The sequence below is a fragment of the Stenella coeruleoalba genome (genome assembly GCF_951394435.1).
Source record: "Stenella coeruleoalba genome assembly, chromosome: 1".
NCBI classification, from domain to species: domain Eukaryota; kingdom Metazoa; phylum Chordata; class Mammalia; order Artiodactyla; family Delphinidae; genus Stenella; species Stenella coeruleoalba.
In genome coordinates, this window is record NC_137169.1 from 6,972,023 (window position 1) to 7,112,889 (window position 140,867).

General features: G+C 55.4%; 1 protein-coding gene across 1 annotated transcript; it reads left to right on the plus strand.

Annotated features, from left to right (window-relative positions):
* Window positions 1–24,498: 24,498 nt before the first annotated feature.
* On the plus strand, window positions 24,499–93,770 carry SPSB1 (splA/ryanodine receptor domain and SOCS box containing 1). The gene is made up of 3 exons (XM_079914532.1): window positions 24,499–25,133; window positions 83,285–84,127; window positions 92,327–93,770. The coding sequence occupies exons 2-3, from the start codon at window positions 83,434–83,436 to the stop codon at window positions 92,452–92,454; spliced, it is 822 nt and encodes a 273-aa protein (XP_079770658.1). The 5' UTR covers window positions 24,499–25,133; window positions 83,285–83,433; the 3' UTR covers window positions 92,455–93,770.
* The last annotated feature ends 47,097 nt before the right edge of the window (window positions 93,771–140,867 follow it).

Here is a 140,867-nt window from a genome sequence, read left to right on the forward strand (position 1 = left end):
AAGCCCTCTCAGGACACATTTAATTTTTATTTCAATTTCCCACATAGCCATGTCCCCAAGATATGTCAATAAAGGATAAGACAGGTGTTTCGGTGTAACTGTTTCCCCATCTTACAGTCACATTTTGTATCAGGCAGATACATCTGATCAGGCAGATACAAAGTGTCAAGGTCACAACAAGGGCTTTCCTGGGTGAGGAGGAGCATCATGAAATCTGTTTCTCTACATTTGATTGTTTACACTTTCTTCAAGGCAATTTACACTTCTTCAAGGATTTAAAAGAGTTCTTGCTGTGATTTGAGATGTGTGCCTGTGAGGTGGGCGCTGGCAGGGGGCCCTGCACCTGTTGATATTTGGCTTCCCCTGGTCTCCAACGACCCGGTCCAGACAGGACATCTCTCTTTAGGCCAAGAGAGCTCACCTTGGCCAAAAAGAGCACAGTGCCGGGGTCAGGAAGTCTCCTCCCTTTCTGAAGAGTCAACATTTTTTTTTTTTGCTTGCGGTACGCGGGCCTCTCACTGTTGTGGCCTTTCCCGTTGTGGAGCACAGGCTCTGGACGCGCAGGCTCAGCGGCCATGGCTCACGGGCCCAGCCGCTCCGCGGCATGTGGGATCTTCCCGGACTTTAGCTTTGATGCACCTGGTGGGCCGGCCTGCAGGAGCGGACACGTGGTTGTCGCCCGAGTGCCGCCTCTGGCCACGTGGGGGCGCCCTCGCACCATCCCTGCTGTCTGGAGCGCGGGGGCGTTTCCCCTACGTGCAGGTTCCTGCGCTTCCCGGGCCCCTTAGCTCTGAGCAACGCCCCCACCCCCACTCCCCACGCCCCCCGCCCCCGCCCCCGCCGTCGTTCTTTAGGAACTTCCTCTGCGAGAAAGAAGGGGACCTCCACATACCTGAGTGTTACTGCAAGACCATTTCTGAATAATAGTGAGTCACTGCGAGCCTGAGCCTGGCACGTCCTATTTTCAGAGGAGCGTGTTGCCTCAAAATGTACTTTCATCTGTGGAGAGCGCCTCTAGGGGCAGGGGCAGGTTTCCTTTCCGGAATCAAGTGCTGTCTTAAAGTCACACCAGAAAGATCCACTGGGAGACACTGTCGTATTCCTGCTTCCACCTGCTCCCTTTCCCCTTTCCCTCCCTTGCCCCGCGATGGTGGTTTTCAAACTGTTTGGATCATGACGCACAGCAGAAAACACACTTTAGGGCATGAGCGAGGGCTCACGTTCATGCATGAATCTACGTCTCAGGCAAAAGTTTCATAAAGGAATTCTCACTCTGAGAATTCAGGATACCTTCTCTAATTTTTACTTTTAAAAATGCTGCTTGTAATTTGCTAAAATGAGTTGATCTATAGTTTGAAAAGTGCTGCTCTAATCTGACTTTACCCTGTGGTATAAGCCGAGGCCCCAGGGTTTGGAAGGGAGCACATGAGTCCAGCTCACACAGGGAATGCTCATGACTGCACTGGGACTGGTACCCACGCCTCGGACCAGTCCCAGGGGATGCTGCGCCAGCCTCTGTGGTGGGATGCTTGCTTCCTCCATCACGAGGGAGGGGAGGAGTAGGTGTTGAAGGCAAGGTGACCAGAACCCTGGGGCTTGTGGGAGCGATGATGATGTGCCTTTTACAGAAGGGTGATACGTTCCAGGCTCAGTACTAAACGCTTTGCACTGTGTGGCCTCATTTAATCTTTACAACAATCCTGTGAGGAGGTGGAGGAATCCTGATTTACCAATGATTTTGAAATTGAAACTGGAGTTGTCTAATGACAACAGGCCGGTTGTTCTAAGCCAGACGTGGACCCCAAGCCTTCAGGGTTCTAGACGTGCGCTGCCACCACCTCCCCAGGGAGCTCGGTGCAGCCGCGGTTCCCAGAACCCAGGCTCTCGGAGCAGACCCCACGTCAGAGGCCGTGTGGGCCTGTGAAAGGCAGCAGGGCCCCTCCTCCCGGAAGCCGGGTCAAATCCCCATCTCTAGAGCAGGCGTTACTACCATTAGCTGTAGGGAAAGAATTTGGGACTTTCCGGGTTGCTGTAAGCTAGATTCTGATTTTGCTCCGGGAGCAAAGTTTTCTGTTAACCACAAGTTTGAACAGTCCTGTTGACCTGCCCGGCTTCTCATTCCTCTGCAGACAGTGCTTTCTTCCCAGTCCTGGGCCTCCCGCGGAGCAGCACAACCCAAGCTGTCTGCCAGCGGGCGCTGTTTCACAATGCTCCCTGGAGGGCCGCTGTTCCGGAACACAGGGCTTGGTCTCCCCGGTCTGGGGGCTTTCTCCTCCCCATTTGTACAGAGAGCTGGGGACGGTGTGACTGAGAAAGGGAGGGAGACGCCTCTGCAGAACCTCAAGGGGCAGTTTCCTACAAGTTAGTTTTCAGAAACGAGTTTTTTTTCCCCTCCACAGAAATACGTGCCACCTGCAGGAGCAGCTTCTGCGTCAGCTTTACCAGCTCTGTTCTTATCCTTAGGAGACGGGCCCTGCGGACCTCAGCCCATTGGTAGAGAAGTTGCCGGGCAGCGTGTCCGTGTCAGAGAATGAGCAGGTCACAGGAAAGGCCAGTGGTGACACGAGGGGGAGCTGGCCGTGGCGGCAGGCCCACGTGATCAGCGCCTGCCTGCCCCGCAGACATAGACTCCGGGGAGTGGGGAGGCCCTGGGAGGCTGCCCGTGTGGCCCACGTGGCCCACCAGGGGCCGTGCCTGCTGAGCGGAAGAGCAGCCCCATGCCCTCAGCCCTCCCACGGCGCTGCTCTGGGCACCGCAGACCTCGGGGCTGCAGCTGAGCACGTGGCGCTCGAGGCGCTCACTTTGTTCAGGGCGATTTCCACGAGGAGGAGGGTGGTTCCTCCAGCCTCCTCCACATTTGGTAGCTGCTCAGAGCCTGGGACGAAGAGCTCTCGGAGGCCCCGAGCATCTTGGTCGCAGTCATGGATTCGATCCTCTAATAACCCACCCCTCTGCCCCCGTGGACTGGCCAGTGTCGGCCCAGGTGCCAGCCTGCCGTCCGAGGTCCATCTTCCGTTGGTCACTTGAAGTTTCAGGTTGGGCGCCAGTGTGTGCTTTGTGGTTCTTTGCTAGGTAGTGTCCACATGAGATGAAAATCCCACTTCCCACCCTTCCTGCTCTAGAGCAGGCTGCTGCCTCCTGTGTAGATCAGCCTTCGCCGGAGGAAGCCAGCCACACACAGGCCAGCCTGTGTTCCCGGAGGACATGCGTCTTCCAGGACATCCCGGGACCCTCTTCTAGGGGCGCGCACTCCCGGCCTCGCACCGTCAGCAGCTCGAGGTGGGGCCGGAGTGAGAAACTCCCAGGATTCCGAGGCTCATTGCGAAGCAAGGCGCAGACTTAACTGAAGCTGTTGTCAGCACCAGAGAGGAGTAGCCAGAGATTTGAGGAGGTGCTTCTGATAGCACAGCCAGCCAGGGAAAATGATCCCTTTGATGAAACTTCCTCTCCAGCCAACTTTCGGGAGAGCCCATCTGTTTGCAAAGCGGGTCCCCAGCGCTGTGTGTGTGTGTGTGTGTGTGTGTGACCCACAGAAGGGGAAGGGCGGGGATCTAGATGAAGTACACTGCTTTTATTCTTGATTCCCAGGATGGTCTTTGTTTAAAACTCTTACCTTCCTCTCAGGTGTTTTAAAAGCAGTCTCTGCATCTTTTCTGTCCCTCCAGCGTGGGAAGGGATAAACACGTTTTCACTCACTGAAAGCTGCATGGGGTATGTTTGAACGGCGAGTAGCTTTGAAAGTGGAAGTGTAAACAGAACTACATATATTTGTCAGTTTGGGTCTTTAGCTGTACCCCCACAGAAGTCTAGACTTGAGTACAAGAGGAAAGGACCCTGGAGGAGCTGGTAGTCAAGGGCCCAGTTGCATCCACTTCTCCGAGATGTGGCCTGTACACTCTGCCCCTCCTGGCCCTTCATGTGGGAGAACGGGCTGAGAACAGACACCGTGGGCCCTCTGCTGGGTCCAAGAGCCGTCGCTGCCCATGGCTGAGTGAAGGGCCTCGTCTCCAGCACGTTGGCGCCGTGCTTAGCAGCAAGTGCCAGAATGAGACCTAGATTAGGGCGGGGGGTGGGCGTGTGGGCACTGAAATCAGGGCATGTTGCAATCTGGGTCGTGTCCGTGCGTGCTGTCCCGAGCTGGGAGAGCCAGCACAGCGCGAACTTTTGCCGGGAGAGAAGAGAGACAGGAAGACTCTTTTCTCAGAGGGCCTGTCTGTTCCCTCGTGTGCTGGGAGACCGTGGACGTGAACACCTCCACCCCCGCCCGCCGCCAGTGGCAAGAACATGCCATGCCTTTCTGCAGAGACAGAAACCGCCCCTGGTTTTTATGGAAATACTGCACACTTTTAACGATGCCTCTGACAATGAGACATATTCAGAACAGAGTTTTTAAAATGCCTTTTTGTATGTCAAATGTACCATGTATTCTTTTAAACAATGAAATCGTTTTGCCAAAATTCATGCTTTCATTTTCTCTGGGAGATGGAGTGTGACGGCTGTGTGTGTGCTTGGAGCAGGGGGTGGCGGGGGAGACCCAGTTACCCCCGTGCCCATCACAGGTGGGACGTCTGAGCAGCCAGCTGGTCTCCACTTGCTTGAGGGCCCCTGGGCTCCTGGGAGAGACAGTGGGAGGGCAAGACGACTGGGTCTCATAGGTTCCCAAGCAGTCTGAGGAAAGCTGTCCCCCTACCCCCCCGTCAGCCTAGCTGGCAGCCCACCAGCGGAGGGCGCTCGCCCGGAGGGCGCTCGCTGTGCTGTCTGACGGGGAGGTCGGGACGGAGCACCTTTGGAAGCGGCAGCGCCTGATGCCATCATTGTCTTCTCTTGCGTTCTCTGCCATCACTCCAGCCTGTGTCATGATCCCAGGAACACAGGGTCCCGGGGGAGTCGAGTGAAGCTGCAGGACCACTGGGGGTGCACAAGCCGGGGATTTGCTGGTTGTCGTCCGTGGTGTGCAGGACCCGAGCGGGCCTGGAGGCCTCATAAGGCGGGGACGGGAGCAGCGTGCACGTCCAGAGGGGGTGGGATCCCGAGGGACCGAGAGGCACAGATGACAGACACACCCAGAGCCCCGCCCCCACCCCCTCGCCCCCGGGAAGAAGGGAAGGCCCGTGGGCAGTAGTGAAGGCTGCAGTCACATCCTTGATGGAGCCTTGGCCTGGGAACACACGGAGCACGCATGCCCTCGGGGAGGGCACCCAGAGCTGGGGAGCGTGCCCGGGTCTCTGCTGGTGGCCTCTGGCTGTGCCAGCCGGTGTCAGCCTGCCTGCCCCAGCTCCCGACACAAGGGGACAGCGCGGCTCCGGCTCCCCCCACTCCCCACTGTCCACCCCTCACCTGTCCGGCTGAGGACCAAGCCTGCAGACTCCAGCGTCTCTTGCATTTCGGGTACTTAGTGCCCTGCGGTAAATGTGTGAGTGAATGAAGGGCGGTCATGAAAGCAGGAGAGGAAGCATCAGCTGCAGCTGGCAGAGCTCTTGGATGGCCCAGGTGTCGTGGTCCAGGCCGCCTGGACACTTGCTGTGGCCCCTTCTCCTGAAGGAGACGCTGAGCAGGACCGTCTGCCTGGAAACGCACAGAGGTGGCCCCAGCGGCCAGGGCTTGGGACCGGGGCTGAGTCACCAAGAGAGGCTCAGGAGGGTCCACCAGCAGGACGCAAGATGGGTGTGCAGGCCCCAGGCCCGCTGTCTGTGGCTAAGGAGAGGAGAATGGGAGCCGGCACCTTGGACAGGAGCTTCTCAGCCGGGGCGGCCAGCGGAGAGGCGGGACAGGACGGGCGGAGGATGAGGCAGGGGTGGCAGCCAGAGGGGGAACCCGGCCTTGGGTGGTCATCTCTAGAGGAGACTGGACCTCTTGCCTTCACAGGGGGCTGAGGCAGAGGGGGCAATGAAAGGTGGTCCATCCATGTCGGGGACCAGCGCTTGTCGGCACTAGAGGGATGGGGTGGGAGGCATGACAAAAGCAAGGCAAGCTCTGAGCCCCACGCGTGGCGATTTTCCCACTTGCTGCAGGTGGAGAGCAGGGCTGGGAGATCGGGGCCAGCTGCCAGGCACTGGAGGTGAGGGCCTCGAAGCCCCGGCTCTGCTCGTCCGTCCGCTGCCCTGCCTCACCCTCTGCTCTGCCGTCCTCTTTCCTGTCCCTGGCTTGTGGGAACCCATCATCACATTATTTGCTTGAAGAAGCATTCTTGGAAATAAAAACCGTAAAACTAAGCTCAGTGCCCCCTGCCCACACACACCTGTTCCATAAACCTTTACTTTTCAATTACAGAAAAAAAAAAGGAAAAATACGGAAAAAAGCACAAAGGCACAACTACAAATCCATGCAGATTACTTCCACTCAGCATTAAACACTGTAAGATCTTTGCCTGCTGTCTTTTTTTAAGGAAAAACATCACAAATATTTTGGTAAAATAAGGCTTACTTATTATAAGTGAATTCATAGAGTGCCAAAAAGTACACAAATGAATGTTCAAAAAAAAAAAAAAATCACTGCAGTCCAGTCCCCTCCACTGCAGAAATGAGCAATATTAGCAAAAGGTGAACCAAAGCTCGTGTCCTCCTGGAGCCTCTCCTCCTCGTTCTCTCGATCCCTCCATCTGCCCTTTATTTTGGGTGGTCCGTCCGTCCGTCCACCCCTCTTCGAGTTCCTCTTTCTCCTCCGCGCCCTCTTCACCAGCAGATGGCTCAGTGACCTCCTCAGCGGCGGCCGACGCAGTCCAAGCGAGAGACCTCGTTTCGCTGATGGTCATCAAGAGGTGACCGTCGTCAAGACCTGCCGGCTGACACTGAATCTGGGGGACCAGGTCAGTGTCCGCCGACCCTGAGAGTGAAGCCCTGGCGGGGGTCGGGGGACTGCTGCTTTCACTGCTGTCTTGTCCTCTTCCTTGATTGCCTTTGTGAATTTCATTACGTGGCCCCCAAAGCTGAGGTCTGTCCCCCTTCTCACTTCCAATCAAGAGGGGAGGCAGTTTGGGAAAGGTGAATTGTCTCCCGTTTGGATTTCTGTTTACGTATAAAAAAGACACCACTAAAAACATGAAATAGAGGAGAGTTGTTCACAGCGCCTGCCACCCTGCCTAGTAATCGTTGTCGTGTCCAGCCACCTCCCTCGCCCACGAGACTCTCATCTCAGCGGTCTCTGTCGTCACACTTTTGTGTCCTGCTTCATTTCATGTTTATCTCATCGTGAGCATTCTCCACGCGTCCTCATGGCCTTCATACTTTGTTTCCACGCAAGCATGAGATCCATCAGCTGATAGCATCCTGTTAACAGGTCCTGTCCTCTGTGGTGGAACGCGTAGATTATGTCTAGCTTTTACCTGTTGGAAGACAGTGCTGCAGCAAAGCGTACTTAGAAGGCAAAAACCCTTTTTATTCTTTTAAAATTATGGAAATGTGAGGTTTAAAAGGACCCGGTACACGTGAACGACTTTGTAGTCGAGAAACAAACCCTGATATGACAGTAATTATAGCCACAAGAATAATCAGTGGCCTAGGAAGGAAAGGAGGGGAGAATCTGAAGACACAGGAGGAGGCTGGAAACCTCTAGGTCAGAAGAGAGAGGAGGGAACCATGGGGCTGGCACAGTCACAGGCTGTGTCGGGAGCACGACCCCTGAAAAGAGAAGTGAGAAGAGGCTGCAGGCCAGGGCGCCAGGCCCAGAAATCCTCCTTCAAGAGTTCTTGAGCCCCTGGTGCTACACTTCGGGTTTCCAAGCCCCTGGATCCCCAGGCCACTTGCTACTTTATTGCTGAATGGTGGCCATCACTTGCTACTTTAACCCAGACTCCTTCGGTCGCAAATGACAGAAACCCATCTCAAACTAGATCTGAAAGAAGAAGGAAGTGGCCGGCTCCTCTTCTTGGAAGGCCCAGGGTGGGAGCAGCTTCAGCCGGGCTGGGCTCAGGGAAGTCAGCCAGTGTCACCAGGAAGCTGTTAGGCTCTCCTTTCATTAGGGCTGCCAGATTTAGCAAATCAATCTACAGGACGCCCAGTTAAGGTTGAGTTTCAGGTAAAGAACAAATACGATTTTAGTAGCGGTATGTCCGAGGCAACATACGGGACAGACTTAGACTGAAACATTATTTGTTGTTCATTCGAAATGCAAATTTACCGGGGTGGCCTGTGTTTAATCTGGCGATCCTACTGTGCACGCTGGCTTCACTCCTGCCTCACGTACCTGGCCTTCCCTGGGAGGGATGGTGGTTGCCGGCAGCTCACAGCATCTCGATGGCCCCGGGACGCCCAAGGGAGAGAGGGCCTCGGGCTCACGGCTCTGCCTGGGACACCCTGGGGAGGACTTGGTTGGGTCCAGCAAGGGTCACTGTGGTGGCGGCACCGGGAGGTGCCTGGAGAGCCCTCTCGCTTCCCTCCCCACCCCATCAGAGCACCCCGAAAATTCTTGGATATGAACAGTTGAGGTTTTCTCAATGTTTGTCAAGTTCTGGGCAATCAGTGCAGCCCGAAGGCAAGTACTGGGCTCCCCTTTTTGATCAGATTCCTGCCCCAAAGCCCCTCCTCGTGGGAATTCGGGTGGCACCCATCTCTGAATTGATCACTGGATGGGGATGGGAGACAGTTGCCCATCTCTGGGGTGTTGCGATCAACGGGTGGGTCGCTCCCAAAGGAGAAGCAGATGCGCCCAGACCCACGTGGACCCACCACGCAGGCTGAACGCACGCTGGAGAGCTTCAAACTTTTCACTCGCTGCCTTCCGGTCCTTAGAAATCAGGGCCGTCCTGTGAACAGAAGTGACCACTTCAGCAGCTGTTGCTCCGTGTTCCGGAGAACGGAACATCCACCCAAAAGTTTTCTAGTCATAAAGCTGTTTCAGAAGCAAGTCATCCTCCAAGAAGCCCAAGCTGAGAATCGTGTTTACAACCAGTTTTCAGGTCATCTGCTCCGACGCCCACCCGTGTCCGGGAGCAAAGTGAGAAGGGGAGGCGGGAGGGAGTGTCCACAGGGGTCCCCGTGCTCCTCAAGGTCAGCACAACCATGGTACTTTCCGTGCCTTCTCCTCAGCAAACGCTAAAATTACTCCCAGTGCCTCAAAAAGTCCAGGGCAACAACGACCTCTCCCATTGCAGCCGTGGTTTGATTCTTTGCAAATATTATGACTTCTTGTGCTTCTGTGGCGGGTTGTCACAAAATCATAAAAGGCGGGGTAGACGGCCAGGGACGGCAGAGGCTCAGGTGCCCGTATCTTGAATTTGAGCGACGTTCCAAGCTGGTTGAACCCAACAGACGGGCTGCGAGGGGCTGCAGGTGCTGTGCACCGGCCATCTGAGGCGGGAAGGTCCCTGGGCTGGACCTCAGGTGACCCGGAAGCAGTTTGGGGCCGGGGTCCCGCTGCAGCCTCCCCTGTGAGGGTTGTGTCTATGTGTCCCCAACCTGGGGCGGCCACCCTGGCGACTCCATCACAAACAGGCTCGGTTTTTCCTAGAAAGGGACTCTCGTAGCCCGTGCCTCTCTCCTTGCTCTCCAGGTCTCCCTCTCCCCACACCCCAGCGCCCCAGAATCCACCCAGCAGCTCTGCTCAGGGATGCCTGCTGTACCCGCTCAGCCTGGCCCAGCAGGGAGGCCGCCCCTCTGGGCCTCTTCCCAGGCCTGATCTTGAGATCGCCCGGCCTGCCCGCACGCCCTGGAGAAGCCATTTGCGTGGTGTGAGCGTGGCAGGGAAGGAGCCCAAAGCCCGTCTTCCCGCTGTCCCTGCAGCGTGAACCCCAGGCTGGAACCAAAGGCCTCGCTCACTGCCCAGGAGGCGGCTGAACACGTCTGTGCCCAGCAGCCCCTGAGCACCAGGCTTGGGGACAGCCTCTTTCATGTTTCAACATTTATTGATTGGTGTTGAGCCCCGGAGAGAGAAGGAGGTCCATCCCAGGCCCTGACCCCTGGGGCCCGGTGTGCTGCGTGGGTGTCAAGACTGTGGGGTTCACCTTCCCACACGCTTCCCTCCCTCTGCCCGCCCCCCGCCCCCCCGAGGAGGGCTCCCTCCCCGGCCGCAGAGAGGTCCACGGAGAGAGGGTGATGCACAGGTGTCTTCCGTGTGCCCCACTCTGCCTCCTGCCACCCCTCACCGCCGTCTGGGTCCCAGCAGGTTGGTCTGCATGGGCTACATCTCAGGCTCCCTTGGCCCCCGGTTCCAGTCGGATCCATCGATGGGACAAGAGTGAGGAGGGTAATTTATTACCCCAGCTGTGAAGGGTCCCCTGGGCTGGCCATGTCCTTGAAGGAAGGTCACAGCGCTGTGCAGCCAGACCCCCGTGTGTCTCTCCCTTGGGGTCCCAGTGCTTGTTCCCTCGCATGGGCCCTTCAGACCTGGGGGTGGGAATAGCCCTCCCACCCCATCCCGAGGGCTGTGCTGTCCCCCTGGGTTCCCTAATGGGCCCAGGCCTCTGTAAAGAGTCCCCTTTGCAGCGCTCCTCAAATTAGCCTAATTTGTGTGAGCCAGCAGGCTGGGGTCCGGACTGATACAGCTTCCCTGGAATTTTCTACCTGGAACTGGTGGAAAAGAGTGTTTTTCCCGTGACTCAGACCTGTCTATGTGTTTGCCTGGGGAGCAGGCAGCCAGGCCTCCTGTCCCAGAGAAAGAAGCCACTTAGACAAGAGGCACAGAGGGTTCCAACCATCCCCGTGGCTCCCAGGTGTGCCCCGCCCACGCCATCCCAGTTTTGTGAATCAATCCATCCCACCTCTTTTTCCAACTTCAAATAATTTGGATTAGATTTTTGTCATCCGCTGGATTTTACAGTGGACAGATGTGGAGCACTATTCTAACACCACATTGGAAGTGTGATCAACAAGGGGGTGATGGAGGACACGGCAGAGCACTGAGCCCCACCTGGGGGCCAGGAGGGCTTCCTGGAGGAGACGGTGCTGAGTCAAGTCCTGAAGGGTGAGTAGACATCAGCCAGAAGAGGAGGGTGGGGGCCTGAAGCAGCCTGTGTTGGTTGAGGGGGGCCACACACAGTCCTGTGCTGCTGGGGGGAACAGTCCAAGGGGCCGTTGTGGGCAGCAGAGGCGACAAGAGGCCAGACCTCAGGGCCTTGAAGGCCAGCCAAGGAGTGTGGACATTAACCCAGGTCGGTCCCAGCTTCTCAAACTTCTCAAAAACTTCACTACACAGAGCTGGGGGGACTTGAAGCCACAGGACAAGCAAAGCACCACATCCTAGGACAAAGTCTGTGCCCCAGGAGTTGAAGGCAAACATTTTTATGCTGAAACAAAGCTGGAGCAGAAAGTAAAATTCTATCCCTTTCCAATATAAAACACAAGATGCCAAAGATACTCCCACTTGTGTTGGGTTAGGATGGTTGGTAGGGAAAGCTGGAGCGTCACTTCCTGGGATGGTGGGGTTGTCAAGGGGGCTGCTAACTGGGGAGGGGTCCAGCCAGGTCTGGCTGTGGTGTGAGGGCTCAGCAAGACGGGGATCAGTGAAACTGTCCATCCTGGAGTCGTCCGTCCGTCCATGCATGCATCCATCCATCCGTTCCACAAATAACTCACCACTGTGGCAAGTGCTGGGGACACAGCCGTGAACAAGGCAGGCAGGGTCCCCCCTTCCATAGCAGCCTGTGATGTGTCTGGTGACATACCCTCCCCACTAGCCCGGCCGACGGCTCGTCTCTGGGGCCCGCTGTCTGGTACACACTCGGCACGCAGTTACTGCTCATCGATGGAGTCAGCGACGGCTTCAGGACCAGCTCGTCAGGTTGTGCGGCCGTGTGTTTTGGATCCGCAGAGAGGCCGCGCCTGCTGCCTCCACGAGGTCCCCGCTCCGGCTCTGTCCACACAGTGGCCCCCACTCCAGAAGCGCTCCTGCCAAGAGCGATTTCCTGTCGGGCCTGAGGCCTGTCCAAAGAGCGAGGGTGCTCCACTAGCCTGTGGCACAGTTTCCGCCCCTCGGTAGGATGTTGGGAGCAAGGATGCGGGTCCTGCCATCCTGGGCCTCCCCAGGATCCCTGGGAGAAGACAGCGTTCTGTGGGGTTAAGAGTCCGGCCCTGGAGTCAGTCATATCTGGCTTCAGATCCTGGCCCTGCTGCTTAGTTGCAGAGTGATGGCCCAGTTTCACCACTATGAACTTTGGTCTCCTCCTCTGCTAACTGGGAAGATGAACCTGGCTTTGTGGGAAGGAGGCACAGAGCCAGGGGTTCAGCATGGCCCTCGTCAGGAGAGGCCCACAGCCCGGAGGCACGGGCCCCAGCGACAGCAGGTCGTGTGTCCTCCGCCATGCCCACTTTTCCGACAGTTGGGGTCTCTTGGGTGCCAGGGCCTCTGTCTTACACCAGAGCAGGCTCTCAGGTGCTGAACTCGGCCTGGAGCAGCGAGGCTCTGGGAAAGATGGCAGTTCTGGGGTTCCGGGGAGCAGGCCAGGGAGTCAGGAAACAGCTCCACAAGTTGGGGTCACAAATTACGTCTTCAGGAAATGCCGACAACTGGTGTCACAGTCACCCACTCACATTTGTTGAGCACCTACTGTGTGCCAGGCACTGTGCGTGGTGTTGGCTAAACGGGGCACAGGGCGAGGCAGACCCTCCCCAGGACTCCCTGTCTGGTGGGGGAGAGAGACAAGGCCCAGGCGACAGCAGCCTGGCTGGGAACTGTGGGAGCGCATGGCAGGGGCGCTTACCCACCCCAGGGGGGTCTCACAGGCACTGGGAGTCAGGAGAGGAAAGGCTGCTGTGGGACGCAGGCTCAGCCTCTTGCCGTCTCTGGGCCTCGGTTTCATGATCCACAAGCCAAGGGTGTTGGAGCTGCCAGAACCCCAGAGAGTGGTTCTCTCTCGGGTCCTGGCAGCCCTGTTGGGATGTAACTCCCAGGCCTCCCCAGGGTCCTGGGGGACCTACTCCTACTTATGACCTGGAAGCCCTTGGAAAGCACAGGGCCTTCACAGGGTGTGGCTATGGAGGCCGATTTACCAGCAAAGCTGTCCATCCAGCAGCCCAGCCCTGGTTGGTGGGGGGGCACCCAGCCCCGCCTCAGCAGTTGCCTTGCCCATATGCCCAGGCCTTCACCTCCCCGGGGGCACCCAGAGGCCGGAAGCCCCTAAGGGAACACTGATCTTCTCTCTTGGGCCTTGGCTGTAGCCCCTGTGTCCTTCCCAGCCACCCCGGGGGACAGAGGAGACCCCCACATGTGCACAAGCTACCGTCACTGGAGAGCCTTCTTGCAACGCCCTGCTGGGCGCAGAGAAACGCAGGTTGACAGTCCCGCAGATGGCCCTGGCTTCAGGCGTCCGCAGCAGAGTGTCTCCCAGATGTGGCTTCCAGACAGCTCAGCTCACTCTTGGTACGTGCCAGCCGCCTGGGTGGTCTGGTATCAGAATGAAATCCAGAGGCCAGAAGGAGCCTGGGTTCAAATTGCCACTAATTTCCTGAAAGTTCCTTCTGGAGCTCCAGACAAACCCACTGGCTGAGTGGGGAAAAAATGAGACCCTTCACTTAAAGCCAGATGTGAGCATGTGTCCTGAACCAGCCCAGGAAGCCGGACACCACCCTGCCTTCCTCTGCCCGTCCCAGCTCTGCAGGCTGGGTGAGCCACCTCCCCGCCACACGGCAGACGAAGACCCTGTTCAGAGGAAGCAGCTTCTTAGCTGGCACCTAAAAATATTGACTTGGGTTTTTTTCTTTAAATAGAAAGGAAACAACTCACTCCACCCCAGTCCTCCTCTTGGGTAGTGAGTGGGCACCCTGGGGACCTCACCCAGACTCAGCTTCCCCAACACTGAGCGGTCGGGGGATGGAACAAGGACAGGTGGGGGACACGGAGGGGCCCACCCGCTCCTGAGGGCAGACTCCTGGGGCAGGGCGGACCCAATGTCCCAGAGTGCCATCTGTCCTGAGAGGCACTGGGCGTCTCTGTGGCACCTAGAAATCAGAGGACAAAGGCAACCAGATGACCCATAAAATGCAAAGTCTGATGCCCCGGGCCACCTGGCTTACTGACCTCACCTCCCCCAGATCCTCCATGGGCCTGGAGGCCGGGCAGGAGCTCTCCCTCTGTGTCAGACGCCGGGGCTCCGAGCTCTGCCTGGACCTGACAGCCCTGCTCTCATTTCTGGGTGGCTGCCTTCATGGGGACCCTCAGGCACGTGGGGAAGAGCTCTCCAGGGACCCCCTCCAGCCGGGACACCTGTCTTGATTCCGGGCCACAGTGGAACACAATGGAGAGATGCAAGTGCCTGGACTGGACCATCTCCGAGAGAGAAGCAAAGGGAGAGAGCCGTGTGTGGTACACAGCCCACAGGTTAGAGCACAGACGGGTCTGGATGACACAGAGGAAGCTGGCCAGAGGGTTGCCTTGGGCGACGAGACTGGGGATCCCTTTTGTACTGTTTGAAGCTCCTTTTTTGGACTTGATTTCTATTTTAATCAAAATAATGCATGCAAATAGTTTTTAAAATATCGGAGTAAAGTAAAACAAGTAAAACAAAAAAACCCCAGCAATTTCCTGTCCCGCCCCTCCCCAGGCCCAGTTGCTACACCCAAGAGGTGGCTACTTGCAATTATTTTTAGCTGTTTCTTCTGATGTTTAGAGCTGTATTTCTCAACAGCTTGCTAATACTATTGTTTCATTTCTTTTTTCACTTATAACATCATCCAAATGTCTAAAATCTAAGAAACTACATAGAATAATGGTTAAGATGCTGACTTTTGAGCCAGATTACCTGGGTTCAAATCCAGGCTCTGCACTTACTAGTAGAACAACCATGAACAAGTTATTTACCTCATCGTGCCTCAGTTTCCTTATCTATAATGTGGGATACTAGTGCCTACCCCATGGGGCTCATGCGAGGAGGAAATGGACCAACACCTGTACTTTGGACCTGGCACGTAAGAGTCTCTCAATAAGTGTTGACTGTCAACATCGTGATCATTTTTACTGTTATTATTATCTTCCATCTATGAGAGATGAGAATCCGCATTCTTTTCCTTCCAACTTCATCACTTAGTTATATCACCATTTGATTAAATAAACATTTATTGTATCTATTGTAATGAGTATCCAAATATCATATACAGCTGAGCCACATCGTATACTATAATTAAATTTCCTTTCTGGTATGTATTTTGTTACGTTTTTCCTGTAGTTAATTATTGCCTTGTCTTTTAATTTCCTATCACTAATTCTTCCCTTCAAATTCCTGAGAAAACTGTGACTCTCCTCTCAATACGGTCATCCATCAGCTCCACTTCTGGAGCCTTCCAGCCTCCTGCTCCAAGCCAGCATGGTTGCTCCCTGAGCAGGGGTCCAGCATGGGCAAGGGCCCGTGAGAATGAACACCCAGATCAGGGTTCTAAATATCCCTCTCCTGCAAGAGGAATCAGGGCTCCTTGGAGAAATGGCTGGTTGCAGGGTAAGCATGAAATGAGCCTGGAACATCTAGCCGCGTAGGAATGGAAATGTTCAGAGTATGGTGGAGATCTGTCAAAAGGACATTACAGAAGACAGCTTGATGGGGGTCCCACTGGCCAAAAAGGCACAATTTGAGCATTAAAATAAATCATGATAGGGCTTCCCTGGTGGCGCAGTGGTTGAGAGTCCGCCTGCCCATGCAGGAGACATGGGTTCGTGCCCCGGTCCGGGAAGATCCTGCGTGCCACGGAGCGGCTGGGCCCGTGAGCCATGGCCGCTGAGCCTGTGCCCCCGGAGCCTGTGCTCCGCAACGGGAGAGGCCACAACAGTGAGAGGCCCGCGTACCGCAAAAAAAAAAAAAAAAAAAAATCATGATAGTAATGGATTGTAATCCTTTGAAGTAGGAATCCATGAGTTCATACCAATATAAACAGAGAAATAAAATGAAAGTTTGACCAGGAATGTAATCTTTACATTGCCTCAAAGCACCTACCCACAAAATAGGTGTTAATTCCAAAGGGGAAAAGAGTAACTTTACAATAGAAAACTCTGGCAGACACTACCTTCATTACATGGTCAAAGTTAGTGTCACCAGTAATGGGACAAATACAAATCAAGCGTCACCTGACGGGAGGCCGTGAGAGGAAGCCAGCATCATCTCTGTGATCTTCCTGAAAAGAGGCCCAACTTGAATTTAGCTGTAAGGAAACTGACAAACCCAGATGGAGGGACATCCGCAAAATAACTGGCCTGTCATCTTCCAAAGGGGCCAGGTCATGAGACTCAAGGAGATATAGAAGGGAGGCAAACAGGTGCAACCGCTAAAGGTGACACGTAATTGTGAACTGGGTTTCTGCTCTGAAGGCCGTTACTGGGACAACTGGCAGAACTCGTAGGGTCTGAGGATTAGATGTGCTCACATCCCAAAGTGAGGTTCCTGATTTGGAAGGATGTCTTTTTTTTTTTTGCGGCACGCGGGCCTCTCACTGTCGTGGCCTCTCCCGCTGTGGAGCACAGGCTCCGGACGCGCAGGCTCAGCGGCCATGGCTCACGGGCCCAGCCGCTCCGCGGCATGTGGGATCCTCCCAGACCGGGGCACGAACCCGTGTCCCCTGCATCGGCAGGCGGACTCTCAACCACTGCGCCACCAGGGAAGCCCTGGATGGATGTCTTGTGGTTAGGCAGGGGAGAAGCCTTGTTTTGGGAGTGATGAGGCATCATGCTAGAACTCTCAAGTGGTTCAAGAAAAAAAATCCTTTACACTGTTCCTGCAACTTTTCTGTAAGTTTCAGGTCATTGAAAAACAACAACCAAAATTATTGATAAGGATAGAGAGTCATTATGGAAGTGATGGCGCCTTCTCTTTGCTACAGCAGCCCACAGATGATGGAGGCCCCGCCGGTCTGGGTCCCTTAGTGAGGGCAACATGGAGCAGAGCTTCCCTACAGTGAGATGAACAGGGAGTGTGGATGAGAAATCAGTGCTCTGAGCTGTGGGGAGCTGGGTACCATCATAACCTCACCTCTCCTGACCGACTCAGAGACTCTGCTCAGATGTCTGTCATCCTGGGCTCCCCTTCCTGTTTGAAAGTGAGGCTTAGACAGCTGATGGAAACTCAGTGTCTGTGTGGGTGGGGGGATGGGATTGTGGAGGTGGTACTCATCGACCGTGGAGTGCCCTTGTTTGTCGAGGACCCTCAAATGTGAGCATCTGCAGGTCTTTGCTCTTGGACAGTTTAGTTTCCCCAAAAAAGCTCCCTCTCGTCTCTTGTCTGTGGGGAAAAACCTTGGTCACCAGTGCCCTGGGAGCTGGTGAAGGGGGCAGGGGTCCCACTGTTACCAAACCAAACCTGGCTTCACTCGCCTGCCTGCTCGCAGTAAAGTCCGCCTACTGACACCAGGTTGTGGTGAAGGAAAGCACAACGTTTATTGCAGGCGTCAAGCAAGGAGTCCAGGCAGCTGGTGCTTAAAAGGCCTGAACTCCCTGAAAGCTTTCAGGGAAAGGTTTTTAAAGACAGGGTGAGGGAGGGGGGTTGTGGGGTGTGTGATCAGCTTGTGGACATTCTTCTGATTGGCTGGTGGTGAGGTAATCAGGAGTCAGAATCATCAACCTTCTGATTCCAACTGGTCTGGGGTCTACGTGCTTGTGGGCAGCATGCACTTAATTTCTTCCACCTGGTGGGGGCGTCACTGCCTGCAAAACAGCTCAAAGGACATGGCTCAGAATATTATGTATAGTCCTTGAGGAGCAACTAAAGATCCTTGACTTTGTTTAATGGCTAAACTATTATTATTTTGTCTTGCTTGACTTTTTTCCTCCCCATCTGATTCCCACTCAGCAGTGGAAGTGATATTTGCAAAATGTGTATCAGAATTCTTAATGTGCCCACAAGGCTCTAGGCAGTCTGCCTTCTGCCTGTCCCTTCAGCCTGCATGGACCACCCCCTCCCCCGCCACCACCACACCTCTCCTGGCTCCTTCCTTCTACAGCTCCTCCAAGTGCCATTCTCCCTTCCCTCCCTCCTTGGGGCCATGAAGTGTTGCCCCAAGGCCTCTCTGCCTGGATTTCCCTTCCTTGACTTCTTCTCATAGTCATCCCCTGCTTCTCCTCCAGCTCCCAGCTCCCATCCTATCCGGCTTGATCCTATTTTCCCATTGCACACTATCCCATGTACCCCTTCCTCTGTACACTTGTCGCAGGAGTTAGTTTCACTCTTACTTATCTCAGAACTTGGTACACCATAGGCTCTTGTATCAGTCAGCTGTTGCTGCATAACAAACCACCCCAAAACACAGTGGCTTCAAGTTACAACCATTTCTTCTCACTCACATGTCTGCAAGGTGGCTGGGGGCCAGCTGGTCCCACCAGGCTTGACTGGGTGGCTCTGCTTTGGGCTCTAGGGCTCCCTGATGTGGCTCACAGCTGTGTTCTATGCACTCATCCCAGGGAAGAAGGGGAAGCGGAACCCCCTGGGAAGCTCTTCTCCTGGTTGTCACAGAGGTGCCAAGAAGGAAAGCCCAATCGTGCAAGCTCATTTCAGTGTCTGTTTGAGTTGCACATCTGCTCACTTCCCATTGGCCACACCAAGTCTGAGCTCCACGTCACAGGGTGGGGAAGGGCTGTCTCCAGTGGCTGGGGTGGAGGACAATAAATATTTCCCTCCTGCAGTTTTCAATCAATATTTGCTTGAGCAAGATTAGTCATGGGGAAATAAAGGGATGCAGAATTCCAGGAGGGTCCTGAATGCTTTGCAAGTTTGACATACCCAGTGCTGACCTTCAGGAGAGTGTTTCTGGGAGACCCTGCAAAGGTCAGCGTTAAGATACTGTGGAAGAACGTAGAGATGCCGGTCCAACTCCATCACGGGGTGGCCACAGAGGGAGACCCTGGGGGTGGACTCGCTCTTCTCTTTCCTCACTGCTCCGGTGGTCTCTCCCCTCATTACACTGGCCCCGCTGATGCCTCACAGCCCACAGCTGGCTGACGGTCAGCCCTAGATGCACTTCTTCAGAGAACATGCTGCCCTGCCGGCCACACCCAGCAGTGCCCTGCTCTCCCCTGCCTCCTTGTGATGGCATGTTCCCGTGTCTGGGAGTTACCTCGCAGACCCCGTCCCCAGAGGCAGGCAGGAGGCCAACTGATGCTTCCCTACTCAGCCTGGAACTTCGGCTGGGCAGACTTCCACTCTCAGAATCCTCATCTGTGATCATGCTATAGGTTTGGATGCCTTAATTCTTTCTTCTTCCAACCTGATCCCTCCTGGAGAGAAAAATTCAGGACATCCCCAATGAGGAAGTAGTCCAGCCAGAACGAGCATCACCAATTCCCAGCTGGAAAGTGCCGGGCTTTGTGCAGAAGGGTGGTAGGCCTGATGCTTTAAGCTCTTGGAGGTATTTTCCAGGAGTGAGGCAGAATGGGAGCTGATTCATCTCATTCTCCAAACTGGTCCCTGTGGGATCAATGCTAACCTTAGAAACTCCCGGCACAGAATGGGAGCTCACTCCCACTAAATGTTTGCGTAATGAATGTGGCAGCTGACCCCCTGGCTGGAAGATGGGGCATCCTGTGATGAGGATGGAGTAGAGAGGCCAGACCTGTGAGTTTGAACTCATTTTCAAGGTGTCTACCAAACATGGCAAACTGCTGTGGGGGACAGGAAGGAGATATGAGTCCCTGACTATCGGAGGTCTCTGATCTCTCATTTGGGACAGAAGGGTTACCTTTCTAGAATCTTTACATAGAGTCTTTAAAAAAATAATAATAATTAATTAATTAATTTTTGGCTGCGCTGGGTCTTTGTTGCTGCGCGCGGGCTTTCTCTAGTTGTGGCGAGCAGGGGCTACTCTTCGTTGTGGTGCGCGGGCTTCTCATTGCGGTGGCTCGTCTTGCTGCGGAGCACGGGCTCTGGGTGTGCGGGCTTCAGTAGTTGTGGCACGCGGGCTCAGTAGTTGTGGCTCACGGGCTCTAGAGCGCAGGCTCAGTAGTTGGGGCACAGTTGCAACTGTGCAACGCGGGCTAAGTTGCTCCGTGGCATGTGGGAACTTCCTGGACCAGGGCTCGAACCCATGTCCCCTGCATTTGCAGGCAGATTCTTAATCACTGCACCACCAGGGAAGCCCATAAAATGATTCTTTATTATCACTTGTTACTCTCTGAAATGATCTCATTTACTGTTTATTGTCTGTCTCCCTCACTTACATGGAAATGGCCAGGAGTCTGGTCCATTTTGTTCACTACTTTCTCTCCAGCCTGCAGAGGAGGGCTGTTGGATATTTATTCATTCAGTTCCTCAATATTTAGTAAAAAATAAAATAAAATAAATACTTGGAGGGGTGTTTCACTTGTACTGGAGTTTTACTATAATATTGAAGATGTTTCCACGGGGAAAAAAATACACTGAAGGACTATTGAAAACCTCCGGTGAAGAGTGAAGACAGGCATCGAGGTCTCAGCTGGCTCACTTTCAAGTCACTGAAAGTGTTTTTGAATAACTTTACAATAATTATTGTCACAAGCCCAAGGTCATCTCTTTATTAATTTCTTCTCAAGGCCATAGGAACTCTCCTCAAGCCTGGTTGCCACCCAATGTCTCATTTAAAGCATCTGAAACTTTGCTCAGCGTCATCCCTTTGTTCTGATGACCGGCAATGTCTGATAGAGCTACACTGCAATATCACACTCTGCCAGCAGGTGTCCCTGTCTACTAATTATGTGATCAAGAGTGAAACCCACAGACCTTTAAGGCAGAGAAGAGTCTAAGAAAAGAATCCGTGTACTAATTCATGAATGCTTTAAGATCAAAGTTCTGCAAGATAAGGTCTATTCTACTTCAGTTTCACTTCATGAGCTAAGTATATGCCGTGTTAGGGATGCAGAATGGGTTTAAATTTTTTAAAATATGCTTCAGCGTTCTTTTTGTTTTGGTGTATCCTGCCACACTTTTGTGTAATGGGTCCCATGCTTTTAAAGGAAACCTCTTTTTCTTATTGTCAACAATACTATCTAAAATGTGTCTATTACCTTGACGTTCCTCTAAACCCTCTGGATCTCATTTTAGCACAATACCTTTCACATATTGTACTCAATGAATATTTGTGGAATGACTGCTACTCTTTCCCCACCACCAAATCCTGGAAAACTTTAGAGCTATTCTACAGGTGAGAAAACTGGATCCCAGAAAGATTAAGTAACTTGCCCAAACTCACACAGCTGGTGAATGGCAGCTCCGGGGTTTGCCCTAGACTTGTCTAATCCCAAATCCCAATCAACAAAAGGGACTCAAAGACAATGGGAGCCCCCAGGAGGCAGGAGCTTGTGAGGGCAGCAGGATTCTGCTCTGAAGGCTCAACGTGTGTCTGAGACATCATCTCTGGACAGACTTTTCATCATCAGAAAAAGCAGCTGATAGCTAATTTGCTATCTAGTAATTTCTCCCCATCATTTTCCTGAAACAGATTAGAGAGGTGAGCAAACAGTGCTGATGTAAGTGATGAAATGTTGAGAGGAGGCGGAGGTGGAGTTGCGGGCAGATGACACCACCAGGAGCCACAGCCACCCCCCCTCCCTACTGACCCCTGTGGAACACAGATACTTGGTTTAAGACTTGAGTCAGTCTTCAAACTCCTGGATGGTGTTTATCAGCTGATGTCACAATATGACAAGTTTCTGTATCTTTTTAACAATAGTATCAGTGCTGATGGCATGAGTATACACCCCTTTCACACAATGTGGTCTCCACAATTGCTCAACACTGTTCCAGGTCACTGCTGGATGACCAGCTTCCCAGCATCGATAGGCTTACCTGCCCATGCCCTGGTGGAGAGGAAGGCTCACTCCCCAGGGATTGCTCTGGGAAATTTAGGTCAGCAGGAGCTAATTACCCAACTGGATCAGAGCTGAGAGGTCCAGATTAATGCTGAAGGAGGGTGGGGTGGGAGCGCTGCGGACTTCTGATTGGGAACGGTCTGTTTCAGGGCCCTCACATCAGAAGTGGGGCTCTGGTCCCAAATGGACGGACTCTGCCACTTGAATTACACTTGGTCTGCCCTGGAAGGTCAATAATAACATCTAAATATCGTCCAGGCTAAGGGCGAGGCCTGGAGGAGCTCCCCTCAGGAAGGCTGACAGCATCACGGTCCCAGGCTATGTGGCTGAATCACCAGCCTCCCTCCACCCCCTGTCCCGGCCAGGACAGCTCCTGGCGAGAGGTGCCCACTTCCCGCATAACACACTGACTATGGTTATTCTTTAGAGGGAGAGGAATGGAGCACAGAGGCCATAGAGGCAGCTGTACTTTGCAGCGATTAGGCTACTCTGGGGGCACACCAGGAACTCGGGAAGACTTCCTGCCACCCTGGGTGTTTTTGAAACAGGGGGGAAGGGGGCAGGGCACAACCTTTAAAAGAATGACATAGCCATAGGACACGGTATAAACTGGTTCGAACCAACTAGGTCCAAGACGGTGGACGAGTCCACTTCCACTAGACCTTGAGCCTCATCGTACACTCGCTGTAACACATCAGCACGCTAAGTGACACACCCACAGACGCCATGACAGTTCCAGGCCCGACCATAAAGGTCAAACAGTGGGCGGTGGCCCAACTGCTGGAAATCCCCACCCCTTCCCCCCAATAGCTGGAATACTCCCCCCACTCATTAGCCTATGAAATTACCCACCCCTATAAAAACCGACAACCCCATACCCTGGGGCGGCTCTCGCCTTCTGAGGGACCCACACTCTGTCTGTGGAGTGTGTTTCTCTCTAAATAAATCCACTTCTTAGCTATCACTTTGGCTCTCACTGAATTCTTTCTGTGATGAGACATGAAGAACCTGAGCTTCATTAAGTCCTGAGACCAGGTGTGTGATCTCAGTTAAAAGACCGTGGGTTCAATCCCAATCTGATTTACAAGGTTTCATCTTCATGGTTCTCCCAAGTCCCATTTCATCTTGGGACAACTAACAGTTCTCAAATTGCAAGCGGCTAAAGGGAGTCCAGTGCTCTTTTTAAATGCAAAGCACCCCTGGGGTGCTGGCAGTGGCTCCCTGCCTGCCAGGCCTAGGTTCAACATACTAGACAACTGTGACCCAGCGTGTTAACGGAGGCCAGAACACAGGCCCGCCCTGCCCGTGACTGCTCCTTGAGCCGCAGTATTTTTTAAATTCAAAATAAAACAAAACTGACTTTCAGCACCAGTGAGGTGAGCAGACAGCTAAGTCCGGGATGTCACAGAGTCCAGCCGGGCCCCAAGCTCTGCTACAGCAGGGCCGTTCACCAGTTACTGCTGCCGACGCCCTAAGCTCAGCCTCTGTGCACCGGTGCCGAACTGAATCTCCGAGACAGAGTTTTGGGTGAAGTAGAAAAGAATAGCTTTATTGCTTTGCCAGGCAGAGGGGGACACAGCAGGCTTCTGCCCTCGAAAAATATGTGTCCCGACCCGGGAGGATCTGGTGAGGAGTTTTATAGCAACAGTTCAAAGGGGGAGGTTGCTGATAAGATTAGGGTGTGTGCAGGACCTGCACTCCTTTAATCTGGTCTCAGGTCATCTTTTATTTATTTATTTTTAAATTTTTTGGCCACACCGCAAGGCACGTGGGATCTCAGTTTCCTGACCAGGGATCGAATCCACACCCCCTGCAGTGGCAGAGCGAGTTAACCACTGGACCGCCAGGGAAGCCCCTCAGGTAAGCTTCTTGATGAGCTTTTCTGGTTCCTTTAGTCTGGCCTCAGGTGGTCTTCTCTGGTATGAGAATGCTGACATCTTCCATTTGTTGGGTTTTAATTCCATAAAAAGAGTTTAAAGATATTATTGTGTGTGTCCCTTGGGACCCTGCCCCAAGGCTGTACGACTATTTCTTGGGTGTTCCTCCCTTGACTCTGCATGCCTTCTCTTCCCGGATTGGCAACTGTTCAAATCTGCCCTTTGGAACTCAGAGAAGGTCATGAAGGCTGCACAGAAAGGCTCCCTACGCCCAGGAGCCCCTACAGGGTCCTGCTCGGTTTCACTGCTTCATCTTTGCAATCGGTATAACAGTCCCGCCCTCATAGTTACGGTAGAGATGAAATAACTGTGGAGCCACGTTCTTCCCAACAGCTTCTCCAACAATGTTAATTCTCCATTCCCTTCCAGGGACACTACACACAACGAGGGGTGGAGGAATGTAAAGAGATTTTGGTCTTTGAAACCTTCTTTCCTTACAATCTTCCCAGTTCTAGGGTGCAACTGCCTGCTCTGTTGAGGGCAGGGGAGGAATTTCTTTGGTGACCTAGAGAAGTCTTGGCGGGGTTGGGGGTGGTGGGTACCTACCAGGCATTCTCTCCTTCCTTCCTTCATTCATTCAACAAACACTCAGGCGAAGCCGCCTGCTGTATGCCCAGAGCCATCAAGGAGCTGGGGATGCCGAGGTGCCGAGCCCCCAGGTTCTGGGAGTCCCAAGACCGCGGTCCTTGTGGGCACCGAGACGGAAATGCATCCCGGGGTTCCGGCAGGGCGGCGAGTCCCTGGGTTATCTGCCGGCCCAGGAACTCCTCTCCCGTGCCCTAGAATTACGGAACTTTAAGCTGCTGGGAATTTGAAATGAGGCAAGCAAGGCCTTGCTCCCGAGGTTATTGAAACAACACTGATCCTCCCAAGAGATTACAAAAATTATTATTAGTAAGCCCCCCGCCCCCACTCCGGGCCCAGCGCCGCCGCGGCCCTCCGGGTGTTGCAACTCCGGCCTCTTGCCCAGCGGAGGCTGCCCGGCGTTTCCCAAAGACGCCTCCGGAGGGACCACAGCTTCGGCGCCGCCCCTCGCGGCAGCTCGGCCGCAGCCCCTCGCGCCCCGATGGCCTCCGGGTGGGGCGGCAGCTGGGGCGGCCGAGCGAGCGCCGGGCACGTGACACACCGCCCGCCCCGCGACCCCGCCGCCGCCGCCCCCGCTGCAGCGCTCAGCGCCCAGCGCGCCGCAGCCCGAGCCGGAGCCGGAGTCGGAGCCAGAGCCCGAGCCCGAGCCGGAGCCGGAGCCGGAGCCGGGGGGCGGGGCGGGGCGGGCCGGGGGCGGGCCGGCCCCGCCCCCCTGCGCTTTCCTTTTTTCACTTTAAAGCCTACGGGTGCTTTTCCTTCTTCGCACAGAAGTCGCGCTCGGCAGCCCGCGCGCCCGGCAGCCCGCGCGCTCGCAGGAACCAGGCTCCAGGCGCTGGCGCCGGGGCCGCGGGGAGGAGGCGGCTTCTCTCCCGGCGGCAGGAGCCTCCTCGGCCCCGGAGAGCTGGCGGCGGCGGTGTCCTCCCCGGAACGGTAGGCAGGGCCAGGCACGGGGACTGGGTGGGTGGATAGGGGACCGGGCCGGGTGCGCTCGGGGATCGCACTCGGGGACCGAGTGGACACCCGGGCGCGGGGCCGGGCAGTGGGGACCGGGTGGGGTCCCGGCTGGGGACCCGGTAGGGTTGCGCGGGGAGCCCTTCTCTCGCCGCGGGTCCCAGTAGGGGTGCGCGGGGAGCCCTTCTCTCGCCGCGGGTCCCAGGAGAGGGGGCCGGGGCGCCGCCCAGCGCCGCTGCCGCCGCAGGCGCGGGCAGGTCGCGCGGCCACGGGTCCCACCTGGGGTGACGAGACGGGGCGGGAGTCCCGGCGGCCCCGGCGACCGTCGCACCCGGGATTGAGCCTCGGCAGCTGCAGGCCCAGGAAGGGGCTCGGGACGCGCAGCGGCCCCCGCCGACTTGTAGGTGCCGGCACTCCCGGGGGCCTCCGTTCCCGGGACCATCCCTGAGGCCGAGGCGGGGAGCAGCGCGACCCCGCTCCGCGAAGTTACTTTCGCTTTTCCCGCCATCCGGTGTCGCAGCGCAGCCCGACTAGACCCCTCGGGGCTCCCCAGCTCTGCCCGCAGCGCCTACCCCGGGGAGCCCACCGGGCAACAACCCGGGCGGTGCCGCCTTCACCGCCGCCCCGGAGCCACCGCGGCTTCTCCCGGCCACCAAGGGAGAGCCGAAGAGTTCTGTCAGGAAATCGATTAAAACGGAAAAACCGGAGCAGCCTGGGGCCGTCGGCGGTAATTGTCCTGTTCAAGTTCAAGGCAAAGGCTCCTCGGAATGCTCACGGCCCTAGCGGCGCCGTGGCTTGGTCTGTGGGGAGAGACTGCGAGTTGTGTGTGTGAGTGTATGGTGTGTGCTGAGGGTACGTCTGTGTGTGGGAGGGCTGTGTGAAAGTGTGTCTGTGTGAGCCCGTCTGTGTGTGTGTGTGTGCGTGAATAAGTGTATGAATGTATATGTGCTAGGGTGTGTCTCTGAGTGCATGTGTGAGTGTGTCCTTGTGTGAGTTGGTGTGCACCTCTGAGTGCCACTGTGTGTGTGTCTGTGTGTGGTGAGTGTGTCACTGTGAGTGTGTGTGCGTGTGCCGTCCATGGTAATCTGGCAGTGGGACCTGCTGGCTCCTGAGATCTGCTTACCTCGACTTTCCCCGCTTGGTTCTCAAAAGAGCGCTGCGCTGGACCCGGGAGCAGGGGAACAGGGGACTCGGGCAGTTCTGCTGGTACCAACTGAGGAGGGCTCAGGCTCCTCCCTCCCTCTCTTTTTCTCTGAAAATGAACTGTACGGTTTGGAAGTGAGTTGGCAGGGCTGCTTCCTGAGTGAGTAATATTTAATTAAATGCTCCAGCCGGTAGCATCAGAAACTGGTCATGAGTTGAGTTTTGACAGGTGTTGATGGTAAAAATGCCATCTCTGCTGACTAAAGGTGGGTATCCTTGGAAGAATTCTCTCCTGGGCAGAACATTCTGGGGGGAGGCAGACCTGTCACCTTGGTCTGGGTGTGTGGACAGCAAGCAAGGAAGGGGGCGGGGCTGCCCCACCTTCTCTGCTGCGCCCCTTCCTGGCACCTCCCCCACTCCCACCGCGGGAAGCGTGCTAGGTTAAGTGTTAGGGGTATAGGCAGACGTCTCCCCCACTGAGGAGTCATGGGGCCAGGGAAGCCCTATGTTACTTATAGGGCATCTGTCTGGGCCAACGCTTCCTTTCCCTGCAGAGGCCCAGAGAGGGTGGCGGGCTTACCCGTACCGTACAGCCAGGGGCTGCGGACCAAGTCCCCAGAGCCCTAAGCTGTTGCCTTTGGTTACTGTCAGCAGTGCTGAGGTCATGTGCCAGGCACTTGTGTCTCCCCAGCTGTAAAGTGATGGGCTGGATTAGATCATTTAAACACTTCTCTCGTTCCCTTACTGCTTTGTTTTCTGCAGGGAGGGCTTTACCCAGTAGATGGAGAGAGAGAGAAAGCAAGAGACAGAGATGGGGAGGCGTGGAGTGGCCTAATGCAATAACATTACAAACTTCCTTTTCTTTCCCGGTCTGGCTACCACCAGGGAAGCAGAGAGAGTAAGAGCAGGGGCACGTTGACCACAGTGGCTCTGACAGTCAAGAGCGGGGGCAGGCCTGGCTTCAGGGAGGTCGGGGCTCTAGGAAGAATCAGTGGGTTCTGTGGGTTCCAGGCCTCTTAGGGAGAAGTGGTCCAGCCCGGGGTCCCGGGTGATGTCACTTTGGAGCTGGGCGAGGCTGCGTTCCTTGGGCTGCTCCAGTAAGGCTGAAACCCTTCAGTGGGCTCCCTTGGGTTGCCCGGTAAAACTCTGACACCCCCTGGGGAATCATCTTCCTATGGGTCGGGGGAGCGTGGTGGGTGTCCAGCTGGTGGAGGCCCGCACTGCCCACTGCTCGCTGAGGATGAAGGATGCTGTGCTCCCCCGTGCTGTGCCGTCCTTTCTCGCACCTTCCTCCTCCTCCTGGGTGAGCAGAGACTTGCCTGCTCGTGCGTTTTCACACTTAGCAAAGCCTGTGATTCTTACGGTGTTCGAGAGCTTAGTCTGGGAATTTTGCAACAGTTCTTCCCAAGAACTAGGTGGTGGCTGTCTTTCATGACTGATTTATCTTTTAGTTCCTGAAAAGTTTGAGAATGAGCATCTTTATCAGACAGAAGCACAGAGCAGGTGTAGGTGCGCCTCGGTCCGCCTAGAGTGGACCTCATCCTTCCCCCACGAGCCTGACCGATGAAATCCAGGCTTAAAAGGACCTTTATTCTGGACTTTCAGCCGAGTGCTCTCCCATCTCCCTGTTATCTGCTAGCATCCCTCCCAATCTAAGAGTGAAAATTCTGCTTTAGTAAGTGCCACGCGCTGTGGTGTAAGTGCTTTGTGGGTACGACCTTGTTTGGTGGTGATGATGATGATACCAGTAATAATAATGACAGAGGGAAACAGTGTTATAGCCCTGCACTATCTGAGTCCTTAACCCTTGTCCTCTTCCTAGGAACCCAGGGCAGTGAGTGGGTTTTCCCGTCGTCCACCTTCTATTAGGCTGGAACAGCCACGTGACTTGGCTAAGGTTAGAGTTTTGCTACTGTTTGGTGGAGGAAAACCCTAAACGTGATTTTGGCACCCAGACCCTTAACCAGTGGTCTCCCACCTCCATCACCTTAGCCTTTTCTTCAGGAAGCATTGGTTAATTATTTTTTTTAGTTTTTATTTTTTTTGCGGGACGCGGGCCTCTCACTGCTGTGGCCTCTCCCGTTGCAGAGCACAGGCTCCGGACGTGCAGGCCCAGCGGCCATGGCTCACGGCCCAGCCGCTCCGCGGCATGCGGGATCTTCCCGAACCAGAGCACGAACCCGCGTCCTCTGCATCGGCAGGCGGACTCCCAACCACTGCGCCACCAGGGAAGCCCCATTTGTTAATTTTTTAATGAAAAATTGTTATTACTGTGGAAAATTTCAAACATATACCAAAGTTGTGAGAAATATAAGGTTCCCTCACCAGCTTCACGTGTCAGCACACATACGCACATACGTATGTGCACGCACACGTGCCCATGCCCACACGTACACACACATGCACACGCTCATCCTGGGTTATTTGGAAGCAGATCTCAGACGTGATGTCAGTCACCTGTAAGTACTTTCTAGAAAGCGTTTAGGGGAAGCATTACGTCTCCAAGAGGTAGACTTTGGAGGGCAAGTCGGGGTGAGTGTACTCTTCCGGACTTGGAGCTGAGGGTCCTTCCTGGCGGTGCCGAGGGGAGGGTGGCTCACGGCAGGGGATCTGTCTTGTTGCCACCAAAGCTCCCACCCCCCCACCCAAAGCCTTTGGAAAGCTTCCTGCTGTTTTGTGTTTTAAAAATTCTCTTTGTTGCCCAACATAACAAATAAATGAGTCTGCTGGTCAGAAGACAGAGCACGCGAGCTCCCTGGGCCTCCCTCGGAGAAGCCACCAAGGCTGTGTGTCGTCCGTGTCCCCCCCACTGAGGCTGGGCCCTTGCAAGGCAGGCATGGGCTTCAAGGCAGGGCTGGGCGTCAGGGACGCGGAAGTGGTCCGTCCACAAGCGCTGCCCCCACCGTAAACCCAAGCTGAACCGTCCTGAACTCCCCCTGCGGATGATGGTGGGTGGGGGGCGTGTGGGAGCAGTGGCTGCCCTTGGGGTGCCTCTGGGGAAATGAAAGAGGCGGTGGGCGATATGTGCCCAAGGCTGAGGGCGGAGCGCCACGCTGAGTAGGAATCTAGGGTCGACCTAGTGACATGGTCTCAACAGCTGCTCCAGCTGTGAACAGCCCTCGCCAGACAGCCTGCTTGTGGCCACCCACAGCTGCCGGCTCTGCTCTCGGGGCCTCTGACTGTTAAAAAGGTTTCCTTGGGTTACGTTGCGTCTGTTTTCCTGCCGGGCAGGGTGGAGGTGGCGTCTTCAGGGTGGGGTTGGCAGGTTTGGTAACTAGTTGGACGTGGGATGTTAAAGAAGGGGGAAGAATTGTGGCTGTCTATTGGGGGGTCAGAGTGGACGGTGACCCTATAGCGAGGGCTGCGGGCTAAGGACACAGACGTGCCTTGAACCTGTCCCAGGTGGAAATGGTCTATGCCGACGTGTCCAGATGGCAGCTAGGCCTGGGGCTCGAGAGAGAGGCCTGGGCTGGAGATAGAAACTTTGGAACCTTCTTTTAAAGGGGGTTAATGCCATCAGCAAGAGAGCATTTGGCATGAGATGAAGCCTGCAGAGGGCATGGAGCCCTCATTCCTGGCATTTCCACCTAGGACCAGGGAAGAGACCTTGGCGCTAGAGCCCTCGGCCTAACGCTCCTGTCTGGGCCTGCCATGTTCTGGGAGAGTGCACCTGTGACAAGGAGGGTGTGCGCTGGGGTCCCCACAGTGGGCGTCAGGGTGCCCGAAGGCCCTCTGGGGAGCTCTCTCTTGGCTTAGGGGTTTGCTTCTCTCCCTCTTTTCTTAATCACGGTAAATACAGACGACATCAAAAGTACATCTTCACCGTTTTTAAGTGTGTCATTCAGCGGGATGAAGTACATTCAGTTTATTCTGCAGCGATCATCACCTCCGCCTCCGGAGCTCTTTTCATCTCGCAAAACGAAAACTCTGTCCCCATTAAACCCTAACTCCCCATCTCCCCGTCTCTCTCCAGCCCCTGGCAATCACCCTTCCACCTTCTGTCTCTGTGAACTTGACCACTTGAGGTCCGTCATATAACTGGGATCATACAGGATTGCCCTTCTGTGACTGGCTCGTTTCACTCAGCATGATGTCTTCAAGGTTCGTCTGTGCTGTAGCCCGTGTCAGAGTCTCCTGCTCTTTTAGGGCTGAATAACATTCCACTGTATGGATGGACCGCATCTTGCTTATCCGCTCATCTGCAGTGGACGCTTGGTCTCTGGTTTTTCATTGCCCTCCCTGAGAGTTACAGGCTCCAGGGAGGGGCCTCATTGCGGACCTTTGGGGTCCCTGTGGGGATGAGGAACGAGGGGCTCTGATGGTGGGCTTGGGGGCTCTTGAGCCGCCACGATGTGACTGGCCCAGCCTCACAGCCTGCTGCCCCCTCCAGCTGGTCAGAGGTAAAGTGAGGCCCCTTGTGGGGACTTGCAGGGACCGGGGAGCCAGGGTTGCAGCAGAGAGGGGCCCCAGGGCTCAGGCTTCACTTGGCCGCGAGTCCCCAGAGGTGCTCTCAGGGTGGGAGAAGCGGCCTCTGCAGCAGCCATGCAGCCTCTCGTTCCCAGGGCAGCACACACCTGGCTTCCACTTCCTCACTTCCCTGCTACTTCTAGGTCTTCCCAGCAGCCCCTGGAGGTCACCATCCTAACTGCCCTCGCTCGCGAGGACCTTTCAGTTCACGTCCACTCGCCATCCCTGCTGCTTTGGTGCCGTTGCCCCTCTTTCCTGCATAGAGAGAGCTCTCCGCCCCCCCCCGCCCCGGCCCCTGCTGCGCCCCTCCTGGCCCTTCCTGCCATGCCTCCCTCACAGAGCCCTCCCACCCGCACGCACGGCCCCTCCTCACATCTCTCTCAGGCAGCCCACCATCTCACTCAGGTCCCGCTCGCCCCTCCCAGCTTCAGTCACCTGCATCTGTATCCTGTTGACCCCTCCTGGATTCTCGTCATGGGGCCTGACTGCCAAGTTTTCAATTCACAGACCAGAACTTCCCCCACGGCTCTGTGGAAGGTCAGGAACTCCAAAACAGGTCTCTTCTCGTGAGCTGTTATTGGACCGCTGGTGTTCATTCTTTCATTCAGACATCTTCTGAGCACCTACAGTATGCAGCCAGTCTGCTGGGGCTGAGGATGGAGGCGGGGGAATCTCACTTTCAGAGACCTGTCTGTCTAGTGGGAGATGTAGGCCTGTCTCCCGTGATGACCTGACGCCAGGACGTAGGGAGACACTGACAGGGAGAAGGTGGCTGGGAGGCAGGTGGGTATTTCAGGTGGAAGGATGGCAGGTGTGGAAGGTGAGCATGGACCAGTGTGTGGCTGGAGTGGGGCTGAATGCAGGCAGAGAGGCTGGAGAACACCAGGAGATGGGCCTTGGGGAGAGGGGCCAGCACATTGGGGGTTGCTCCCATGGGGAGGGTGAGGACATGGGGGCTGTTCCCATGGGGAGGGGGAGGACATTGGAGGATGCTTATGGGGAGGGGGAGGACATGGAGATGCTCCCATGGGGAGGGGGAGGACATGGGGGATGCTTGTGGGGAGGGGGAGGACATGGGGGATGCTCCCATGGGGAGGGGGAGGACATGGGGGATGCTCCCATGGGGAGGGGGAGGACATGGGGGATGCTTGTGGGGAGGGGGAGGACATGGGGGATGCTCCCATGGGGAGGGGGAGGACATGGGGGATGCTTGTGGGGAGGGGGAGGACATGGGGGATGCTCCCATGGGGAGGGGGAGGACATGGGGGATGCTCCCATGGGGAGGGGGAGGACATGGGGGATGCTCCCATGGGGAGGGGGAGGACATGGGGGATGCTGTTATAGGGAGGGGGAGGACATGGGGGATGCTTGTGGGGAGGGGGAGGACATGGGGATGCTCTTATGGGGAGGGGGAGGACATGGGGGATGCTCCCATGGGGAGGGGGAGGACATGGGGGATGCTGTTATAGGGAGGGGGAGGACATGGGGGATGCTTGTGGGGAGGGGGAGGACATGGGGATGCTCTTATGGGGAGGGGGAGGACATGGGGGATGCTCCCATGGGGGGGAGGACATGGGGGCTGCTCCCATGGGGAGGGGGAGGACATGGGGGCTGCTTGTGGGGAGGGGGAGGACATGGGGATGCTCCCATGGGGAGGGGGAGGACATGGGGGCTGTTCCCATGGGGAGGGGGAGGACATGGGGGATGCTTGTGGGGAGAGGGAGGACATGGGGGATGCTCCCATGGGGAGGGAAGGACATGGGGGATGCTTGTGGGGAGGGGGAGGACATGGGGGCTGCTCCTATGGGGAGGGGGAGGACATGGGGATGCTCCCATGGGGAGGGGGGGGACATGGGGGATGCTCCTGTCCAGGGGCTGGAACCCAGGGGAGGCACCTGGAGGGTGTGCTCTGACTTGAAGTCCTCAGGGCAATGCCTGGTTCCTGTTGGCTGTCTTCACCTTCTTGACCTTGGGTCCCTGCAGCGGGATGGCTGACTCTCATGGCAGATGCCGCCTCCTGCTGCAGTTTGTTCACTAGGTCCTCGCTATAAATAGGCAAACTTTGACCGTGGAGAGGACTCTGGGCACAGCAGAACTGGTGTGTGTGTCGGAGGAGAACCCATTTTCCTGCAGGATGCCTCCTACCCTGTAGCCCAGATGCGGGAGGTGGAGGTGGAGGTGGGAGGGAGTGTGGGAGATGTGGGGGCAGGTGGATGGGCAGGATGGGCTTAGGGGCACTTGAGCACCAAGCTGGACACTTTGGACGGGATGGAGTCACCAGTGTAGGAAGAAGAGCCACACACAAGAGATCAGGTAGAGAAGGGCAGCATAAGTGCAGGCATAGGCTGGGCTCAGAGCACGGTCACAACAGCCACCTAACGGAGGCTGGCTTGTGTGGGTGCACTCCCAGGGGCTGTGTGTGCGTGAAGTCACCCAGTCTTCATAATGTCAGCGAGGCCTGTAGGGCAGGTAGGTGCTGCCCCATTTTACAGATGAGGAAACTGAGAGGAGTTCAGGGCTGCCCAGGAGCTGGGAGCTGAACCCTGCAGCTTGGCTCTCCCGGGTCTGCGCCCTTCATCGTCAAGCTCTGCCACAAAGAAGGAAAGCAGCAGAAACGAGTGCCTGAGAGACAGGCCAGAGGGTCACATGTCTCCTGTGGCCTGATACATAGCGTGTAGGGAGCTGATGAGAGTCAGAAGTGGCTCCAGGTTGCTGGGGAAATGGTGACTCCCCCCCAACAGAAATGGGATTGGTGGCTGCAGACTCCAAGAGGTCTCCATGTGCTGATGTGCTCTGTGATAATGGCTGACTGTGGGGGGTTTTTGTTTTGTTTTTTAAATTTATTTCTGGCTGCGTTGGGTCTTCGTTGCTGCGTGTGGGCTTTAGTTGTGGCGAGCGGGGGCTACTCTTCATTGCGGTGGGAAGGCTTCTCACTGCGGTGGCTTCTCTTGTTGCAGAGCACGGGCTCTAGGCATGTGGGCTTCTGTAGTTGTGGCTCGCGGGCTCAGTAGTTGTGGCCCGTGGGCTCAGTAGTTGTGGCTCGCGGGCTCTAGAGCGCAGGCTCAGCAGTTGTGGTGCACCGGCTTAGTTGCTCCACGGCATGTGGGATCTTCCTGGACCCATGTCCCCTGCATTGGCAGGCGGATTCTTAACCACTGCACCCACAGAGAAGCCCCTATGGGTTTTTTTTTTTAATTGAGGTGAAGTCCACATAACATAAAATTAACCATTTTAAAGCGAGCAATTCAGTGGCATTTAGTACATTCACCATGCTGTGCACCCACCTCCATCTAGTTCTAGAACGTTTTTCTCACTCCAAACAGAAACCTTGTACCCATTAAGGAGTCACTTCCCCTGCCCCTCCCCCAGTCCCTGGCCAGCGCGTTCTGTCTCTATGGATTTGCCGGTTCCGTACATTTCCTATGAATGGAATCATCCACTCGGGGACCTTTTGTGTCTGGCTTCTGGCTAATTATGTTGGGCACAGCACATTGAAGTGTTCCCTAGAAGGAAGCTGGATTTCCCCTCCTGGCTCACTTGGGGGCTACTCGAAGGTGGAAATAAGAGCTTGTCTTAAAACATTTGCCTGGACGAAGCAGGAAACTGCAGATACCTGCCTTTCCCCCTGTATCCATAGCCACCAAAGACCCAGCCACTGCCCTCTTGCACCAGTGAACTTTTTCATTGTTCCTCATTTTTTCCATTTTTTTTAAAACCAGGTCTTTATTTATTTATTTATTTTAATTAATTTATTTGGCTGCATTGGGTCTTCGTTGCTGCGTACGGGCTTTCTGTAGTTGTGGCGAGCAGGGGCTACTCTTCGTTGTGGCGTGCGGGCTTCTCATTGTGGTGGCTTCTCTTGTTGCGGGGCACGGGCTCTAGGCATGTGGGCTTCAGTAGTTGCGGCACGCGGGCTCAGTAGTTGCGGCGCACAGGCTCAGTAGTTGCGGCGCACGGGCTTAGTTGCTCTGCGGCACGTGGGATCTTCCTGGACCAGGGATCGAATCCGTGTCCCCTTCATTGGCAGGTGGATTCTTAACCACTGCACCACCAGGGAAGTCCCTCCAGTGAACTTTTAAAAGTGAGCACCTGACAACATCAACTTCCTTCTTAAAGCCCACCAACGGCATCCGTTGCTCTTGGGGTGAATTCCCAAACCCGTGACGTGGCCTTCAGGGAGTGACCTGGTCTCAGGCTCACTTTGGGCACCTCCCCCTCCCCACCCCCGCCCCATCTCAGGCAGCGAGGCCACACGTGTCTTTGTGGACCAGCTCAGAGGCTGGGGGTCGGGGCGCTCCTTCTCCCCCCGCCGCCCCTGGCTGGAAGCTGTTTCCAGGATTGGTCTCTGACAGCGTTGCAACTCGGTGCCACTTTCCAATCCTATTGGCCCGTCTGGGGGCAGAGCTCCGGCTTTAGCCAGGCCCTTTCTCTCCCCTTTCCTCCCAGTTTCCTGAGACCTGACTGTCTCTGTCTCATCTGCGGTGTGACCGAGAGCTTCCTGCCCTGCCTTGGGGCAGTGATGCCCTGACCAGTGTCCGTGAACAGTGGGGCCATTTGCTCTACGTCCACCCTTGACTAGGTCCTCGGCCTTGGTGCCATGACCGTGGGTGAGGAGACACTTTGCAGACAGGCACAGAGGCCGGGCGGGGGCGGGGGGAGGGAAACTTGCGCCGTCACTGCCCGAGAGCACACCGGCCCTGTAGTTGTAGGAGCCGTCTGACAACATTTTCCCGCCTTTTCCTCCCATTCTTGGGCCAACACCTAGTTGAGGGTATCTTGACTCCCGTTTGCTCTGTGTATGACTCTACCAGAAATGGTCTTAGTTTTTATCGAATGTCTCCCATGTGCCAGGCACTGTGCTTTCTGCCATAGACGGATTTCTCGTCCTTCAAACAACCTGTGAGCAGGTATGACCTCCCCATTGACAGATGAGAAAAGTGAGCGTCAGAGACATTTTCTGTGCCGCCGGAGGTGACACAGCTCCGTGGATGCTAGGAGGTTGGCCTGATCCACAGCTGTGTTCTTCCTACCGTGACAGCTGAACACACCACGTCATCTATTGGGCCCTTAATCTTTGCCAGACATCACGCTGGAGGTGTGGGATGCAGCCCCGGGCTCTCAAGAGGCTGAGGTCGAGCAGGTAGAGATGACAGGTGTGTGCAGGAAACACTAGCTTGTTGCCAGGTGTGCTGAGTGGGCGCAGGGGGCCTCCTGTGGCTGTCCAGAAGGGTTTGCTCTAGGCTGGGGGTTTACACAGAGTGACCCCGAGGAGGACGGACTGGCTGTCACGAGGAGGATCACGGGAAGGCTGCTGTGTGGGAGGGAGCCCCGAATGCCGGTTCCAGGGGTTGGTTATCAGTGGGTACGGGGTGACCTTGCATCCCCGCCCCCATTTGCCCCAAACGTTGCTCCTGTGAAGCGCAGATAAACAAGACACTTTGTCTCCCTTTGCTGTGGGGTCAGCGCTCTGACCGGTGCCTCTTAGGAGCCTCAGGTCAGTGCCCTGGTCCTTTTGCCTGGATGCACTGGGCGCCCGCTGGGCCGATCGTCAACCGTCTGCTTGGTGCTTTGGCTGCAGGTCTGACTGAGGTTGGGGTTTCTGGCTGGGGTGGTGCTGTGCCTCTGTGGCCCTGCACCTTCCCTCGGGAATGGGGTCTGATGGGGAGACCCTGTGAGCTCCCACACCCATGGTGGGAAGGCCGCACGGGAAATGGGCCTCGATGGGTTGATGCCAGGGAGCCTCCTGCAGCCCCGAGATGAAGCCGAGAGTTCAGAGGAAGGCGGGTTTTCAGAGGGGAGGGGCCCTGCCTAGTGCTGGGGGCGCCTCTGTGGATTTCTGGCGGGGGGAGGGGTTTTGCTTGTCTGAGTGTCTCCGTTTGGAGCTTTTAAGAAGCTCTAATGAGACCGGTTGCCCTGCCTTTGGGAAGCTTGGCAGGATCATCCTTAGGGGCAACACCAATGTGAAATCTGTTCTAATTACGTATAAATTATATAGAAATGTCAGGGTTCCTTTAAAAAATCTTCCTCATCTTTGGAGAAGTGTGAGGTTCAAAAGATAGGGCTTTCCCCCACCCCGCCCATTCCTTGCGGTTGGGCCAATTTTGAGCCGTTTTGTATATTTTATATCTTTGTCTCCTTGCCCCGCACCCCCTGCCTTGTGCCCTCCAAGGCCCCAGAAAGCCCATCTTCCTCACCATTATGTCACTCTCAGGGGTGTCTAGACAGCTTGGGATAAAGGGTTTTTAAATTCCTTCCTCATTTACCAGTCTTCCCTGAATGCCCCCTCTGTCTCGGCTGCCACAGTGCCCGCACTGGAAGGTGTCCAGACAGCGCCGACCCAGAAGCAGTGTCTGAGCCGAGTCCCGAGCCATGACTGGGGTGTCTCCCCCGTCTGCACCCCCAGGGTGTCTCACTCTGCTAAGGTTTTGCTTTGCAGTCAGTGTTTACATGTATTTTTTAATGGAAAAATTTTTTTTAAATAAATTTATTTATTTATTCAATTTTGGTTGCGTTGGGTCTTCGTTGCTGCACGCGGGCTTTCTCTAGTTGCGACGCGCGAGGGCTACTCTTCGTTGCGGTGCGCGGGCTTCTCATTGCGGTGGCTTCTCTTGCTGCGGAGCACAGGCTCTAGGCGTGCGGGCTTCAGTAGTTGCAGCACATGGGCTCAGTAGTTGTGGCACATGGACTCAGTAGTTGTGGTTCACGGGCTCTAGAGCGCAGGTTCAGTAGTGTGGCGCATGGGCTTAGTTGCTTTGTGGCATGTGGGATCTTCCCGGACCAGGGCTTGAACCCACGTCCCCTGCATTGGCAGGTGGATTCTCAACCACTGCGCCACCAGGGCAGTCCTAATGGAAAAATTTGAACACAGGTAAGAGCAGAGGCCAGTGTCTGGAGCCCCCCTTCTGCATCACACTGGCAGCGGGCACCACCCAATCATTCGGCTCAGCTGCGCGCAGGAGACATCCGCCTTTCTGGACAGATTGGGCTGAGGGATGACAACGAAGCCCCGGGAGGGTCAGATGGGGCTCTCGTGCTTTGGGGGTTAAAACTGTGCTCTTGTTTCCTCGGCGGCTCTGACAAGGGGCACTGGGCGTCCCGGGACCCCATACTCGGAAGGCTGTGCAGGGCTCTGTCCCATGCCTGTGTGGACGCCACCTCCCCAGCCCCCGATTTCCCACAGAGCCTCAGGGATGCCACACAGAGCAGGGAGACAGGCCATTTGAACAGAGCACTTCAACTTGTTTCTTTTCTTTTTTCTTGAGCGGGGTGGAGTTTTGTACAAGGCTTAATTTGGGGGGAAAATCACGGAGCTGCTAAAAATAATTTTGGGGGCCACTCTCCCAGAGGCAGATTAGGGGTGGTCTTCTCCCACCCACTCCTGCCTCTGCCCTCCCCGCAACATGCGTCAGTAAACCTGTAGGAACAGATAAAGGTCGGGACCAGGGTGAACTGCAGCGCCCAAGATGGTTCTGCCCGAGTTACCACGTGTTGGGCACAAGATGTGGTTTTATCCACCATGTTATGGGTTTGAGGATGGGATCTCTGTTTTCTTCCCAGCAAGGTGGGTTTGGAGCCTCTATGGGGACTTTTCTCCTTGGATTGAACCACACTTCCATCCTAGCCAGATAAAATAGCTGTGTTCAGACAAAGTAGAAAAGTGGGGCTGGCTTTCCCTTCTTCAGTCACGGGGAGCCTCTTGAGGACCAAATGTTGTGTTGGTGTAAGTGCTTCTCCTGAATTTTTTAGAAGACAAAGCAGGTAGTACCCAACCTTTCTGGAAATTGTAGCAGTGGGAGGCTGTCTCTTCGAGGCTCAGAGTGTAAACCGTAGGAGCTAATGCAGGATTCATTTCTCTGCAGGTGGGAGCCGAGGTAGGGGGATTGCAGTTTTCCTGAGTCCGTAAATGCTGGTAGCGATGTAGGCAGGTACGATCATGGAGGTTTCTTGGGCAAGCAGCTCATGAGCTGAGTTTTGCGGACTGGACGACCTCACGTCTTGTCATCTCACGGAAGCAGTGCGGTTTTGGAAAGAACCTATTGAAAGCTGCTCATGTGGAGTTTGGGGCTGTGTGGAGGATACCAAGGTGAGGTGACCAGGGACAGTGAGTGCCAGTTGCTCAAACCGGGCTCAAGGCTGTGCGTATCCCCAGCAGACGTGCGCACATGGGCCACCCTTTCCTCCTGTGTTTAGACCAGTTTGCTTAATGTTTACTGAGCATCTGCTATGTTCCAGGCATCGTTCTCGGCACTTTCCGTGCATTAACTTACACTGTTCCCAAGAACCCCGTTGAGTGGGGGGTTATTCTGCCCATTTTACAGATGGGAAAACTGAAGCACACAAAAAACATCAAATCATTTGCCTGGGATCACACAGAGCCAAGGAGTCGAGCTGGACGCAGACCCAGTCTGTGCTCTGCTCTGAATCACTGCCCCACATGGCCTCAGGGCGTGGGGAGGCTCACGATCTGGCGGGGATGGGGAGTGGGTCAGGAGGCAGCAGTCACTGGGAGACCGCACAGTGGCAGTTCTGCGATATGGGTGTGCCTGGGGTGCTCCGGGGGGATGGTGGGGGAGAAACCTTTCTGGAGGAGAGAAGCCTTAGCCAAGCAAAGGAAAGGGCCCATGAAGGGTGCCCCAGGTGGAGGGGGCACGAGAGTCAAGACAAGGAGGGGAGAACGGGTTCACGTGATGCTGCAGTGCCGGGTCGAGGCAGGTCCAGCCTCACCCTGCTGTGTCGCCATGGCCGGCCCTTTGCAGTGGAGGCTGAATTTGCCAAGTGTCATTGGTGAGGCAGGGAAACGGGAGATCCTGAGTCTTGACTTCTCCCTTCAGGAGGGACCCAGACAACTTGAAAAAATCCTCAAACGTCCACTAGACAGTTTCAGTGTCTCTGCTGAGCTGTGAGTAGGCTCAGCCGTGTCTGCTGAATCCTCTCTCTCCTGCCCCCTTAAATAAACGAAATAGCCCCCCAGCTCGGAAAGCTGGGGGCTCCCCGTCCTGGGAGCAGCTGTCCCGGAACCCTCCTAAAGGGTCCTTGTCAGCGTCTTGACCCACTGCCCACCTTCTGCACACCCAGAGGGGCGAGATCCGAAGAGTTAGCCCTCTTTGGCTTCAGAAGCCAAAGGAGAGGGAGAGAAGTTCGGGCGGTGAAGGACAGAACCCTGGACACACGCTTCTGCTCTTTTTCTAGTAAATCCCGTAAAGAATTTCAGCAGACTACTGCCCCCTTGCTGGGTTTCCCCTGGCCACAGTGGGGCATAAGTCTTCTTACATTGTCATGTTTTTCTCTGAGAAAAAACCAGCCTTAAGCATCAGACTTTAATTACTTTCCCAAGGGACACTTCCTGTAGATATTTCCAGTGACAAGGGGCTGAGGTTGTGCTCCTAAATAAAATTAGGGTTTTAAACTGGGTCACAAACTCAGCTGGCCCCAGGGACCAGGAAAGAGGTGCAAATGAAGCAGCCAGTGGAAGGCTATAGGGCGGAATGAGGACTGTGGCAAAAAGCATGCGTGTGTCCTGTAGAAGCGGGGGCCTCTCCTACCCAGAGATGTGGAGTCCAGGGCACTCTAGCGTCCACTTCTTTCTCCCCTAAGAGAAGCCAGGCATCCAGATTTTTTTTTTTTTTAAGTAGGCAAATAACTTAAATAACTTAGTGGGTTTTTTTGTTTGTTTGTTCTTAAAGAAACAACACAGAATAGAATGTTTGTGCCCTTTCTGTACAGATGAGGGGGCAGGGCCAAGGCACCCAGTGGAGTCACACAGCTTGGGGCTTGTTTATTTACTTAGTTTTGGCTGCGTTGGGTCTTCGTTGCTGAGCACGGGCTTTCTCTAGTTGCAGCGAGCGGGGGCTATTCTTGGTTGCTGTGCGCGGGCTTCTCATTGCGGTGGCTTCTCTTGCTGCAGAGCACAGGCTCTAAGCACACGGGCTTCAGTAGTTGCAGCACGTGGGCTCAGGAGTTGTGGCTTGTGGGCTCTAGAGTGCAGGCTCAGTAGTTGTGGAGCACGGGCTTAGTTGCTCCGTGGCATGTGGGATCTTCCCGGACCAGGACTTGAACCTGTGTCCCCTGCATTGGCAGGCGGGTTCTTAACCACTGCGCCACCAGGGGAGTCCCCAGCTTGGGGCTTAGGGCTCTGGGACTAGACCTGTACCTGCTGGCACCTGACCTGTCCCAGTTCCCACTGGGCTGTACCACAGGCTGGGTAAAGCAGCAGGGCTGGGAACCAGCTCAGCAACTTCCACTGCACCGAGAGGGACAGAGCTCCACGGGACAGACCCTAATACAGTCACATCGGTGCCCTCCTTAGCTCCCCAACGAAAGGCACCTTCTCCAGAGTCAGCGTTTATGGCTGCCTCTCTAGCGCCAGGCACAAAGAACTTCCCCTAGATTGTCTCTGGTGATCTGACAATGCACCTGGCACGTTCTGTAATCCTCATTTTACAGATGAGGAAACTGAGACCCGGCGGTTCAACTCACTGGAGGGGGTGGGATTTGGAAGTGAGCCTGACCCTGAGCCCGGGCTTATCACCATTGCCCGTGTACAGTAGTGAGAAGTGCATTTCACCCTCCACCCGGTGCCAGTGGACGCACCCTCGAAAGGCGAGGCATTCTCATGCTGACCCACCCCCGGGGCATCACCTGGACTTTGGAGAACCTGGCATGGAGATCAATGCTGCCCTGCTTCCCTGTTCCTTCTGGACAGGAACCTGGAGAGCATAGGCAGTTCCACCCACAGAGGGACGGCTCCTCTGCTCACAAGGTTGCTGACTAATTCTCTTTGCAAACGGTTCAGTTTCACATGCTTGAGTTTCCAGTAACTACGTGGGTGGATTTGTTTCATTTAAGGGGAAAACAAAACAAAACAAAACACGGAGGGGGTTTTCTTTCCCAAGAAGAGGACTCGCCAGTTACGGGTTTACTGCGTGTGGCTCCGGGCATCCCGGTGCCGATCCGCGGCCAGCGGGGCCTCTTGCCAGGCGGGCTCTGAGGTGGAAATCGCTTAGTCATTTACCAGTGGGGACCAGGTGCGGGAGGTCAGGGAGGTGCAGCGGCCACCGGGTCCTGCAGCCTCTTCCCCGTTCAGCCCCGTCCCGCAGGGTCGGGGAGGGGCACCTGGGGAAGGTGCCAGGTGAGACAGCCGTCCTCGCCTGCCCTGCGGCTGGCTGCATCTCCCAAGGGACTGGGCCTGGGAAAGAGACACTGCCCAGATGGCCAGGCCACCTGCTTCAGGTGAGTTGGAGATGGTGGTGTGCCCAGTCACAGTAGATTCTTCTGGGGAAGGGTTGCAGGGGCAAGGGGTGTGTGTGTGTGTGGGTGTGTGTGTGTGTGTGTGTGTGTGTGTGTGTGTGTGTCTGCCCACACAGGCTCCACCGTGTAATGTCTGCATGCCAGTTTGGCGTGGCCACTGGCCAAGCAGAGCAGACTTGCATTGAGGTTGGGTCCTGGGGCTCCTGCCATGCCAAATGGTGAGGGGGCATGGGCTGTGGCAAAGGGGCTGATCAATGGAGGGGGCGTCCAGGGCCTCAGAGAAGTCGCTGTTTCCCAGCAGGTCTGGGAGCGTTGGGGGATCTCAGAGCCCACACGTGTCCCTGTGCCTCAGAGCACAAACGCAGGCGCTCTGCTGGCTGGTGTCTCTGGCCCACGGTTTCTTCTCTGGAGGATGCCGCCCCAGAAGCTGCATCTAGTCTGGATGCAGGGGCTGGAGCAGTTATGAACCTGGCTTCGGAGTCAGATAGAGGTGGCCAGAGTCCTGCTGTGGTACTTCCTGCCTCTCTGACCTGGGCCTCAGTTTCCTGTCTGTGAAAGGGGGGTGTCAGAGGACACCATGGCTGGAATGGGTTGACATGGGTGAACTGCCAGGTGCTGTCCTTTCTATAACTGGGCTCCAAGGCCTGAGGTGGGGTGGGGCCTTACCACCCATGGGCTTTCCTGCTCCAAGGAGGGAACATGCCTTGGAATTTACAACCCTTAATCCTGGCCTTTGAGAGCTTGCTCCGTGTGCTTTCTGGAAGGGAAAAAGGGCAAATATACTGATAACTGTCAAACAATATCATGTTAGGCATCGGGTAATAAAGGCAATGAGAGGTGAGTGGAGTTCTGGAGGATTTTGATGAGGTCAGAAGGCGAATCCAGGAAGACTCCCTGGAGGAGGTGACACTGAAGCTGGCCCTTCAGATGTGTAAGAACTAGAGAGAGAAAAGGAAGGGACGAAGGGAAGTGATCTTTCACTGGTGGCAGGGGATGTGCATATGCTTAGGAGCTTAGATAGTCCCCAGTGTGCAGTAAGCGCTTAATAAATACCATCATCAAAATCAACAGGACTCCAGGGTTTTCACTTTAGGTGTCTGGTATTTTGTGTCTGGTATTAGGTGTCTGGTATTTCGGTTTAGGTGTTTTTATAGATGTGGGAACTGAGGCTCAAAGAAGCTGAGTAATTTGTCCAGGATCCAGGGTGGAAGACAGAATACAAACTCATCGCCTTTGCAAGTCAAGAGGTGAAGGGGTGAAGCGTGTGTGTGCGCGCGTGCACGTGCGCAGGTGCGGGGTAGAGATTTTCAGGCCGCCGTGTGGGAAAAGGCGGTTTAGAAGCCGCGCGTAGCTGACTTCCTGTGGCGAAAGGGGACTGATGTGTTTTGAGCCCTTGCAGATCCGCGGGCTTCTCGGGTGGATGCTTTTTATTCTCCATTGACCTTCCGGCCTCTGTCCGTATGCCGGGCTCCGTCCTGCCATGGTCGCACAGACAGGAAGCGGGGACACAGGCGAAGGCCTGAGGGGAGTCCCAACCGTTGTTGGGTTTTTGCGCCCAGGCTCTTCTGGGACTTCCCGGTGCCCCGGGCCTGTCCTGGAGTGTCCGGGGTGGGTGGGAGGGTCTGACCAAGTGTCCCCCGGGAGCCAGCGGGGAGCCAGGGGATGCTGTGGAAGGTCGCACCCCTGACAGCCAGGTGGGGACCACAGGAAGCCTCTGCTCTCCCTCTTCCTTTCCGGGAAGATGCGTGTGTATGTGTGTGTATATGTTGGGCGGGGGGGAACCGGCACTTCCTGTGGCCTGGTGAGGGCGGAGCCCGGGGATCTGGGTTGATGCGGTGAGGGGTGAAGATGGACGTGGGAACCCAGAGGCCCTTGAGGCCCCCGGTCCTTGGCCAGGGGGCGGCCGTGCGTGCCTCCCCGAGTCTGGCCCCGCTGGGTCTGCGCTGCCCATGCAGTCCATTCCCTGTGGCCCCTGCCTCCTTGTGCTCCCTCCCCAGCTGTGTAGGCCCTGCCTGAGGCAGCGGTGGGACAGGAGGTAGGACACGAGGCCCTCCGGCCGTGTTCCTGTTTGCCCGCAAGGCCACCTCTACTGTCCGGCTTCCAGCAGCCGGGGAAGACCATGAGTTTTGATTCTGGCTTTCGTCCTGGAGAGGTGACTCAGCCTCCTTGAGCCTCAGTTTACACGTGTGTAAGAATGGGCGTGAGGGTCATCACGAGGATGAAAGGAAGGACTTAATTACCTGTGGCTGCTGCCTCGGAGGCCGTTGTGTCCTTCATTCAGAGAATTGATCTTTGGTCGTCTGGCAGTTCGGGCGGCTTGCCCAGGTCAGTGTCTCTGCCGCGCTCCGGACACAGCAGGGACCCCTGAGGATTTTCCGTCCGTGGTGGGGACAGTCACGTGAGCTATAATCATAACACGGCCTGGAGGGTAGGTAGGGACTGGGAGGTGGGAGCTGAGCGGACAGCGCAGGGCGGACACCAAGCTGCAGCAGCGGCATGTGGGCTGCAGGCAGAGTGTGGGCCCGGCAGGCTGGGGAGAGAGACGGACGGGACCACCACGGCCAGGTGCCGCTCGCCTTGCCCGTGGGACACGCCGCGCCTCCCTCAGGGCAGGGCTTCACCCCCAGTGGCTACTCCTCACCTGGGGCCTTGGACTGCAGGAGAGGAGGCCGCCTGGAAGGACAAGGACAGTGCAGCCCCCTCCCCCCTCGGGACCCCGGGCTGACGCTGTCCCCTTCTGAAGTTGGGGAGGAGGTGGGGGCCGCCCGGGGTTAGGAGCTTGGTGAAGTCCTGCCCTGCGAGGCTGATTGTGAGTGGGGAGAAGGCCTCGGGTGTCCACCTGGATCAGAGAGGGGGTCGCAGCGGCCGGGAAGGAGCAGAGCACAGCTGGATTTCAGTGGCGGCGGGTGATGGATTTTCTGGGGCTTTGACGTGCAGGCTCCCCCCAGGCCCAGGCGTGTCTGGTGCGGTTTGGTTCAGGGGTGATGTTGGTAGGGCCACTTCTTGAAGGGCGGGGCTTCAAAGCACTGTCCAGCCTGGTGGGAGGAGACAGGACAGCCCAGTTGGAATGACCTCCTGAGTCCACACCCGCTGGTCCTTTGGCCACCTGAGCTGCTGCCTCTCCGCCTTTCCTGTCCCCAAGCATCCACCCCCAGACCTCCTGGGAGGACCCTGGCTGGGCCTGGCCCTGGGCTGGCCACCTGCCCGCTTGGTCCTGGAGTTGGAGGTAGGACTCTCAGAAGGGTGGAGAGGAATCCATTCTTCAAGCCCATTGGGTCAGGTGACTTCTTTTGGAAGGTAAGACAGACTTCCCTGCTCAGGACAGGGCCAGAGTTCTCTGCCCAGGCTTCCAGATGTCCAGGTTGGTGTCTGTTTCTCACTGTTTCTGGGCACCCCCCCACCACCCATCTTTGGTTTCTCTTTGTCTCCCTCTTAAATTTACATGGCAGAAACCTCCTTCTATAAATATTTACTGAGCACGCACTATGTCCTGGCCATTGTTCTAGGCAGGGTGGTTATAGCAGCAGTAAGATAGACTGGAGGGTGATAATTAACCATTATTGTTTCTCCGGCCAGGACTGCCCTCTGTATGTCGGGTGCATCTCTATCTTCCTCCCTCCCTCCCTCCCCCAGCCAGGTGGATTCACCCTGGGAACTGGTGATACAGAGCTGGGCCTTGGGGTTTGTAAGGAATCCAGGAGGGGCCGTGGGAGTCTTGGGGGATGTGGTGGGAGCCCCTGAAACACCCTCCAGGGCAAGATCTTGGGTATCATGGTCAGGTCCTGGTGCCTGCCTAGCGCACTGGCTGGGACCTGGTGGGGCCTCAGTGGGAACTTGTTGGAGGAATGAATGAATGAATGAATGAGCTAGGCAGCCTCTTCACTGGCCATGGGAAGGTTAGCATCCTTGATCTAATCAGCTCATATTAGCTCAGATTCTTTGGACTGTCTGTCTCCACGAGGGCGGGGGCTCCATCTACCTACTTAGGCAGCCTGACACCTAAGACTGCGTGGAACACGATGGGGCTGAATCAGTGGATTCGTTTTCAGCCATCACTTTACCCCGGCTGTAGGGGCTGACTGCACCCCTGTGTGGCTGCCCCGCACTCCCACTGATCACACCCTTCCTTTTGACGGTGCCCTGGATGGTGGGCTCCGTGTCTCTTGTTTCCTTGTGGGGACTTTTCATTTACATCACTGGTGTTTTTGAAGCCACGCCTCCCACCGTGGCTGGTTTTCGTGGAACGGAATTACAGGAAGCTCTGCTCATGAAAGATTGGCGTGACCGGGAGAGGTCAGGCTCCAGTGGAAGACCGTCCTCACCTTTAAAAATAGTCATCTTGCTTCTCCTCTGCTCCGTTCACGTCTCAATTCCTGAGTCTCTGACCCCCTCCCCAAGCCAAGGCAGTGGGACCGGTAGCAGTGTAATTACAGGTACTGGAAATAGTCCTATTTTCTTTTGAACCTTCTTCTACACACACACACACACACACACACACACACACACACACACACACACAGCTGGAAAAAGCTCTTAAACCTCCTCAGTTTAGTCTACAGAGGCATCACAGGCAGTGGACCTTAAACATTTGCATTCCTTGGGCTTAGCCGATTCTTTAGAGTGTCAAGTTTCTGGGTTAGTGGTACATGGAGGGTGAAGCCAGAAGTCTTGACAAAGAACGCATGTGTGTGTGGTGGAATTCCAAATATCCTGGATGGTACAGAATGGCCTCCAAGTACCTGGGCCCTTTCTCAGGGGGGAGCAGGCCCTGCACGTGATCTAAACTCCCCCTGACCTGTTAGGCATCACCTTGGTACCCGAGAGAGAGGTGTTTCAGCAGTTCGGTTCTCAGACCTTCAGTGAACACTGACTCTTCAGCCAAAAATGGGTAAGAGAGCTGTTCCAGAAGCTCATGAGCCAGTGCGGGAGACAGACACGGGCCGCTCATTGATGCTGTGTTGCGTCACGTCTGTGACCCGTCGAGAGGAGGATTCGGCATTCTGTAGTGAGCCTCTGATTGTACCTGTAATGAGCCCTGGACTTCAACACCAGCCTGATTTCAGCGATGTTACGATGGGAAATCATGCTGAGTCGTGAGAGACAGGAACGAGGGCATTGTCCTGGCCAGGGGGCATTGCCGAGTTCATGGAGAGGTTTGTTCAGCTGCAGCGGGTACCTCGGGACACAGTCTCTGGGCAGAGTGGGGCTGGGGATGCGGCAGCAGCAGCAAGATCAATGCCAGTGAGCGCTGCTGACCAAGTGTTCACCGTGTGGCCCTGTCCTGGGCCCTCGCTGTTCATTTATTCACTACAGCCTCTCCCCCTCTGGGGCAGCAGCCACGATGAGTCTGTTTCACAGGTGGGCGAGGGCCCTCCCGGGTAACTCACACCTAGGCATAGCGTCAGGCAGGGGATTTCAGGACCTGCTCTTCCTGAGCTCCCGTCCTGTGAGGGGCATGAGTGGCTCTTTGTTAACGACCCAGACCCTTGGGGCTCAGCCCCTGGTGCCTGGGCTCCTTCTTTGTCTTGGCCCCACCTCTGTAGCTCGTCGTTAGCGAGCGCTCGGTGTGTACCAGGCACTGGGATGCGTGTATCCCAGCATCGTCCAACCCTCAAACCGTCCCTGTGAGACAGATGGCTATGGTCCTTGTTTTACAGCTGGGGAAACTGAGGCCCAGAACATCTCAGGTCATAGCTGGGGAGGGGTCAGAGCTGAGATTTGAACTCCGAAGCCCACGCCTGTCTCTCCCTTCCACAAGTTGCCGACAGATTCCCGTTTGTTATTCTTCCCCAGTTGGTATCGTGATTCGACCTCTTGGCAAAGTGGGATTTCAAAGTCCTGACTTGATGTTGATCGAGAAGGGATTTCTATGAATAAGACCCGGGGTGACACATGTTTCTCAAAGCCTCGTGAGAAGTGGCATATATGCTGGGGAGAGATGTGCTTCTGAGGTCCTGGGCCGAATTCTGGAGAGGCCAGGACCACCTCTGGTTCCACGGAGTATAAAAAGTGGCAGAATAACCCGGAGGGTGAGGAGAGCTAATGCAGGCGGGGGTGTACATGCGCTCCGGCCCCTGCGATGGTCAGCAGGCCGAGCTGCAGCGGTGGGCGGCCCCCGTGATGGAGGGGCGTGCCGCGTTGCACCATCAGACACCTCCAGCCCTCCCCCCAGCCCCCTGTCCTTTGTTGTCTGGCTGCGTCAGACGTCTGGGTTTGCAGGGAGGTTCCTGAATGGGCCTTGGAAATAGGTCACTCCCTTCCCGTGCTGCCGGCACTGACCCACATGTGACCTTCCCCGTGGTGACAGTGTCTGGCCGTCATTCTTTGATGCTGTCTGTGGAGGGGCAGTGCATGTGCAGGGGCGGGGTGGCTGCCCCTCCCCTCTCTGGCCGTCGAGGACTTTGTCACCCCTGCGGCAGCGCCTGCCGGATGCGTCTGCCAGTGGCCCTCCTTCCCTTGACCATATCAGAAAGAGGAAATCCATACTCCCGACCCTCGGTCTGAGCATCCGACCTTTTCCGCTCCCTGAAGTGCCCTAGCTGGGCTGGCAGCTTTGACTGTCCAGATGGAACAGGCTAATTCCTGCTGGGCTGAAGCCGAGGGGATGCTCCTTCCGCAGAATCGCTGGGGTTTTTCTGTTTCTCCCCCTGGCTGGCCTGGGGAGCCACCCCTCAGGGCCTGCTGGCAGAGATCATGGTGGGTCTTGGAAGAGGCTTGCTGTGTGGCCCGGGTGCGAGGCTGACCCCGAAGGTCCATGCTTCGACATTGCCTGGTGCCCAGAGTCAGTGCTGGGCAGCACTGCCCCTCCCCCAGGCCTGGAACCCTGTCTGCCACAGAGAGCTTAACTTGGGCTTAATTTTCAGGCTTCATGGAACCCAGATGTGCACAGAGCAGAGAAGGGACAACACCAGGCCCATCTCCCTCCAAGGAGGTGGTTTCTTTCTCACACCTGGCCGCCCCTGGGTTTTTGAGCACCAGGAGCCCAAGCTGGGCAGATTCTGGGGAGGTGGCCTTGGCAGGTCCTTAAAGCACCCTGGGCCTCAGCAAGACGTCTAATTGATGATGTCCACGCCATCGACATCCCGCTGCCGGGCTCCCGTGGTGATGAGCAATACCTTTCTGCTGCCGTGCTAGCAGACGGCAGGGGCCGAGCGCCAGACCTCGGAACCGTGGGACCTCGGAACCGTGGGACCGTGGACTTCTTGCCTCCCTCCGCTCGGATTCTTCCTCCCTGTGGCCAGTGGGAAATTCGGGGGGACTTTTCCTGCAAGAAGGAGAACCGGGATATAGACCCCAGAGAGGGGTTCACACGCAGGCTTGATGTATGCCAGCTCCCCTCGGCCCCCGAATTCTTCCCCGGGGCATCCTGGTTGCCCCATTCGGTCACACTTCCTAGGTTTTCTTCCATTTCTTTTCTCCTAGGTTTTCTTCCATTTCTTTTCTCCTAGGTTTTGTAGGCCATATCTTTTTTGTGTACCAAAGTAGGGGGCTGAATCCCTGCTGGGTAATCACACGTTCCTGCTTTTCTTAACTAGTTGGAGTGTCGGATGCAGTTGAAATGGGCTCCAGGTGGACGGCGCTTTGCAGGTACAGCACTAGCACGTAGTGGGGCTCTCAGCAATTCCTAGCATCAGTGAATTGGCCTAATTAGCTTTGTCACATCTGCCACCCTCCTCTGTAGCAGGTCCCACTGCGATTCCGTCGTTCAGTACCTAGTAGGTCCCCGGTGAGGTTTTGGTGGGGAACATCCCTTGTGCTGTCTTCGGTGGTGTGTCTTGGCGCCCAGCCTCGGAAGGGTCAGCTTGGAAGGGCTTGAGTCCTGGATGCCGTGTACCCAGCAAGGAGGCCAGCCCCGGGTGGGGATGGGCAAAGTCAAGACAAAGGCCCGGTTGTGCCCTCAGAGAAAACCCAAACCTGAGTTTCCCTGAGGCCGAAACTGCCAATGCCCGGGCCCGCCTTGTTCCCATAAAGGGAACTTTGTGTGTGGTTCCTGGCGGTGGAGAGGCGGCCAGCATCACGCCCCGGCGCCCAGACACTCCCTGGGAACGGGCGTGACCGCCTCGGAGCCACAGCTCTCTGGGACGATAACTCCTGTGACCCCTGACCTCTTAGAGCCGACATGGGGCCAGACAGTGTCCAGACAGTCGTGTTCGGGACAAGTCTGTTCTCCGTGTCTCGGGGCTGGCATCGTCGGGGCCAGACCAGACACATTCTTTCTTGGAAAACCGAGTGGGTGAGGGCAGCAGGGACGGGGCTGTGATGGGAGGCATCTCGTGAGCCGGTCTGTGCCAACGGGCAGTGGGGGGCCGCGGGAGCCCCGTCTGGGAGCCAGCCCCCTGCCCCGCCGGCTGCTGCCCCCTGAATGGAGGGCTTATGTGGACACTGGAAGCTGGGGCCCCGGGGCTCGGGCTGTAGAGCTGGCAGAGCTGCTTCTGCTCCCGGGATTTCCAGCAAAGAGGAGCCGGTGCGGGAGGAGGGAAGGGACCGAGGCTGCCCCTGTCTCTGGGTACCACCCGGCCGGGCACACTTAAGGATGGTTTGGGCTGTGAAGGAATGAGCTCTTGCTTTGTTTGGGGACTGAGTTCTCAAGGAATAAAGGGTCTGCAGGTCAGTTGGAGGAAGGTTCCAGAGCAGGTCGGGGGCGGATATATGGATGCCTCACCACCCCCTTTAGGAAAGTGGTGTAGGAGGGGAGCCTAGACCCTGCTTCTGCGGAGCATGGTGGTGAGGGCCAGTGGCTTCTCAGAATGGAAAGAGCCGCTCTCATTCAACAGGTACTCCCTGAACACCTACTGTGTGCCAGGCGCTGCTCCAGGCCCTGGGACACAGCAGTGAACAAGACACCTGTCCTCACGAGGCAGGCGTTCTTATAGGGGGACAGGCCCTAAGCAGACAACCAAGTGGATGTCATTGGAAAGTGTGGAGGCAGGAGTTCTGGGGGCAAAGAACGGTGGCCATTTAAAGTGGGGTGGCTGTGATGAGGCAACCAGAGCAGAGGCCTGATGGAAGTGAGGGAATAGCCATCTGGGTACCCAGGCTCAGTGTACCAGGCAGAGAGGGCTTGGGAGGTACAAAGGCCCTGAGCTAGGAGCTTGGCGTGTGGCAGGAACAGCAAGAAGGCCAGTGAGGCAGGACACAGCGTGGGAGGGTCGGGGGGAGGAACAAGGAGGTGGGGCTGTGAGGCACCTGCTTCTCCCCCCACCCCAACCCCGAGCAAAACCACAGGGCAGTCAGGGCAGAGGAAGCTGGTGCTGGGGCCAGGGAGGGAGCAGCGAGGTGGTGAGGGTGGCCGGGTTCTGGATGGATTGATGGTCCGGGGTTTGCTCCTGGACGGGCTTGGATTTCTGCCCCTTCATCACACACAGTGTGGCCATGGATAAGGTGCACCACTGAGAGGCAGGGTTGCTCCCTCCTTCTGCAGACATTATCCTGCTGTGTGCCCGGTGAGAGCAGCCTGGTCCCTGCCTGCAAGGACGGCGGGACAGGTGAGAAAATCAGTAGTCACAGCATCTCTCCACCTGGACCGAGCGGACTGAGGGCCAGGGCTTGGCTGTCCAGGACATATCTGAGGAACACGTGAACAGACGGAAAGAGCACACGGGTACAACAGCGTAAGACACAGCATAGAGGCATTGAAATGACACCGGGGAGTGGTTGGGAAGGCTTTCCAGAGGGAATCTGAGTCCAATCTCAAAGTACACATGGGAAGAAACCTGATAAGAAAGCCTGGACGTTCCAGGTGGAAGAAACAACATGAGCAAAAAAGTGGAGTCTTTAAAAAGCTTGGCTTGTTGGGTCGGTTAGAACTTTCCAGTCGCAAGAGATAAAAAAAACTCAATCCACACAACCTAAGCAAAAGGCAAGTGGTTTGCTGAACTGTAAGCGGCTAAAAAGTCCTGGGGTTTCAGGCACAGCTGGATCCAGAAGCTGAAACCCTGGCATCAGTAATTACCTCTCTCTCTGTTTAAGCATCTGTTTTCTTTCTTCCTGGCCTCATTCTCAGAAGGTCATTTAAGCAAAAGTTTCAGGACTGGCTCTGGCTGGCCTGCATACTCACTGTCACAAGGGTGGGTGATGTCCCCATGCAGCAGACCGAGGCTGTGTACCCACCCCTAGGGCCCGGGGCCAGGATTGGGGTCAGGGAGTCCAAGACAGAATCGAGCTGCAACACCAGAACAAGAGAAGCCCGGTGCTGGGCAGACGGCTCAGTTGCCCACCCCAACTTGTTAGGGACAGCATGCATATTTTCTTCTGGGTGTTCGGGAAGGGCAGGGGCAGGGAAGGGGGCCGGGATGAGGCCAGGAAGGCAGGCAGAACCGGGTCATAAAACGCCTTCATATGTGAGAGTTTGACCGTCGTCCTTGAGGTGGCCCCGTGCCTGGTACATAGCAGACACTTGGTAAACTTGCCTAGGTGACCTATATGTCTCGTGGATGCCCTCCAGATGGTTTTAATCAGGGAAGCAATGCAATCAGATGAGCGTTTGGGAAGACCCCGGCTGGGAGGGGGCCTGGGGCCGGGACCTCAGGAGGGCCCAGCGCAGAGCCTGGCCACGGGCCGCGGGCCCCGGGCGTGGGGTGGGGGGAGCCCCCTCCCCCTCCCGCTTCCTCCTGTGACAGCCTGGCACGCTCACCTGCACAGCCCTCTCCACATGAGGCTGTCTGGACACATTTGGGTGGCGGAGTTGGATCCTATCATTAGCTTTGCCCCCAGCATCCTCTCAGCCCTTGTCTTATCCGGAGAGCTGTTTTGTTCACTTCCCTCTTTTAGCTGCCGGCGAATGTTTGTGGCGGATGAGCAGGGTGTGTTTCTAAAAGCAGCTGGCTGCCCGGTGAGGCCGCCTTTTCACTTGGGTGGCCCTGCTTCCTGGGCTGGCACAAAACTCCCTGCGGTTGAATTTTTTTTCTCCATAAAAACTCGAGGGAAGAGGTATCCGGATCCCCTCGTCTGCCCTGGCTCCTCCCGGGAGCAGAGAAGATGCTACAAGCTGAGGTCCGTGAGGTCTTAGTAACCCGCCCGCTCCCCCCGCACCTCCTGTGTCCCCTCGGTCGCCAGGAGCACGGCTGGGCTGGCGGCTGGCATTGCAGCGGTCCGGCAGGATATTCTCTGTGGGGCTGAATTTGCTCTACCTGCCTGTGGTTGCGTGTGGGGGGGCCTCTGGTGCCCGTGAGATTTCTTAGGTAAGGAAGCATCGCCCCTCGGAGCTGCCTGACGTGCCGGCAGAAATCAGTGGGTGGGGTCTGAATGGTGGCCCAAATGGCCCCCTGAGTAGTGGCTAAGAAGGTGAGATGGGACCTCCCTCCTCCAGGGTCACTGCCTGCCTCTGGCCCAGTGTTTTCCTGGTGGGCGGGCTGGCCTGGAAGGATGGGAGTGAGGGCCGGGGGCCCCAGCCCAGGAACTGGGGGGCGAGCGAGTCTGAGGACCCCCAAAGCCGCTGTGCCCACCTGCTCTCTTGCAGCTGCAGTGCCCACCTTCCAGAAAGGAGCCGCTGGGCAAAGTCCCCCTTGCTCCCCTGCCCCCGGCTCCCCAGCCCCACCGCAGCCGTCTTCCCTCCCACTCGCCTGGCAGTGGTAACCCCCGGCCGACGGTTTGGAAGGGGCTTTCCTCATTACTGCAGTTTAGTCTGCGTTGGTTTAATTTGAAAGACTTATTGCCTCTGAGTCAAAACATAAAAATCCCCCTGGATGCGCCGTGGTGTTCACTGCCTTGGGAGCAGCTGGCGCCTTCTCTGGGGGGTCCTTAATCCTTCCCTTCCTGCTGCAGCCAGGTGGGCGAGGCTCCCGGGTCCTGAGATCCCAGGCCCCCCCCCGCCGACCGGGGCAGACGCTCAGGCCTGGGTGTCAGGGTGCGTCCTCATCTGCTGCCGCTGGTTGGGGATGAGCAGAGCCCCCTTGTCTGAGTGCTGAGCACCTGGGGGCGCCGGGTGACACCTGAGCCAGCCGCCTCCAGAGTGGCTGCTTCCGAGATGGTCTGCCAGGGTGTAGATAGAAATTTGTAGCTTTATTTTGACTTTTATTTCCTCCTGTTTAATTTCTGTCTTTTTGGGTGTGTGTTTCATAATGCATGTCATCTATCGATACAGAAGCATGTGAGAAGAATGCATGCACAATATATGTCCTTCAGAGGATACGTGCTCAAAAGTTTGCAAATGGGGTGCATAACCAAGAAAAGGCTGATGTATTCTGCTGTAAATGAGCTCTGGTTTGTGAAGGGAGGGGCATCACTGGGGTCCAGGGGAGGCTGTGGCAGAGGATGTGCAGGTGCAGGGGACGGATGGCGTGGGCGTGGGGTGGGCAGACGGCAGGATCCTGGCTCTTCTTTCCTGTGCTTTGGTCACTGTGTGTCATCCAGGTACATGTGGACACGGGGGCCTGGGGATGGTAGAACAGGCTCTTGGAGGAGTTTGGGGGGGAAGTTTGGCCCCTGTAGACACCATGGTAGGCACCATTTCTTAAGGTCTAGATCAAGGGTTCGCAAACTCGAAGGGCCAGATAGTAAATATTTAGGCCTGTTGCAACTACTTGACTCTGCTGGTATAGCGGGCAAGAAGGAATGCCAGAGGCAACCTGTAAACCAAAGGGAGTGGCTGTGTGTCAATAAAACTTTATTTACAAAAACAGGCTGTGGGCCACATTGGCCCATGGCATCATCGTTTGCCAAACCCTGGGCTAGATTAAGAGGACAGGCCCAGCGACGCTCAGAACCCGCCAAGATGACCCACCAAAAAAGCAAGCCCCTGACCTTGGTCTACTACCCTCGGGGGTCTTGGGGGCAGGGGTGGCCCCACAGAGAGTTGGCAGAGCAGGAAGCAGCCCCTTGTATCACCCTGTAGAACAGGCAGCTCGGCAGCACGCTTCCACGCCTCCTTTAGAGCCAGAGAGACATGGCTATGGGAGGAGGCGGGGCCCTGCTCGTCGTAGAATCGAGAGGCAGCAGAGCCAAGAGAGACTCAGAGGCCCTTCAAACTGCTGTCCCTCGGGATGTGGCAGGAAAGTGTGTGGGAAGAACGTCCCCTTCTCTTCCAGGGTGGGAACCACTAGTGTTGAAATCTGCCAAGCTCCTCGCCTGCAGGACTTCTCAGAGCCTTTAAGATGCGGATGGGCCCTGGGAGTCTCTAGAAGGGGGTATAATATTTCCCCAAACTCAGAAACAGTTTTTTAGGTGCTTAAGGATCTGTCCAGACCACTTTGGGGAAGAGCTGATCTCCTTCGACTCTTTGTTTTATAGACGTGGAAACCTCACGCCCGAATGAGAGAGGCCGAACGTCTTGCTCAGGATGACAGAGGAGGCTGGTGACGGTGTTGGGATGTGCACTGAGTTCCTCCTCCGCCACCTGCCTCTAGGCGTGGCCTTGCCCTGACGCAGAGTCACAGATAAGGGTGTCCGGGGTTGTGCTTCTGGCCACACGAAGGCGGTTTTGTCCCAGGGATGCACTGCGTCCTTTCATCCGAAGCCCACTCTGTCTCTGGCTTTCTCAACCTTGCACTGTTGACCTTACGGGCAGGATAATTTTTTTGCAGCATCCCAGGCCTCCACCCACTGGATGTCACCCAGCTTGTGACCATCAGAAATGTCCCCAGACCTGGCCGAATATCCCCTGGGGGTAAAATCAGCCCTGTTAAGAACCACTGTTCTATCTTAAGCCAGCCCGTGTGGAGCCTGCATTTCCTGGAGTTGTTGGTAAATGGTAGAAAGATTTGCCCAAGCTCTGATGGAGTGCAGGAGAGTTCTCGGTGGCGGGGGGGGGGGGGGGGGGGGCACGGGGTGGTGGGGGAGGCGTCCCAGGCAGGTTGCTGGAAGAGTTCTGAGGGTGAGAAGCAGGACAGGGGGAACCAGAGGTGGTTCAGTTCTGCATTAGGGTCGGGTGGCCCCAGCTGAGGGGTTCCCAGGGCGAGGGGGCACATGCAGGTGGAGAGGAAGGCAAAGGTGAGATCCCGAATGGATGGAGGGTGTGTGCCCCGCGGTCAGTTGACTTCATGCCAGACCAGGAGGGGAACGACCCTGTGGGTGGGGAGTGTTCTGGAAAGGCGATGGGGGTGGTGGAGGGGACAGGTGAGAGGGTGCAGAAGGCCGTGGGGTGGAGATTGTCTTGGGAGGTGAGCCTGACAGCCAACCGGAAGCCAGGGCGGAGTCCAGGAGGCCTCCGAGATCTCGGCCTTGGAGGATGGGGGGCTTGAGTGCGGACGTGTGCCGTGGGAGGGGTGTGGAGAACATTCGGCAGCTGGTGTCATCTACAGACATTTTCTTCTCGAAACGTTGATGCTCTGGAGCTTTTAGGGTTTCTTCTGGGCCTGCTGCCTTCGAGTCCAGGGAGGAGAACTGCCCTGGATGATGGACAGCTGGTTCAGAGTAGCCCAGGAGCAGGCGGCCACACATCTGTGCAGAGAAAAGGAGAAACCTGATGGGCTGTGTGGGTCTCAGGCCACCATTTGGGGGTACATGGGGTGCCCTTTCTGACCAAAGTTGTTTTTTTTTTTGTTTTTTGTTTTTTTTTTGCGGTACGCGGGCCTCTCACCGTCGTGGCCTCTCCCGTTGCGGAGCACAGGCTCCGGACGCACAGGCTCAGCGGCCATGGCTCACAGGCCCAGCCGCTCCGCGGCATGTGGGATCTTCCCGGACCGGGGCACGAACCCGTGTCCCCTGCATCGGCAGGCGGACTCCCAACCACTGTGCCGTCAGGTAAGCCCCTCACCAAAGTTTTTAATCAGTCGCTAGGTGTCTGCGTTAGGGCGCCGGGCACATGGGGAGGGTTTGTATCAAAGTCTAACATGAGCTCACGGAAAGGTGAGGGACTGCGCCCTGTGGTTGCTCAGTTAGGTGTTTAAGGTGATGGAGAACGTGCAGAGGGCTCCGGAGGGTCTGCCTGGTTCTGTAGTGATGGTCTTCCAAGCGGGTGGATGGCGTGGAGTAGCACGGACATGTGTGTGAACCAAACTGGGGGACAGGAGCAGCTGCAGGAGCACGTGAACCGTTTGAGAAAGCCGTTCTGTGACAAAGTGGGCTGAGGTCAGCGTGGGAACAGTCTTTGGTGCTTGTCTCAGAAGTTTGTCTTCGTGATCTTGGGCTGAAAAAACAGAATACTCTAGACAAGGCTGCTTAAACAGCAGACATTTCTTACAGTTCTGGAGGCTGGGAAGTCCAAGATCAGGGAGGTGGTAGAGCTGGTGTCTGATGAGAGCCCTCTTCCTGGTTTGCAGACAGTTGTCTTATTGTGTAGTCACGTGGCAGTGAAAAAGAGATCATCTCTCTCGTGTTTCTTCTATAATGGCACTAATTATATTTGTGAGGGCTCCACCCTCATGATCTAATTACCTCTCAAAGACCCACCTCCTAAAACCATCACTTTGGGGTTAGCATTTCAATATATGAGTTTTGGGGGGACACATTCAGTCCATCTTTTTTTTTCTTTTTTATTTAAATTGAAGTATAATTGATTTACATTGTTGTGTTAGTTTCAGGTGTACAGCAAAGTGATTCATATATATATAATATATATATTATATATATATTCTTTCTTAGATTCTTTTCCATTATAGGTTATTACAAGATGTTGAGTATAGTTCTGTGCTATACAGTAGGTCCTTGTTGCTTATCTATTTTATATATAGTAGTGTATATATGTTAATCCCAAACTCGTAATTTATCCCTCCTCCCCACCTTTCCCCTTTAGTAACCATGTTTGTTTTCTATGTCTGTGAATCTGTTTCTGTTTTGTAAATAAGTTCACTTGCATTGTTTTTTAAGATTCCACATATAAGTGATATCATATGATATTTGTCTGACTTACTTCACTTAGTATGATAATCTCTAGATCCACCCATGTTGCTGCAAATGGCATTACTTCATTCTTTTTTTATGGCTGAGTAATATTCCATTGTGTGTGTGTGTGTGTGTGTGTGTGTGTGTATCTCACATCTTCTTTATGCATTCATCTGTCGATGGACATTTAGGTTGCTTCCATGTCCTGGCTATCGTGAATAGTGCTGCTCTGAACATTGGGGTGCATGTATCTTTTCGAGTTAGAACATAACAACATCTTAACCATTTTTAAGTGTACACTAGTGTTGAGTACATTCATGATGTTGTGCAATTATCACCACCATCCAGCTCCCTAACTCTTTTCATCTTGCAAAATTGGAACTCTGTCCCCATTAAACAGCAACTCCGTTTCCCCCTCCCCCAGCCTTTGGCATCCACCTTTCTACTTCCTGTTTCTATGAATCTGAGGTACTCTCGGTACCTCATATAAGTGGAATCACACAGTATTTGTCTTCTTGTGACTGGCTTATTTCACTTAGCATAATGTTCTCAAGGTTCATCCATGTTGTAACCTATGACCGGATTTCCTTCCTTTTTAAGGTCAATTAATATTTAAGGTTCAAATGGATTTACACCATTTGCTTAGCCGGTCATCGCTTAGTGGACACTTGTGTTGCTTCCACCTTTTGCCTATTGTGAATAATGCTGCTGTGAACACAGGTGTACAAATATCTGTTTGAGACCCTGCTTTCAATTCTTTTGGGTCTTTACCCAGAAATGAAATATGGTCATTCTAGTTTTAGATTTTTGAGGAACTGCCGTACTGTTTTCCACAGTGGCCGCACCATTTTACATTCCCACCGACAGTGCACAAGGGTTCCAGTTTCTCCACATCCTCGCCAACGTCTGTTCTTTTCTAGTTCTTTTTAACCTCAACCTTGTATTTAGGGGTAAGACACCCCGAGTAGCTCCATGCCTTCCTGCCTGCCCAGGCATATACGTATAGGTATCTCTGGGGACACCGCTATTTGATTAAATTGGGCTTGCCTTTCACATTCTACCCTGCTCTTCTCACTGAATGCGTGTGGAAATGCCCCTAGGCTCCAGTGTGGTTCTCCCTTGTTTTTCATTGCTGTGTGATGAATGGTTCATGGTACAGATGCACCGGAGTCGTCCACCTGATGAGTCAGATATGATGGAAACACTTAATTTGGACTGGCAGAAAATGGCAGTGCCTCTGTAATAAACACATATACAGATATCCTCAGTACAAGTGCTTTTATTCTTTTTTTTAAAATTAATTATTTTTGGCTGCATTGGGTCTTCGTTGCTGTGCATGGGCTTTCTCTAATTGCGGTGAGTGGGGGCTACTCTTCGTTGCGGTGCGCGGGCTTCTCATTGCGGTGGCTTCTCTTGTTGCAGGGCACAGGCTCTAGGTGCGCGGGCTTCAGTAGTTGCAGCACGTGGGCTCAGTAGTTGTGGCGCATGGGCTCAGTACTTGAGGTACATGGGCTCAGTAGTTGCAGCATGCAGGCTTAGGTGCTCCGCGGCATGTGGGACCTTCCCGGACCAGGGCTCGAACCCGCATCCCCTTCATTGGCAGGCGGATTCTTAACCACTGCGCCACCAGGGAAGTCCCCGGATGCTTTTATTCTTGTGACCCAAGCCCCAGGAGTGGAATTGCTGGGTCAATCCCCAGTTTGTTTCCCCAAAGCTGCAAGATTTCAGATTCCACCAGCCACGTGGGTGCACACTTCCTCCCCTGCCCTCCAGCAGTAGGCACCATCTGTCTACTGACTGTGTAGTAATCTGGGGGGCACAAGGCGATCAATAGCTCCTTAGTACTTAATTTTTTGTTTCCCTGTTTACTAGACAGATTGGGCGTCTTTTGGTACAAGTTTATCTGCCATTTGCATTTACTTTTTTCCTCTGAGTTGCCTCTTCAAGTCCTCTGACCATTTGACTAATAAAAGGATCAGAAGCAAATGTGACAAACTGTTGACAGTGGTTCATTTTAGGTGCTGAAAATATGTGTCTCTTTTGTACATGTTTGAATTACAAATTTTCAAAATGGAAAAAAGACCAATACCTAAATGAGAGTGTTTTAGGAAGCTCGGTCGGGGTCAGAGAGGGGCTGTGGGCAGGGAGACCAATTTGGAGACTCTTGCAATAACTTTGCGGGTGATGATGACTTGAACTGTGAGAGTGGGGACAGATTTGGGCAATTATAGGGGAATTTATACCAACTGGTGTTGATGTGGGGAGCCAAGAAGAGAGGAAGTCCAGGAAGATGAGGGGTTTGAATCTGGGTGACCGAGCAGGAGAACGAGGACGGAACTTGGCAGAGGTGCAGAGGCTGGGAGGGGGCTGTGTTTGAGTCTGGAGAAGAGCTGAGTGGGAGTGAGGGGCAGGGTTGCCATAAGAGTGATGCCGTTCAATGATGCAGTTGTCATAATAAGGGTCATGTGTCAAGTTCAAGGAGAGATGCTCCCTGGAGCTACGAGAGCAGAGGAGCCCATGCAAAGAGGGCCCCTCAAGAACATCTGTGTTTAAGGGGAGGAGGAAAAACTGGCAAAGGAGCTGGATGGCAGCCTTGCAGAACAGGGAGTACACCATCACAGAAAGCAGTGTTTCAAGGTCAAGGTCATAGTCAGGGTTTTCAAATGTAGTTGCGAGGTAGAGAAGATGCTTTTTTTAGTCCGTTCAATTTATCGATTAGCAGGTCATAACTTGGAAGAGCACGTTCCCTAAAGTGGCTGGAGCCTGAAGTCAGCCTGCTGGGCTCTGCAGCCTGAGTGCAGGGAGGGTGACCGAGGCCACAGGAAGTGTGTCTGGCTGCAGGAGAGTGCCCCGTCACTGGGCTCTGTGGCATTCCGGTTTGGTTCCAATGCTCTTCACCCACGACTGTGGATTGAGCTGCCCTTGGGGGCCATGCTAGGCACCTGCCACTACAGGTGTCCGAGACGGGCTTGACAGGCTCAGGGTCCGCAGGGGAATCCACCAGATGCCGCCTTCCTCCTGAGAACCTCAAGAACCTTGATCTATGCTGTTCAGTGTCTGTTCCCAGAGCAGCCCCAAGGGAGCAGGGGAGACATGAGTCATTTCCTGGAGAGCAACCTGTCCCAGCTTCTTAGCCATTTTGGGCTTGGCCTTTCATAAATTTATCTTCCTTTTGAAGTCCACCTCCATTTCCTGCCAATTCTGTCTCCTGGTCGGGTCTGTGAAGCACCTGCAGTGAGAAACAGCATGTGAGCACGCCTGCGAGTATTCACGTCCTTCTTTTTCTTATTCCAAATGAAAAGAAGAGAGATTGGCCAGGAGGTCTAAGGAACGCATTAGCCAAGTAAATGGTGACATTCTGTCTCTGCCAATTTTCCTCTCCAGCATGACTCCTGGGAAAACAGCTCCTTGTCTGAGCCGCCTTGGTCATTGGCTTAAAGGTGCAGATGGGGTGGGACCAGGGATGGCTGCCAAATGCCTTAGCTTTGTTCAGCGTTTGTTCCCTTAGCATCAGGATAGAGGGACCCCCCTTTCATCACTTTGTATGCCTCAGGTTTATTTTCCTTATTTTCATATAAAATGAAGCATTTTTTATTGTGGTAGAATATACATAAAATTTACCATTTTAACCTTTTTCTTTTTTTTGCGGTACGCGGGCCTCTCCCTGTTGTGGCCTCGCCCGTTGCGGAGCACAGGCTCCGGATGCGCAGGCTCAGCGGCCATGGCTCACGGGCCCAGCCACTCCGCGGCATGTGGGCTCTTCCCGGACCGGGGCACGAACCCGTGTCCCCTGCATCGGCAGGCGGACTCGCAACCACTGCACCACCAGGGAAGCCCCCACCTCTTCTTTTAACTTCTCATACACTGGATTCATCTGCTGCTGGCCACTCACTAGTGGCTCATAAACTAGCACTTTTTTTTTTTTTTTTTTGCGGTACGCGGGCCTCTCCCTGTTGTGGCCTCGCCCGTTGCGGAGCACAGGCTCCGGATGCGCAGGCTCAGCGGCCATGGCTCACGGGCCCAGCCACTCCGCGGCATGTGGGCTCTTCCCGGACCGGGGCACGAACCCGTGTCCCCTGCATCGGCAGGCGGACTCGCAACCACTGCGCCACCAGGGAAGCCCCATGTTAACCATTTTTGAGAGTAGAGTCCAGCGGCATTAAGTACACTGTTGTGCAACCATCACCACCATCCATTTCCAGAACGTCTTCATCTTCCCAAGGTGAAACTCTGTCTCCATTAAATACTAACTCCCCATTCTCTTTCCCCATGGCACCCAGCCTTCCACTTTCTGTCTCTGAATTTGACTGCTCTCAGTGCCTCGTATGAGTGGAATCACACAGTATTTGTCTTTTTGCGATTGGCTTATTTCACTTAGCCTCAGGGTGCATCCATGTTGCCGTGTGTCGCGATTACCTTCCTTTTTAAGGCTGAATGACATTCCAGCGTGTGTGTACACTCCACACTGCTTATCCATTCATCTGTCGGTAGCCGCTTGGGCTCCTTCCTCCTTTTGGCTATTGTGAATAATGCTGCTGTGAACACAGGTGTACAAATATCTGTTCGGGACCCTGCTCCCAAATCTTTTGGTTCTATACCCAGAAGTGGAATCGCTGGACCATATGGGAATGGTAATTCTATGTTTAGCTTTTTGAGGATTTGCCTTACTACCTGCCGCAGCAGCTGCACCGTTGTATAAAGTGAAACATTTTTATTGGGTGATCTTCAAGATATCTTTGTGCTTTAAAAGCAGGTTGTGTTTATCCGGTTCTGTGGTCAGTGGTTGGAAATGACCTTTGGAGTTAAGATTTGCTCACCAGAACGTCATGTGGCGGTAATAATTACAGCCACCACCTAACCCATTAATACATATGAAAGGCAAGGTGCCCAAAAGTGCCTCACATGTCATGAGGGCCGTGTAAGCATCCGGTATTGTCTGAGGACCTACTATGTGCTGGGAACTTTTTGGCCTCTTTGAGTATATTCATTATCTTTGCAGAATAGGTATTTATTGTCTTTCTCATTCTTTTTTTGGGGGGGAGGGCCGTGCCTCGCGGCATGCAGGATCTTAGTTCCCCAACCAGGGATCGAACCCGTGCCCCTGGCAGTGGAAGCCTGGAGTCTTAACTACTGGACTGCCAGGGAAATCCCTCTCTCTCATTCTCACAGGTGAAAAATTAGTGATGCTTTCTCATGATGTTGGTTTGAAGTGGTATTTCTTGGGCTGTTAACACACTTCAGATTTTCTGTTTACCTAAAAGAAATGTTCTAATTCTTTCTTGCTGGTTCTTAGCCTGCCTCCCCCAAAGTATTTATGGAACTGCTGCCCCTCACAGCACTTTTTGTTAAGCCGTGCAAGGGCAGCTGCTCTGTGGAAGGAGGGGCCGTCATCTCTCCGCTTTGAGTGCTTTCTGGTTCCATCCGGAAACCCGGCGACGGAGCGGGGCAGGGTGTTGGGTGAACTTTAGGAGCAGGCTTTCTGATCTGTCGATCTGTCGCCTCCCCACCTGGCCCCAGTGCCTGAGTCCTGAATCCCTGTCATGACGTTCAAGGCCCTTGCTGTCCACACCTTGTTCCTCTCTCTCCCTCTCTCCCGTTACTGCTCAAATTTTCCAAATGGCATTCTCGTCACTTGACTACCCTTCGGATCCCAAAGACAGCTGCCCGCCTCTGGTGGGGGGCGGGATTCTCTCACCAGGGGGTGGCAGGGTCTGCCTGCTTCTTCCCTCAGCTCATCTCTGTTACTGAAACCCCAGCCTCGGTCAGGAGGCCTCAAAGGGGACTTCCCTGAGGGTCCCACCCCTCCTCCACCCTTCCTCCACCGCCACCCGTCTCAGCAGCCCCCCAGGTGGCGCATCCTGCTTCTACTGTAGCTCTCTGAAGACGTCATCTCTCCTGTGAGGCTGTGGGCATCAGGCGGCTTGCTGGCCTCAGTCTCCGTGCGCACCCCGCCCCAGGCCCTGCCTCGCGGGACAGGCTGTCGAATTTGCCGAACGGATCATTAGTGGTTAGACAAGAACAAGGCTGTGTCAAGACTCTTTGTACTTTTTCCTGAGGGTTTAAATTTTCCTTCACCGTGTGAGGAGAAAGACTACAAGGAGAAAGTCAGTCTGTGGGTGGACTTCCCTGGCGGTCCAGCGGTTAAGACGCTGCGCTTCCACTGCAGGGGGCACGGGTTCGATCCCTGGTCCGGGAACTAAGATCCCACATGCTGTGAAGTGCAGCCAAAAATAAAAAGAGAGAGAAAGCCAGTTTATGGATGTTCAAACATAAGATAGCACTAAGGGGCTTTTTCCCTAGCTGGGCTCCTGGTGGGTAAAGCAGCAACGGTTGCCATAGCCCACGTCCCCAAAGGGAGGCAGGGACGGGGCGGGGTCACACCAAGGACGCTCTGGCGTCTTAGTCCAGTGATTCTTGTCTCCTTCCCTTCCCCCTCCAACATCCAAGTCAACACCTGAAGGTCTGGAAGAAACTTCTCCATCAACTCAAGTGAGAGGTGGAGGGGGCCTTTCTGGTAGCTTCTGTCCAGTTGTCCTAGAAATGCCCCACTTCAGTTCCCAGCGCACCGGAGCCAGGTCTGAGACTCTAAGCCCGGTATAACCCCCGCTGCCCAGCGCCCCCTAAACAATAGCTCTATGCGTCTGGGGCGGCCGGGGCTGGCCCCCAGGTCCCTCTGAGATGGGCAGGGACTCGGCTGGGTGGGCCGGGGGACCTGATACTCAGGTGAGCCAGGCCTTCACCACCAAAGGTACTGGTTTGATTCTTTATAAAGGGGGGCCTGCCACTGCCGCTGTGGCCACTGTTGGTTCCCCTCCCCGTTCCAGAGCACAGCCCAGGCAGGTCCTCGCACCCACAGGGGCCCAGGTTCTCACTCTGGAGCCGCTGGCCTGCCCGGCCAGGGAGGTCGTTGACTTGTTTTAACTTCAGGCCCTTCCTGGTTTGCAGGGGACCCTGTCTGCGGGGACGGGGGAGCAGGGTGAGGCTGGGCAGAGGTGCACCCCCAACCTCCTGCCCTGCCCCCAGCTCCCCACCATCCCTGCCTGCCCCCCCAGCACCATGGGAGGCAGCTCCCACTCAGAGCCTCAGCCCCACCCTCCTGATGGGGACGCTGGGCCAGCCGCGGCGCGGAGCCCAAGTTTGTTGAGGCTGCAGGGTCTCCACCCTCCTGCTTCCCGTCCCCTTGCTTCCTTTGCACTTCTTTCTCTGTGTCTCTCTGTCTCTGTCTCTCTCTGCCTTTCTGTCTCTGTGTGTGGGTCTCTCTGTCTCTGTCTCTCTGTCTTTCTGTGTCTTTGTCTTTCTCTGTATATCTCTCTCTGTCTCTTTGTGTGTGTCTCTGTCCTCATATCCATGTCCTTCTGTATCTCTACCTCTGTCTCTGTCTCTCTCTGCTTCTCTGTCTCTGTCTCTCTGTGTCTGTTTTTCTCTGTCTCTGTCTCTCTTTCTGCCTCAGTCTCTCTCTCTCTTTCTCTCTGTCTCTGTCTCTGTCTGTCTGTCTGTCTCTGTCTGTCCCCTGGGAGGCCAGTGAAGCCAGGGTGGACTCTTCTCCCCGAGAACAGTGTGACTTGAGCAGGATGGGAAAACTGAGCAGCGTGCCCTGTGGGGTGGGGTGAGGGAATTCAAGAGGGTGAGACGGGTCCTGTTTGTCGGGGGTTTGGACCTGCTGCCACATTCCCCATCCAAGGTCAGCAGTCTGGCCCCCCAGAAGGTGCCCCACCTTCCCAGTGAGGGAGCAGGGAAGAGAGGGAGCCTTGGAACCGGTACCTGGAGGACCTTGAGGCTCAGATGCAGGTCCATGGTGGGGGGAAGAAAACCTCTTCCTGCATGTGCCCCCCACCTGGGGGAGACCTGGGGCTGGGGCTGGGGTGTCACTCTGCTCTCCCCCTCCCCCGTTTCCACTGGGGCCTCTCCACGGTTTCTGCTCCGGGGTCTGGACGCAGCCAAGGCCCTGGGCGCAGGGGGCGTCCTCTGTTCCCAGGAGGAGGTGTGCGACTGGCTGGGGGGGTCTCAGGCCTACTGACAGGCGTCAGCTGGGGTCAGAGCCCAGGCTGTACCTGAAGCCCCTCCCCGGGGCAGTCCTGGTGGCCCACAGCCGCAGCTGGAGCCCGGCAAGCAGGCGCTCTCTTCCTCGCTGCTGAGTTTCTGTTCGTTTCATGACAACTTGTTTGGGAACAAGACAGCTGTTCGTTGCTGGGAGGGGATCTGGAAAGGGGGCAGTGGTGAGTGCTGTCGTGAATCCGCCCCTGCATGCCGGCTGGGGTCCACACCTGCCAGGCTGGGCCCACCTGCCGTTCTGGAACATGCCTTGGACACTGGAAGGGTGCACTGCCTGCCCATGACTGTTTGCCACGCTTCCTCTGTGACTCCAGCCTTGCGTTCCTGGGCGTCCCCTGAGTGGGGTGGAGGGAGAGTCCCTGGGTCTCGGGGAGGATGCAGCGGCAGCAGCGGGAAGGGAACGGGTTACAAACCAGCCTCCCATTGGGCCTGCAGCCTCCCTTCTGGAGGGCTTTTAAAAACTGGCCGGTTACCTTGTAATTGTTCCCAGCAGTGAGGAGGGAGTCCAGTGTTTGTTTTGCCTTCTGTGTTCTCCTGGCCAGTGGTAACCAAGGGCCGCTTCCCCTTGGTGACGGCAGCGCTCACTCAGGCCAGGGCTGATCCGGCCCGGGCGAGGGAGGCCTGGGGACCCGCAGGGCCCGGCCACTGGCAGGGAGACACCCTGCTCCCGGGGCACCAGTGAGCCGCCTGCACTCCGCTTCCTTCTCCCTGGCCTGAGGACCAAGGGCTTCCCTCCTGCGGTTCCCCACCGACACTGCCTGGGCACTGGCCCGAAACATTCCAGAGCTCCGATCCTCCGGTAGGTGTCTGGGAGACCGTGAGGCCACTTGCTGGCAGGCCATGTGGGGCTGGGTTGAGGGCAGGGTGTGGACCTCAGCCGGGATGCTGCTTGGGCCCCGGGGGTGACCTTCATTCTAGATTCTGGGAGAAGCCAGGATCCTGAGCTAGTTTTGGGGGAGACTTTGCAGGGAAATGGAGACCTGCTGTGAAACAGCCCGGATCGTGGAGGCCAGCCAGGGAGGGCTCTGTGGCCGAGAGGGACTGATCCTGGATGGCTGGGATTCTGGCCGGGTGGGGTTGTTTGAAGTGAAAGGAACGGCGTTATAACAGGTGTGGCTGCAAGGCAGCGTGAGGCTCCCGGACGCGGCTGGACTGGCTTGGCTGGTGGGGGAATTGGGGATATTTGGAGGAGCGGAGAGAGCTGAGGAGGGCTCAGAAGGAGCTTGGGGGGCGGGGCCCGGAAGTGGTGTTGCCCCCACCTTGGTCTTCCCAGACCCCGAGTGACCGGGGGCTTCCAGAACGTCTGGGCCAGGGAACCACAGCCTGTTTTGTGCGCCCGACGGGGCCCTGACAGGCTCTGCCCGTAACTTCTGTTAAACTCGTCGGCTTCTAGATTTGGTTTGTTGGGAGTCAGATACGTTTCAGGACTGGCTTCCTGAAGAGGGATGGACGGGGCTCCATTTATCTTTCTTGCTGATGTGTTTCCTCCTGGCCTCTGCCTTGGGGAGGGCCCACAGCACGTCGGCCATCCACCTGGGCACACAGAGCACCTGTGTTAGGGCCATTTGGAGGCAGTCTGCATTTCCAACAGGCTCCCAGGTGATGCCCCTGCTGCGGGCCCACGGGCTCCCCAGGGCGTGACCGGATGCAGGGCACATGTGGTGACTGGCTCCCTCGCTCCTAAAGGGATCACTTCGCAAGGAGGGACTCCGCATGCAGGATCTCAGGCGCGTCTGCTTTTCCGTTTGGGGGCCTGGAGGGAGGGTGCTGTCAATCAAGAGCGGGGCTATCTGGGCGGGGGGCTGGGACACGGCGCAGGGGGAGGGGCCTGAGCGCCTCTGTCCGACTTTCACACGGATTCCTTCCACCAGCCCAGCTGTCGATACTGTTTAACCTCAGTGATTCATTGAAGTGCGTTTCAAGGGAAGGCGTTGTGTTACAGAAACGCGGGTCCCAGCGGCTTGTTTTGTTGGCAGGTCTTGCCGCCTCAGCAGAAAAGAGGCGCTTTTGATATGGGAACGGAAACTTGGGACAGTGTTAGAAGCACTCAGTGTGCTGGGCGGGAGGGGACCGTGGTCTTCCTGCAGTTATGGGACCGCACTGCCTGGCTGCCCACCGGGGGGTGGGGAGGGCTCCCCACACCTGGGTCTGTGGTCTGTGCCCCCCGCGGCTGTGACGAGGCTGGCCTTCCTTGACACTGAGGGGTGGGGGACACGTCCTCTGCTCCCCATGTCGCCTGTGAAGGTGATGCGCTGCTGTGGTGATTTTATGGAAAGTCCAGCTTGCAGAGGAAATACCTTTCTGAGCGTGGTCTGTATGGAGTCGCAGAGCAGCCCAGCCGAGGCGTGTGCACGGCTCCTACTAGGTACCGGGGGGCCCTGGTCCAGCTCGAATGGCCCATCCTGAGCTTGCTTGGTTCCAAACTTGGCTGACAAGTTTGCCAGACAGGCAAGTGTCTCCGTCTGACTTCTTCCTCCCTCTGCCCTGATTGTCACCCCGGACTAGCCCATTAAATGGACATTGGACCAATTTCCCTTTTTCCACTTCCCCTTTCTTCCTTTTGAGTTCTCAAATGTGGTAAGTGGCCCAGGCTCACGCCAGATCCCAGTTGCTTTCCTGAGAAACTTCTCCAGATGTGTCTGTCCCGGCTGCCTGGCCCCAGAGAGCACAGAGGCGTGGCACCCCACCGCCACGGCTGCCACCCCCATCACCCCCTTCCCGGAGCAGGCGCAGCGGGGAATGGGGGGGAGGCATCGGGAGAGTTCTGCAGAGGCAGACAAAACCACTGCCAGCCTCGGGCTTCCCGTGGAGACCTCTCTGTTGCCGTTAGTGAGCCTGAGATGGCGAGAGGCAGCCGCAGAGCTGGGTCACGGACACCCCGAGGTGGCTGTTCTCTGAGAGCTTGCTGAGTTTGCAGTGGGGAATGGGTGTCAGGATTTGCATGGCTACATTCTACCGTTGGGGAGCTACCAGAGACGCCTTCTGAAGAAGCCCTCCCTCCCTCCCTCCCTTCCTTCTCCTCAGATCACAAACTACAAATACATGGCCAGTGTTGGCACTTTATTGAGTGCTAAGCTTTTCATGGGATCCTCACTTAATCCTTAAAGCAAACCAGTAGGGTTGAACTGTCATTGTCCCCATTTCAGTGGATGAGGAACCTGAGGCTCAGAGAGGTTGGAGCACTTGCCCAAGGTCGCCCAGCTTGTGGAGCTGAAGGTGAAGCCTAGGCAGCCCAGCCCCAGACTGTAGTCTTCTCCATCTTCTCCTTGATCCACCGTGTTTCAGTTCCAAGAAGTCTTGGATAGGGGCCTCAGGGCGACTCAGATGAGGATCCCAAAGGGATGGACTGGGCCCTTGGGGTCATAATGGCCCATCTACATTTTGCAGGTTCAAGAACTGGACTTCTTCCCCCAGTGTATCCAATATTGATACAGTTTAGAGATATCTACCAAACTCACAAGAGACTGATGTATAAACCTGAGGTGGGACACTCAGTGTACTGAAGATTTGCGTTTGCCTCTGAAAGGGGCAAATGGGAGGCACTGAACCAGAGCTCAGGGAAACGGGTGAGAGGCCCTCAGGATTTGCGCCTCAAGCTTTGTAGCCCGATATCCCTGTTGTCACAGGAGTAGATGGAACGAGAGCTGGAGTCCTTGGTCCATGGATCAGGCTGCCATCTTCCCGGGCTCTGTGTCTGCGTCCTCACTCACCGCCACTTTTGAGCTTAAGCAGTCCTTTGCTCAGGCAAGGTATGATCTCACCTATGGGATTATAGCCAGTTCGGGTAACATTCTGGATCCTACCACTTCCACCACCCCGTGGTCCGAGCTGCATCCTTGCGTTGACTCCCTAGCTGGTCTCCAGCTGTCAACAGCCTCTTCTCAACACAGCAGCTAAGAGGGATTCTGTTAGAAGGGAAGCACTGTGCCCTCTGCCTGCACAAAGCCCTCTGCCGGTTTCTTGTCACACTGAAGACAGAATCCAAAGCCCTTCTTTGTGGCCCTCGGGGCCTGGTGTGCCTGCCGTCTGCCCACCTTGCACTGTCTCCTCAGCCTCTTCCTCTCTCTGCTCTGGCCATACCGCATCTCTGTTTTTCCCCCGCCATGCCACGCATGCTCAGACCTCAGGGCCTTTGCATGTGCTGTTCCCTCTGCCCAGAACACACTTCCCTTTGAATAGTCACATGCTTTTCTCCTCCCCTTCCCCCAGGTCTCTGTCCATGTATCACTGTATCAGAGAAGCCTTCCCTCACCACCTTCTCCCATCCCTTGCTCTGTCCTCACTACTCTGCTTCATTTTTCTTTAACACTTATTACCTGGCCCTACGTTAGATATTCATTCAGTCAACGCTTGTTTCTTGAGCACCTGCTTTGTTCCAGGCAATGTTCTAGGCACGGGGTCTCCCACCGTGAGCACACAGATAAAAATCTCTGCCCTGAAGCTTGCATTGATTGTTCAAGTGATTGTTACGATGGCTGTATGTCTCCCCCACTAGACTGTAAGCTCCATGGGGGCAATGATTTCTACCTATAGAGTATGTATGTGCATAAGGTATATAGTAGGTGCCTAATAAATATTCTTGGAATGAATTCCAGCCCTAAGTCACCTTATTTGGACTTGGCTGTTTTCCAAACACTCATCAGCTAAACATTTACAGACCACCTCTCAGATTGGATCACTTCTGCAGGTGTCCATCTTGTAGGTTTTGTCAGTTTTTGCTGGTTTCCACCCGGGGAAGATGCTTTCTGGGAGCATAGGTGGAACATTCTCCTACTTTCTCAGACACCGACCATCTGTGGCCCCCAGTTTTGAATCATCCACTTCATTGAGGTTCTCGGGGACTAAGGAACAAAGAAAGGATCTCGGGAAGCCCGCGCTCCCTGACTGGGGTTTAGCAGGTGCTTGTGGGACGGGTAAGTAAACAACTCAGGTGTTCATGAGCACCTACTGTATACACATAGGCCTTGAGCATGGCCCTTTGGGGCCCACTTTCCGTGTTTTCCACGAGCAAGTCTGGCCAGAAGGGGTCCGTGGGAGATGGTAGTACCTGGCATGAGAAGCTGGGGCCTGTCCAGGTCTTGAGCGACGATCCTCACGAGAACACAGAAACTCCACCCGTTAGAACAGGTTTGCGTACGGTAGCAGGTGCGGTCACACTGTGCGTTAGCCTGGGGCCTGGCTGGCCTGAGCCAGAGCCCCGTGGTGTGGCGTCTTAGCTGGCAGACGGGCACTGACAGAGGGAGTGAGCAAGGGGCTGAGTGGCTGGGATGCTTTCCTGATAACACAGAGTGCGCAGCCTTTGCCAGTTTGTCCTCGGCATGTTGACATGCTCTGTGGAAAAGCTGGGACCTGGGAATCCTAGCCCTGCCTTGTACCCCGTCGGGGGTGTGTTGGCGGGGGGTCCCCGGTGACCTCGGCTCAGGCGCGGGCTCATTCTCAGACCAGCGGCAGCTGTGCATGTGTTGGTCAGTCCCTGCCTGCGCCGTTTCGGGTGCAGGGATGAGGATGCAGGCCCGCGTTCCGAATTCCTCCAGAGAAACTCGATCTACAGGTGCCGTCTCAAGGCAGCGGGGTTGCCAAACCACAGCTCTGCGCTTTTCGGAGGAAAGACAAGGGGGGTGGGGCGGGGAGCAGAGAACTCAGCTCTAGAAGGCTCCACGCTCCCCACATATGAATATCGTTAGCTGTGTACCCGTGTGTAACCCTGGCTGACGGACCTGGCTCTGCCCGCCAGGTCTCTGCAAGCTCTGAGCTCCTCTCTGCTCTGCAGCCCCTTTCCACACTTGCCTCCTGCCGTGTGGATTTTGGAGAAGCATGGTTTTCATCCATTTATGTTTTTTTTATTTGTTGCGAAATTCACGTAACAGTGACCTTTGTAAAGAGGGCTGTTTCGTGGCATGTAGTACATTCATAATGCCATGCAGCCACCACCTCCATCCAGTTCTGAAATGCTTTCATCCCCTGCAAAAGAGACCCTGACCCATTAGCCGTCACTCCCCACTCCCCCTCCCCCGGCAACCACCAACCTGCTTTCTGTCTCTGTGGCTTTACGTATTCTGGCTATTTCATAAAAGTGGGAGCGTCGCTAGGTGACCTTTTATATCTGCCTTCTTTCACCAGCATAAAGGGTTTGAGGTTCATCCGTGTTACGGCAGGTGTCAGTCCTTTATTCTTGTTTATGGCTGAATGATGTTCCATTGAATATATATTCCACAATTGGCTTATCCAATCATGCATTGATGGACATCTGGATTCATCCACTTGTGGTTTTGTAACAACAATAGGACAACAGTAAGGAAATGTGGAAGAAAGGGAAACTCATAAGCGCATCCCTCTAAACAGAGAAGCATCATGTTTCCACCTTCCCTTTCATCTCTGTTCCTGCGTGTGCCTGTATAATTTTTTCTAGATTTTACCTTAGGGCAGATACAGCTGTGTCCTTCCTTTTACTTAAGATAGCAAACCTTTTTCCGTGCCTCTCAAAGAGTGATCCTTTCAGCTAGCATCTTGGATGGCTGTGTCCATCTCCGTAGATGTGGCTGGGGAGCCCCCTTCCTGCCTCCTCGCATCCCCCCCACGTGACCAGCTGGTGCCGTGGGAATCTAGCACCCGGCCGCTTCCACTTGCCTGGAGGTTCAGGGTGAATTTATCCACCACCTGTGGGCTTGCTGAGACCACCCCCCCCCCTCCTCCCCACCTTGTCGAGTTATCAGCCCAGGTGTTCCGGACTTTCCAGGTTGACAGGATTGGCGGAGGAAGACCAGCAACCTAACAGGAAGTTCCTGCAGGCTCTTGTGGCTTTAAAGGATACTTCAGTCCTTTTTTCACCAACTGGCCTGTGAGGCCCAGGGATTTACCGCTCCCTTGGCATCCTGTTGAGTTCCGTGAAATCCCACCCAGGGTACGGTGATTAGGTTGCACTAGAAGACGCACTGCCCCTTCCTTTTAGAATCCTGTCCAAGTTCATTGGCTGCGGTCCATTCAAGGTCCACTTGACAAACCTTCAGCCCAACTAGTTGTGCAGAAACTCCTGAGCGCCTTCAGACCCCACGGTCAGTTCCAAGATCGGGAAGCCTTTTGGTAGGTTACTTTCACGTTTGATTTTCTTCTTCAAAAAATGGACAGTGAGGGATGGGGGGTTCTGAGGGCCCAAGATTTTGAGGGTGATGAGAGGAGAGGTGGCCGTGAAACTGAAAAGAAACACGGGACTTCCCTGGTGGTCCAGTGGTTGGGACCATGCTTCCGTTGCAGGGGGCATGGGTTCAATCCCTGGTCGGGGAACTAAGATCCCGCAAGCCACACGGTGTGGCCAAAAAAAAGAAAAAGAAAAGAAAGGAAGAAAGAAACGGCTCTAAGGCCAGCTTGTTAGGGAGAAATTCTTAACCTCCCACACGTGACCGTCATTACAGTCAAACAACCCAGATGTCCTTCTATAAGGGAGAGTTACCAAAATTGTGATAATGGAATATTGTGCAGTTACTAACGCATAAAATTGATGTAGGAGCTGATATATTATGGCTTGGAAAAAGTGTGTGTGGTGTGATCCTTTGCCGTAAGTGGACGGCCCCTGTGTCTGCATTTGATGGGAGGGGGGCGCTTTAATTCATACTGTATACATTTCTTTGAGATTTCTTATGAGCACGTATAGCATTTGAAATATTTCAAATCAAGACAGAACAGGAAATTTTTAAAAATTGTGTTCATCAATCCAAGCCTGTCAGTTCTCACTTAATGTGGATTTGAGATTCCAGAATGTTGAGCTATAATTCTTTCAAACCAGCAGTGTCCTAATCCCCTGGAGGGCTCATTAGTATGCAGAGTGCTGGACCCCATCCTCAGCGTCCCCGATTCAGGAGGTCAGGAGTGGGGCCCAAGCCTCTGCGTCTCTAACGGGTGATGCTGATCTGCGGATCCGGGGACCCCACTTTGAGAACCACTCCTGTGAACCTGTTTGCAGGAGAGCATCCCTACGGCCTCTCCCCACTGTAGACATTTTACGGGACTTCTGCCCCTGCTCTTGACCTAAAGGTTTACGTTATTGAATGGGGTTTTAGAGGTTGTACAAGCACAGGTGGCTTTGCTGGAGCGGTGGTCTCACACGATGGGACTGGGCTCCTCGGGCCACCCCGTGAGGCCTTAACTCTCACCTGTCGTGGTATTCCCTGGCTGAGCGCTCTCTTGCACTTGGCATTCAAGATTCTGTCCTTTTCTTTATCTCATGTTGAAAGGAGGCAGGAGGGGGCAGGGAGCAGCATGTATTAAGCACCTACTGTGTACGCCCGATGCTGCGTTGAGTGCTTTAGCGACCCTGAATGCTGCCCTTGCCCCTCCTTTTACACCCCCGCGTGGTTTGAGAGCATCCCTGGATCTGCCGGGTGGGATAAGGGGACCCGGGCCCCTCTACCTCTCTGTGAGCTGATTCCTCTCGCGGCTTACGTCTCTCCCCGGCCTCCCTCCTGCTCATTCTTCCTGAAGGGATGTGGGGCGACCCACATGATCGCTCTCAGAGGTGACCTTTCCCAGTTGGCACATCCCGCTGAAAGAGGCCAGAGTGTCACCTGCTCCCACTCAGGCCTCCGGGCCCTAAAGCCTGGGCGTGGCCAGACTTTGTTCCAGGGACCCTGATGGAGGCCAGCGGCCGGTGGAGTGAGCGGGTAGGCGAGCATCCTGCGGGAGGCCAGGGCCTCCAGAGAGGACCCCTGTTTCCCTGTAGAGCCTTCTCCAGGTGCCCACCTCGGGGAAGGTGAGCCCCACTTTTCTCGGGACCGGAGTGAGCTCACTGGGGCCACCAGGCCACCCGGAGATTGTAGGCTTCTGCCACCAGCCAGGTGGGGTGAGGAAACACCTGCATCCCCAAGCCTTTCCCCATGGGCACCCATGGGCTTTCCCTCGGGGGTGGCTATGGCACTGTCCTCCGTGCTGCCTTCCTGCCCCCTCTCCATGGGGCCCCCCAGCTCCTGCGTGGACCAGGCAGGCCCAGCTTGATGGACCACACAGCCTGAGCAAGGTTGGGGGTCACCATCTAGACTTCGTTCCCACTGCCGCTCAAAGGCACATCTGCCGCTGTCTCAGAAAACTGTCAGGAAGGTCGCTGTGTGTCGTTGTGTGTCACTCAGCTCCCTCCAGAGAGCAGAGCTGCTCGTCTGAACACAGCGGAGGCCGTTGCCGTTATAACCTTGACTCGGCTGCAGCCGTGACTTTTTTTTTTTAATTTTTAGTCTCTGAATGAATGTTGATGCTATTTCCCAGGGACAAGGCTCAACTGCTTCGAGCCCTTTCTTAAAGTGCCGTGAGTAATCTGGGTCCTTCCGTAGGCGTTTACGGCAGGTGCATTTTTTGGTCTTTTCAAGTCAGAGGCTAGAGCTCCGGCCCGTGTGGGATTTTCTCTCCAGAATCACTCGTCAGAACTTTCCAGAAAGGTCCAATACTTTTGGTGGATTCTAGGGCCAGACACTGACTTTTACATCCCTGCTGGAGCAAGAAGACAGCTTTCCTGGGTCTTCCCGGGCATCCGGGAAGGGTGCAGGTGAGATGGGGTAGCGTTAGGGTTAGGGTAACCACACAGCTCTTGTCCTCTGGCTGGTGGCACCTTGGCCGGGGCTGCGTGGCCAGGCTGCACGGAGCACGCCCACCCTGGGCGCTCCCATCACCGAAATGTGTTCCGGAGCCCCGGCTGAGGAAGCACAAAACCCTAATATGCAGGCTGCAGACGTTGCATCCTGATCTAATAACCGATCGCTCAGGCCTGCTTCTCTTGCGAAATCCTGGGCTGCAACCAGCGATGTGTGAGGTGGGGAGGCGGAGGGAGGGAGCTTATTTGATCTGCAGGTGAAAGGAGGCTTTATAAATAGGTCACCTTGTTCCACATCCTGAATTTTATTCTTTCCCCATCTTGGGTCGAAACAATGGTTTGACTGTTCTGGGGTCAGTCAGATGCACTGAGGGGGAACTGAGCTGAAAGGGGGTGAGTGTACGTCTGCCGCTTCTCAGTGGCTGCCTCTGTGTGTCCCCTGCCCCCCACCCCTGTTCCATCCATTTGTCACCGGTCACCCTGGCCGTGTTTCCAACAGAGGGTATTGCTCGTTCAACAAACTTTTTTTTTTTTTTTAAAACAACAAAACAAAAGGATAATTTTTAGTAGTTCCAGGGCCAATTGATCCGAACGTGCTTTTTTGCAAGGCGGAACTGCGGAGCTGTGGCTTTAACTGAAGGGACAGCGTCAAGTTACGGGCAGGTGCTGAGTGAGCTGTCCCAGCTGAGCCAAGGTTGGCATTCTTGCCCCCTCCGGCCTCTGCTCCCCCTGCCCCACCCCTGCCGAGGTCCTCCTTCCTCACCTCCCTACCTGGCCTTGGCAGGGCACAGAACCACATACAGCTGCCGGGGCTGGGTTTCCAGTCTGAGCACGGAGCAGTTCTTTTCTTGCTTGGGGCCCACAGAGACAGATAGCTACCCCATTTTTGCTGGGAAGATTAAAATTTGTTATGTGGAAACAGTATAATTGGAAGTCTTAGGAGAACTCATTCTAGAAATACTGTCCCCTTTGGGATGTCCCCAGAGCTGTAGCTGGGAATTCTTGTCCTTTTATTTTAAATGCCCTAGTGTCTCCATGTGTATCTTCCTGGGTAAATTAAACATTTATCCTGTGCTTGCTTTATAAGAAGTGACACACGTGGAGAGCCTGTAGGAACAATTGCTCTGGGGACAACTTGTGCTTGTGACTGCAGTGCGTTCAGTCAGTATTTTGCAGCTGTTTATTCTTTTTTCTTTGCTTAACCATTATTTTCATTGCAAAAGGGAATACATGCATTAAAAAATTTTTTTTTTCATTTCAAAAAGTCCTTAAAGAGAACGCATCTTTCCTCCCGCCGCCCCCCTCCAGGACTAACCGTTGTGGAAGGTTTGGTGTTTATCCTTCTAAACCTTTCTCTATGCCTACGGACAAACGCGCACAGATAGCATCTTTTAAAAACTCTGTTCTTACAGACATGGGATCATGCTCTGCATGGTGTTCTCCGATTTGCTTTTTAAAATCTAACAGCGTCATGTTACGTTTTGTGTTAAATCAGAACATCTGAGGGGCTACCTCCCTCTCTCCGAGGCTGCTGGAGTTCATGGTGAAGTGAGCATCTTTGCCCACATGTCCCTGGGCAGGGCTGTAAGGTTTTGTAGACCAGACCACTGGAAAGCTGGTCGGTGGGTGATTGCGGCATATTTTACACCTGGATGGGGACTGCCACGTGGCACCCGCACGCCGAGAAACATGTCCCAGTTGGGGTCTGTCTGGGATACACGCCCACACCTGTACACAAATGGCCTTTTCCCAACGTCCTTTCCAGTTCCCCTTAACCTTTGTTAACCCTGTGCATCCCACAAGGCTTGCCGGTCCCCCATCACCCATAGAACTCTGCCAGCATCACTTTTCTCTGTGACTCGCATAGTGAAAGCCATGGGTGTATCCAACAGGCGTTCTCCACCACGTGTGCCCAGGAGACACGGATAGGAGCATGCCCTTCCCTCCCCCTTCAGAGAGAATCACTGCCTTAGGTCATTAAAGGCTGGGTGCGGGTTCAGACCCGCAAACAGTACGCTTCGGGGGTGTTTCTTAGTCGTCCCCACCCTCTGGGGACCACTGTCCAGTCCTGGGCTTCCTTCCCTGCACGTCTGCTAATTCTGGATCTGGTTGTCCCTCCCTCCGAGGGCACAGAGAGGCCACCTGGAGGAGCCCAAGAAACTAGAGGGCAGGTGGTTTGTGAGGCTTTGGTCCTCCTTTCTGTGGAGAGCTGTGGTCCCCAGCAGACCCTCTCCGAAGCAGGGCTTTGGGGTAGGAGTACTGGTCCCCGGACCCTGAGCAGAGAGCACTTAACTGGCTGCCGGCGGCAGCAGCAGGAGGAGGTGCGTCCACTTAGAATTCCTCTGTGGACGGGTGGCTCTGGTGGATTCTTGGGAACACTGCATGGAAGGCTTCTGCCCGTTAGAGGGTCCAAGTGGCATCCTTTTTCACAGTGAACCATGAACTGACCTTTGACCCAGTGAGGATGATGTGTGTGGCATTGGGGGAGAAGGGGGTTCTCAGTAGGTGGAAAGTGTCCAACCAAGTCAAGCCATAGGGCTTCGCAGACCTCCCTCCCCCTGTGTCCCAGAGCTTTTTTTTTTTTTTTTTTTTTTTGCGGTACGCGGGCCTCTCACTGCTGTGGCCTCTCCCGTTGTGGAGCACAGGCTCCGGACGCGCAGGCTCAGCGGCCATGGCTCATGGGCCCAGCCGCTCCGCGGCATGTGGGATCTTCCCGGACCGGGGCGCGAACCCGTGTCCCCTGCATCGGCAGGCAGACTCTCAACCACTGCGCCACCAGGGAAGCCCTACACACGTATTCTTAGTCCTGGTTGAGATACTCATCCTGCTGTACTTGACGAGGGTAATGACCCACCCACCAAGCACGAGAGTCCCCTGTCCCGCCGGAGCCCGGGGCATGCAGGTGTCTCTTCTCACCCCTTTCTGGCTACGTCATTGGTCTTTGGGAAGCACCAGGTGCTGGAACCTTGTTTGCGGCAACCTGTCCCTGCAGCCTCAGGGACTGAGGACAGTGAGAACAGTGCCTTATTGGGGCGATCAGAGGTTGGGGGGCAGGACTTTGTTGTCTGAGGGTTGGCTTGAGGCAGCTGTGAGGAGGAACGGGTGGATGTGATCTTAGGAACACGTAGCTAATGTGCAATGCTTTCTGGGAAAGAGCACTGCCGTCACGGCACTGAAAGGGAGTGGGGACCGCTGGCCACGGCACTGCCTGGACCTCCTCGCCTCCCTCCTGCTCTTTAGCCCTGATGCCACCTCAGCTGCTGGAGCTCTGAGTGTGCACACACGCGTGTGTGTATGTGTGTCTGCGTGTGACTGGTGGGGAGTGGCGGCAGCAACAAGGCCACCTCTGTCCCCCACTTCTCTCTTCCAGCCCCGCAGGGCAATACACGGCGACGCCCTCCGCCCCCTCTGTGGCTTTGCTTCTCCTGGGTGGGGATGAGGGCTGGGTCCTCCCACCTCCTGGGGACTCACCAAGGACCTGCTGAGCCAGCCCAGGCCCTGACACTCCTGTAGCAACTCTAGGCCCTGCAAAGCCTGGACATCCGCACTTGTGTCTCAGACGCAGGAAAGGGGGCTGGTCCCGGAGCCGGGGCCTGTACTGCTTCTCCCACTTCCTACCCGAAGTTTGGTGCCCACCAGGGACTCCCGCCTTGGCCCGGCATTAACAGGATCTGCATAGGCCAAAACAGCATCTCCATCACTCGGCACTTTTGGATGGTGTAACCCACTTCCCCTCCCCCCTGCCCCCCCCCCCGCCCGACTTTCATGTCCAGGTATTTTAACGAGAGTGTCAGCAGTTTTGCTTGGGTTTAGAACACGGATCAGTAAGCTATGGCCCCCGGGCCAAATCCAGTCCCACTGTTTTTATAAATAAAGTTTTATTGGAACATAGCCATGCCCATTCACTTACATATTGTCTAGAAAGCCTAGAATATTTACCATCTGGCTCCTTATTTGCTGGTCCCGGCTTAGAAGGGACCTTAAACTTGATCCGCTCTAGCTCAGCATTCCAAGCGCTTGGGTCTGGCCCAAAGACAGCGTCCATCTGTAGGACCAGATATGGTGACCAAGAAGATGGCTAACAGTGATCTTCATTCAGTGTACGGAGCACGGTCTAAAAATAAAAACAAAAAAGTGAAAATGCCAGTTTTCCAGGTGCTCTCTGGAACATCGTCTCAGCGGAGTCTTAGGGAAGCGTGGGACACCCATCTTACAGAGGAGCAAACTGAGGCTTAGAAAAGCTACGGACGAATCCTAGGCAGAGAAGGCCGAGGATTGGAAGCTGGGGGAGCAGGGCTGTTGGAGGAATGATGCAGAGTCAGGTGGTGAGGTTGGGGCGGAGCCTGGAAGGGAACGCCCTGCCAGGCTACAGTCCCCAAAAAGAGGGCTAGTGGATCTCTGCGGCCACATTTGGAAGTAGACGGAAAGCGGAGGGCAGCTGGATGGCTTTAGTGGCCTTGCGTGGCAAGGAGGTGGCTGTGTGTGGACAGCAGGAGGTGTTGGCCTGGACACAGGGTGGGGTTGGGCAGGTGACAAGTGAGTCAAGAGTGGCCCTAGGGTTGCCACAGTGATTGACCACCTAGGAGGTGACTCAGATGGCAGGACAGCCCAGGAACAGCAGAAGGGGTGGCTCACGTCCCTGGCTAGGCCCCAGGGTGCCCTTGTGTGGGAGTGGTCCCGAGATGCTGCAGGCATCTTTGCCTGCCCTCTCTGCCCCCTCTCCCCAGCCTCTTCCTCCCAGGGACCCCCCCGCCCCCGTGCTCAAGGTCACATGGTCCAGGGGCCAGAAGGGCTCCCCCGCTTGGATGGTTCCCAACATGGGGGGCCAGGAGGGTAGGAGCTTAACACAAGGGCCATGTAAGTAAACCTGCTTGGCAGCCAGGAGGCAGAATCTCAGAAAGGGAAGAGCTGGTGGAGCTGACCTGGACAGACAGCCGACAAGTCACTGTGAGGTTACGTTGTCTTTTCTGACCCCTTGTTCTGACGCTGGACTGACCTTGCTACCGCGAGATTCCTTTTCGCCTCCGTCTTGTGCTTTCCTACTGCAGTGATCCCTGTGCAGGGCCCTTAGTCTGGCTCGGGGGTTGGCCGACTACCTGCTGGTCTGTTCTTGTAAATAAAGTTTTATTGGAACTCAGCCAGGCTCACTTACTTATGCATTGTCTGTGGCTGCTCTCCTGCTACAGGCAGAGTTGAGTAGTTGCACAGAGACTGTTGGGCCCACAAAGCCTAAAACATTTACTAGCTAGCCCTTGACAGAGAGAGTTTACTGGTCGTGGTCCAGCTGAAGTAGGAGTTACATGTGTGCACAGACCCAGGTTTACTGGCCCATGAGCCCCTCTCTCGCTCTCTTCCCTTCTCGTCCCCCCCACCCCTTCAACCCTCCCCCCACAACCTCTGACTTGTCCCCAGCCTACTTGTTGTGGTCCTTCTCTGTTCCCACCCATTTCTCTCCAAGTATTTTAAATTAATGTGTTAGCAGGACTTCTCCCCACCACCTTCCCTTCACACACAGCCCACCTGCCCCGGGTCTCCTCTCCCCCGACCCCCAGCCTCCCCATGACTCTTCCCACCTGTTCCCATGGGTCGTGGGTAGAGTGGGATCTTCAGTACTGTGAGATTTTGGGAGAGAGGTCCTTCCTGCTGTGAGGCCAGAGCCAGACGACAGGACGGCGACAGATTGCTTCACTCCAGGAAGCGGTGAAATGAACTCTCTTCAGATATTAATCCCCTCCTTGTCCTCCAAGAGAGCTGAGCTGTGTCCCCACGGGGTCCTGCACAGAGAGGTTGCTGGGCACCAGCCAGAGCGGGTATCCAGACAGAGATGGGTGTGGGTGCTTCTGACTTTGAGATCTGCCTTGGGCCAGCTGTACCCCGGCTCAGAAAGATGCTGTTGGGGAGGCGTGGAAGAGGGGGGTCAGGGAAGGCCAAGCAGCCAGTCTCTTCAGTTACCAGGACCGCGTTTCCACACCAAAACCCAGGCTCCCCGCATCCTGGTAATCAGGCCCCAGAGCCATGGGTGCTCGCTCAGCAGGGCCCTGGGGGGAGTCCTGGAGGTTTCGATGGCTCTTGACAGTTGATGGGACTGAAAGCTTGAAACTGGGATTGTCCTGGGAGTTCTAGATTGTGAGGTCACCGTATCCACAGAACTTTCCAGAACCAGGGTGGTCTCCCGGCCGCCGAGGGACCCCTCAGCTCTGTACAGCTTTGCAAACATTTGACACGAGGGGTCCCACCCCCTCTCTGAAGCAGTGCCCATGAGGGAGCCTCTTGTTCCACACCACAAAGGGGAGGGCGAGAAGGGGGACCTGCCCACGGAGGTAAGGAGGTCCGGGCCAAGGGCTCCCACTCCGGTGTCTACCGAGAGCCAGTCTCCAGGGGCCCTGGCCACCCTGAGGACGGCGTCTCACGGGGTCTCTTCCCAGCTGAGAGGAAGGCGTCTCCAGGGCAGCCAGGGACCAGACCGGCGTCCGGCCCCGCGCAGGTCCCGCCCCTCCTCCCGGCCCTGCTGGTGCCTGGGCGCCCCACAGGGAGGCCAGCGGTCCCAGGTTCCCAGATCTCCCGCAGCCGGTCCCTGCCCTCGCCCCCCGGCAGGCGCTCTGTCTTCTGCCACAGTGGGACAGCAACACGCCCGCTGCAGCCCCTACACTGGGCTCCTTTGTGTTCTCCTTGACCCAGGCACCATCGTGCTCCTCGGAACAAGTGGCCCTGGGATGCTTCTCCAGCAGGCGCCGATGGCCTCTTGCCCAGCTCCTCTGTATCCTCGTTTGGTCGTGTTTATGTAGCTAGGAGCCTGCCTGCTCCCTTGTCTGGTCAGTCCTGGGAGCCCATCCCCCCCAAACCAGGCAGCCAAGAGCCCCTTCTGCGGGCCGGGGGCGGGGGTGGGGTTCTGATGGCAGGAACTACCTTCTTTCTTGAGTGAGTCTCGGGAAACCCAGGTAGCTCGCGATTGTCCCTTCTCCAAGGCGGACACTGGGGACAGGCGTGGCAGGGATGGCCGGAGTCCTGCCCATCGCATGTTTCAGCCCCTCCCCCTGGTGCTGCCGAGACAGAGGACGACTGACGGATGCACTGAGATCTCTCCTCCAGCCCAAGGCTCCGATTTCCCTTAAAGGAGCCAAGGGATGGTGGAGCCAGGGCGGGAGTGAGGCATCTTGGAGTCGGACTTCCTCCCCAGATGGGCTGTGGGGACCCAAGGAGAAGTTGAAGAGTGCGGGCGGGAAGGGGTGGCCGTCTTCGAGTTGGTCCAGAGCTACCGGGGCTGAGAGCCTTTGCGCCCACCCGACTCGGGGCCCGCTGGGGGGTTGCTGCGGCCTCAGGGACCGCCGACCAGGAGGTTTATGTGCACTGGGGTTCCCTTCCCTGGTGTGAACCGGCGGTACGTCTTCGGAGGCGGCTGTGCCGGAAGAGAGAGGGACCGGGAGGTGGCATGTCAAACAGCTTCTGCTGACACTCGGGGGTTCACCTTCCTTCCAAACCGCCGGCGCAGGGAGTAGGTGTCCCCTTGCTTCGACCAGGAGAGATGCCCACTGCACTGGGCTGATTTCGGCATCGGGCCACCTTGGCCTTCTGCCCTGAGAAACCGTGATGAGGTATTTGGTGAGCCTCGGGCTGGGCACCCGACACAGTTACAGGTGGTGCCCACCCGAAGTCCGCTTGTCCACGTAGACCGTCAGGTGGACGGCCTCCCTCCTTTATGCCAACCTAGCTGCGGGGACAGAAGGGAATTTCACTGTGTGCCGAGGCTCTGGCCTGCCCGGAATCCGGTGTGATAGGAGCCCGGAAGGCAGACTGCTGGGACGTGCCGGCGTGACACGAACCGAGTTAGTTTCTCCCCTTCTCTCCGCATCTCCTGCTCACTTGGCCTCCTGTTTCTCCTTCCATCCACTAGGCAGTACCAGATGCTCCACACCGGGCAGAGGCCGCCTAGCAAACTCCCTTAGGAGTGCCGTCCAGGCCTGATTGGGAAACTGGAGAAGAGGCCCCGTGATTGATGAGTTTGCCTTGGGCGTTGGTGACCAGGTGAAACGGGAGGCCGACATGGGTCAGAAGGTCACTGGAGGTATCAAGACGGTGGACATGAGGGACCCCACGTACCGGCCCTTGAAGCAGGAGCTCCAGGGTCTGGACTACTGCAAGCCCACCCGCCTGGACCTGCTGCTGGACATGCCCCCCGTGTCCTACGACGTCCAGTTGCTCCACTCCTGGAACAACAATGACCGCTCGCTCAACGTCTTTGTGAAGGAGGATGACAAGCTGATCTTTCACCGGCATCCGGTGGCCCAGAGCACGGACGCCATCAGGGGCAAAGTCGGGTACACGCGTGGGCTGCACGTGTGGCAGATCACGTGGGCCATGAGGCAGCGCGGCACCCACGCCGTGGTGGGGGTGGCGACGGCAGACGCCCCCCTGCACTCCGTGGGGTACACGACACTCGTGGGGAATAACCACGAGTCCTGGGGCTGGGACTTGGGGCGCAACCGGCTCTACCATGACGGCAAAAACCAGCCGAGCAAAACGTACCCAGCCTTTCTGGAGCCGGACGAGACGTTCATTGTCCCTGACTCCTTCCTGGTGGCCCTGGATATGGATGACGGGACCCTGAGCTTCATTGTGGATGGACAGTACATGGGAGTAGCTTTTCGGGGACTCAAGGGCAAAAAACTTTATCCCGTAGTGAGTGCCGTCTGGGGCCACTGTGAGATCCGCATGCGCTACTTGAATGGACTTGACCGTAAGTGTCCTCTGCTCTGTCTGAGGTGGCAGTGTCCCTGGACTCCCTGTGTCCCTTTGGTCCTCGCTGGGCCCAGCTAGAAGTTTACAGTTGTTGAAATTTAAATGTCTTTAAGTAGACATCCCAGCATTCAGATCCTCAGAGGCGACTCTTGCCTACCTCTGGTTAAGTGAGGATTTCTAGCCAGAGTCTGCAGATTACACGGCAGCACCTTGTGGATGGATGGATGGATGGGTGGATACTTGGGCGGGTGGGTGGATGGATGGATGGATGGATGGATGGATGGGTGGATGGGTGGATACGTGGGTGGGTGGGTGGGTGGGTGGATGGATGGATGGATGGATGGATGGATGAGTGGATGGATGAGTGGATGAGTGATTAAAGGAGTGAATGGATGGGTGGGTAGATGGATAGAAGGATGGATGGATGGATGGATGGATGGATGGATGGATGGGTGGGTGGATGGATGGGTGGATGGATAACTGGGTGGATGGGTGGATAGATGGATGGATGAGTGGATGGATGACTAAAGGAGTGAATGGATGGGTGGGTGGATGGATAGAGAGGTGGATGGATGTATGGATGGGTGGGTGGGTGGATGGATGGATGGATGGGTGGATGGATGGGTGGATGGGTGGATGGATGGATGTGTGGGTGGATGGATGGGTGGATGGATGACTAAAGGAGTGAATGGATGGGTGGGTGGATGGATAGAAGGGTGGATGGATGGATGGATGGGTGGATGGGTGGATGGATGGTCTTTGATAAACATGGTTCGTTTCTGGTTGACCTGCCTCCAGGTTTGATCTGCAGCTGACCACATTCTAGCACAGTAACCAGCATATTATTGAGCTGGGTTTTGCAGCTTTGGGGCTACTAGGGCCTCTCACATAAATGAAAGCCAATGGCCTCTCATTCATTAGACAGGTTTAGGGTCTTTCCTGGTGCTGGAGCCTTCTGAGTGGGCTTCTTTGGGACACAGTCCCCTGCAGGGGGTTTGTTCAGGTATGATGTCAGGAGGCCTTTGGAGAGGAGAACGTGGATTAGAAACAGGCTGAATCAGCGGCAATTCCCACCTGTCCCTTTGGAAAAGGGGGTGGCCTCTCTCAGACCACGTGTGAAAATAGCCCACCTGTGGCAGCACTGCCCTGGTTGGGGAAGCGGAGGGCTCTGTGGCTTTGTGGCTGGGAGCCCATGGTGGCAGGAGGCCCCAGCGTTCCAGAACTGTCCATACCCATGCTCAACCCTCACTCCTTCATGAGTCCCTTCTACCGTCTGCAGATCTCACCTCGGAAAGGGGGTGGGCTGGAAAGCTTCGTCCATCCATGCACTGACCTCTTTAAGGGGCGGATATGGCCTGGCACCTGAGATCTAACCCCACCTGCAGGCCAGGTGAGCCATGGGGGAGGCCGAGGGTCAGGAGCACAGATGCTTCCTCTGGTCTTGTAGCCTCCAAACCTTCAGGTTCCCCCACTCTTCCTCTTCCCCACTTTAGTCTTTGGAAGATACCAGAAAACATCCAGGGCCGTCAGTCAGAGCGAACTCTTAAAATGTTTCTCTTCGGAGGCCTCTGCCGTCCCTCTTTCCCTCGCTGCCACTCTCAGGCTTTGGCTGGGCGGTGACAGTGAGCCCACAGCCAGGCGGGGCATCGCCTCACCTGTGCAGCCTGCACCCTAGGTCCTGGGGCTCCTGGCAGGGGTGGCTAGGTGGGCATCCAGCAGGTAACCTCTCTGAGGAAGGAACCTCAGACCTGGTCTAGGGAACCAGCAGGGCGAGTGCTGTGCGTCTTGTCTCTCCAGGTAACCGGGTAGAAGGTCCACAGCCACATCTGCCCCGTGTGGGGATGGGCAGGGATCGGAAGCCCCAGGACCTAGGGTCTCAGAGGACCCTGCCTGCAGCTCTGTCTGCCTTTTCCCAACAGAGAGTGACCGCGGCCCCAGGGAGTTTAATGCCCACTGTGTGCCGACAGATGGGTGAATTGTTGGGTCCGCTGCCTTGCTGTTGAGACTGAGACTGTTGGCCTCTGAGACTGTTGGCCTCTGAGACTGTTGGCCTCTGAGACTGTTGGCCTCTACAAGAACAGGGCAACCCTGTCCCCTCTGGAAACAAGTCCATCAGTGCTGGGGGTTCACATGGCTTCACTGTTTGCATGCCCAGCTCCAAGGCAGACCACAGAGCCCGGAGCGGCTGGGGGGGGCTGGGGCCTGTTCCCCCCGTGGCAAGTCAGGGCACGAGCAAGCAGAACTGCTCCCCTGCGGAGCCAGGGCGAGGCTCTGGAGGCCCAGTCCTGGAGGCCCAGACGGGCGTCATCAGTAGATGCCCTGTCAGCTCTGCATAAGATGGGAGGTCAGATGCTTTCGCAATTTTTCTTGTTTGGGAAAATTCAAAGGGGGTTGAGGGGGAGAGGAGTAGCATGGGCATGCACTACGAGAGGCTACCCCTGCGCTGGACCCGGGGGCAGGGGGGAACCGGAAGTGCCCAGAGGCTTGGGCCCCCTCGACGGTCTTGGTTACGGATGAGGACGCCCCTCTCTCCCCACCATAATGCCAGGCAGTGCCGGGGCCCCCTTGGCTTCTCGCCTCCCCGCTCCTGGTCAGACATGAAAGAGCCCCAGTCTGCACTGCTGGCTGACTTTGGAGGATCCGGATGGGAAACCCCGTGAGGGTGGGGCCACTCAGGATGTTAGATCTCATGTCTTAGAAGGGTCACTCTGGCTCCTGTGTAGAAATGGACAGTAGGGGTAAGAGTGGCCGCCGGGAGGTCAGGGAGGAGCCGTGACGGTTGTGCAGGGGAGAGGTGTTGGGGGTGAGGGCCAGGGTGGGTGCCGTGGATGTGGGGAAGTGACACATCCTGGTGGCTCTGCGGGTCTGGAGACAGGGTCCATTGGTCAGTGGGGATGGAGCTGAAACCTGCAACCCCTGGATGAGGTCACCAAGGAGAGGAAGGAGGAGAGGGCCGTGGCCGAGCCCTGGGGCGCGTCACCGGGTGGACGATGGGGAAGGGGAGGTGGAATAGCCGTGGGGCTGGAGGGAAGAGTAGTGTCCTGAGTACCCAGTGAGGAAAGGATACTTCAAGAAGGCCACAGTGATGCCAGACCAAGTACACTCACGGCCAAGACTTGTCCATCAGCTTTGGCAATGAGGCCATCACTGGGGACCTTGACGAGGGTCGTCAGGATGGGGTGGGTCCAAAAGCCTGAGGGAGGGGCTGGTGTAGACAGGAGAGGAGGGTGGTGTGGTCATTTCCTGGGGCCCCAGGAACAGATGGCCGCCAGCTGGGGAGCTTAAAGCAACAGAAATGTGTTCTGTGCCGGTTCAGGTGTCCGAAACCAAGGCGTGGGCAGGGTCGGTTCCTTCTGAGGGCTCGGAGGGGAGTCCGTCCCACGCCAGCACGCCTCAGCTTGTGGACGCATCGCTCAGTCTCTGCCTCTGTCATCCCGTGATCTCCTCTGTATCTGTCCTCTTCTTATAAGGACAGGGCCCGTCCTGCTCCAGTATGACCTCTGCTTAACCAATTACATCTGCAAGGACCCTGTTTCAAATAAGATCACATTCTGAGGTTCCAGATGGTCCTGAATTGGGGGGGAGGGGCAGTGCTACTTCACCCACAGCACGTCCCCCTCCCTGTGCTACCACCTGCAGGGGAGACAAGACAGTGACAGACAGAGCCCAGTGCTCAGATGGTGGAGTGTCTGTGGAGTGAAGTCAGCGACACCCAAGTCCTCTGCCCAGGAGGGTTTGCTTGGCTTTCCACTGCAGCTGAGGAAGGAGGAATGTCAGGGTCCACCCAGGGGGAGCAGGCAGTGACAGACAGAAGGTCTGGCCAGATACATCTTCTTGGTGTCAGGCCTGGGCCGGGCTCTGCTCTCACAGTCTTGGGGGTGATTCTGACCTGTTAGTGCTCCCTGGGTTGTCTGGAAAGTCTGCTCTCTCCTTCCCCGCCCAGCCCCACCCCACCCCGGCCGCCAGGTCCTGACCTCAGCAGGGAGCAGCTGTTTGCAGAGCGGGTCAGCCGGAGTCGCCAGAGGCCTGTGCCCGGCCCCCTCCCCTCCACCCCGGCTGCTGCGCTGGGCATGTTGTCCTCCCAGCCCGCCTTCCCGGGACGCCAGGTGTACCGTCCCCCGCAGAGTCTCTGCCCCAGTGCTGGGGCCATGGGCTGAGCCGGCCGAGGCCAGAGCAAAGGCAGCGTGTCCCTATGTGACCTCCACCACTGTCCAACCGCCTCTGATCACAGGCTACTGGTTCTGACTCTTTCTAGGGGCTCAAGGCTTCCAGGGCTAAGGCTGCAACCAGAGGGGCTGCTGTGTCACCTTGCTCTTTTCTGGGGTGAAGGGGCAGTGATGGTCATTGTAGGCGGGGGGACAGGGCCCAGCTTGGCCCCTAGGTCTGCCCACCACGCTCCCTGGAGATGCAAGAGGGAAAAGGCCTATTGCAAGCGACAGACTGGCCGTCACCCAAGGGAGAGTCCCTGCCCCGTGGGTTCTCCCCCCTGCTGTTAATGGTGCTTCCCACTAAGGAAGCGTTGCCCTGCAGTTCAGCATTTTCAAATTCTCGCTTCTTTGGCTCCCAGATACGTTTGGTGTGGTTTGTCATGACTGTGGGTTCAGGGAAGGCCCACCTCTGTTCCTGCTTTTTGCCTTGGTGACCTCCTCCTGTGGCCTCCCAGCCTCCTGGGATGCCCACACCTGACGCTGGCTCCTTCCTTCCCCCATTCCAGCTGGGCTCTGGGCGAGCTCCTCATCGCGGGGACTGATCACCCTGCCCTGCAGGGGCTTCCTTCTGGGGTGGGGGGGAGGTCACATGAGGACAGCATGTTCTCAGAACTGGGCAGCAGAGAACCAAGTGTGCCCACGTTACCTGACCGGGTGTCAGGCATCCTTCCCCAGTTGGCAAAGACAAGGGGTTGGTGTTTTCTTTTGCTTCTTTTTTGTAAAAATGCCTTGAGGTAAAGGGAAAATACACACAGGTCCCGGGATGGTCATCCTCCACCCACGACTTTCTAGAACACATTTCTGGAGCGTTTTCACGGCAAGCTGCTTGCAGGAGGGAGCATAGGGCCAGTCCCGGCAGCTGTGAAGGCGGCGGGCGGGAACGTTGCTGAACCGGGCACTTCCTGACTTGAGATGTTCATCCTTGACCTCACAGACCCGAAGTTCATTCACAGCCTGTGAACTGGACCCGGCGCCGGGCTCTGGGGCTCCGGCTGGGTTGCAGTCTCTCGGAGAACCGAGAGGTGGCCCCGGCCGTGCGTGTTCAAACAGGCCACCAGGTGGCCGCTTCTCCTGGAGATATAGACGTGGGCGCGTGGCCTCGTGCAGTTGCTCAACCTTCTGCTCCCAGGAACAGCGCCGGCCTCGCTTCCTGGTCCCTGAGCACCACCCCTTCTCATTCATATAAACCATGCACAGGAGCGGGCACCTGGGCTTCCCAGAGGTGGGCGTGGCGGCCAGAGACCCCTCGCGCCTCCGCGGAAGAGCGGTGGGCACCGACCACGCGGATGGAGCGGGATGCAGAACCTGCAGCCCCCCAGGCGAAAGGACTGAGGTCGTCGGGGAGGCCTTCTGGGTCCTGTGAGCGACCAACCAAAATCTGTGGGACAGACGTTTTCCCTGGCACCGAGCCCATGTCCGTTTCTGTAGCCTCACGCACGGTCTCTGCAATCAGACCATGACCCTGGCCATCGCTGTTTTGCCCTCCCGCAGGATCAGTGGCGGTGGGGTGGGAATGACCTGCTGTTTAGAAACGTTTCTCCCTGAGGGTGTTGGTAAGTTGACCTGAAACCCATTTAGCCAAGAGGTGGTGACGGGACCTCCCTCTCAGCCCTCCCTCCCCCAGCCCGGCCCCTCTGCCTCCCAGTGGGAGCTAAGCCATATCCTTGGGGGAGGGGGTGCCGGAGGAGGATGGAGGAGAGCTGAGTGGAGGAGAGGAGCTGAACTTCCCCCCTCGATTGCTCAGAGGACCACTCGCTCCTCAACCGCAGGTCCGGCCGAGAGCTGCTGTGAGGCGTCGCTGGCCTTCAGGAGCTCAGCCCGTAGGACTCCGGGCAGGCTTTGGTCCACATCCTTCATCTCCAGCTGGGGAAACTGAGGCCTGGGTGGAGGGAGCCATCTGCTCGAGGTCAGGCTGCTGTGCAGGGTGAAAGTGAGGGGCCAGATCTGGGGCCACCGAGGCAGGTCGAGGTCCAGTGAAGGAGACCCAAGTCTCTGCGGGCTGGCAGGTGGAAGGATCCCAGCCCAAGCCACCAGGTCTGTGGAATCCTTGACCCACAAAGATGGAAGGTCATTTAGTTCATCCTCCTGCCTCCAGGGAAGGCCCCGTTTCAAAGCTTTCCATGAAAAACATTTACTACTTCCATCCCGTCTCCTGTGACTGCCCATGGGAGATGAAGAGCCATCGTTTGTCTTCTTTTAAAGCGTGGAATTTAGTAAATGCACTATCAAGCCTAAGATGTATTCTTTTTTATTTTTCTTTTTTTTTGCGGTACGCAGGCCTCTCACTGTTGTGGCCTCTCCCGTTGCGGAGCACAGGCTCCGGACGCGCAGGCTCAGCGGCCATGGCTCACGGGCCCAGCCGCTCCACGGCATGTGGGATCCTCCCGGACCGGGGCACGAACCCGCGTCCCCTGCATTGGCAGGCGGACTCTCAACCACTGTGCTACCAGGGAAGCACTTTTTGTTTTTTTTTAATGGCAGCTTTATTGCGATAGAATTCACATGCCATACGTTTCACCCATTAAGGCGCATGATGCAGTGGTCTGCTGCATGCTCACGACTGCAGCCATTGCTGCAGGCCATCTTAGAATGCGTTCATCGCCCCAAACGGAGCCCCTACTCAGTTGCTCCCCGTTTCCCCCAACGCCCCCAGCCTTAGGATTTGGCCTTCAATCACCGAATTTTGATTATTTAATTTAATTTAATTTAATTTATTTATTTATGGCTGAGCCATGTGGCTTGCGGGATCTTAGTTCCCCGACCAGGGGTTGAACCCAAGCCCTCGGCGGTGAAAGCACCAAGTCCTAGCCACTGGACCGCCAGGGAATTCCCAATAACTGAATTTTTAAATGTTATTTTTAATATTCTGAGACACACTGGTGAATATTACAGAACTTGCGTCCACTTTTTATTGGTGGAATGGGATCTCAAGGGAAATGGTGGGGGGTTTCTCAGTTTTTCGGTCTGACCTTTATTTTGTTCACAAAGGAGTTGGGGGAGACCGTGGATGAGGCCACATATGCCCTCATTTCACCTCTTTGCCTGTCCAGGACACCGTGGGGGGACCCCAGGCTGTTTCGGTGTGCTCACCTGTACGAGAGCTAGGAGGAGTCAGCTCCAGGAGGTCCAGGGTGAGCAGGGCCCACCATGCTCCCAGCAGCCTCCAGGGCCTTGGAGGCCATGACTTTCCGGTTCCTTCTGGAGCTGAGAATTTATCTGAGATGCGGGCTGCACGGAGCCTCTCTTGCAGGAAGCTAGGTCCCAGGCCCTCCGGGACACAAGGACACAGGTGCCCTCGCAGGCTGCAGCTAGAAGCCTTCTCGAATCCAGATTCCTGAGGCAGCTCTGCCGTGCGCTGGGCCCAGACTGCTGGGATTCGGATCCCAGCCTGTAGCCCTGGCAATTCGGTCTCCTCTGTGCCTGAGCGCCCTCAGCTGTAAGAGGGACTGGAGAACAGTCCCCTGAGCAGTTGGGTTAACACGACATGATTCCCCTCCTAAAGGTCCGCATGGGGTCTGGCGCTGGGGGTACGTGCAGGGGAGAGTCCATCCTGTGTGTCCCGGATGGACGTGCACTGAGGGGGCCTTTAGTTTGATGAGTTAGAGCAGGGACGGCCTGGCTTGGAATGCTTGTTCCCTGTCCTACCAGCGGTGTGGCCCTGGGCAAGTTATTTGGATTCTGTCCCTCAGTTTCCTCATTGGCAAAATGGGGATGATGGTCACGGTATAACTCCCTGGGATTATCAAATCATTCATAATAAACCGCTGTGAGGATTAAAGGAGGGCTTCCAAAGGGGCCTGGTCCAGTGAGTTCTCCATGCTAGCAACTAAGAATTCACTTAAAGTGTAAAATGAGTTAATCTGGAGTCATCTCGTCTGGGCCTTAAAACTAGTATTAACGATGCTATTGCTGTTGTCAGTGTTGTTTGTTCTAGAACCACCTAGAGCTGTGCTAACGCAGCGTCCTCTGTCTCTCCTCGGTCTCCGCAGCGGAGCCCCTGCCGCTCATGGATCTGTGCCGCCGCTCGGTGCGCCTGGCCCTGGGGAAGGAGCGCCTGGGTGAGATCCACGCGCTGCCACTGCCTGCCTCCCTCAAGGCCTACCTCCACTACCAGTGATGCCCCACCCGGGACCGCCAGCACGGCTGCCCCCGTCCACCCCGGCGCCAACTCACTGAGCCACCGCCGTGCCCGCGCCCTGGACCAGCGTCTGCGGCATGGAAGTCCTGCCCTTCCTCTGCAGCCTCCCCGGCTGCCCCGCCGGACACGGACTGCTCTGGACACGGGCCCCTCTGTCCCCCTTCCGGACACTGGCAGAAGTTCCCCGCATGCCGCCTCACAGCCCCTCCTGGGAAGAGGACACAGAGGATAAACTACACTGAGCTCCGATCTGCTCTCGGGGTGGCCTGGGTGCCCCCGCACCTGCCAGGTCCCATGGCGCCGAGAGCAGATCCCGGGGGTGCTAAGAGGTGCTTAGATGAGGGCCGGTGCCCGCCCAGCGGGGCAGCCGCGCCGGACGAAGCTCAGGACGTCAGGAGCTCACCGTGGCCACCGAGGCAGAAACCAAACCGGGACCTTCCCCAGGCACGTGAGCACCCAGCATTAGTCCTGGCTGTCGGTGCCCCCGTACCCTGTATTTATTCTTTTAACAATAACAAAAGCCATTTATTTATTCCACTTAGAAAGGACACCTTGTTCGGGTCACCTCTCTCTGGAGTGTTCTGTTGCTTTTCTTCCACCTGCCTCTCCCTGGGATGGGTGTGCCTCACCTGGCCTTTTCGCTGGGTCGTGTCTGTCGTGTGTCCCCACGTGGGCACAGGGGTGTCTTTGTCTGGGTCCCTTGACCTACAGTTTCCAGGGGGCTCTGCTCCGAGTGCCCGAGTGGGCCCCTGAGGGGGCATCAGCCTCACGTGCAATATGAGTGCCTTGGGGGACCCGTCCGCACGGGCAGCGGCAGCTCCCCGTATCTCTCCAGGCAGCCACCCATCGCTGGGGCTCATCCGTCTTTGCGCGTGGTTTTCTTTCTTTAGTCTTCTGTGGGGTTTTTCGGTGTGGGTTGGGTTTTGTTTTTGCTTTCCTACCCGAGATTTGCCACGTGCATCCTCGGAAGCTCTAGCTTCCCCGAGGACCACCCGAACCGAGATGGGAGGATGAGTGACTCTCCATCCCCTGAGAGGCCGGGGGCAGGGCGGGGTGGGGGAGACCAGAGCGGAGTTGCGTGTCCTAGAAGCCAGTGCAGGTCTCCGCTTGGTGCCCCTGTCCGGGTTCATCATGGTGCCCCAGAGCCGTGAGGTGGGGCAGGGGTCGGGGCGGACAGCCAGCAGGAGAGGGACGCACCCTCCCATGCACAACTCCCCCGTGTAGCAGACCCCAGCACCTGCCGGCACAGTCACCGTTTCTTATGTCTTGAAGTCGACTCTCTTAGAATCTGCCTTCTCATTTCTGTACAGGTACAGTAGATGACTTTATTTGTTTAAAATGTTTAATATATATGCATATATATTTGTCTGTAAGAATTGTGTTTTAAACAGCTGCTGTAGGGTACCTTTTAAAAAAAAAAGAAAAAAACGTCTTCCAGTGGAGTATATTTTTTAAAGCACAAAATTGGCGCCAAGACTGGGTGAGGAATGTAAATTACCCCCTTATTATTTGGAGGTTTTATGTCCCCCAGCGGGTGGGGGGAACCTAACCTGTTAGACTTTGAAAGATTTTCCTCACTCCTGTTTCGGGGTGGGTCATGTTCTGATGAATGTTACACACGAGAGGGTCTCACTTATACAGATCCCAGCCTTATCGCCTTGACCCAACCGTCTCCCACGGACGCTGGGCAAATCACCGGGGTCCTTGCCATCTCTCTGCACCTCCGCCCCCACAGCTCCCTGAACCTCGACCCCACCTTTCTTTCCACTCAGCCCGGAGCCTTGTGGCCTGTACAGTTTTGAAACTCCCGTTCTATTTTATGATGGTTGATAATAGTCACCTAATAAAGGAAAGTTTATTAAAATACACAAACACTTCGGAATCCCTCTTTGTGCTTTGGGGGAAGGGAAAAGGGCGGGTCCATGGTTTTCAACAGATAATTGGGTGGTTCCCCCCGCCCGACCCCTTAGCAGAGGGTGGGATGCCAGCTGGAGCCCCAGATGGAGGAGAACGAGAATCCCAGAGGGGGGATCCTAGACCATCCCCATCCTTTTTCAGAAGTTTCTGAGCCTGCAGCTCAGAGCAAGGGAACTGCTGACCTAGTAGAAAGGATTCTGCACATGAGCGAGCGCCTCTGGCTTGCCGTTGAGTTGACTGGGCTTTTTGGAGCCCAGATGTGGGCTCGGAGCCCAAGCGCTGGGCACTCAGTGGGAGGAGCTGGTCCTTCATTCGTCTTTGTGTCCCCAGAGCCAAGCGCACAGGGATGCTGAGTGAACCCGTTCTGCCAGCTGCTGTGGGCAGAGTCCCCCCACTCCACACCCCAGCAGAGAAGACAGGAAATTCCGGCTTAGAGGATTGGCGAGTGATAAGTGAAGAGTCAAGAGGTTTACTAGATATGATCCATGACTGGTTTCCAGAGAATTAACGAGTGCATTCAGCTCCCTGTGGGCACTTTAAATTCTAAAGGCATGTCAGGATCTGGTGGTGCTGGGAAAAGTACCCTGGTCTGAGGGCCCAAGACCCCTGGCACCAAGGTCCCGTGTCCCTTTCTCTGAGAGCCTCCTGGCCAGCTTTCCTCAGGCCACCTGCGTCAGCCCCAGCTGGGAGGTGTTTTTTAAGATGCTCGTCTCAGTGCCCTGCCTGAGATGGACTGAATCAACATTTCTGGGGCCAGGCCCAGGAATGTGCAGTTTTCTCCAACTCCCCAAGTGACCTTGTCTAAGAGAGTTTGGAGACCACTTTTGGCCACCGTGTCAGCCTCTGGAAAAGTTGCAGGGTGAAGGGAAATTCTTTCGGTGTGTGGCTGGGTTGGACCTGCGAGGAGCACGTGGCCTCCTGAGTCAGACCTGGGTCCCAGTGTTGCTGTGACCCTCACGAGCCGTGTGATCTGGGATGAGCCTCTGCAAAATGACAGTCACCGTAGTGCCCACCTTGGAGGAGGGGAGCAAGAGCGCAGTAAAGCTTTAGAATAGCCGGGCCTATTAACAAGCATGCGAGCAAATGCCTTCCTAGCTCCTGCACTTCTGGACAATGGCAGCTCCCGGATTGGAATTGGTCTCTGAGAATGAACCAAACATTCCTCAAGCAACCTCCTGACAAATACTCTTTCTTCCCAGGTAAAGTCTCCAGAGATCAAGGTGCGTATGGAGAAAAGGGACCCCTAGATGCCTTCCCCACATGCAGTTGGAGGAAAAGCGGTGGGGGGGGGGGCTGAAATTATTTTTAGATTGGAGTTCATGTCTGGGTTGGAACTCGGGCTTGCTTACGAGGGGATGGCAGGGGGAGGAGAAGGGGGAGGCGGGGGGGCAGGGCAGGGGGCGGCAGTAGACGCTCAGGGAAAATAAGGGCCTTTGTGCTGCTGGGAGACTTCTAGGGGAGCAGGGTTTTATGTTGAAGGGAGTGGTCTTAATAAAACCACCGTGCAGACTGGCCCATGTGGTTGTAATTAATACCCTGCCTTCGAGCAGGTAGCAGGCTTTCGGCTTTGCCATAGATGGCAAGAGCCCCCTCCTTCTGCCGTCCATCTCCCGCACACGGCTTCCCACCCGCCCGCCCTCCAGCTCCTCCGCGGCGAGACGAGGAATGTGGATTTACTGAACCATAAAGTATGCAGGGGGAGCTGGGGAGGGGGCCGAAGACAGAGCAATTAGTTCATGCTCCAGTCCAGACACCCAAACATGGTTGGAGGCCAGCTGCAAGGAATATTTGAAATAAATGAGCTGCCTGGGGCCAGGAGTTTGCTGTGTTTTCTGCGCGGGGCCATGGCAACCCGGGAGGAAATCATGAGCTAGGGATTGGGCTGTAGAATCAACAAATGATGTCCTGGCCTAGCAAGCTTGGAGGAAGCCGCTCAGGGCACGCTGAGGGTTTCTTGGGTCCAGCTGCCGCCGGGCAGGACTGCCCGAGCATCCTCCTGGTGTACTCGGCAGATCCTGTCCCAGCTTCGGCCCTCTGAGCCCTCCATGGGGCTCTGACTTTTTCTTTTCTTTCTTTCTTTCTTTCTTTCTCTCTCTCTTTCTTTCTCTTTCTTTCTTTCTTTCTCTCTCTCTCTCTCGTTCTTTTATTTCTCTCCCTCTCTTTCTTTCTTTCTTTCTTTCTCTCTCTCTCTCTCCCTTTCTTTCTTTCTCTTTCTCTCCCTCTTTCTCTCTTTCTCTCTTTCTTTCTTTCTCTCTCTCTCTCTTTCTCTTTTTCTCTCCCTCTCTCTTTCTTTTCTTTCTTTCTTCTTTCTCTCTCTCTCTCTCTTTCTTTCTAAAAGAGAGAGCTAACGCTTCTCTGGAACTTTTCTTCCTGGGCGAGAGAACAGCTGCTGGTCTGATAGTGCTATTCCTGGGCAGAGGGGATGTTCCTGCCAGAAAAGCCCAGGCCGAGGGCAGCTGGCTAGACGGAAGGTGGCACTGACCTTGCCCCGGGTCTGTCTTCCCACCCAGCCCAGCGGCAGCCTGTTTGGGTCTACTTTGTAAGCAGAAAAGGCAAAGGCCTCACGAATCCCTTCCCTGGCTCTTCTGAGGGTGGACCTTCCAGCCGCCCCTAAGAATGTGTTCTGGAGAAGCACAGGAGTAAGAAGACCTAGTCCGGGGACCTTAACTTGAAGTTCAAGTACCTCCTGCATCTGAATCACCAGGTGACCTTGGGGAGAAAGCAAAATCTCAGAAACTTTGATGCAGTAGGTGGAGCCTGGGAATCTGCATCTTGAAACACCCTGTAGCTGATTTTGAGACGTTGTCCCCTGGGGCCCCAGAGTCTCCTGCAGAGTTGGACCCATACAGAACCCCCTGCTGGTCCCCATTTCCTTCAGAGACCTGCAAGGGGCCGTGACCCAGAGAAGCTTGGCGAGCACTGGTGTGGGAGGTTCCATGGGATTCAGCTCCACCCACTGTTTCAGAGCGTGAGCAACAGCCCCAGAGAGCTCACGCAGGCGCAGAGGCCCTTGTCTCGGAGGAGTGAACGGAGTGGGTCCAAGGGGAAGCACCGGAGTGGGGGCGGGGAAACCTCAGGCCCGGGCTCTTGCCCCGAGCCTCGCTTTCCCCAGGGAAATCAGACCCCGGAAAGCTGAACCAGGAGCTGAGAGGCGCCATTGCCCTCGTGCCTTCCATCAGGGCTGGACACTCCGGAGATGCTCTCGCCTCCTTCCCACAAGCTCAGCGCCCACCCAGACCGGCGACCCCCCGGACCGCCCCTGTCTCTTCACGGCATAGGGAGCAGACGTTCCGTTCCCCCTCCCACCTGCACCCCCAGGCCCCATCTTTTGAAAAATTTTCAACCAGAGCCCGTTTATGAAGTACCTTCCCAATGATTTCAGTTAAGCAAAGCCACCGTTGGGCTGCTGATGACTGCAGGTAGAGGGCTGGCATCAGGTGGCCAAAGTGGGACCAGGACGGAAAAGCAGGGAAGAAAGGGTGAGGGTTTTTTCAGCCAAAAAGCAAAGAACCTCACCTTCCTGCTGGTTCGCGTGTTGACAGGGGAAGGGCCTGGACTCCGGAGCCAGGACAGCCCGGGATTCGTGCCCAGTTACCCTCCTTGCTGCCCGGAAGGGAACGAGAACCCCAGGAGCCTTGTTGTCCCCATCTGTGAAGTGAGAACAATACTTTCCTCCCGGGGGGGTCCACTGAGACACCGTGTGCTTAGGGCAGGGCACATCAGGGAACCTGGTACAAGGCATCCCTGCCTCTCCACTTTCCAGCCGGCTCTTTTTAAAAATTGAGGTGAGATACACATAACATCAAATTCACCATTTTAACGTACGTCTGTAAAAAACTTCGAGCACGGCCCCGCCCATAGTAAGTGGTCAGTAAAAGCAGCCGATGTGATTATTCGCACACCGCCTGGGGCGCCCAGAGACTCTTGTCTGTGCTACAAACTCTCCTGAAGCCGCTGTCAGAAACGAGACTTTTCCGGGAGGGCATCTTGCAGGGAAATTGCCTGGGCCTGGGAGCGCCTGTCCTCCTGGATGGAAATGAGGTCACTTTTCTAAAAACCAGTCTCATAATCAGGGCGGCAGGCTACCCAGCAGTTAAGAGCTGCATGGTCTCGCTCACTCTCTCTGACCCCCAATCTCCACATTGTATTAGTGTTTGGAGGCTGCCACGGTGAGTTACCAGACACTGGGGGGTTTAAAACAACACACATTTATTCTTTTACAGTTCTGGAAGCCAGAAGTCTAAAATCAAGGTGTGGACAGAGCCGTGTTCCCTCCGGAGGCTCTCGGGGAGAAGCCTTCCTGCCTCTCCCAGCGTCTGGTGGCTTCAGGCTTTCCCCGGCTTGCGGCTGCATCCCTCCAATCTCTGTCCCCGTTGTCACATGCCCTTCTCCCCTCTGTGTCTCCGTATCTGTCTTATAAGGACAATTGTCCCTGGATTTAGAGCCCACCTGGATTATCCAGGATGAAATCATCTTCAGATCCTTAACTGGATGGCATCTAAGGCTCTTTTTCCAAAGAAAGTCACATTCACAGGTTCCAGGGTTGGGACGCAGACCTATCTTTCTACCATTCAACCGTCTACACACATCTCTAGAGCAGAGTTCATAATAATACCCACTCATAGGGTGACGATGAGACTTTATGAAATGAGGAAGGTGGTAAACAGCCCAGTGCCAGACCTGTGAGGGGTGCTTCCAAAAAGGCAAGAATTCCCAGAGTTATTAGCCACGGCGCCATGGCCCGCCTGTCCCAGCCTCTGGTGGCCAGTCCCACGAGAGCAGATCTGCTCTGGAATTGATGGGCGTCTTCTATGAGGTAGGTGCCCAGGCTGTGTGTGGAAACCACAGCGGATGTGGAGAGAACTTGAAGCGTGACCACAGACAGAGGATGTGGCCCCTCTCTCTGGGTCTCCCTCTGAGTGGCTATAGTGAGTGGGTCGCAAGGTCTGGAAAGGCGTGGACATTGCTCAGCGGTCATCGGAAACCGAGCCAGGGATGGGAGGCCCGAGTGCCAAGTTCCCCGTGGGGTCTTACTGCCCACTTTCCTCCATCTTTCTCTGGGACGGGGTGGGTGGGGGGAGGCAGCTCGCATCCCTGCAGCCTCTCCAGCCAGGCCCCGCTTGTGCTGATCTGTACAAGGAAATGGAATGTGAACCCCGGGCTATTTAAAGAGCAAGAGAGACGGGGGCGAGGCTGGGACCGGGCCAAGCAGGGTGTCTCAGGTCGGCCCAGGGCTCCTCTTTGCACATGGTTTGATTTACTGGAGGGCTGCGAGCAACTCCAACTTCAGACAGAGAACTATTTGAAGCAGCTGCCAGATGTTGTGTCTGAGTTGGGTTTTTACAACTTGCTTACTGGTTAGCAGCCTGCCTCCCGCTGGAGTGCATCTCGCCCCAGCGGGTTCGGGGGCCCTGGCACTGGCCCACGGCCCTTTGTTCAGCGGCTTTGCCACTTCCCCCTGCGCAGCCCAGGCCTGCTCTTCCTCGAGTGAAGCGAGAGTGGGAGTCCGATTTCCAAAGCATCCAACCCACCTGGGGTGGCAGCCTGGCCCTGACTTCAGGGCATCCTGCAGGCACCCGAGGCTTGTGGAATGTTCCCCTGGTATAGGCAGGGTCTAAAACCAACCTCGAGACTCCCAGGACAGCTCTGCAGTGAGCGCCCCTTGGAGCAGGCCCTAGTGCCAGGGCCGTCCCCTGGGAGGCATGGACACAGACCTCACCCTTTCTTCCCTGCTTTTCCGTCCTGGTCCCACTTTGGCCACCTGATGCCAGCCTCTTCTAATGGAGCACAGAAGGCCACAGGGGACCGGGCCTGAGACCACAGTTCATTTTAGGGGGCTGGTTCTGAAAGGTTCCCAAACCTCTGGAAATCCCAGTGAACCAGGGAAGTTCCAGGGAGGCACCAGTAAGACCAACCTTTGGATGGAGGCCACCGTGTCAGGCCAGAGGCCAACCCCATCAAGCAGGCCAAGATGTCCCAGCATGAGACTGTTGGGGTCCACAGGACTCAGGGTTAGGGGGTGTTTCTCATCCCCTCTCCCCACCGAGGAGGCCTGTGGCGAGAGTCACGTGATCCAAGTGTTCACTTCCTGAGGCCACTTGGAATGATTTCTCCAAAGTCTGCTCCGGAGTAGAGCAGGCGACCAGGGACAAGGGAGGGGATGAGAGGTGGGGATCAGAGGAGGCGGGAGGGAGGGGGGCAGGGAGGGAGGCTGTGCAATTAATCTTGTTGCATGTGAAAGCACACTTGTGTCCGTCCAGGAATCCCGAAGGCCGCCAAAGTGGACAGAGTGTTCAGTCCCCTCCTGAACGCGCCAGAAATGTTTTGTCCACTGGGCAAGAAAACATCCTCTGCTAGCGCGCCCGTGTCTGGCTCGCCCTCCGCGAATGAAAGGCCTCTGAGGGCTGTGCTGGGAGGGGCGGGGCGGGGGGGGTGGGTGATGGGATGCGGGGAAGGGGAAGCAGCTCGCCGGCCTGCCTCCCTGGGGTACAACGGGAGACTCCCCAGCCTGCCCGCCAGCCCTCAGGCACCCACCTCTGCACCACCCATTTGCAGCCCTGCTCGCTTTGAACTTCTGAATCTTCCAGAGAACCAGAGAGAGACGACGACCAGGGTGCCCTCTCCCAAGAGCCCGTGTGCCCAGTCCAGAAATGGTGGCAGAATTTAGGAAGTCCCCAGGCCTGCCCACCACAGCGTGAAGCCCGCGACAGTCCACAGACGCACAGAGAGACCCAGGCAAGGGGGCGGAAGGGCTGGGGTTTGGGATCTAGATTCAGAATATCAGTTGCCCACCCCGCGTCGCGCTCCTGTGGAGCCTCAATTTCCTCTCCTGTAAAGTGGGAATGATGATACCTTCTAGCCAAGCTCACGGTGTTGCAAAAATCAAACGAGGCCTGGGTGTGGGGCACAGCCTGGAGAAGTTGCAAAGTGCAAGCATGCCTGAGGTCTGATTGTTGTAATATGTTTACAAGAAAGTGGGGAAAATAAGCATCTTAGATAAGCCTGCCCCTCCCAGAAAGCAGCCGTTCTTCTGGTCCTATGGCTTCTCCTCATGTACCCTGCAGCCATCCCTGGAAGCTGGAGATCCCCTCTGAGTATACCCCACCAGTAGCTTCCTGGAAGGGTGAGCTGGGGTTGAACTGAAGCAGCAGCCTGCCCAGACTCACCTCTGGAGGACAGGCCCTTGAAGTCATCCTGGCCACCTAGGAGGGAGAAAAGCAACCTCTTCCTGCAGGAGGCCCTGTGGGAATGAGGAGAAGAGGTGCCACAGCCTTTGTTATCCCATTAGGCAAGCCCATCTTGACCCCTTGTCTGTGCCAGACACGTGGGGACACCAGGGATTCAGACTCAGAAAAACGTGGGAGATGGGGCTCTGCATCCAAGTGAGGCAGAGTGAGGAGCAATGGACTCCACCAGGTGATCAGGCCAAGGATGCCCTAGCAGGGTTTTGAAGGATAAATAGGAGTTTTCTGGGGGAAGGAGAATGAGTTCATTTGTGTAGGCTCCTCTGTAAAATAGGAATGGTGATAGGACCTGCCTCACTGAGTGCCTCTTTGTAAGGTACAGGATTCAGTTTCTGGCACACAGTGAGTGCCATTTAAGTGCTGGGTAGAAACAGTAATACTACTACTGCTAATAATAATAATGCTGTCTAAGCTCACAGCCTCTCTGCCTCCCACGGGCAGCCCCTTGAAGGAACCTTAAACCCAGAACTTCAGGGATCCGGGGTCCTTTATTCTGCTCGCATACAGAAGTTCTTCCAGCTTTGGGCAGCTCCTGGTCTAGGCGCTGGCTCTGAATTCCGCTGGGTGCTCCAGTCTCAAAACCCACCAGAGTCTATACTCCTGAGAAGAGCCCAGGCTTATCTGTGTGGCTCCTTTGGTGTCTGGTTTGTCTGGGAGCATCACGGTGGCTGCGTGGAGCCCGCTCAGCGCGGTGCAGGGTGTCCCGGGAAGGGGGTCCTGTGCTCCCAGACCTCTTCCGAGCACGGTGACTGTTCCCTCGGGCACCGGGGCTGTCAGTGGGTCAGCCCCCAGCGATGTTGCTGCTGTACCTTGGGGTGTGTTCGGGGGAACAGGGCCCAGCATCCCCAGGTGAATTGAGGCTGCCTTTCCCCTAGAGTCGTTCCTGAGCGGGAGTCCAGGAGGAGCTGGGGTCTGCCTCTCCTGAGGGATGTGGGTTCAAAAAAGGACTTAGAGGGCTTCCCTGGAGGCGCAGTGGTTGAGAGTCCGCCTGCCGATGCAGGGGACACGGGTTCGTGCCCCGGTCCGGGAAGATCCCACATGCCGCGGAGCGGCTGGGCCCGTGAGCCATGGCCGCTGAGCCTGCGCTCTGCAACGGGAGAGGCCAAAACAGTGAGAGGCCCGCGTACCGCAAAAAAAAAAAAAAAGAAGGACTTAGAGTGGAGACCTGGGCTCCAGCCCCAGCTCTGCTACTGGTTGGTGATTCTAGGAAAATGACCCATTTCTCTGAGCCTCTGCTGCCACCCTCCAAAGCAGGTGTGATCACAATGTCTACGTCTAAGCAAAAACGCAATCCTGAGATCTCGCCCTGTGCCAGCAGACTCTCTTTGCACACATTAACACGTGCGATCCCGTCAGCAGCCCTCTGTGGCAGGAGCTGCCATGACCTCAGATGCTCAGAGAGGCTCATTCCCTTGCCCAAGGTCACACAGCTGAAGTAGTGAGGCCAGAATTCAAAATCAGGCCTCCCTGACACCAAACCCTGGACCCGTCACCCCAGGCTCTACCGCCTCTCTCAAGAAGTCGAGAGCTTTCTGCCACCCCTGCAGCCATGCTCCCATTCACTCAGCAGGTGTCCACCAAGCCCTTACTCTGTGCAGGACGCTGAGTGTGGTCCCTGGGCACGGAGTGGACTTGACCTGCCACAGGAATGGGAGGGTGGGCATTGTGTCTGTCTGTCTTCCTCCTTGAACTTGGCACATGGTAGATGTTCAGCAAATACACATGGAGTGAACAAGAGGCTGGGAAGCAGGGCTCAGCTCTTGAAGGCCTGGAGGGCCAGCAGGAGAAACCCCTGGGCTTTCTGAAAGTGAAGGAGAGGCAGCCAAGTCTTCTCTGACCACAAAGGCCCCAGGCCCGGGGAATGAGGCAGGGGCCATGTTAGGATGAGGGCTTAACACTGAGAAGCCAGGGCAGCCTCTAAGACAATGACGAAGAGGGAACTTGTACCTTCAGCTGGCACTGGGTGGGGGCCAGGGTGGGAGGGCCAGTCTGCCTGAAGGGTTTATCTGTCATGGGCTGTCACGCCCTGGCCTTCTGTTTATAGGAGAAGCTGGGACCCAGGTGTCCAAGCAGCATCCTGCGCTCCCAAGCCCCGGGTGCTCCGTCCCTGGCAAGCCTGCAGGGGAGCCACTAGCGTCCCCATTCCTCAGAAGCAGAAACCGAGGCTCAGAGGGGTGGCAGGATTTGGGGGCAGAGCTGGTGCTGCCGTGCTTAGCCCCGTGGGAGCTCTCTCCTGCCCCAGCTGGCCCCTCCAGCTCTGCCCCGCTATGTCCACACAGCAGCCTTGACAGCAGCTGCCTTGCCCCTTGGGGAGGCCTGGATCAAGTCCACGCTTGCTGCCTTCTCTTCCTTCCCTTTGCCCAGAACTGACATTTCTGTGTTTGGAGCTTAGAAATGGATCCCGGAGCTGCTCACAGAGAGAGAGACTTCCCAGCAATCCTCCCCCTGTCACTTGGTTCGTGTCATCAGCAAACACCCAGCTTGCAACTCTGTGTAGGCCCCGAAGGTAGAAATTGGATCAAGTGACCACACAGAGCAATAGTGGTGCTAACACTGGGACCCCCTCACGGCGTGCCAGCGCTCTCTTATCCACGCAGTCCTCTCCCTGGGGTGGAGGGTCCAAGTCATCCCCATTTTACAGATGAGGACACTGAGGCACAGGGCAGCTGGCTGCACCGTCCACACAGGACTAAGAGGTTCAGGCCCCAGCCTGCCGGGCTCACACGCACATGCGCTCAGCTCCCAGGCCACACCCCCCAGGATCTCAGACGGCGAGGGGGACAGTGAACCTTTACAGCCCACAGAGGTGGCAGTGAGGACCCTTGCCTGGGGTGGGGGCTGCCAGGGCTTCGAGGTGGGCACGTCTGGGATGGGTGCCCCGGGTGGGACCCGGGGAAACACCATCCGGAACAGAGTGAGCAGCCCGTGGACAGGCTCCGAGGAGGGGAAGGGGGGCCCTGGGGAGGGTGGGATGCCAGCATCGGACTGAAGGGTGCAGAGAGGCAGGCAAGGGGCGAGGACTGAGGGGCGATGAGGCTGGTGGAGAGGAAGGCTGAGCTGCTGTGCCCGCCTCTGCCTCATGGGTACCAGGGAGCCCCTTAAGTAAGGGAGCAGTAAGGTCAGATCACTCCAACATTTCTCTCCAGGACACGAACCTGTGTTTTCAAGTCTGTTTCCCCTCATGTCCCTCTGGAAGCATCTTGAAGACAAGACCTGACGGCTGCCTGGCCTGTGGAAAATGCTCAGTACATATTTGTGAATTGATTGAATGAATGAACAAATGAATGGATAAGTGAATGAATGAATGAACATAGGAGGTATGCCCCAGACACGTGTCTCCTTGATCAGTCACCCAGAGCCTGGCTCTCTCTTGAAGCCCAGATAACTGGGATGACCAGCAAAGGCCTCTGCACTGAGGGTGGGAGCCTCAGGAGACAGCAGCTGGGCGCTTGGCAGCCCCGGGGAGGTAAAGGCTTCTGCAGATAGAGTCCTGGCTTCTCCAGAGGCCTGTCCTGGCCAGGTGGCAGTCCTTTGTCTCCTCCTGCCCCTGAGGGGGAGACTCTGCAGCTTCCCCCCACCCAGCCCCCCACGGATCTCTGCCGAGGGGCACCAGCAGAGCTGCTGGCTTCCCCAGGGCCACATCACTCCTTGTTTTCTCTGAAAGCATCCCTGTGTCCAAAATAAATGAGGACCGTTGACCGAGCTGGGTTACCTTGGTCTCCCTGGCCCAGTCCTGTTCCCAGCTTATTTTTATGAGCTGTTTAATCTGCACACTGTCTTCTGTTCTCAATAAATGGGGTTGCGCATTCCAGGATGGCCTCGAATGATAACACCAGCTGTCTAGACGGAGGCCAGCCCACTGACACTGTCATAAATAAAAATAGCTTTGTCTTCCAACTTCCTGCCAGAGCCTGGGGAGGGGAGAGCAGACTCCCTGCAGGCTGGCTGGGATACAGCTCCCCGTCGCCCTGCCTGCCTCTTCCCCTGCCTCCAAACCCCAGCCCCGCACCTGGGGGGCCGAGGAGTCCACACTGCCTGTGGGGGGAGGAAGGAGGCCAGGCACCCCTGGAGGGGCCCACGGGGACCCTGGCACTCCCTCCTTCACGTGGCCTGTGGTAGCTGCTGGAGCAGTGGACACCAGGTGGCCACTGGAGGCTTTAACTTCGGACTCCAAGGTCAGTACTCCACCCACTGGTCCCTGGGCCCAGGTCTGGGCTGGGAGAGGCTACGGACCCAAGCCCAGAACCAGCGGGGGTTAAACCAAGAGAAGGAGCTCCCTCTACCCGGCCCAGACCCCGAAGCCGACCAGGGTCCAGAGCTCTGTTCAGTCCAGGAGGTCCAGGCACAAGGTCAGGATTTTCAGCCGCTTGCCCTCTCCTTTTGTCATCATTTGCCTCAACTGTCACTTGCCCCCTCCTTCATTCATTCGTTCGCTTATTTGGTCTCTGCTTGTCCCTCAAACTCTGACTCAGGTCTGCCCTCGGGGAGCCCTGGGAGCAGCAGGCAGGTGGAGGAAACTTGGGGCATCCCCCAAGCTCAGCGGGGGATGGCACAGCTGTATGTGTGTGTGTGTGTGTGTGTGTGTGTGTGTGTGTGTGTGCCAGGAGTGTGCAGGCACCTCTCTGAGGGTGTCCAGGCCAGTGTGGGGCTAAGCACAGGCCTGGATTCTCACACTTGCCCACATGGTCTCATATAGGTCAGTTTATATCTACACTGACAACTGTCCTCACAGGTGCCCTTGTGCAATACACAACCTGAACATCTGTACAAGGCAGCCCTGTGCCACTTCGTCTCTCTTGCCCCAGGTCCAGCCAGATTGAGTCTCTGTAACAGAAAATCTAGCTCCTCCGTGGTCAGTGTGGCCTCTGGTGTGGGCTGGGGGAGTCCCGAGGGTCACTGGGTAAAGCAGAAGAAAGATTTACACAGAGCCAAAAGGCAGATGCTTTGAGATGGACCCTGGCCTCGGGGAGTTGTGAGCTGTTCACCGTGTGCCCAGCCAGGCCCATAGACGCGGGGCTGCTGGTCCTCTGCTGTCCCTGCCACCCCGGCATCTTCGACGAGTGCTTGTTAGGGGGCTCCATCCACACCGGGCAGGGCCTCTGGGATCCAAGTCAGAGGAAAATGGGGGCCGCAGGTAGAACGGGAGGGGTCAGTGCCATGAAACTCGTGCACCTGGGCCGTTCCCCAGCTCCCAGAGAAATAGCCGGGCGGGTGCAGGGGTGTCTTCTGCGGGGCTCTCTGGCCTATCGGGACTAAACGGCATCTTTAGGCCAGAATGTTCAGTGGGCAATTCCCCAAACCATGCCGAGCAGCTCCGCCATGAGGAGGGACCATCCCACTCGCCCCTCTGGCTGCAGACAGGTCTCTGCCAGGACCGCCTCAGACAAAGGGGCAGTCCTGGGAGAGGCCTTTTTCTCTTCACAAAGGAGACTGCACCCTCCTGAGAGCTTTTTCTCTCCTCCCCTTCTCTCTCCCCTCACACCAACAGACAGTGTGCACAAAACCAGGGGATTTCTGGCCCGAGCATTCGGTAGTAACACCGTGTTATAAGGGGAGAGTGAGTGAGGCGCTTCCTGTTGCCCCAGATTACACCCGCCCCCAGTCATACAGACAGACTCCGACCACCAGGGCCAGAGTGCTCTCCCCTTACTGGGGGGCCAGCCCCCACCCCAGGCATCTTCCTTCCCTGGCTGCAAGGAAGGAGGTCCGGGGAAATTCTGGGGAGGGGAGCAAAGAAGGGGACACCGGCCACTCATCCCCCCGTTGGGTGATTCTCACGCCTCCAACCTGTTGATGCCGGGTAAGCAGAAGGGGGAGAGCAAAGGAGGAGGCCAGAGAATTAGCATGCGGAGGCCTCTGCTGTGTAAAATTGAAAGTGATTGAAAATCTGCGAGTCAAGGGCCAGGAAGGAGCGGTCTGACAGTGCACAGCTGGGAGGCAAGTGACGGGAGCAAAGTGCAGGCCAACCACTCCAGGCTGTTTGATGAGCCAGCCGCAGAGCCTGCGGCTCGACCCGGCCCCTGCAGGCACTGGAACATTCTGCCTCGCTTACAAGCTGCCGCACTTCCAGGAGCTCGGCTGCCTGTCCTTGTTTTACAGAGGAGGAAACTGAGGCCTGGGGGGGAAAGGCTGGCCCAAAGCGAGACTCGCAGCCGGGAGGAGGGGGGGGCCTGAGTTCAGACAGAGGCGGCTCTGATTCCAGGCTGGCCCAGCCCCTATGCCTCCCCGTGCCCCCCGCCGCCTGGCACCGGGTTGGAATAAGACGTGTTTCTTCAACGTCCGACCCGGAGAAAACAGAGCCGTCCCTGCCCCACTCCCACACGTCAGCCTCCCAACAAGCACTTATTGAAGACGCCGGGGTGGCAGGGACAGCAGAGGACCAGCAGCCCAGCCTCTGTGGGCCTGGCTGGGCACACGGTGAAGAGAAGGACACAGAGGGGACCGGAAACACAGACCTTAGCTGCAGAGCACCAGCCCGTCGCAGGCCTGGAGGTGGAACTCAGAGGTCGGGATCTCAGGCTCGCACAGGGACAGGGTGCTTGTGAATGTCTGCTGAGGCCCCCGGCAGCCTTTTCTCATCCAAAGTGTCCTACTTAGTTGTCCCGACAAAGGCAGCGGGCCTCGTTTTTACAGCAAAGGAAACTGAGGCCCAGAGGGCAGAGGGGCCAACCAGCCCCTCACGCAGCGAGGATGTGGCAGACAGGGGCGCGGCCTGCTCTCTCACTACATCAGAGCCTCTGTGCGGCGCAGCTGGGGAGCTCTAGGGGCCCGCAGTGTCTGGAGCTGCAAGGGCAGACTGTGAAGTAGCAGCCCTGTCCCTCGGGAGGGTTTATGGTGTTGAAGTCCTGTCCACCTGCAACCAGCACCCGGGAGCTTGCACCTACCCCACCCCCGACAGACTGTCCACCTCCTGCTTCCCGGGTCTCTGGCCAGGCAGGACCCCGGCACGAAGGAGGAAGAAGCCCCAGGCCCACGTCTGCCCGCCCCGCCCCCACTGCTGCAGGTGACTGATAAAACCTCCGCCCACCTACCTCACCAAGCTGGAGGACGCTGCACCTGACCTTTCCAGAAGTCTCCATGGTACCCTGACTTCCCCTAGGCTGGGGGCGGGGGGGGGGAAGGTGCCTGACCGGCATGTGATCCAATCCACCAGTCTCTTCCCTGGGACTCCTGCAGGCTCTGGTGGGAAAGCAACTCTCTGCTGAGAGGCTGAAGCTGGGAGGATGAGAGCCACCTGGGCCCTCCCCGGGCAGAGCTGCTGGAAGATGCAGCCAGCACAGGGGGACACAGAGCTGAGAGAGGGGAGGGAAACACACCTATTGCGGGCCATCATTTGCACACCTGAATCCAGAGGCGCCTCAGGCCAGGCCACCCCCAGGGCTTCTAGGGCACATGAGCCAGTAAATTCTCTTCTTGCCGAAGCCTGTGAGAGCTGGGCTTCTATCACCTGCAGCGACAAGAGTCTGGAGCAGTCCGGGTGGTCAGACCCCACTCTCCCTGCATCTCCACACCCTGAAGGACCCCTTTTGGAGGCAGAACTGGCTTCTTCTGGGACCCTGAGAGAAGGAGGGTACTGCCCGTGACTGTGAAGCCCAGAGAAGTCCTACAGCCCCGCACCTCAGCCACACGGCTTTGGGCAACTAATTGAGCCTCGTGGAGCCTGTTTCTTCTTTCAAGTGGGGATGATACTAATTGTAGGGACAGGAGGAGACGGAGTAGGGGCTCAGTGCCCGTCATCGGCGTCCCAGCGAGATGCAGAAGGCTCTTTGGATCCTTCAGGGAGGGCTTATTCACAAGCTGGGGAACCTCAAGGGAGAAAAGGGGAACGTGGGAGCCAGGGCTGGCACCAGGAGAGCCGTTACCACCCGAGATCCAAGAGGACAATGACGAGAGAGAGGCGTGCGGGGCAGGGCACCTTATCGGGCAGTGACCGTCGGGCAGGGGACACAACCAGTCCAAGAGGGCTTATCCCCCAAAACTCGTGTCTCCCCGAACCTCAGAATGTGACCTGAGTTGGAAGTAGGATCTTTGTGGCTGTAATCTGTTAAGGATCCCGAGATGAGATCACCCTGGATCTCGGGTGATCCTAAATGTCTACCTGGCGTCCTAAGGAGAAGAGGACACACAGAGGAGAGGCCATGTGGAGATGGAGGAGGAGATTAGATGATGCTGCCACAACCAAGGAAGAGCTGGTACCCCCAGAAGCCGGGAGACGCCAGGATGAATGGTCCCCTAGAGCCCTGAGGGACCGTGGCCTGGAGGACACCTTGATTTCAAACATAATGCCCCCCTGAACTGCGAGAGAATACACGTCTGATGCTTTCAGCCACCCAGTCTGTGGCGCCCGTAGTGACCACTCCAGGAAACTAACACAGGCCTTGAAAGGAGGGGCCTGGGAGAATGAACACCTTGCCTCAGCCTCCTGCCTCCCCCTAGCCTGCGGTGGGGCTCCCCAGCCAGAAGATGGAGGGCACAGACCCGCTGTGGTTCATACAGGCAGCCTCTGAGGCGGGAATGCTGAGGCCAGGATCTGGAGGGGCAAGTGGAGGATACTAGATAACAGTTATTATTACAGGACATCCCACCCCGATCCCAAAGGGAGAGCTGTGGTTCTTCTAATCCCAAGGAGGTGGAAACCGAAGCCCCGGGGACCTCGGTGGACCCTGGCCTGCCCGAGGGCATGGGGAGTCCTGCCACCCGTGTCTGTGCTGATGACGGTAATGTTGGTATCTGTGCACGTCACTCTCTGCCTATGATAACCTGGGCATCCACGAGATTTGCCAGCGAGACACCGTGTGCTTCCTTTCCCGTGCCCCAAGCCTAAGCCCTCGTTCCAGATCATCGTGGGGAAAACCATCAGCAAAGAGGGCCTCCCTCGCCAGGAGGGGGTCCAGGAGGACTGAGGTGGGGGCCCCCTGGGGAGGGGTAGTTCTCTGTTTCCTTCCAGGCAGTGCAGTGATGGGTGGGGACATCCAAGCAGGGAGCGCTAAGGTTACCGCAGAAGCTCCCCAGTCAAACGGTCCAAGGAATAGGGCAATACTTCCTGATTACCCACAACAAGCACTGAAGCGGCTGCCGTAGGGATGAGGCAGGATGAGGTTGGGGAGGACTTCCCGCGCTGCGGCTGTGACTCCATCCCTTTCTTTCCCACCTGAGAAAACGGACCTCGATACAAATGGCAGGGGGTGACGTCGTTATTGCAAGTGACAGAATCCCACCTCAAACTGGGTTAAGTCAGTCGGGGGCTCTAGTGGTTCATGTGTCAGCAAGTTCAGGATCGGGTTGCTCGGGGCTTGACCAGGAGGTCAGGAGGCACTTGGACCCCCTCTCAGTTCTGGGTCCCTGATTTCTTGCGCGGGCTCCATCTCTAGGAGGCCTCTCCCCCTGCAGTGGCTGATGGCCGCCAGCCCTCCCAGCTCCCGTTCATCCTCAGTGATTCTCCTCCACTGTTTCTGCAAAAGTCCCAGACAGAGCCTTTTTGATTCAGGTCACCTGCCCTGGGGCTGGGGAGATGTGATGCTGTGATGTTTTCATCGTCTGGTCACCTGCTCCACTCAGGGGCTGGGGGCTGGGGTCAGTTCCACCCAACACAGGGAGGGAGTGACAGCAGGGACGGGAGGTTCCCAGAAGAAGGTCCAGGAGCTGCCACCAGGGAATGGGGAAGGAAGGCCGGACAGGGCGGGGCAGACCTCGATGGCCCCTGTGTTAGTTTTCCGTGCTGTTATAACAAACTGCTACAAAATGACCTAAAGCAACACAAATGTATTATCTTACAGTCTGGAGGCCGGAAGTCCTAAAACCAAGGTGTCAGCAGGGCTGACTTCTGGGGCTCTAGGGAAGAACCTGTTTATTTGCCTTTTCCAATTTCTAGAGGCACCTGCATTCCTTGGTTCATGGCCTCTTCCTCCATCTCCTCTCTCCCTCTCTCCTTCTCTTTCTCTGTCTCTCTCTCTCTGCTCAGGCTGCCATATAAAATAACACTGACTGAATAACTTAAGCAATAGAAATTTATGTCTCACAGTTCTGAAGGCTTTGAAGTCCAAGACCAAGGTGCTGGCCAATTTAATTCCTAGTGAGAACTTTACTCCTGGCTCGTAGACAGTCATCTTCTCACTTTGTCCTCACGTGGGCTTTCCTTAGTGTATGCACACGATGGCGGGTGGCTGGAGCGGGAAGAGAGAAGAAGGAGGAGGAGGAGGAGGGGAAGAAGAAGAAGGAGAGGCTTCCCTGGTGGCGCAGTGGTTAAGAATCCACCTGCCAACGCAGCTGGCACGGGTTCGAGCCCTGGTCCGGGAAGATCCCACATGCCGCGGAGCAGCTAAGCCTGTGCACCACAACTACTGAGCCTGCGAGCCACAACCACTGAGCTCTCGTGACACAGCTACTGAAGCCTGCACACCTAAAGCCCATGCTCTGCAATGAGAGAAGCCAATGCAATGAGAAGGCCGTGCAATGCAATGAAGAGTAGCCCCCGCTCTCGCTGCAACTAGAGAAAGACCACACACAGCAACGAAGATCCAACACAGCCAAAAATAAATTAATTAAATAACTAAAATTTTAGAAAAAGCTTATAGAAAAAAGACTTCAAAAAAAAAAGAAGAAGAAGGAGAAGGGAAGGGGGGAGGGAGAGGGGGAGGGGAAGCATGGGGGAGGGGAGGGAGGGGAGAGAGTGCAACCTCTCCCGTGTCTCATGAAGACACTAATCCTACCTGATCAGGGCCCCACCATTATGACCTCACTTAATCTCAATTAGTTTCTTAGGTGCCCCATCTCCAAATATAGCCACACTGGAGTTGTTGGGGGTTGTTAGGCCTTCAACATGTGGGTTTTGGGGAGACACAAACATTCAGTCCATAACTGTCTCTCTCTCTTTCTGGCCCTCCTGCCCCTCCCTTGTGAGGACCCTTGTGATCACAGGGGGCCCACCTGGATAATCCAGGTTAATCTCCCATCTCAAGATCCTTAACTTAATCACATCTATAAATCTCTTTTGCCAGGAAGGTCTCATAGTCACAGTTCTGGGGATTCGGAAGCAGACATCTCTGGGCAGCTCTTATCCTACCACATCCCCTGCGAGGATTAACCTCATATCCATCTTAATGTTCAAGCCCTAACTCCTACTAGTGGCAAATTATTCAGTCTTGCCTCAGAGAACCATCCTGCCTGTAAGATCCTGCCCCAAGTTTTGACCTATGCAAACGGGGCCCAGCACTCAGTCCAGTGGCAGACAGAGAACCGTCTCAAAAAACACCCCAGAGGTGGAGGAACAGAGGCCCGATGCTGCTGAAAGTCAAGAGGACACGGTGCCCGGTGCATCACTGTCCCCCGCTGCCCAGGAAGTCACAGGAAGGTAAAGCCAGGGGAAGGGCCCACTGGAAGGAGGGAGGGAACCCAGCTGCTCCCTACACTTTCTCAGACCCACCTACGTGGACTCGGGTCAGAATTCCAGACTCAATAAAGAGATTTTTAAAAAGAAGAAAAAGGGAGTGATTTACAAGAGAAGGGGGTGGGCTCCGACACGGTCACCCTTCCCTGAGCTGGCACGTCCAGGACGGACTTGCACACTCAGCAGGATGCTGGCGGCCTCTGCTCAGCCATTGGGCCCCAGCAGTGGTGTGTGTGGACAAGGGGCTGGGCCCTGCTGAAGGGTCCCGGTCTCAGCTAACCCCAGGAAGGGGAAAGAAGGGAAAGGGCTCCCAAGAGAGTATCCCGGCCATGGCGGCTGCCCTGCTGCCTTCTGCCACCCTCGGGGCCACTCTGTAATAGCCCAGCACCGCCCACGCCGGGTCCTGTCAAGCTGGACTCCAGGGGACTGAGGTCTCCACAGCTTGAGTCCCCAGGCTCGGGCTGGGCCCTGAGGTTTCTTTCCTGGGAAGGAATAGGTCCTGCGGGGCTGGGGGCTGGAGCTCTCCCAGACCTAGCAGGCTTATCCCCTGGGATGGACTCCAGAGCCCAGAATCCCCTGTTCAGCCCTCAGCGACCAGCAGCTGGAGAGATTTCAAAGGACTCTTCAGTGAAATCAGTGGAGCCGAGCAGCGCCCCTGTTCAGGGTGAACAAGCCCGGGCACCGCGGCAGCTGCTCAGCTGGCACGGGGTCGCTGGCCAAGGCCAGCGGCCACACCCTTGGACAAGCCAGGCTTTTCCTGAGTGGGATGAAGCAGGGTTCACATCCCGTGTGCCCTGCGGGACCCAAGCGGCAGGCAGGTCATCCGGGTCCCATGGGAAAGGTGGGGAATTCTGGCCGGCAGCCAGGGAGGGGCTGGGAGAGGATGCTGAGATGCTTCCAGGCAGTTTCTCCACCCTCTTGAGTCACGCGGGACCATCTGAGACCAGGAGGCAGGTGGCTGGGGGCAGGGGGGAGGGGGCCGGCAGCCAGCGAGTGAAGCTGGAAGAAAGCTGGGAGGAGGGTCCAGCTGTAGCTTCAGCCTAGTCACCCCTCCCTCCTTTCCAGGGACGTAGCCCACCGAAGGACTCACTCTCTGGATGCACTGGCGGGCCCCACCCACGAGGACAGGGGACAAGCCTCCCCAACCCCAGCGGATCCCAGGGCGTCCCACAGCCTGGACTCACAGCCCGCCGCTCTCTGCCACCCCCGCGGGCTGCTCCTTCTTCATTCTACCCCCAAAGCATCCAACACCAAGCCAGGCAGGCGGCTGGGGGGCAGTAAATGCCAGGGTCCTCTCCTCCTTAGTATCACGACACAGAGTCTTTCCAGTGTCCGCTTTGCCCCAGTAGGGTCACTCACAAATTGGAAAGTAAATAATCAGCGAGAGCTGGCTTGCGTGCCCTTGGAGGAGGTGACCGAGGAGCAGCCTGGGCTCCCCCCGCCCCGGCCCCGCCCCAGGGAGATGCTGGCGGAGCCCCTGCCTGGGCCTGTAAGCGGAGCCGCCCTCGAGCCCCACTCCCTGGGAGGATCCCGCTGCCACTCGGATCCGCAGGCTGCCTCTGGGCACCGTCCTTGTTTGCAGTTTGGCGCCTCGAGCAAGCGGAGCCCTGTTCTGCCAGCTGCCGGACTGGCAGCTCAGCCCATCCTGCAGCTGGGGGCCCGAGCCGGGAGCCCGGACGAGCCCTTGGAAGTCGCTGTCTCGGCCGACAGCCCTTCCCTCTGGCCTCCCACGAGGGGATCCCACTGCCTCTGGTGTGGACAGACACCCCCAGAGCTCGGAAGAGAGCAGCCATCTTTCCAGAAAACATGCAGCCAGGAGGGGCCTGCTGGAAGCCGCTGCCTGCAGCTCTCAGGGCTGGGACCGTGGGGGCCGTGGCTCTCTGCAAACTGACGTGGGCTTTGGGGTGCAAAGGGGAACCACAAGACCTCAAGGTGTCGAGGCCAGCCCGTCCCAGCCACCTGTCGCACAGGCAGGGCTGAGGAGAACCTTGGGGGGATGTTTAGTGCCAGCTGCTGCCTTGTACCCAGGACTAGAGGTCGGGCAGCTGGGATTAGTCAGAGATTCCGAGTTGGGTCTTCGGCCAGCCCAACCATGGGGACCTTCTCCAAGTGAAAACCTCGGCCCAGGCTTGGCTAGCAGTTGGCCTATGAGCTGGAATCAGACCGGCCCACCTGGCTGGACACACCGATGGCCCAGACCACGTTCAGCCATCCCTCCCTTCCCAGCATCCAGGGTTCAGGCCCTAGGAGGCGTGAGCCAGCGCGCAGGCCCCCGCCCTGGAGCCTCTGCCGTCCAGGAGGCCGCAGCTGCACCTGCCCGGCCGGCGGCCAGGGGAAGTGACTCGCCTCCCAGGCTCCTGCCGGCCGCATCCCGGGGGAGCCCACAGGAAAGAGTTTGCAAGTTTTACGGCCACTGAAGTCAGCTCGGGCCTGGGCCGGTCGCGGGCCAAGCCGGCCGGTTCTAATTAGGGGATTGGGCTCCTTGCAGGAGCCCTCGGGGCCGGGGGCGGCGCCAGGTTTGCAGAACGGCCAGCACTGTTTTGTACCGGTGTCTCCCAGCAACGGGGGGCACTCTGATACAGGCTGGGGGCGGGGGGGAGGGCGGCACCCCGGGAGCTGGCGAGAGCCGAGGCCAGCCTGCTGCACAGGCCTGTGAGCGGCCAGGCCTGGACACCCTGGGCTGGAGGCGGTACTCCCACTCTTGCGGCCCCCTTGAGGGCTGACCTTGGGGAGCAGAGATCCCTGTTGGGCTGAGGGAAAACTGCCCTCCCTTGCCCAGGGCACCAGTGCCAGGACTCAAAGGGTTGGGGGCAGGGCCTGCTTCTGGGATTTACTTTATTGCCTTGGGTTGCCCTGAGCAAGCGTTCTACTACCATGCCTGGCACACACGTTACAGTAGGTGTCCAAGAACATGCAGGGCAAATAGCTGGAACCTAGTATCCGGACAATGCCTAGCGCACAGTAGGTGTCCAAGAAAGGTACACTGAAGAGCGGACTCCAGTGCTTAGAACTTCGCCTGGCACGTAGTAGGAGCTCAATATAAATGTGTCAGACAAAGGAAAGAATGAGGTTTGTCTCGGCACGATGCAGTCGGCTAGAAGCAGGGACCCTGCTGTGCCCCCGCCCAGGTTCCCACACGCAGAGTGCCCGAGCCTGGGCAGGATGGGCCCAGCGAGGTTCCTGCCCCGCTGCTGGGGGTGGGGGTAGGGGAGACGCCGGCAGGCAGCTGGTCAGACAGTGTGAGTCTGGACTTTGAGTGCTATTCCCGGCAGTTCCTCTGATTCACAGCTGTCCCAGGAACAGTCATGGCTGTGTCAATAAATATTGGTGACTCTGAATGACCTCTCCATCTCGCAGGGCCGTTCGGGCCTTCCTGCCCCTCCAAAGATCAAGTCCAGGCCATTGTTATTCCAGCCAGCATGTCACTCTTCTTGCTAGTGAGAGGGCCTTGGAGAATGAATGGCCTGGCGAGCTGATAATCCAGGAAGCGTGTGCCGCGTCCCAGCTTTGCATTTTCACGTACCCAGAACTGTCCAGACCTTCTGGGAATTCATGAACCTGGGTGCAGAGGGATGGGTGACACTGCGAGGCCCAGACTCAGAAAGACCCAGAAAGACGCTCAACTTTGACCCTGCCCTTCCCCCCACACCCTTGCCTGGGTGTCCCTTGCCTCCCTCTGTGCTCCGAAAGGACAATGTCACGTCTCAGATGGACGCCACCTACCGGGCAGAGACAAGCTGCCCCTGCCGTTTTCAAGGTTCACACTTCCCATGGTTTAGACTGAGAGTTTGAATTCTCAGTATTTCCTCAACTGCTCTCCCTTTACGGGGTACAGATTTCATCATGAAAGGAAAGGATAGTTGTGAGCACACAGAATTAACGGTTGTCTCCAGATTCAACTTCAAGAAATACGGATTCCCTGCTTTCTATGTGCCAGGAACTCCGGGGAACACGACCAAACCCAAGACGGGCTCGGCCTTGACCTTAGAGTGTGTGCAAAGCAGAGGATTAAAGAAGCCGCTCCACGGGGAAGGATCAGGGCTTTGCTGGGCCACCTCTGGCGGGCGCTGCCGGAGGGATCACCAAGATGAAAAGGGCCTGCGACCAGACGCCACGCGCAATTCTTGCTTGGATCCCGGATTGAAGCAAACTAAGGCCAGTCGCTACTTTTAGGGACTATCGGAGAATTAAATCATGGATCGTATATTAGATAATAGTCCTGCATCAAAGTTAAATTCCTGGAGATGAAAGTGGAATTTGGGTCATGCAGGAGACTGATTTGGATCTTAGAAGACACTTGCTTAGATATTCAGGAGTGAGGGCGATTGTGCCTGCGATCGGCTTGAATATTTAGGTGTTTTTCGAGGAGGCAGGCACCTGCAGCCTGAGCAGGAAGTAGCTGAGAAAAGCAGAGAGAAGGTGCCCGGGACAGAGAGCAGCCTGGCAGAGGCCAGCACTCAGGGGTGGCTGCACGGAGAACAGCTTGGAGGCTGGGACTCTTAGGACGTGGCAGGCAGGATGCAGCAGGATGGAAGGACAGGGGTGCTGGTGGTGGGTGTGGAGAGAAGCAGGGGCTATCTGGGACGTAGAGTCGACAGGGCTTGGTGTTGGCTTGTGCGTGGGGAGAGGGCGTGGGGAAATATCGAGAGACCTGGTTTCCGGCTTGAGATCCAGGACGATGGAGGTGCCACTGTCAGAGGCGGAGACCCCGGGGAGAAGCAGATTCGGAGCGGGAGAAGGTCAGAGCTCGGTTCAGACCCGCCAAGTTTGGGGCTTGTAGGGCATCTCTGTTAGCGTCCCAGGAATTTGAAAGTGCCTCTGGCCAAATACCCGGGAAACCAGGACTCTGACCTCAGGCGTGGGCCGTGGGATGCTGTGTCCTTTGGCAACGCCAGGCAGGCAGGCTGGACGCTGCAGAGCTGGGGCCTGATGAGGACGGACAGAGGGACGTCTAGAACAGAAACTGTGTGGCTGCCCATCCCACATCTGTTTTCCCAGGTTCCTCTTCATCTGCCGGGAGGGATGGGTTGGGCTGGGACCGTGCCATCCCTCATCCCCACAAGGCCCTCGACGGGAGCCAGGATTCTGAGATGCACCCAGAGGCCACCCACCTCCTGTCACGGGTCTGATTTCCCAGAACTCAGTGGAAACGAAGCCACACATTTCAGCCTGGATTTTCTGCATTCCCACGTGTCTTGTTTATTCATCACCAGGGCAATGCCGGGTGGCTTGGTCAGGTGGGGGCAGGCTGGGCCAGCCTCAGGGATCAGGCTGGGTGCCTGGGCCCTTTCCAGCTCCCTGGAGGCAAAGACCTTTCCCCCACTATACAGTCACTCAGCACGTAATTACTGAGCACCTACTGTGTTCCAGGCATCATTCTAGATGCTGACAATAGAACAGTAGGCAAAACAAGAGGCCAATCTATAGTAATAATCATTTTTATTGTGGTAAATCATTAACATAATATAGATAATAAGGGGTCAGTATATGGTCATGGCGACCATTTATTGAGAACTCAGTACATGCTCAGTACATGCTCAGCACCCTCCATCCCCCGTAACCTTCACGACCACCTATTGTGTAGTATTAGTATTCTGATTTGACAGATGGGACAACATGGGCTCAGAGAAGCTAGCTGCCAGCCCGCCCTCTGGCAGGTGGGAGCTAAGAAGTTTGAGACCACAGACGTACTGGAGAACGTACTTGAGGATATGGGGAGGGGGAAGGGTGAACTGTGACAAAGCGAGAGAGAGGCATGGACATATATACACTACCAAACGTAAGGTCGACAGCTAGTGGGAAGCAGCCGCATGGCACAGGGAGATCAGCTCGGTGCTTTGTGACCACCTGGAGGGGTGGGATAGAGAGGGTGGGATGGAGGGAGACGCAAGAGGGAAGAGATACGGGAACATATGTATATGTATAACTGATTCACTTTGTTATAAAGCAGAAACTAACACACCATTGTAAAGCAATTATACCCCAATAAAGATGTTATTAAAAAAAAAAAAAAAGAAGAAGTTTGAGACCAGAGCCCGGTTCAGGTGCAGGTCTGCCCCCAGCGGTCCAGCCTGACACATCGCTTCGGCGTTCTCCCGCTCCTGGGCTCCTCCTTGAGTCTGGGTCCCCACCCAGAGGGATGGCTGGAGAAGACGACCCAGGGTAGGTTCAGGCAGGTGCGGGTGGCACAGAGTCGCCAAACATTGCGAGGGATGTACTTAGACTAAAAAGTTATTTGTCGTTTATCTGAAATTCTAATTTACCTGGAAGTCTTCTTTTCACTTGCTAAATCTGGCACTCTTAGGGGCGGGACTGCAGAGCAACGTGGCAGTTCCCAGCAGGAGGGGGCAAGGGAAGGGGATTTGGATGAAATATCCTGGGAAGATTCCCCTTTGGGCCTGCTATTTATCTATTTATTTGTTCATCGTTGGAGTCTAGTTGATTTACAATGTTATGTTAGTTTCAGGTGTACAGAAAAGTGATTCAGTTATGCATATATGTGTATATATCTATATTATTTTTTCAATTCTTTTCCATTATAGTTTATTACAAGGCATTGAATATAGTTCCCTGTGCTATACAGTTAAGCCTCGTCGTTGATCTATTTTATATACGGTAGTGTGCATCTGTGAATCCCAGATTCCCAATTTATCCCTCCTCCCACCTTCAGGCCTTCACCAGTCCCCCCGGTACCAGTCCTGTCAGGCAGGAGGTGCGTGATCTTAGTCGAGGACCCACTGCACCAACCATCCTCCCGGGTGGACTGGTCCTGCCACCCGGGATGTGCTTTTAGCTTGTGCCTGCTCAGGCGGGGGTCCTTGCAGGCTTTGAACCTCCTGCCCGGCTTACCCTCCCAGAATGAGGCTCACGCAGATTCTCAGACATTTGAGAACCTTTCCTTCCTGCCGCCTAGAAGTTCAGGTGTCAGCTTCCTGTCTCCTGATGGTTTCGTTCAACCAACATTCGCTTATGAGCTTCACCAGCAAAAGAGTGACGTGTAAGCCTGGCTTAGAGCTTACTATTTACAGCGGCCACTGTGACCCTTCTTCCCCATGTAGCCCTGCACATGCGGCCACTCCCCCATCCTCCACCAATTCCAGCCATGCCCTAGAGCTGCCGGGGCCTGTCCCTTCTGCCTGGAACACTATCTCCCCAAGAGAAAGAAAGATAAATGAGCTGGATGACAGCACCCAGCCCAGAGCCGGCACAGACAGGATGTTTTTTGAATGGTGTTTGAATAAATGAATGACTCAGTGCAAAGGGCCTGGTGCCCAATATTTTGCCTGCTAGGCTGGACTCACCCTGAGTGTGCCCCTCGAGGTCACCCCCCCATCCCCAAAGGTCACCTAGGCCCACATCCTGCCCTTCCCACCAGCTCAGCCCAGGTTCACCTGGGGTCTCTGGGCCATCTCCCGGGACGGGTGGGCACTGGACCCATCCAAACCAGGAGGCCCTCACCTTGGGTTCTCAAATGCCTCCCTGGCGCCCAGGACACAGCCTGTGTGTGTGCCAGGAAGCCACAAGGATGTCCAGCCAAGGTGTCTTGATGGGCAGGGAGAGTGGACCCTGCAGGCCATGGCTACAAGAACCAGTCCCCACCTCAGCTCAGACGCAGGTCACCTTCCCACGGGGCTCCGGCTGCAGGGCCATCGGCTGAACTGACGCTGCGGATGGAACCCTGTCTCTGCATTAAGAACTTTGACATCCATGCTCACGTTCTGCGCTGTGCTGATAATTGCTTAACAACCGGCTCTCTGGGGGGGGCGGGGGGGGGGTGCCCATAAACATATGTACGTAAGTTTAGTATAAATTTTACTACAAATAAGTGCTTGATTACCATCCACCTCAGCAAAAGAAATCATTCACATCATTGAACAGAGAGCGCTGTTCTGACATGAAGGTTGATTAATATTTCCACTTATATTAATGCATGAGGAAGAGTGAAACAGTGAAGATATGCATCGGAACTTCACTTTTTTGCTGAATTGCATCACAGTGTTTGAACACAGGAAGAATACGTCCTTAATTTTTTGTGCTCTTCACGATGCAGTGACCCGAGACACGACTCACTTTCAAGTTTAACCTGCATTATTACCATTTTCCCCATCACCTTCTTAAACCTAGAAAATCAACAAAACAACCAAGCCAGCCCTGACTGATAGTGTTTACCAATTCGCTGGTGTAAAGCTTCCACCAAGGCTGATTCCAAGCCACCAAGGCGGTGTCACTGACCGTGGAGTTGAGAAGAGACACCTAGCAGCCGCCGTTGTACAATGTTTCCACCACGCAGATGCGACAGACGTAAATAACCTTCAGAGCACAGACAATAGTAAAATATAGTAAAATAATGAGGAAGTGATGAGATTTGAGTATTTGCTTCGTTTTTAATAGAATTTATTGAATTGTAAGCTTGTAAAACTGAATTGTTCATGATGGCCACATTTAACCGCTGGCTCACGAAATTCCTGAAAACTGACCATTCCACCTTCGTGAGCCGGTCCAAGCTGGCTCCAGTGAAGGCACATCTCATCCCCCTACAACTCTGTAGGGTAGGATTTAGTCTCCCTGTTTCACAAATCAGGAAGCTGGGGCTCAGAGGCCACAGGACAAGGGCTTGTGCCCAGGACGGTCTGATGCCATGGTGACATTAGACATGCACCTGTCGCTCCGTGGGGCCGACGTGAGCAGGGACTGAACAGCAGGTGTGTCTGGGGAGTTGCTATTGTGTCAGGAATCCATGAACACACTCCTCTCAGTCTGGTGTGGCCTGCAGACATCACAGCCCCAGCACGTAGAATCCACTAGAACAAAGTTAACAACAGGAGACTTTCAAAAGAAGATAACATGGTGGCAGATTTTTCCTTTCCATAACACAGTACAGGAGAGCTTTGCCCATCTAGTTCTAAAAAGAGGGGTCAAGTCTCATAACCCAAATGCTGAAGCTCTTCAGACAAAAACATTGAATAGTTCAAAAGCATGGAGTCAGGCCTCAGGGTTCCTCACGCTCAGGACTACCGACATCTGGGGCTGGTCATTTCTTTGTTGTATTGAAGGGAGCTGTCCTGTGCATCACAGAATGTTGAGAGGTATCCCTGGCCTCTACCCACCAGATGCCCTAGCACCCCTCTGAACCCAGAGTTATTGACAACAGCCAAAAGTGTCTCCAGACATTGCCAGGAGAGGAGGGAAGAACCATCCCCATGTTGAGAACCGTCGGGCTTGGGAAAGGAGGAGCAGGGAGAACCCAGCTCAAAGAGTGGACACTTTGAGGGCACAGACTGATGAATGGGCTACATGTGCCCTGGGCCCCAGAGCTGGCCTTGGTTGCTGGCTGAGCAACAGGAAGGCTTGGCAGGAGTGGGAGGAGCCAGGCAGTGGGAGGAGCCAGCAAAACACACTCCGACATATCTGCCAGCCTTGAGTCGTGAAGTCTGGGCTTTTTCCAGAATGGCAGCCATAGGGATTTGTGTGTGAGAGAGGACTGGAACGGTGGACTTCTTTCAGACTCACCCACTGTGGCTCTGATTAATTTAAGAGCTATGGAGTCCACCGGGTGCCTGACACTGCCAGGTGCTGGGATACACAGCTGAGAGGGGAAGAGACCCTGTGCTCTGTCCCCTGCTGGAACAAAAGCTCCACGGGGACAAGAATGTTGGGTTTTGCAGAACCTATAGTAGGTGTTCAATATATACCTGCTGAATGGAGGAATGAGAGATGGGAGTTTTCAGCCTGGCTGGGGGACGGACACATAAACAGATAGTTATACGGAGCCAAGGAAAACTTTGTGGACCCCTGAGCAGAATCAGGAAGCATCGGAAGAAGCCTGCCAGCTAAGAGCGCCAGGCAGAAGGCACAGCATGTGGCAAGACATGAAGGTGAGAGAGAGACAGAGAGAGACAGAGCATTGCTGGCTGTGTGTATTAGTTTCCTACTGCTGCTGTAACAAATTACCACAAGCTTAGGCACTTAAAACAACATGTTTACTCTCTTGTAGTTCTGGATGTCAGAAGTCTAAAATCAGTCTTGCTGAATGTTACAGACTAAATTGTGTTCCTCCTCCCAAATTCATATATTGAAGCCCTAACCCCCAATGTGACTGTATTTGGAGAGAGGGTCTTTAAGGAGAAAATTAAGGTTAAATGAGGTCATAAGGGTGGGGGCCTATTCCGATAGGACTGATGTCCTTTTTCTTGGCCACGCTGCACGGCTTGCAGCATCTTAGTTCCCCGAGCAGGGATTGAACCCTGGCCCTTGGCAGTGAAAGCGCAGAGTCCTAACCACTGGACCACCAGGGAATTCCCAGGACTGGTGTCCTTATAAGAAAAGAAAGAGATACCAGAGAGCTCTCTCATTTTTTCTCCATATGCACAGAGAAAAGGTCAGGTGAGGGCACAGTGAGAAGTCAGTTATGTCCAAGCCGGGAAGAGAGCCCTCACCAAAAATCAAATTTTCCAGCTCCTTGATCTTGGACTTCCAGCCACCAGAACTGTGAGATAACAGATTTCTGCTGTCTAAACCACCTAGACTATGATATTTTGTTATGGCTTACCCAGTAGACCATACCCGGGGCTAAAAGCAAAGTGTCAGGGTTATGTTCCTGTGGAGGCTCTAGGGGAGAATACGCTGCCCGGCCTTCCCCAGCTTCTAGAGGCCACCTGCATTCCTTGTCTCATGGCCCCTTCCTCAATTCGCTCCAGCCTCGGTTCCTGTTGTCACCTCTCCTTCTCTGACTCTGACCGTGCTGCTTCCCTCTGATAAGGATCCTTGAGATTACAGGGGCCCACCGGAATAATTCAGGACACTCTCCCCATCTCGAGGTCCTTAACTATAGTCACACTGAAAAATTCCTTTTGCCACGTGAGGGCACATAGTCATGGGTTCTGGGGACCGGGATGTGGACGTCTTCGGAGGACGCTTATTCTGCCTACCACACTTTGGTCAGCCAAAGAGCAGCTTGTGCAGTGTGTGTGTTAGGGGCTGGGGGTGCCATGAGGACACAGAAAGAATCTGGGTCAAGACTTTGTGTACCAGGTCTAGTTGTTAAAAACATCAACTTGAATCGGTTCCTCCTGAGGACCCAAGCCATATCCAGCAGAGTGGAGCAGCAACAGTAACCCCTGTGGTCTTCTCTCTTACTTACTAGTACCAGAAACCCAATTCATTTTAGCTTAAAGGGGGGAAAACCTATGAGCTCCGATCTGAAAACTTCACGATGGGCCAGCTTCAGCTTCAGGTACATCAAGATCTGTGAGGTCAAATGATGTCATCAGGTCTCCATCCTTCTCTAAGATAAAGTCTCTCTAGGAGCAGATTGTGGGGGCAGGGGTGTCACCTGAAACCTAAAACTTGCCGTTTTTCCAATTCACCTGCCCTCACCAGCAGGAAGGAGAGCTCCTGCCCAGCAGCAAATTCCTGGGAGGGCTCTGATTGGCCAGCTTGGGGCATGTGCTTATGCCTAAGCCAATCACTGCAGTCAGAGGTGTGAATGGGTACCCTGATTGGCAGGCTCTGAGTCATGGGCCCACCCCTGAGGAGAGGAGGGCCGGGTCTTGGAAATGCTGGGAACAGCGTGATAGTGGGCTGCTGCTACCAGGGGATGGGAGGGGTGCTGGTCCTGCAGAAACAGCAGTGCCCCCTGGTTGGGGTGGCCTTGTTGAGGCTCCTCCCAGCTTTAGCTGTGCAGTCATCCTTCCAGTGGACACCCCAGTCTCTGGGGACCTTTCTGTCCCTGAAACCAGAGGAGTCCGATCACAGCACATAGGGTGGTTCAGGCCTCCTTCCTCTGCCTTCTGGGTCACCACCTTGTCCTGGGTGAGCGGCCACCTTGTGGGTTCTGCCACTGATTTTGGGGCACCTTGGTGTCTGAGGCCCCCTCGTACCACCCACAAGGATGTTAGAAATACAATCTCAACCTAAAATAAATGTCTAATAGATTAAAGGGAAGTCGCTAAGAAGTTTTACTTAAATTCCAACACACCAGGCCTAGACAGGAGGCCAGGTCTACAGAGCATCACTCCATCCCCTGAACGGCCTAAGACGTAAGAGACAGCATCGCTCCAAGTCTGGGCTAGAGGTGAGCAGTGGGATGACAGAGGTTTCCTTTGAAAACAAACCGTATATTCTGCACCCAGTAGGTGATTAGCAGATGTTTTCTGATGGATGTAGGCTGTTAGAGAATGGAACCAAAATAATTCCCATCACTGAAAAATAAAAACGTGGCCATATCCTGTGCCACATCCCCTTGGGCCTTGGGGAAGAGCATCTATTCTACAAAAGTACTCTGAAGTTCCTCTGTGTGCCAGGCTCTGGAGGGCAGTGCAGCAGGCAGTCCCTGGGTGCTGCGTCCCTCCCTCCCATGCCTGCTCTGGTCCCTGGTCCCTGGTCCCGAGCCCATCCTTCCCACCCTGTCCTCACCCTGACCCAGCAAGCAGGGCTTGGCTAGCCTGACCTGTTTTGCCTTCTAAGTGGAAACAGTCTGCTGAAAAAGAAAGTCAGCTCAGGGCAGAACCCAGTAACTCTTGATTCATGTTCACCTCTGACCAAGACAGAAACCCAGCTGTGGTTATCAGAGAGCAAGTGAGAGGCTGGGAGTGGGAGTGGGGGGGCAGAAGGAGGAGGAGGGGTTACGGGGAGGGATGTTGGGGGGAATAGAGAAGTTCTGAATCACGGGATCTTATTCATGGGGCAGATGTGGCCACAGGATGGGATGGGGCGAGGGTAGGGAGTCCGAGTCCTATGCCGAGGGCAGGCTGCACGGACCAGGGCTTCTGCATCCCCTGCCTCCCTCCTGCCCCCCTCCCCAGAGTGCACGGCATTTCCTAGGAAGAGTGGAGGCCGCAACTATCCCTGAGATCAAGGGCGTGGAGATGGTCCCAGGCCTGAGAGGAGTGAGCTGGCCTGGTCTATGGGGGTGAATGAGTCAACAGTCACCTGAATCCTGCTAGCACATTACCAGGGGACCAGGGAGGTGGCCTTGGCAGAGCCCTGGAGCAAACGTCCCCAACTGAGCAGGGCGAGGCCGGGCAAGACCCAGCAGGCCCGGGACCCACTGAACCCCCAGGGCCAAACCTGCCTGATTGGCCAACCCGTGGAACTGAGATGGAAACCCCCAGCCTGTGGTCAACAACTGCCAAAACCATTTGAAAGGGAAAGTCTCCCACTGGTTAGAAACTTCAGACTTTGCAAAGGTCAGGATTAATGAGCAAATCGGTTGCTTAGAGATCCTTAGACAGGCAGTGGAGGGCACAGGACCGGGACCTAGAGGCCAGAATGGAGAAAGTGGGCCTGGGGGCAGCCCGTCAGCAAGCTGGTTCCCGTGGGGTCAGCTCTCAGGTTGGCGATGGTGGCCTCACCCTGGCCTGAGACTCCACGCAGGGAACAGCTCTCGTCCCAGGAGCCTGAGCCAATGTCCTAACTCTTCCCATAGCCACAGGAAACTTCCAGGGAACTGGGACCTCCAAGCCCAGAGAGAACGCCTCCAAAATTCCTTGGGATTTTTCTTTTCTAGTGAACCGAGTGTCTATTTATAGATGTGGAAATATGCATGGAGAAAGGACTGGAAGGAAATACGTAAAATGTTCACATGCTTGTTTTCTTCTTTTTGGTGCTGTTTTATAAATTTAAAAAAAGACTCTCAAGATAAGAAAAAAGATTTTTTTTAATAAAATTAATCTTGATATAAGTATTCATGCTTGTTATAGAAAAGTGGGAAGGAGAAATTAGAAATCACCCACGGCACTGTCAACCATTAACGTCTCACTGTGTTTTCTTTCACTATTTCTCCTCTGCAGACATGTCTGATGTAAGGTTGTTGTTTGTTTCACATAGCCGTGATCACCTTACATTATTACAAACCTTTTTCATGTGACCACAAAATCAACAAAGCATCTTTTAAAATGTCTATCTAATATTTATGCAGTAGATAATACCATTACTCCTGTAGCCATTCTCCCATGTTAGCATATACAGGTAGTTTCCAGTTCTTCATGGTTATAAATAACACTGCTGTGAACATCTTCATCTGGAAAAGTCTTTCATTTTTTGGAGATTATTGTCTTCAGATTCTCACATTTCCAGATGTGGGATTACAGTGTGAAAGGTGGCCACACATGAAGTAACAGGGTGAACTTGAACCCAGTTAGTCTCCCTCCCAACTCCCCAGCCTTTAATCCTAACAAAGGGTGTTGAAAGAAAAATAGGAATGAGGCTCCTCTGGGGACAGGGCAGGGGTGGGATCTCTCCTGCCTCCCCCATGCCCCTTCCCCGACCCCATCCACCCAACACATGTGGTTTTTATCATTAGCAGTGGTGTCGGCTGTGAGCCCAGCCCTGCCACATTTGACAGGATGCTGCGGGGGGTGAAGAGGACTGAAAGACTCCCCAGCAGAGTTGGGGAGCTAAGGTCTTAAGAATGAGCAGCTTGGACCACGAGGGAGAAACCCCTTGAGCCACGAGTGGGAAGGCTTCTCACACATGATGCACCAGCCACATCTTCCAAGGTGGGCAGGGTTCCTGCTGACAGAGCCGAGGAAAGCACTCTCCCAGGGCTGGGGCCCCGGGTTGGCAGTTAGGGCCCATGCAGAGGAACCCAGGAGGTAAGAAAGCAGTGAGAGGCCAGGCTGACATAGGGGCAAGTCAGTTCCAGGTGGGCACATACGGAACTGATCCCCCAGTACAGCCCCGGGGATGTGAGGCAAAGCCCCGCCCCCCCGTTCAGTGTCTTGGAGCATTTCCGAAGTTTCTTCACCTTGCAAGCAACCCAGCCTCTGGCCTCCCCCACCCCACTCCAGGCCTATCTCCCACTCAACCCTCGTAGCCACTGCCTCCCTGGTCCCTCCCTGGTTCCCGTTGTTCTGTGGAGACCACAGCATCCTGTCCTGGCCCAGGAGGGCTGCTGCATACGCCGAGGGTGAGCGACTTCCTGTTCCAGCCAGACTCCGTGGGGGGTCCTGTCTCCTGGCTGGCCCAGCCCCAGAACAGAGGGCAGGCTCACGCTCACACACACACACTCACTCCCACCTTCACACACCCTCTCCACCCTCCCCGTGGCTCAGAACACCTTGCCCTGCTGCCCCACGAGAGGAGAAGGGTCCTGGTCAACGGGACCAGCTGGCTGGTGTCCACTGCCCCCAGCAGTTGCAGCCCCCGCCTCAGCTCCTGCCCCCTCCATGGACACAGGGGGACACGCCCAGAGGAAGGACCCAGGTCCCAACCCCAGTCCCACCACTTGGGAAGAGACTGGGCTCGGAGCCTGTTTCCCTGCCTGCAGGGGGCTTGGGCAACTAAAGGACGTAACGCGTGCTAAGGGCTGGGCATGGTGGGAGCTATGTGAGTCCCACGGATGGGATTGTAAGTGGCAGAGTTAAATATCACCACCATTAGAAGACCTCACACGTTAGGTACCAGGCCGGCGCCAGGGCCCCGGGGCTGAGCGCCCTGCCGCTGCTCTCTGTGCCCCAGGCTGAAGCCCAAACCCAGCAGCCCGGGCCCTGCCCAGCTTCCTGCCAGCCAGACACACCCAGACAGCATTCATCCCCAAACTGGGGCAGCTCCGCCCTCGACCTGGGGACCCCTCGGCCCCTCCTGCCCAAGGGCCTTGATCAATAAGCATTTTAAACTATTTTATAACTGCCCTCAGCTCTTCCTCTTTGCTCTGATCACCGTGGTGCTTTTCTTCCCTCCAGCCCTGGGGTGCACGCTGCCCCCTCCCCCTTTTCTGGCCTCAGAGCCCCTTTCTGCTCCATCTTTCCCTGTCCTCTCTGCCCACATCCCACCCCGAACCGCTTCACCACTTCACACCCATCCCCGCCTCCCTCTCCCCCTCCCACCTCCTCCACACCTGCAGCCTCTTTCCATGACCTCCTCCCCCTCCCCTCTGACGGCTGACCATCCTTGCCACCTCATCAGACCAAGCTAGCTCCCTGGAGCCCGGCCAAAATTTCAGCCCAAGAGAGTCCTCTCCTTGGAGCAGTCTCTCCGCAGACGAGGGCTGCGGTGGGGAACGAGGTGATTCCAATGGGAGCGTCAGGAGAGCAGAACCGGGCGTGACCAGTGTGAACCGGGCTCAAGGGCCACACCTGTGTCCATCCTGCCGGGAGCTCCAGATGGCTGGGGAACTCTCGTTGGCTCTGCCCTCCCTCTCTCTGGGGCCAGGCGGTCATCCGAGAGGCACATATTGGGGCAGACTGGGCTGAGGCCTCCTGCCTGTCCTGGAATAGCACTCCTGCTACACTTGGAGAGATGCCCACGGCCAGGGACAGTGCAAGCACCCAGCCCCTCCTGCAGAGCCGTGAGCCCATCCCAGGCTGATCTGGCCCATGGCAGCTGGGAGGCCCGGCTCTGCCCCCAGCAATCTGCCCAGGACCTTCCTGTGGGCTGCAGGTGGGGATCCGTACCTCGGCTGGGAAAATTCTACCCTGGCCATGGTGCCCAGGGCACACTCACATTGGTGGCAGGCATTTGAAATTCATCTGCCCAGGATGGTTCACCTCGTGTGGGGCTGCTTGTCATGAATTTGGCGCCACCAGGTGAGAAACACAAATGCAGTTCACTCTGCTCTGCGCTCTGTACAGCATGGCAGCCAGGTTTGGGACCAGACAGACGTGAGTCTGAGACCCAGCAATGCCTCTTCTTAGCTGTGTGACCCCAGCAAGTTACTTAACCTCTCTGAGCATCAGCTTCCTCATCTGTAAAATGGCGACTGTCAGAGAACGTACCTCTAGGATTTGGAAAGTGAAATCAGCTCGTGCTTCTAAAGCCAGGCACAGGGTGGGCACTCAAACGTCTCCTCGGAAAGAAGTAGCAGTAGATGCTGTCATTGATATTATTTCTCAGCTCGGAGTATAGGAAATGAGGCGTTGTCCCAGACGCCCAGGTGGGGACAGCAGCCCCAGAGCCCCAAGACAGGACCAAACGGTGGAATTTGAGCACGAGGCCTGACCCAGGCTTTCCCCATCTTTGCAACCTGGAGCCCACCCTCTCCCACACCCCAGAGACAGAAAGGGAGAATGAGTCCATACCGGGTTTGTTTCCACTCGCTCTCAAAGGAACAGCAGGCCAAGCTCTGCTGGGCTGCCCATTTGCTTTCGTCAGCATTGCTGCTCTATCAGGCTGTTGTCACTGGATGAAGGATGGCGGTAACCCTGCTGGTTTCCAGGGCCTGCGGGGGAGATAACACCCGACTTCCGCTCTGCTTCTCCCTCTTCCAAGAGGGCTGTTTCCTTCTGTCCTTCATCCTTTTCTTCTCCAAGAGGTCCCAGGTGGTAAACGGGTGGGTGGATAGACATCACAGTACCGGTGGAAGCAGGAACCGGTTGCTGTGAGAGATAGAACCGTCCTCCTAGTTTCACCTTCTTTTCCTATGTGAGCCTTTGCCCGGCAGAATTAGGTATGAGAAAACCACTCCCACCCACTACATACACGCACCCCAATTTTAAAAAAATTTTTAACATCTTCATTGAGATATAATTTACTTACAATAAGCTGTACCCACTTAAAGTGTACAATTCAATGAGTTTTAGCAGATGAATACGCCTGTGAAACTACCACCACAATCAAGATAAAATCCAACTCTATTTAACTGGCTCTGGGTGGCCCATCTGTATTATTCACGGCATTTTTATTGGCCGATGGCAGGAACTCAACTCACACTGCCTAGGCAAAGAAAGGGGAATACTGATTTGTGTAACCGGAACATTCAGGAATATATCAGCTTCGGGTATGACTGGATTCAGGAGTTCAAGTGACATCATGAGTGTCCCTTTGCTCACTTGCTTTGTCTCTAAGAAATTCTCTCTCTGTGGCTGACAAGGTGGTTGCTGAAAGCCCCAGAATAACATACTATATCTCTTTATCAGTGCCAAGGGAAAGAAATGGTCTTCTCTGATAGCCCTAAGAACTCTGATACAGCACCTCTGGGTCACGTGCCCATCCCCAGATGGGGCAGAATCAGCACCACTGATGTGCTGTGAAGGTTCAGTGATGACATGTTTGTAGCTTGAAACTGGCCATGGTGGGAGCACAGGCAGACCTCAGAGATCCTGCGGGTTCGGTTCCAGACCACTGCAATAAAGCAAATATCACACTTAAGTGGGTCACGTGATTTTACAGTTCCTCAGTACATATAAAAATTATGTTTACACATAATTTTTATATAATTATGTAGTCTATGACAGACTACATAATTATGTAGTCTACTACGTGTGCAATAGCATTATGTCTTTAAAAACAATGTACAAAGCTTAATTTCAAAATATTTTATTCCCAAAAAAATGTTAACCATCATCTGACAACGCCAGGTTGCCACAAAACTTCAATTTGTAAAAAACACAGTATCTGTGGAGCGCCATAAGGCAAAGCACAATAAAACGAGGTGTGCCTGTATTTATACCAGGGAAATTGGCAAACGCTAGAAATCAGGGCTTCCGCACTCCACCCCCCCTAGAGCCAGCTGTTGAACACAAACACACCACAGGAGTCGGCCTACCTAAACCAATGAAACAGGTTCTCCTGAGGAAAGACACATTCTGTTACCGAAAGAGGGGAATTAGAGGGGGGTCAGACAGAAACAACAGAAGAACTCCACTTGGTTCACGCGGAGCTGCCTAGAGCAGATGTCAGAAAGGAATCTTCCAGGGTTTCCTCCCACCCAAAACCCTCGTGAGAACACTGACCAGGCCGAGGCCGGACCCGCCACAGAAACAGTCCAGCCAACGTGCAGGAGAAGTGTCCAGGCTCTGTTCCCCAGCCTCCACCTCCCCCCACCACTGCCAGTCACGGAAAATTCAGGAACTTTCTGAGCCCTCCACTTTCTGCAAAGCCATACCAGCAACCAGAACCATGGTTTTCAGCTTGTTCAGCTCTTTTAAAACAACTCCTTCAAAGCAGCCCAGAAATGGGGGCTGTGGCTTGATTTGAGGTTAAACAAATAAGTGTCATTTACCCAGCGACACTCTAGGAATGAGAGGTTTCTTAAGGCAAATTCCCCAGCTACGTGCTCCAGAAAAACTACTGCCCCCAATTGCTGGGTTCTAGTCCACTGTTCTCCATTTCTGAAGATATCTGGGTTGCTTCCGGCTGCGCTCTGCACAGAGCATTTGGACTGAGGGCACACAGCCTCTAGGCTGTGTCAGCCTCCCACCCAGTGCCCACAGGACCCTGGAGCTCCGGGGTATTTCTTGGCCTGCTGGCAGATGACCCCCCTCCAGCCAAGGGAGCCAGGCCAGACTGCTGCTATCTGAAGCAGACCGCTTTTCTTCCCATGTTTTGAGGGTAGGCAAGAATGAGAAAAAGGAAGAAGAGAAAAAAACAACCCAACAACCACATTCTCAGACAAATAAAACTCAGCTCTACCAGACAGGAAAGCTGAGCTTCTCAGCACATAGGGTGCAGGAGCAACTCAACAGAGAAATTTTCCTTTTCTCTCTGAGAGATATCAGTCTTTGGGCCCCTGCTGGAAACCTGGGCCAAGAGTTTTCAGCTCTCCCTACTCTACACACGAAGTACCCGGCAGCAGAATCAATGGTGCTCCCCAAGTATGCCATTTGCTCCCCTGCCTTTCCCAGCTGTGCCGTGTGACTCGTTTGGGCTGATGAAATTGAGCAGAAGGGATGCATGTCATTGCAGGCGGAAACAGTAAAAAGCCCAGGCCGTGATCGCCAGTCTCTCTTTCCTGGCCACTCTGACCATGGAAGCCAAGTGTTCCAGATAGTGTGGCTATAAGATGACGGAGATTCCGCCCGCCTGGGTCCCTGAGTGAGTCTGTGGAGCAGAACTGCCTGCTGATCTGCTGGGATGTACAGCGTGAGCAAAACCCTTGTTGTGTTCAGCCACTGAGACCCAGGGTTGGTTTGTTATTGCAGCATTACCTGGCATGGTCTGACTGATTCAAGCTCTGGTGTACTTTGCCATGTTGTCACTGGGAGAGCCCAGCATGCAAGAGGTGGAAAACCACACTTCCTCCCTTTCTGGCCAACAGCCTTCACCCAAAGGATTGCTTATATTCAGGGGCCCACGGTTCCCTGTCTCACCAAAGATTTAAGGAACTTCTCTGAGGCTTGGGCCTGTGCCTTCCTTTGAATTTCTTTGCAGCACTTGGTTGAACACAAGCATAGAAATGGTCATCTCTCACATTCTCTCATTGAACAGGAAATGAGGCACTGTCACTGGTGATCCCCCATGAGGAAGGTGGGATTGCCTTAATTCCTGTGTTAAAGATGAGAACATTGAAGCTCAGAGGGAGTTAATGTCCTCCTGAGGTTGCACAGCTAATTAAGGAACTTGAACCTAGGTCTGTGCCTGTCATCACAACACTGGTATTTCTCAAAATGTAGCTCATAGACTCCGAGGTGGGGCCTGGGAATCTGCATTCTCAGAGCCCAGCGTGCTAACCATTACACCATGGAACTGCACAGGAATCTGCATTTTCAAAGCTCCTCAGGCAATAGTGATGCTCGCTAAGTTTGAGAACATTTACACCACCTGCTTCCGTTAGACAAAGCCACCACCAGAGCGGTGGGGTTTGAGGGGTGCAGGAAAGGACCACCTCTCCAACTAAAACAACATAATGTCTCCCCTGCCAGATAGCTCGTGAAATTCTCCCCAAAGAGCCCTTTCTTTGGGTTCAAATACAAGTTGTCCTAGAAACACGTGAGGCTTTCTCGTGAATTAACTCAGATTATCCCCAGCTAGGAACAACCGTCTGTAAGACGTCACTCTGCAAGGGAAGTTTCTGCAGGGAAACAAGACCTTGCTCTGAAAGCGTGCATCCAGCTGGAGGCTGCAGACGGGGATGTCCTGGACTACAGGAAGAGGCTGAGCCTCATGGGGTTGGGGGTGGGAGGAGGACTCCAAGGAGAAGAAAGAAATGCAACTGCAGGAGGTGGTTAAACCCTCTCACAGGAGAAAGAGTCAGAAAGAACTGGAGTAAAGTCTCAGCCTTACTATTTACTACCTGGGTGAACTTGCAAAAGTTACTTCATCTCTCTGAGCTTCAGTTTTCTCATCTGTGAAATGGAACTACTCACAGAACCTACCCGTAGTTAGGCTGCTGTAAGAATCAAATGTGTTTGCACATCCATAACAGTTATTGTTTATCCATCCCTTACCATCTGCCAGCAGCCGTTCTAAGTGATTCACATATATTGACTCACTTAAACATCACAACTATCCCATGATGTGGTTACTGCTTTACCCATTTTATAAATGAGGCAACAGAGGCACAGAGACGTGAAGTAACTTGCCCAAGGCTGCAGAGCTCCTAAGTGTCAGAGTCAACATCTGAACCTAGTTGGTCAGACTTCAGAAGCAATGACCCTGGGGACTTGCCTGGTGGTTCAGTGGTTAAGACTCTGAGCTTTCAATGCAGGGGGTGAGGGTTCAATCCCTGGTCGGGGAACTAAGATCCCAAATGCTGTGCGGTGCGGCCAAAAAAACCCCCAAAGAGGCAATGACCCTAATGGCTACATTCAGGGTGTAAGTGGAAGCCTTATCTCAAAGGGAAGGATGCCACTGGAGGAGGGCTGGAGTGGAGTCTGTTGAAGGCTGGAGTCCCTGTTGCTCATGTCCAAATGCAGTCTGAATGGCAGCCATAATTATCAACACAAATACCAGCACTCTTGCTCTGCCTCCAAGCCAGGCAGTGTCCTGGGAACAATGTTTTGGTTGTTGTTTTCTCTCTTTCGCCTTTTTAGTGCATCCCCTTAAATAAACTGCAGTGTTGCAAGTAGAAAAGGGAACCAGCATGTCTTGAGCAGTTACTACAGGCAACATTCCGTATCAGGCAACTCCATGTGTCTCATTGGGCCTCACAATTTCATGAAACAGATATTATTGTCTCCATTTTACGGATGAGGAAAGTGGGCCTAGAGAGGTTAAATGACTTGCAGCAAATCAGCAGCACGGTGCTGCTTCAAACCCTTGTCTGTTGACTCCAGAGCCACTTGTGAGAAGTGATGGCAAGCCAGGGCTTTTAGATGCAACCCCCGAAGATGAAGCTCCCTGTTCCTCACCCATTCCTCCACGTGCTGAGTATTTTTGAAAGGCTGCTCTAGGCCAGGCACCAGCTTAGTGACCGTGGCAACCCCGCTTCGGCTTCATTCTATTCAGCAGGGATGCAGGTCTATCTTAATAGTATATTTGGAGAGATTTCTATTGTCCCCGGGATCTGTGAGGGCCGACCACCAGCCCAGGGGCTGCTTCGCGGGGCTTGGGGGACTCAGCCTCCTCCTGGGAGAATCCAGGCTCTGGGTGTTTCAGGAAATGTCTGACCTGCCAGGTTTCCGTGTGACTGATCAGTTAGAGCTGAGGAAGGGGGGTCGGCGGCCGGGAGGGGAGGTTTCCCGTCAGCCCAGCTTTTGTCTCGCACATGAGCCCGAGACAGACAAACCACAACCACAGACTCGACCAGCTGTGGAAGCATTGAACAGGAAACCCAGAACATCTGGTGCCCCACTTCCTCTGAAGGCTGTGCGAGTCTGGGTGTGTGTGTGTGTGTGTCCCTGCCTGTGTGCACGTCTGTTTTCTCTCCCTCTGTTGTTTAGTGGGATGGGGATGCAGACAGGGTTGGAAACCACAGGCCTTGTGGTGACAAGGGAGCCTGACACCCGCTCTCCAACGCTTACGGTGCCACAACCCTCCTCAGACAGTGACCCAGGATCTGACCCACCCTCACAGGCCACCCTCCAACACCTAGCTTCAAGTCACCACGCACTTCAAGAAAAGGATTTTTTTTTTCCTTTAGGATTTGGGTGGTTTTAGTGGAATTTGTTTGGGGATGAGGTGGGAGGGCTCTGCTTAAATCTAATGTGGCCTCAGCACACAGACTCACAGAACGCAGCGTCTGGATGAAGGCTGTTTTTAAAACAATTTGAGGAGAACCTGTGGATGACCTCTGAGGCTGTGTGCCGGTCAGGGGGCTGTTTTCCCACTAGTCGTGTTGTCCTCTGTGTAAGGCCTGAGAAAGACAGGCACTGAGAGGGGAAGAAATGTAAGGAAGTGGAAAGAATACCCCCCCACCCCCCAACCAGGGCACGAAGTTTAACTCTCACGTCTGTCATCTTTAGGAGGTAGGGTTATGCTCATTTTTACAAATCATGAAATTGAGGTGCAGATGGAGTTCAGAACTCACCCAAGATCATTCAGCAAGAAAGGAGCAGGGCCAAACATCAAGACCAAACCTGACTCCTGGCTGCACCGTATCTCCTAGATCTCACTTCATTCTTTCAATGAACAGTAATCATGCCCCACACACAACTGGTGTTCAATGAATGTTTCTTGAATGAATCAATGAAATGAGCTGTCACGGATGGCAGGGGCTGGCCTCATCACTGTGTCCCCAGGGCTCAGCACCAGTGGGTGCTTCCTAAGTTCCAGAACAGTGACACTTCATTTACCTGGAGGTCATTTACTTAGCCAGGTCAACTGCTTGGATCCCGGCTAAAAGTCTGAACGGAGGTAAAAGGAACCACAAGCTGTCCACAGAAGTCGCAAATCCTTAAAAGTTCAAATACTTGGCTCGGAGACCTTCTCAGGCCCTCAGTCGGAGTCTGGTTACCCTTTCTTTACAACTCGTGCTAATAAGTTTGCTTGCTGACCTTACAAGCGTTGGCTGAAAAGCTTCCTGCGAGAGGAAGCTTGCTGGCAACACAATCTGGGAATTCAACTAGCATTTTCAGACTAGTAGGTGGCATTATGGATGGAACAACGCACCAGGAGAGGTAACAGGCGAGACAAACTGCCCGATTCTCCGATATCTGCTAGCTTTGAGAAAGCCAGTTGGAACTATAGCATCTCTGACGATTTCTCTGGCCAAAATTAAAGGAACAGCAGCGAGAGCACGCAGACCTCAACTGTGCTCGCTCACGACTTGGTGTTTAAGAGCTACACATGCGCCAACCTGAGATGACACATGTGCAGTGTCGGAGGCCGTGCTCGTTTTCGTCGGCAGAGCCCACTTCTGAGCTGGGACTGACGTCATGCAAAGCGCCGCGGGGGCATGACGTCATCCGAGTGCGCCTCCCACGGTGCCGAAGCCCCCGGGCTCCTACTAAGGTGTTGCTGTGGAGACGGGGCGCCGAGCCCCACTCCCGAGACGGGATTGGAGGAGAGCTGGTCATCTGACGTTGGTGAGGTTTCGAAAGCGCGCGGGAGGCGCTGTGGGGCGCTCTCTGCGCGGTTCTCCTGGCAAGTGAGATACTTTCCCGCAGTTCTGCCCGGCAATTTCCGGGAACGCCCCGCCCCCGCCAAATTAGAGTCAGAGCCCAAAATTCAATTTGAGGGGCTTCTTGACTTACGGTAGTAAATTTCGGATGTACCTCTTGTCCAAGTAAAGTACAAATTCAAAGTGCCCGAGACCCTATTCTGCGTGGGGCAGGAGGCCCCGTTAAGGCTTAAGTTTATCACTTAAACAGCGTAGGGATGGGAAGAAGAGTCTGGACCAGAAGACTTAGTCCTAGGGGCAACCTAACCTTTTTTTAAAATAAATTTATTTATTTACTTATTTTTGGCTGCGTTGGGTCGTCGTTGCTGCACGTGGGCTTTTTCTAGTTGCAACGAGCGGGGCCTACTCATTATTGTGGCTTCTCTTGTTGCGGAGCACGGGCTCTAGGTGCGCGGGCTTCAGTAGTTGTGGTGCGTGGGCTCAGTACTTGTGGCTCGCGGGCTCTAGAGCGCAGGCTCAGTAGTTGTGGTGCACGGGCTTGGTTGCTCTGCGGTATGTGGGATCTTCCCGGACCAGGGCTTGAACCCGTGTCCCCTGCATTGGCAGGCGGATTCTTAACGACTGCACCACCAGGGGAGTCCCTACCTAAACTGTTTGAGTCTCAATTTCTTCTCCGTGAGATCTTTCCCATAAGCATATAAATATATTATTTCTTCCTTCCTAAGAAATCCTTTCCTTGACTCCATTTCTCCCTCCAGTTCACACCTCATCTCTCTCTCCTTTCTCTGAATACCAGAGCTCCTTGAAAGAGTGCCTACAGTCACAGTCTCCAGCTCTCCCCAGGCTTTGTCGAACCCTTTTCCTGCATACTCACTTTCTTCCCCATCTTCTTCTCACCTGCTCTGTCAGCAACGTTTGAAGCAGTTTATCACCTCTCCTCTGAGAAACACTCTCTTCACTTGCCTTGCAGGACTGCACACTCTTGATTTTCTTCCTTGTACTTCTCAGTCTCAATTTATGGTTCCTCCTCATTCCCCTGACCTTTCAATGTAACAGTACCCCCAGGACTGGCTCCTTGGATTTCTCTCTCTTTTCACTTAATATATCTTGGTGACCTCATGTAGTTTCATGACTTTAAAGACCATCTATATGCTGACGAGAGCCTCTCCCCTGAATCTCAATACCTGAGTTTACAACTACTTGGCATCAAAACTTGGATGCCTAGTCAACTGCTCAAACTCATCATGTCCAAACAGGATTCCTGAGCTTCTCTGCCAAAAGATGCTTCACCCGTGCTCTTCCTTATCTCAGAGAATGGAACCTCTGTCCTTCTAGCTTCTCAGCCTCCAAACCTTGTGTTCTTCATCCCGCATCCAATCTGTCAGCAAATCCTATTGGCTTTTTCTTTAAAATATACCCAGAATCCTACCTCCACGGACACCACCTTAGACCCAGCCCCTCATCTCTCACGGATTATTGTAAATGGGTTGTTGTAATTGCCTCCAAACGGTTCTCCCAGATTCTACCTTTACCCCTCTCTTCCTCAGTCGATGTTCACATAATGACAGCCTGAGTAATTCTGTTAAAAGTCATAACATGTGGCTCCTTTTGAGCAAAACCTTCCAAAGACACCCCTCTCACCCAAGTAGAAGGCAACGTTCAATCATGGCCAGGAGTGTCCTCCACCACCCGGCGCCTGGCAGCTTGCTGAGCCACCGCTCCTAACTCCTAACTTCAGCTCCCCCACTGCCTCTACTGCAGCCACGTAGGTCATTTTGCCAGGCTTCCTTATGCCTCCAGGACACTGGACTTGCTTTTACCTCTGCATGGAGCTTGTCCTCAAATAGCCCCAAGGCTCCCCCTCTCAATGTACACTCCCCCTCTCAATGTACACTCAGACACTCCTTCTCTAACCTCTGATTTTAAGTTACACATCTGCCTCCGTAATCCCACATTCCCATTGGGCTTCGTGGCATTTATCACCTCCTAATATACTATGAAACTTACTTCTTTATCTTATGTGACATCCCTCTCCACATGAAGGCAATGATTTTGTTTTGTCATGGCTGCATCCCAAGTTCCTAGACAGAGACCAGCAAGCGACAGGTGCTCAAGAAGCAGCTGCTGGGTGAGTGGATGCATTTCAAGATCAGAGGGTTCAGTACTGGTTTCAAGCCAGAGCTTTAGGGGCTTGTGTTCCAGTCCTCCTTTGCCACTTAGCTGCTTTGAGGCCTTTAGGAAGTTTAACTGAATCTCAATTTCCTCATTTTTTAAAATTAATTAATTTATTTATTTGTTTATTTGTTTATTTATTTATTTTTGGCTGCATTGGGTCTTCAGTGCTGCATGCGGGCTTTTCTCTAGTTGCGGAGAGTGGGGGTTGCTCTTTCTTGTGGTGTGTGGGCTTCTCATTGTGGTGGCTTCTCTTGTTGCAGAGCACGGGCTCTAGGCTCACGGACTTCAGTAGTTGTGGCACGTGGGCTCAGTAGTTGTGGCACACGGGCTTAGTTGCTCTGTGGCATGTGGGATCTTCCCAGACCAGGGCTTGAACCCATGTCCCCTGCATTGGCAGGCGGATTCTTAACCACTTCCACAGGGAAGTCCTCGATTTCCTCATTTTTAATGTCAGTGAAATAATACTTCTTTCATTCAACAATATGGAACCCCCCCTCCATGTGACCAGCAAGCACTGTGCTAGTTGCTGGAGACTCTACAGAGAACCCAAATGCACATTTCCTCACTGCTCTGGAGTCTAGAGCCTGAGGAGGGGATACAGATAATATCCCTGTAGTCCTCCAAGTAAGTGACTATTTGCAAACTGTGATAAGTGTGACAGAGGAAAAGCAATATAGTGCTGAAGGGGGAGGGGTGGGGAGAATCTCTCCAGCGGAGTGACTTCTTAAGTATTAGTCAGCTTGGGCTGCCGCAACAAATACCACAGGCCAGGTGGCTTAAAAACAACAGACATTTATTTTCTCACAGTTCTGGAGGCTGGAAGTCCAAGATCAAGGTGCTGGCAGGGTTGGTTCCCCCGAGGCCTCTCTCCGTGGCTTGCAGGAGGCTGCCTTCTCCCTGCGTCCTCACATGGTCTTTCCTCTGTGCACTTGCAGCGCTGGTGTCTCTTCAGATGGTTCTAATCTCTTCTTATAAAGACTCCAGCCAGATCGGCTTTGGGCCCACACTAATGGCCTCATTTTAACATACTTACCTCATTAGAGGCTCTATCTCCAAATGCAGTAACATTCTGAGGTCCTGGAGTTAGAACTTCAACATATGATGGGGCGGGGGGCACCGTTTAGCTCATGGCATTAATTAAGATCCAAAGGATGTTGGGCTTCCCTGGTGGCACAGTGGTTAAGAATCCTCCTGCCAATGCAGAGGACACGACTCCAAGCCCTGGTCCAGGAAGATCCCACATGCCGCGGAGCAACTAAGCCCATGCGCCACAACTACTGAGCCTGCGCTCTAGAGCCCGCAAGCCACAACTACTGAAGCCTGTGCACCTAGAGCCCGTGCTCCACAACAAGAGAGCCACCACCATGAGAAGCCCGTGCACTGCAAAGAAGAGCAGCCCCCCGCTCACCGCAACTAGAGAAAGCCCACGTGCAGCAATGAAGACCCAACGCAGACAAAAATAAAATGAATAAATTAAAAAATAAAAAAAGGATGCATAGGAAGGAGAGATGGG

What these genes read in the sequence shown, in the direction of transcription:
- SPSB1 (XM_079914532.1), top strand. Translation starts at nt 83,434, where the DNA reads ATGGGTCAGAAGGTCACTGGAGGTATCAAGACGGTGGACATGAGGGAC. An exon ending in CTACTTGAATGGACTTGACC is followed by an intron (nt 84,128 to 92,326) that starts GTAAGTGTCCTC and finishes CGGTCTCCGCAG; the next exon opens with CGGAGCCCCTGCCGCTCATG.